Source organism: Ovis aries, chromosome 4 (genome assembly GCF_016772045.2).
Source record: "Ovis aries strain OAR_USU_Benz2616 breed Rambouillet chromosome 4, ARS-UI_Ramb_v3.0, whole genome shotgun sequence".
Classification (NCBI taxonomy): domain Eukaryota; kingdom Metazoa; phylum Chordata; class Mammalia; order Artiodactyla; family Bovidae; genus Ovis; species Ovis aries.
In genome coordinates this window covers 113630446-113770856 of record NC_056057.1, presented here as the reverse complement: position 1 = coordinate 113770856, position 140411 = coordinate 113630446, and the positions used below count along the sequence as shown (strand labels likewise).

Below are 140411 nucleotides of genomic sequence, written 5' to 3'. Positions count from 1 at the left end.
TAGGGAAGACAAAGAGAGGAGGCAGGGTGCCCCTGGCCATTCCCATGGAGACAGGGTGCCACCGAAGTCTCTGGAGCTCCAGGGCTCTGCCTGGGTTTGCAGCTTTCCCAAGGGGATCTCAGAACAGCAGCCCCACCTGCCACTCTGCCTGGCAGCAGGGGGAAGGATGTAAGTGACAGATGAAGGTTCCTGTAAGTTCTCTTTATGATGGCGGCTTGATCCAGACATCTCTAGCTAAGCTGCCCCAGCCGAGGCCAACAGGAGATCTGAGTGACATGGAGGGGTAGGATGATGGGGCAACGTGTTGAACTTGGAGTGAGAAGTCTTACACTTGACCTTTCCTCAGTCTCTTTAGAACTTGGAGCAGAGCCCTTCATTTTCCTGGGTCTCTGCTTTCTCATTATAATAAGATTGTTGATGTTGATGAGGGCTGAGGCTCTTTTCCAATTCTAATGTCACAATCAGCAAGGTAGCACTAGTGGTAAAGAATCTGCCTGCCAATTCAGGAGACATGAAACATGGGTTCGATTCTTGCCTAGGGAAGATTCCCCTGGAGGAGGAAATGGCAACCCACTCTAGTATTCTTGCCTGGAGAATCCCATGGAGAGAGGAGTCTGGTGGGCTACAGTCTGTAGGGTCACAAAGAAGCAACTTAGCACAAAGGTTTCAGAATAACCCTAGCAAATATTTACTGGGTGCCAACATTGTGCTAGAGGATGAGATGGTTGGATGGCATCACCGACTTGGTGGACGTGAGTTTGAGCAAGCTCTGGGAGTTGGGGATGGACAGAGAAGCCTGGCATGCTGCAGTCCATGGGATCACAAAGAGTCAGACACGACTGAAGTGAACTACTTTGTGCCAGGTCCTGCACTAGGCATGGGCAACAATAGTAAGCAAGACAGACAGGCCCCTGCCCTCACAGAGCTTACAGGAAACAGGAGGATTGTGGGGCTAGGGCCAGCACAGAGGGCTTTGCAAATGGCGCCGAAAATCTAGGAAAAGTCAAGGGAGGTTCACAGGTTGAAGACACCTCTAGAGGGAGCCCTGAGGATGGGCGCATTCGGCAAGTGACTAACTCTTCTTCCTGGTCCTTTTCTAGGGTTCCCACTTTCTTCCTATCTTGGTCTTGTAACTCCAGTTGTTTTATTATTTTTTTTAACTTTACAATATTATATTGGTTTTGCTATACATCAACATGAATTTGCCATGATATACACGTGTTCCCCATCCTGAACCCCCCTCCCACCTCCCTCCCCGTACATCCCTCTGGGTCATCCCAGTGCACCAGCCCCAAGCATCCTGTATCATGCATCAAACCTGGACTGGCGATTCGTTTCATATATGATATTATACATGTTTCAATGCCATTCTCCCAAATCATCTCACCCTCACCCTCTCCCACAGAGTCTAAAAGACTGTTGTATACATCTGTGTCTCTTTTGCTGTCTTGCATACAGGGTTATCATTACCATCTTTCTAAATTCCATATATATGCGTTAGTATACTGTATTGGTGTTTTTCTTTCTGGCTTACTTCACTCTGTATAATAGGCTCCAGTTTCATCTACCTCATTAGAACTGATTCAAATGTATTCTTTTTAATGGCTGAGTAATACTTCATTGTGTATATGTACCACAGCTTTCTTATCCATTCATCTGCTGATGGACATCTAGGTTGCTTCCATGTCCTGGCTATTATAAACAGTGCTGTGATGAACACTGGGGTGCACGTGTCTCTTTCCATCCTGGTTTCCTTGGTGTGTATGCCCGGCAGTGGGATTGCTGGGTCATAAGGCAGTTCTATTTCCAGTTTTTTAAGAAATCTCCACACTGTTCTCCATAGTGGCTGTACTAGTTTGCATTCCCACCAACAGTGTAAGAGGGTTCCCTTTTTTCCACACCCTCTCCAGCATTTATTGCTTGTAGACTTTTGGATAGCAGCCATTCTGACTGGCGTGAAATGGTACCTCATTGTGGTTTTGATTTGCATTTCTCTGATAATGAGTGGTGTTGAGCATCTTTTCATGTGTTTGTTAGCCATCTGTATGTCTTCTTTGGAGAAATGTCTGTTTAGTTCTTTGGCCCATTTTTTGATTGGGTCGTTTATTTTTCTGGAGTTGAGCTATAGGAGTTGCTTATATATTTTTGAGATTAGTTGTTTTTCAGTTTCTTCATTTGCTATTATTTTCTCCCATTCAGAAGGCTGTCTTTTCACCTTGCTTAGAGTTTCCTTTGTTGTGCAGAAGCTTTTAATTTTAATTAGGCCCCATTTTTTAATTTTTGCTTTTATTTCCAATATTCTGGGAGGTCGGTCATAGAGGATCTGGCTGTGATTTATGTCGGAGAGTGTTTTGCCTATGTTCTCCTCTAGGAGTTTTATAGTTTCTGGTCTTACGTTTAGATCTTTAATCCATTTTGAGTTTATTTTTGTGTATGGTGTTAGAAAGTGTTCTAGTTTCATTCTTTTACAAGTGGTTGACCAGTTTTCCCAGCACCACTTGTTAAAGAGATTGTCTTTTCTCCATTGTATATTCTTGCCTCCTTTGTCAAAGATAAGGTGTTGATAGGTGCATGGATTCATCTCTGGGCTTTCTATTTTGTTCCATTGACCTATATTTCTGTCTTTGTGCCAGTACTATACTGTCTTGATGACTGTGGCTTTGTAGTAGAGCCTGAAGTCAGGCAGGTTGATTCCTCCAGTTCCATTCTTCTTTTTCAAGATTGCTTTGGCTATTCAAGGTTTTTTGTATTTCCATACAAATTGTGAAATTATTTGTTCCAGGTCTATGAAAAATACCATTGGTAGCTTGATAGTGATTGCATTGAATCTATAGATTGCTTTGGGTAGTATACTCATTTTCACTATATTGATTCTTCTGATCCATGAACATGGTATATTTCTCCATCTATTAGTGTCCTCTTTGATTTCTTTCACCAGTGTTTTATAGTTTTCTATATATAGATCTCTAGTTTCTTTAGGTAGAATTATTCCTAAGTATTTTATTCTTTTCATTGCAATGGTGAATGGAATTTTTACCCTAATTTCTCTTTCTGTTTTCTCATTATTAGCATATAGGAATGCAAGGGATTTCTGTGTGTTGATTTTATATCCTGCAACTTTACTATATTCATTGGTTAGGTCTAGTAATTTTCTGGTGGAGTCTTCAGGGTTTTCTATGTAGAGGATCATGTCATCTGCAAACAGTGAGAGTTTTACTTCTTCTTTTCCAATTTGGATTCCTTTTATTTCTTGTTCTGCTCTGATTGCTGTGGCCAAAACTTCCAAAACTATGTTGAATAGTAGTGGTGAAAGTGGGCACCTTTGTCTTGTTCCTGACTTTAGGGGAAATGCTTTCAATTTTTCACCATTGAGGATAATGTTTGCTGTGGGTTTGTCATATATAGCTTTTATTATGTTGAGGTATGTTCCTTCTATTTCTGCTTTCTGGAGAGTTTTTATCATAAATGGATGTTGAATTTTGTCAAAGGCTTTCTCTGCACCTATTGAGATAATCATATGGCTTTTATTTTTCAGTTTGTTAATGTGGTGTATTACATTGATTGATTTGTGGATATTGAAGAATCCTTGCATCCCTGGGATAAAGCTCACTTGGTCATGGTGTATGATCTTTTTAATGTGTTGTTGGATTCTGAATGCTAGAATTTTGTTAAGGATTTTTGCATCTATGTTCATCAGTGATATTGGTCTGTAGTTTTCTTTTTTTGTAGCATCTTTGTCAGGTTTTGGTATTAAGGTGATGGTGGCCTCTCAAGAGACCCACCTAACAGGGGACACATACAGACTGAAAGTGAAGGGCTGGAAAAGATATTCCATGCAAATAGAGACAAAAAGAAAGCAGGAGTAGCAATACTCATATCAGATAAAATAGACTTTAAAACAAAGGCTGTGAAAAGAGGCAAAGAAGGACACTACATAATGATCAAAGGATCAATCCAAGAAGATATAACAATTATAAATATATATGCACCCAACATAAGAGCACCACAATATGTAAGACAAATGCTAAGAAGTATGAAAGGGGAGATTAACAATAACACAATAATAGTGGGAGACTTTAATACCCCACTCACACCTATGGATAGATCAACTGAACAGAAAATTAACAAGGAAACACAAACTTTAAATGATACAATAGACCAGTTAGACCTAATTGATATCTATAGGACATTTCACCCTAAAACAATGAATTTCACCTTTTTCTCAAGTGCACATGGAACCTTCTCCAGGATAGATCACATCCTGAGCCATAAATCTAGCCTCAGTAAATTCAAAAAAATTGAAATCATTCCAAGCATCTTTTCTGACCACAATACAGTAAGATTAGATCTCAATTACAGGAGAAAAACTATTAAAAATTCCAACATATGGAGGCTGAACAACACGCTGCTGAAAAACCAACAAATCACAGAAGAAATAAAAGAAGAAATCAAAATATGCATAGAAGTGAATGAAAATGAAAACACAACAACCCAAAACCTGTGGGACACTGTAAAAGCAGTGCTAAGGGGAAAGTTCATAGCAATACAGGCACACCTCAAGAAACAAGAAAAAAGTCAAATAAATAACCTAACTCTACACCTAAAGCAACTAGAAAAGGAAGAAATGAAGAACCCCAGGGTTAGTAGAAGGAAAGAAATCTTAAGAATTAGGGAAGAAATAAATGCAAAATAAACAAAAGAGACCACAGCAAAAATCAACAAAGCCAAAAGCTTGTTCTTAGAAAGGATAAATAAAATTGACAAACCATTAGCCAGACTCATCAAGAAACAAAGGGAGAAAAATCAAATCAATAAAATTAGAAATGAAAATGGAGAGATCACAACAGACAACACAGAAATACAAGGGATAATAAGAGACTACTATCAGCAATTATATGCCGATAAAATGGACAACGTGGAAGAAATGGACAAATTCTTAGAAAAGTACAACTTTCAAAAACTGAACCAGGAAGAAATAGAAAATCTTAACAGATGCATCACAAGCACAGAAATTGAAACTGTAATCAGAAATCTTCCAGCAAACAAAAGCCAAGGTCCAGATGGGTTCACAGCTGAATTCTACCAAAAATTTCGAGAAGAGCTAACACCTATCCTACTCAAACTCTTCCAGAAAATTACAGAGGAAGGTAAACTTCCAGTTGTTTTAAATATGCAAGACCTGGGAGACCTTAGGTGGAAGCTAGCCGCACAGACATTGATGACTGTTGTGCTGGGGAAGGTGGAGAAAGGTGAAAAGCCAGGCTGCCCTCCTGAGTCAGAGCACAGTGGTGAACAGAGCACAGCTCCTCATACCAGCCTGGGGCTTTGAGACCATCTCTACGGCTTAGTGGGCTCCTTCAAGCATCCACACCAGTGAAGAGGCATCCACCATTCCTAACTTGTTGTCTTCCCACTTTGGTCAGCGAAGGAGCCAACCTGCTGTGTTTTAAATATAGTTTCCTCCAGTATCTGAAAGTAGACCATTCCTATGAAATACAGCCAAAATTCACAATCACTACCACTATTATCCCCATTTTATAGATGTGGAAACTGAGTACAGAGCAATTAGGTCATTCGAACAAGGTCATTCCTTCCTTCGTTCATTCAGCAAACATGCATTGAGTACCTGCTTGTGTGTCCAGCATTGTGAGATGCTGGGAATAGAAATACTCATTATAAACTAAAATGTGTTTAATACTTACTCTTTGCTAAGTACTCTCAAGTGTACTTAGTACACTCAGTAAAGCCCTAAGTGAATCAAGGGCTTTACAAGTGTTGGCCTGTTTTTCTTTCCACCACCCTGTGAGTGGGCATCCTTGTCCTTGGTCAAGTTTTTCTCATGAGGTAAAAGAAGCTCAGAGAGTCCAAGTAATTTGCACAAGTGACACAGAGTATGTGATGAAAGCAATGCAGTGGTTTGCTTCGAGAGCCTGTGCTTTAAAAAAAAAAAAAATTGCGGTGACTTCCCTGGTGGTCCAGGTGGCTCCGGAGGTAAAGAAAAAAATCTGCTTGCAGTGTGGGAACCCAGGGTTCGATCCCTGGATCAGGAAGATCCCCTGGAGAGGAAATGGCTACCCACTCCAGCATTCTTGCCTGGAGAATCCCATGGGAGAGGAGCTTGGTGGGCTACAGTCCATGGGGGCAAAGAAACGGACATGAATGAATGACTAACACTGGTGGTCCAGTGGTTAAGTCTTCACCTTCCAGTGCAGGAGGTGTGGGTTTAATCCCTCTGGTCAGGGAGCTAAGCTCCCACATGCTTCAGGACAAAAAAAAAAAAAAGATAATAACATAAAATAGAAGTAATATTGTATTAATAACAAATTCAATAAAGACTCTAAAATGATCCACATTTTTAAAAAAGCTTTATAAAAAGGCAAATTTTATGTTCCCATCAACAGTGTATAAGGGCTCCAATCGTTCCTAGCCAACACTGGCTGTTTTTTGCCATTCTAACAAGTATGCAGTGGCCTCTCAGTGGGGTTTTGACTTTCATTTCCGTGTGTGTGTGTGTGTGTGTGTGTGCGCACACATGATTTAGTTGCTAAGTCATGTCTAACTCTTGTGGCTCCATGGACTGCAACCTGCCAGGCTCCTCTGTTCATGGGATTTTCCATGCAAGAATATTGGAGTGGGTTACCATTTCCTTCTCCAGAAGATCTTCCCATCCCAGGGATGGAACCTGGGTCTTCTGTGTTGCAAGCAGACACTTTACCAACTGAGCTACGAGGGAAGCCCTTCATTCCCCTAGAGCCTGTATTTTTCAGCACCAGACTCGGTCTCCTTGCAGAGAGGTCCCTCATGTTCCCGGTCTTCAGGGTGCTCAGTGGATGGGTCTGGTGATCAGCATGCAGGGGACTTTTACACAAAGGACCATGGGATGAAGGTGAAGAGCGACGAAGTACATGTGGAGGGTCAGGAGGGTTCTCTGCAAGGGTGGGGCGGTGACTTGCTGAGACCTCACCTGCTTGGACCAGGCTCTCGGTGCCATAGTCACCTTCACCCCCCATAATAATGGGTGTCTGTCTCCTGGGAGAGGAGAAGGGGCTTCTGCCCAAGGCAGCAAACCACTTTCGAGGGCAAAGCCCTGCAAAAAAGCAGGAAGCAACTGAAAGCAAGCTCATGTATCAGTTACAAAATGTCCCCTTTCCAGAAGTGATGGTGAATTATGGGGTCACCCGAGGTGGGGATATGAAGGTCTGTTTAGAAGGGTGGCTGTCCGCTAGAATCGACTTGTAATTGGGACAAGAGCCTGTATCACATGGGCTTTAGTGACACCACCCAGCGCAGCCCATATCCCAGCCCGGGATCTGAGAACCGCCTGACAGTGGCCTGCTTGCTGCACAGACAGAGGGGAACTTAAAAGCCAAGTCTGCGCTAGGGACTCCTTCACCAAAGACACTCTGTTTCCTGGGGCTCCTGGAACCAAGCCCCACACACTGAAGGATGGAAAACATTCTTCCTCTCAGCTCTGGAGGCCAAAGTCCACAGCCAAGGTGTGGGCAGGGCCCTGTTCCCTCCAAAGGTCTGGGGTGGGTCTGTTCCAGGCCTCCCTCCAAGCTTCTGGAGTTGCTGGCAAGCCTCGTTCTCCCTTGACTTGTGGCGGCATCTGTCCAGCCACCACCTCCTCTTCTCACATGGCCTTCTTTCTCTCTGTCTGTGTGTCTGTCTGTGTGTGTGTCTCTTTTCCTCAGGACCTAGTCCTAGTGGATTAGGGCCACCCAACATCCTCACCTGAACTCAATTGCATCTGCAGAGACCCAGTTTCCAGATAAGGTCACGGTCACAGGCCCTAGGGGCAAGGGCTTCAGCCTATCTCTAAGGGACACATTTCTGCCCATCGCAGGGACCTTCACAGAGATACTGTGCCAACCGTGGAGGAGGCGAAACTGACACACAGCTGGGAGGGGCTGGGCTGGCTCCACCGAGGCGGGAGGGGGCAAGCGCTGCGTAGTTCAGATCAAACTCGACTGATCCCCAGAGCTCTAGCCTCCTGGTGACAGGCTGGGAAACGAGCTTTGGGGATATGCAGTGGAGCGTTCAAACAGGCTAAACAATGATAACAAAGATGTCACTTCGAGTTCCTTGACTCTACAAGTGATTTTTTAAATTTATATTTTCTTACTTTTCTAGCAGTAAAACAGCTTGACATGACTGTAAACGAAGAAAAAGCACAGTTGATTTTTAGGAGACTGCAGGAGGAGCTGAGATATGAGCGATCTTCCATCAAACGTGACTGTTTTGTTCAGTGTTTCTGTAAACTCTGTGTGTGCGTGCGGTGTGCGTGTGTGTGCATTTGCATGCATGCACCTGTTCTACAGTTTATTTGTGGGGAGATATAAGATAGAGGAGTCCAATGGGGAGATGTCGCCTTGAGGGGTAAGTGGGTTTGAAGGCTAGGGGTGCAGGTCAGACAGATGGACTGAGATGGGAAGGTGCTTCTGGATGGCATTTTGAGGGACAGAGGATGGGCAGACTGAAGTGGGATGAACTGGTCTCCCACAGTGAACGTTTTTTCTGCCCCCTGAGAGTCAAGAACCCTCCTGGGAGCTGTGATGGGGTGTGGCCTGTGGTCCCAGCATGGCAAACACTCTCCGGGAGGGAAGTGGTTCCCAAAGGCTGCTGGAGACCTTCACCCTGCCTCATAGTAGGGGAGACAGGTTGCTTTGCCTGAAGGGTATTTCCTTAACCAGAGACACATCTACATTCCACTGTGCAAGACATCCTGTCCTTTCCTGGGGGTAGTAATTTGGGGAAATTTGGCGGCAGAGTGATGTACTATGGCCTCAGGCAGAGGAGAAGCAGGGCTCTCAGAGGAAGTGAGCCTGGGTTCCTCGCGACAAGGCATTGCTGTCAGAGGGGGCTTGACTGAAGGCTTTTAGGAAACACTTTCCCAACTGCTTGACAGAGAATAGACCTGTGGGCTAGGATGAGTGCAGCCTCCTAGCAGGGACGCTCTTGATCAAGACCAGGAATCGGATTGACGTCATAGACTGACGACCCGCTCCAGTGTTCTCGCCTGGAGAATCCCAGGGACGGTGGAGCCTGATGGGCTGCCGGCTATGGGGTTGCACAGAGTTGGACACGACTGAAGTGACTTAGCAGCAGCAGCAGCAGCAGCATAGATTGACGTAACGAACGTCATTACGTAATGTCCTTGGGGCATCGCAGTGGGTTCCGCTTCAAGCTCTCCAGATGCCTGACCTAGCGGCCCTACAGCCCAGCCTCGCAGTTCTGCGTAGCTCAGAGCCCCTTTACCCTCGCTGGTCTTTCTCCACTCGCGGTTTCCCTGGACGGTTTTCAGGGCCCCCCAGAGACTGCCCTGTGGCCCAGCTTCCTCCAAGAAGGGCTGTATTTTGGTAGACAAGGCCAACTATCTCAGTAGCCGGCTCTGGGATCCTCTCCTCTGGGACGCCGGCCCACGCATCCTGACGCACTTGCGCTCCCCACGCCTACTGGTCCTCCTGCACATTTGCCTAAGCCCAGGCCACCCCCAAGCCCAGGCTTGCCGACCACCTGGACTACTGATTTCTCCTCCCATCAGGTCTGGCCTCCAGCTATAGGCGAAGATCCGACTAGCCAAAGTTATGGTTTTTCCAGTAGTCATGTATGGATGTGAGAATTGGACCATAAAGAAGGCTGAGTGCCAAAGAATTGATGCTTTTGAATTGTAGAGCTGGGGAAGACTCTTGAAAGTCTTCTTGGACAGCAAGGAGATCGAACCAGTCAATCCTAAAGGAAATCAGTCCTGAATATTCATTGGAAGGATTGATGCTGAAGCTGAAGCTCCAGTACTTTGGCCACCTGATAGGAAGAACCGACTCACTGGAAAAGACCCTGGTGCTGGGAAAGACTGAAGGCAGGAGGAGAGGAGGGTGGCAGAGGATGAGATGGTTGGATGGCATCACCGACTCAATGGGCAGGAATCTGAGCAAACTCCAGGAGACAGTGGAGGGCAGGGAGCCTGGTGCGCTGCTGTCCATATGGTTGCAAAGAGTCAGATAAGACTCAGCTACTGATCAACAACAAAATGTTCTGAGTGCTTATTGTGACCTAGGCTCTTAGTTAATTCTCCAAAGTCCTCTTGGCTTATCCCCATTCCACAGGTAAGGAAACAGAGGTTTATCATGCTTGAGCGCTTAGGGATGTGAGGGCCTTGTCTCCCCAGACCAGCTGGGGGCAGCTCCAGGGCAGGCCATCTTGTTTACTATCTGGATTCCCGGACCCACCTCACTGGGTGCTTGTTGAGCTATGGAAGAGGAGCACACCCATCTGTTCTCTCCTGGGAGCTTTGGTGCCTAGAATCCACCTTATCAGTCAGAGCTTCGACTAAGTCAGGGTAATAGCCAAAGCACAGATCCTGGAGAGAGAATGAATATTCAGTGATCCATTTCCCCCTTGGCTGCCAGAATGCTTAAAGCTAAATTTACTGCTCAAGTGCCACTCTAGGAGATGTCTGGTGTAGCTCACATACTTTACGTTTTACTAGCCGTATGGTAACATATGGCCTTTGTTTGTCATTCCTCCAGATGCTCTATACCTGCCGTAGCAGATACAAAGACAGGCACACAGACGCAGGGGAGGAAAGAGCCTCACTTGGCAGAGGGGACCAGAAGGGAAAGTAAGAATGCTGGTGTTGGAGGAGCCTGGGAATAGACCAGTGGTCCTTAAACTTCTGTGGACCACCAAGCAGGTGGGTAAGATATTTGAAAACTCTCCCCAGAAAAATGTGCATAAAAACAGTAGACTGGAGACTCCCCTGGTGGTCCTGTGGCTAAGACTCTGAGCTCCCGATGCAGGGGGCCCAGGTTCGATCCCTGGTCAGGGAAGTAGATCCCACATGCTGCGGCTAAGAGTTCATATGCCGCAACTAAGACATGGCACTGTCAAATAAGTAAATATTTAAGACAAACAAAACCAAGAATTTGCGTGTAATTTCAGAAGGCACATGGATCCTCCCACCCCCACCCAAGCCCACTCATCACCTTCAGAGTCTCTGAAGCTCTGAAATTTTAACCCCTCATCCTTCACATATAAGAACAAGTCAAGTCAAGCTACTCAGTCGTGTCCAACTCTTTGCCACCCCGTGGACTGTAGCCCACCAGCCTCCTGCGTCCATGGGATTCTCCAGGCAAGAATACTGGAGTGGGTTGCTATTTCCTTCTCCAGGGGATCTTCCTGACCCAGGGATTGAACCCAGGTCTCCCACATTGCAGGCAGAGGCTTTAACCTCTGAGCCACCAGGAGAGGGGCCCCTGGGGCTGAGGGTGGGAGGGAAGGAAAGATGGAATCCGCAGTTTTGCCAGGGCAGGCCCTACTGGCAGGTGTCCGGTTCTCCTTGTGACCCTGGGCCTGGGAGCACCCACCACAGGAGGGGGGAAACTGTGGGGCCAAAGTAAACAGCTCCTCAGCTCTGCAATGCTCTTCTTGTTCAGCAGGCTTGAGAAAGTGGGGTATGCAAGCCTACAGCTAAGTGGGCTGAGACTGGGACCAGATTGAGAGTCTCCATTAGCCAGAGGACCCTGAGACCTCGCCCCTGGGCCCAGATTGAAGGCTCCCCCTACCAGGCTGGGCGTGGAGGCTGGAAGTACAGCCTGGGAGGTCCTGCTTGGGTCGGAACCAGGAAGCCCAGGGCCTGCCTGCCTGTGAGTTACCCCTTCCTCGTGAACAGTCTGATGAGGGCTTTTCATTTCGCAGCTGCAGCAGCTGCCGGCTCCACCCGCTCCATCTCATCTGGCTCTGTTGTGCTTTGTTTCAGGAAGAAGAGAAAGCAGTGATTACTCGCCCCCATTTCTATTCTCAGTCAAGGTCACAGGCTTCTCCTCTCCTCCTGGGGTCAGTGCTAGTCATCTCTTATCAGGGTTTCGAGAACAGTCTTCTGAGCTTTCCACAGCTCTGTGAAAGCGCTTGTTTGGGGACCCATCGCTGTGGGGTCAGGGAGACGCTCAGGAACTCTTGTTGTCTGTCTGAGTTCAGGTAGGCACTTGAGAGAACCTGGGGGAAATCAAGGGCTTTTCCACTGTCACCATGGGGACCTGCCTTTTGCAAATGTATCTGGTTTATCAAATGAGCTGCACCGGGTGGGTAGCAAGCAAGAGGCAACTTTATTTTTTCTTCCATCATCATGTTCAACCCCCTTCTGTCAGACCCACCTTCTTTACTGTACCAGATTTCCACTGCTGCCTGATTATCACCGACACCGAGTGACTGAAAACAACCACCTCTCACGTGCGCACAGTCCTGCGGATTAGCAACTTGAGACAGGCCCCGAAGGACAGCTTTTCGGCTGGCGCCACCTGGGGTCCTTCATGTTGTTGTTGTCGTCTTGTGGCTTTGAGGCTCGATGGGGCCTGGATGGCTCCAGATGGCCGGTCCACACGTCTGGTGGTTGGTGCTAGCTCAGCTAGGCCCCCTCCTGCCCCAGCTTTCCTGCTGCTTCATTCACATGACACTGCCTCCATGTTTTAAAGGTCCCGCTGTCACCACTGGGGGTTCTGGCTGCAATGCAGGAGATGCAAGAGATGAGGGTTCGATCCCTGGGTGGGGAAGATCCCCTGGAGGAGGGCTTGGCAACCCACTCCAGTACTCTTGTCTGGAGAATCCCATGGAGAGAGGAGCCTGGCGGGCTACAGTCCATGGGGTCACAAAGAGTCAGACGTGACTAAAGCGACTGAGCGTGCACACACACTGCCACCATCAATCAGACGACTGACTGGCTTTCTCAGTTCCAGTTTCCTAGAGGAGAACATGGGACAGGCTAAGTTCAAGTCAAGTTTATTCAGGTTTGATCAGCCATGACCGGGTGGATGCTGTCTCGTGGTGGTTATACGAGTGTCATGTTCTGCTCTGTTTATGGCAGAAATGGAAATTCCTAAGGAGACACGTGGCCATGGGCTCCTGGGCTGGCCAGACAAGCCCAAGAGGCGTGTGCTGCAGTGGGCACTGGGACCAGAACCAGCCCCGAGCTGACCACTCATGATAACAGCTCCCACAAGCCCATCAGGCTGATTAATTCCGAAATCATTGGTGGTTACTTAGAGAGCTGCTTCAGCAAAGTGGTGGGAGCAAAAAGCAGATTACGAGTGGCTGAAGGTAAGTTGGAGCGAGGAAGTGGAGGCAACATTTACAGACTGTTTGAATTCATAGGGTCAGAAAGTTCACTGGTAGATGCTGGGGGCTGGTGGGGGCGGTGAGGAGCGGGGATGGGTACTTAGTGTTTAATGGGATGGAATTTCAGTTTCAGAAGGTGAAGAATTCAGGAGGTGGATGATGGTGAGAGATGTACAACAATCTGAATGTACTTAGCGCCACCGAACTGTGCAGTTAAAAATGGTTGAAAGAGTATGTTTTAGACTTTTGTTGCTGTTCAGTTGCTCAGTTGTGTCCGACTCTGAGACCCCGTGAATGGCAGCACACCAGGCTTCCCTGTCCTTAACCATCTCCCAGAGTTTGCTCAGATTCATGTCCATTGAGTCGGTGATGCCATCCAACCATCTCATCCTCTGTCACCCCCTTCCCCTTTTGCCCTCAATCTCTCCCAGCATCAGGATCTTTTCCAGTGAGTCAGCTCTTCACATCATGAGGCCAAAGGATTGAAGTGTCCGCCTCAACATCAGTCCTTCCAGTGAATATTCAGGGTAGATTTCCTTTGCAGGATATTTCCTTTTCAGGGCTTGATTGCCTTGCAGTCCAAGGGACTCTCAAGAGTTCTTCTCCACCACAGTTTGAAAGCAACAATTTGTCAGCGCTCAGCCTTCTTTATGGTCCAACATCTGTACACAACTACTGGAAAAACCATAGCTTTGACTGTGCAGACCTTTGTTGACAAAGTGGTATCTCTGTTTTTTAATACACTGTCTAGATTGTCATAGCTTTTGTTCCAGGGAGAAAGTGTCTTTTAATTTCATGGCTGTAGTGACTATCCAGAGTGATTTACCACAGTAAAAAACATTACCAAAAAAAAAAAAAAAAAGATGTTCAGACTGCTCGGAGTAGACATCTTTCACTCATCCAGCACATCCATCCTTCTGGGGAGAGCTTCGCCGTTACTCCTCCTGCTTCACGGACGTGGCCGGGTGGAGCTGCCATGTACTCACATGGTCCTGCTCCCTGTAACAGTTGGATGAGGCCCCCCAGACTCCAGCTGGGCCCATTGGAGCCCTTCCGCAGGGCACAGGACTTTGCACCATGAGTGGGGAAGCAGAGGCCGTACTTGCCAAACTCGGAAGCTTCTATAGGACATTATTTTCTTATCATGTGGACAAGACCAGTCTTCAGTGAAGGACCATGGAGGTGACCACAGAGAGGAACAGGACTGAGAGATGGAGAGAAATTTGGCATCCAATGAACCATAGATTCCAGACATTTCTGAGGCCACATTGCATTCAAGGCTTTCTGTGGCAGCTATGAGATGCGCCTCGTGGTTTTCCCTCCCAAACCAAGGCCATTCCATGTGGGTGAGTTCGGCCCGGTCAGCCTGCTGCTGCCAGTGTCTCCAGAGTCCCCTTCAGCTTGTGAGCTGAGACTCAGCTCTCCCCAGGAAGTCCCTGCCAACTGGAGGGTGGCGGTCACTCAGGCCTGGCCTTTTCTGACCATGTGGACTCAGGCGTTGCCGTCTGAGGTCCCACCTGCACGATTCTGTTCCCCCACTTTCCTTTCCGAGGTGTCAGAGCCACATTGTGCCTGAGACTGTTCGCTCCCTTTTAAAAAGATCTTCCAAAGGAATTGGGCTTCCCTGATAACTCAGTTGGTAAAGAATCCACCTGCAATGCAGGAGACCCTGGTTGGATTCCTGGGTCAGGAAGATCCCCTGGAGAAGGGATAGGCTACCCACTCCAGTCTTCTTGGGCTTCCTTTGTGGCTCAGCTGGTAAAGAATCTGCCTGCAATGCGGGAGACCTGGGTTTGATCCTTGGGTTGGGAAGATCCCCTGGAGAAGCGAAAGGCTACCCACTCCAGTATTCTGGCCTGGAGAATTCCATGGACTGTATAGTCTATGGGGTCGCAAAGAGTCGGACACGACTGAGCAACTTCCACTTTCAAAGGAACTACTTTCCAATATATCTCTTACCCCCGCCTCCGCCTGCTTTCAGAAGGGCTTATCTGACACCCCTTCCTATGAATTCAATGAACCAATATAGTTCCCTTTTTATCTTGGCTAGTTGAGTTGGGCTTCTGACCTTGCAATCAAAAGAACCCTGACATTCTCTTCTTGGCTTACACAAGCAGTATTAAAAACATGAAGTGGGTTCCTCAGCTTCTTGCCCAGGACTCCTGCCCTTCCTGGAATCTTCTCCTCCCACCACCAGAGGACCCAGCTGGCCTGGTTTCCCATTCAAAGAATAGCCCTCCCAACCCCTGGCTTGTTCCTACTGCCTGGAGTCCAGAGCTCTGCTCCATCAGCAGAGAGTCCATTCCTGTGATGTTCATTGGAAGATTGGAACACAGATTTGTGGAAAAACCCACTCCCCTCTCCTCCTAGCCACTGATTCTCAGAAGATGGAGGCTCGCCGCTTCCTCTTCCTCCAGGTGAAACAGCAGTGGATGGGCTCAAGAGCCCTACTCAGTGGGAGCCCAGTTACGTGCAGGCCTCTAAGCGGGTGGCAGAGCCCGACACTCGCAAGCTTCCAGCTGGGATCAAGGTTATTAACACCCCAATGTGCCCAACATCCAGGCAGTAACCATCCCTGGTGATGCCACTATTGGAAACGTCACTGCATGCCTGGCTGCTAAAGGAAAAGAGGGCTTCCCCGGTGGCTCAGCAGATAAAGAATGCCCTTGCAATGCAGGAGCCACAGGAGACGTGGGGTCAATCCCTGGGTCAGGAAGATCCCCTGGAGAAGGAAATGGCAACCCACTCCAGTATTCTTGCCTAGAGCATTCCATGGACAGCAGACCCTGGCAGAAAAAGAAGGTGGCAGCAGTGGGCCCTGTAAGTTCTGTCAACTTAAAAACAAAGAAACAAAAAATAAAAAAAAATAAAAACAAAGAAACAAACAAACAAAAAACCCAGCCACAACCTAAGAGTGGAGAGTTATGTTTTATACGGTGGAAATTTTTAGGATTTCAAGCTCAGGAGACAGCATCTCCAGTGACCCTGAGAAAATTGCTCTGAGGAGGCAAGTGGAGGAGCCAGGTTATATAAAAGTTTTACTGCAAAGGGTAGGTAGGCTGAACATCAAGAGATTATTGTTCATTAAAGGAAATAAGATATCCCAAGTTAAGGAGTGTAGCACTTTTCTATGTATGGGAAGTTGCAAGAGTCTGGGCTCACCAAAATCATTCCTTTCATATTATCTTAGCAATCTGAGGCCAATACATCCTGAGTTCCTCAGTGCTCACCGTTAGGAGTGGCTTCAGCCTGGTGACTGCTGGATCTCAGGCATTGTTCTCATTCCCGGGTGTTTTCAGGACTCACAGATTCATCTTTGGATGGCTGGAATTGCTGATGACTGTGACATCCTTGTTCACTAATACAGCAGATGGTAAAGAATCTGCCTGCAGTGCAGGAGACCTTGTTTCAATCCCTGATTTGGGAAGATCCTCTGGAGAAGGGAATGGTAACCCATTCCAGTATTCTTGCCTGGAGAATTCCATGGACAGAGGAGCCTGGCTGGCTACAGTTCATGGGGTCACGAAGAGTTGGATGCAACTGAGCAACTACATTTTCACTTTTCACTCCATTGCTCAGTTGCTTTTCATCAGCCTGCCTTCCAGAACCATTGTTGTTGTTCAGTTGCTTAGTCGTGTCCGACTCTTTGCAACCCTGTGGACTGCAGCACACCAGGCTTCCCTGTCCTTCACCCTCACCTGGAGTTTGCTCAAACTCATGTCCATTTAGTCCATGATGCCATCCAACCATCTCATCCTCTGTCACCCTCTTCTCCTCTTTCCCTCAATCTTTCCCAGCATCAGGGTCTTTTCCAATGGGTTGGCTTTTCCCATCAGGTGGCCAAAGTACTGGAGCTTCAGCATCAGTCCTTCCAATGAATATTCAGGGTTGATTTCCTTTGGTTTGATCTCTTGCTGTCCAAGGGACTCTCAAGAGTCTTCTCTGGCACCACAATTCAGAAGCATCAATTCCAGAACCATCCTCCAAATCAAACCAGCATGATACCACAGGGACAGAAATGATAACTGAGGCCCTCAGGCCAGGGCCTGCAGCCAGGGATACATCCTTTCCTAGACCACCTAGAGCCATTTCCAGGCAAACATGGGAGAGCCCGCGAGTGAGGCAGCCCTCCCTCTTGACTGGAAAGACTGGCCTCCGGCAGCCTCAAGCAAGAAATGGAAGAGAAGGAAAACCTTCCCTGGAGTGGGGCCTGTGAAGGAAAAGGAGACCCCTGGCAGGCCTGTGCGACAAGAGGGAAAGCTCTCCACTCTTACAGGATATGATTCAATGTGCCCCCAGCATGACTGGGAAGAGAGGACCCAGGGAGAGCTTATCTGACACCAACTCAGCCCTTCCCCTCACCCTAGCTGAGCAGGTGACTTAACTAAGCCTCTACTTCCTCTCGGCAAAATGAGGACAAAGTGACGCTGGAGGAAATGGAATAGTGCGTCATTGATGGAACACAGGGCCTGGTGCATTCTGGGTCTGAAACTACCTAATGTTAATTAAAAAGCACATTAATTCTTATTTTACAAAACTCATTTGGGGCAGGACTATTCTCAAATCTTTCCAACCTAAGTCCTCATGATTGTGAGCTGCTGATAGTAAGTGCTTCCCTTGTGGCTCAGCTGGTAAAGAATCCGCCTGCAATGCAGGAGACCTGGGTTCGATCCCTGGGTTGGGAAGATCTCCTGGAGAAGGGAGTGCCTACCCACTCTAGTACTATGGCCTGGAGAATTCCATGGACTGTATAGTCCATGGGGTTGCAAAGAGTCAGACACAGCTGAGTGGTTTTCACTTTTCACCTTCAGTGAATGGTAGCCAGTGGTGGTTTTGTTCATTTTGTTTTCTCCCCGGAGACAGGAGGTTTTATTGATGCTGATCGGGTAGGAAGGGCCCCAGGAGCCTGGAGCAGGTGGCAGGGCTGAGTCAGTCAGCAGATGCATAAAGCCTGGGCACGTGGGGGTGGGTTAGGGCACATCCATCTGTTTAGGAGTCTTCTTTTCAGGGGTCTTCATGGTGGCGTGTGAGATCTTTGGTTGTGGCATTTGGGATCTAGTTCCCTGACCCGGGATTGAACCTGGGCCCCTGCACTGGGATTGCAGAGTCTTAGCTACTGGACCCCCAGGGAAGTCCCCAGCTTTTAAGGATTCTTTGGCTCCTTCTTTGGGGAGGGGAGGGAGCACCTTGACAGGGAGCAATTTGCAGAGTGGCGAGCAGGAAGGTGGGGATGACTGAGAGCTCCTGACCTGAGAGAAGTCCCTGCAGCAGGCAGGAACATCTGTGGACGGCTGGTTTAGCTGGTCAGTAGGGGAAAGGGAGGGGGTACTGGGTTGGCACAGGCCAGTTCTCTGTGAGTGACAAGTGCGTGCTGCGGCTGAAGGTCAGGCCAAGGTCAGAGGCACATTCATTGAATGTGTCTTGATAGAGGGCTTCACAAACAGAGGTCACGGCCAGGGTGGAGAGGCCCTAAGTGAAGAGCCGTGGTGATGGGAGAGTAAAGAAAACAGGATGGATTTTAGGAGAGAAGTTGCTGGTTAGAAACATTCGTAGGTTTGGGGGCGTGTAGTTCATGCGAGGGTCATCAGCAGTAGGTCACACAGCCCAAGGTCCAAGTTCACATACCAGCCAAGTACTCTGACACTGCGGTGTCCCTCTTGGTGGAGGCATCTCTCCGTCTCTCTCTCTCCCCACACCCTCCCTCGTAGCATCAGACAAAAGTCTGATCCCCACAGCAGACCAGCTTTCATCAGTATGTGCTGGACAAGTGCCAGCCACGGGTAAACAGTAGGCCACCTAACATGCACGTGGGATGGGGTGGGGCTGGAGGTGGCAGCTGAGGCTCCCTCCTGCCCTTGTGTCCACGGTGGGCACACAGGCTGCCACTCATCCGGCTAGCCCCACATGGCCAAGGAGGCTGGCAGGGCCAGGGGGTTGAGCAGCACGAGCGCCAGTAGCCACCCACCCCCAGCTCCACAGTGGGCCACGCCACTAGGCAGCCCCCTCACCGGGCTGCACCCTCTCTCTCTCTCCCTTTCCTGGGGGCAGGGACTTGAACAAAGGCTCAGGACCCCTCCCCAGCCCCTCTGCTTGGATCCGCATCCTTTCCCCAGGCTCAGGGAGGAGACTGTACATCTGACATGCTCCCCGCACCCCCGCCATGAGTCAGGGGCGCTCTGCTGGTTGGAAATCGTGGTTCTCAGCAGAAGCCTCTCCTCTCCCCAACTACTTCCCTGCTCCTGGAGACCCTGAACAGCCTGATATAAAACAATGGAGGACACTCAGCTCCCCCTGGACTGGATGAAAGTCTTGAACACAAGATCAGTCATGAAGAAATAATGAGTCAAACTCAGATAATGGGATGTTGTACAAGACAATGTGCTGACCCGTGAAGAATTGTCAACGTCCTTAAAAAAACAGAAGTAGAGTTACCATGTGATCCAGCACTCCCATGCCTGGGCATGTATCTGGAGATATCTCCAAATATACAGGCATATATCTGGAGAAAACTCTAATTCAAAAAGATACATGTACTCCAGTGTTTATAGTAGGACTGCTTATAATAGCCACGACACAGAAGCAACCTAAATGTCTATTGACAGATGCATGGATAAAGAAGATGTGATATACATGACGGAATACTACTCAGCCATAGAAAAGAATGAAACAAAGGCATTTGCAGCAACATGGATGGGCCGAGAGATGATCATACCTAAGTAAGTCAGACAGACAAAGACAAATATCACTTATTTGTGAAATCTTTAAAAAATAGTAGAAATGAGCTTAGTTAGTTACAAAACAGACTCACATAGAAAACAAACATGGTTACCAAAGGGGAAGTTGGGGCAGGGATACATTAGGAGTTTAGGATTAGCAGATACTGCTGCTGCTGCTGCTAAGTCACTTCAGTCGTGTCCAACTCTGCGCAACCCCATAGACGGCAGCCCACCAGGCTCCTCCGTCCCTGGGCTTCTCAAGGCAAGGACACTGGAGTGGGTTGCCATTGCCTTCTCCAATGCATGAAAGTGAAAAGTGAAAGTGAAGTCGTTCAGTCGTGTCTGACTCTTTACGACTCCATGGACTGCAGCCTACCAGGCTCCTCCATCCATGGGATTTTCCAGGCAAGAGTACTGGAGTGGGGTGCCATTGCCTTCTCCGCAGATACTACCATCTATAAAATAGATGAGCAACAAAGACCTCCTGTATAGCACAGGAAACTATATTCAGTATCTTATAATAACCTATAATGGAAAAGAATCTGAAATATGTACATATATTTATATATGCTGTATATGTATATATATATAAAACTGAATCACTTTGCTATACACCTAAAACTAACACAACATTGTAAACCAATTATATACTTCACTGAAAAGAGAAAAAAGAATTGTCAATGTCATGGAAGAAAAAAGTGCAGAAGAGGTTCTACATGAAAGAAGACAAGAGATGGGCCAACCAAATGCAGTGCATGACATTCAGTTGAACCTTGGACAAATATAAATTGTAAGTCATTACTGGGACCACTGGGAAAATTTGAACATAGACTGCATTATACAATGCTATGTCAAAGTTAAATTTTGGGGGTTGTAGTAGTAGTATTCTGATTATGGAGAAGTTTATCCTTAGGGTATCAGTCCCGTCCCCCAATAGTCACTCAGTCGTGTCTAACTCTTTGTGACTCCATGGACTGTAGCCCACCAGGCTCCTCTGTCCATGGGATTCTCCAGGTAAGAATACTGGAATACAAGAGTGGGTTGCCATGCCCTCCTCCAGGGATTCTTACGGTATACATGATGAAATATTTCAGAGAGAAATACCATGATGAATGTATTCCATGATGAATAAAATACCATGATACTACATTTATGAATGATTCAGCAGAAAAAAAATATATACATATATATATATGGAGAGAGAGATGTAAAGCAATTGTGGCTAAGTTTTTTCTTTTTTAAAATTTCTTTGGCTGCACCAAATCTTAATTGTGGCATGCGTGATTTTGTTGTGGCATGTGGGATCTAGTTCCCCGAGCAGGGATTGAACCCAGGCTCCCTGCATTGGGAGCACAGAATCTTAGCCACTGGACCACCAGGGAAGTCCCACAGTTCAGTCGCTCAGTCGTGTCCATCTCTTTGCGACCCCATGAATCGCAGCACGCCAGGCCTCCCTGTCCATCACCATCTCCTGGAGTTCACTCAGACTCACATCCATCGAGTCAGTGATGCCATCCAGCCATCTCATCCTCTGTTGTCCCCTTCTCCTCCTGCTCCCAATCCCTCCTAGCATTAGAGTCTTTTCCAATGAGTCAACTCTTCGCATGAGGTGGCCAAAGTACTGGAGTTTCAGCTTTAGCATCATTCCTTCCAAAGAAATCCCAGGGCTGATCTCCTTCAGAATGGACTGGCTGGATCTCCTTGCAGTCCAAGGGACTCTCAAGAGTCTTCTCCAACACCACAGTTCAAAAGCATTAATTCTGTGCTCAGCTTTCTTCACAGTCCAACTCTCACATCCATACACGACCACAGGAAAAACCAGAGCCTTGACTAGACGGACCTTTGTTGGCAAAGTAATGTCTCTGCTTTTGAATACACTATCTAGGTTGGTCATAACTTTTCTTCCAAGGAGTAAGGGTCTTTTAATTTCATGGCTGTAGTCACCATCTGCAGTGACTTTGGAGCCCCCCAAAATAAAGTCTGACACTGTTGCCACTGTTTCCCATGAAGTGATGGGACCGGATGCCATGATCTTCATTTTCTGAATGTTGAGCTTGAAGCCAACTTTTTCACTCTCCACTTTCACTTTCATCAAGAGGCTTTTTAGCTCCTCTTCCCTTTCTGCCATAAGGGTGGTGTCATCTGCATATCTGAGGTTATTGATATTTCTCCTGGCAATCTTGATTCCAGCTTGCGCTTCTTCCAGCCCAGCGTTTCTCATGATGTACTCTGCATAGAAGTTAAATAAGCAGGGTGACAATATCTGTAGCTAAATAACAACTGGTGAATTCTAGGTGAAGCATGCTTGGATTTCATAATACCATTCTCTCACATTTTCTGTAGGTTTGAAATTAAAGGTAAAGATATCAATTCCACTATACTACAAGATATATTTTATGGAATTGATATGTTTTGCTAGTGCTGAACGTCTTTCAGAAAACATTTGACTTCCCCTGTCCAGAGCCCTAAGATGCATATTCAGTGATTCTATTTCAGGGGACTTCAAAACAGGAAAAAAGCCTTGGGCACTGCAAGCCAAACACCAATAGTAAAAATATGTTCCCACAAATGATGGTGCCTCAGTTGCATGGAATATTGTCCAGTGATTAGAACCGTAATGTGAAATGGTTCACACAGTCACATTAAACACTCAGGATAGACTCACTTCTGGCTGCAGGAATCATACTGGAGGGCTTTATAAGAACTTTGAGATTTATTAATAACAATGTTGTTGCTTAGTCGCTGACTTGTGTCTGGCTTTTTTGTGATCCCATGGATTATAGCCCACCAGGCTCCTCTGTCCATGGGATTTCCCAGGCAAGAATACTGGAGTGGGCTGCCTTTCCCTTCTCCAGCGGATCTTGCCAACCCAGGGTTAGAACCAGTGTCTCCTGCATTGGGAGGCAGATTCTTCACCATCTGGGCCACTAGGGAGGCTCCTTGCTAATACAATGGACTTTGTAAAATAAAATGTGAAAATTGAGAAAGGATATTTCTGGCAGGGGGAACAGCAAGGAAAACAGTGAATGCATGGGCTCAGGTATGCGGAAGGAGCCTGGCTGAAGTGTCAGTTCTGGAGAAGTGAGCGCGTGATAAGATTGTTCAGCCAAGTCTGTGGATACCAGCGGGAGGCTTAGGACTTGGTTCCGCCCGCGAGGCGGAGTCTCGGAAGGATGCTGACCCCGCCCCCACCCCCCCGCCCCCACCCCCCACCCCCCCACCCCCCCCCCCCCCCCCCCGCCCCCCACCCCCCACCCCCCCGCCCCCACCCCCCACCCCCCAGCCCCCCGCCCCCACCCCCCACCCCCCACCCCCCACCCCCCACCCCCAACCTCTGCCAGCAGCAAGGTGGCAGCAGTATCCAGCCCTGCTTTAGGGAGAGAAGCCTGGCAACAGTAAGACGTGGACTCACCCCACATCCAGGAAGCACACCCAGGATGACCTCATGTGTGGGCAGCGGAAGCTTTGAGGGTGTCCTTCAACTTGTTCGGAAACAGGAGGGGCCGAGGTCATGGCTTCTCAGCCTTCCCTTCAGCCCTAGGACCACACTGGTTGCAGCTTTGATCTGTAATTTCTTACCCTTCCCTGCAGGTGGCACCGAGGCCCTGGGACGGACGCCCCTTCTACCAGATGCCAGCCATTGCCTCCTAAACTGGAATTCCAGAAACGCAGCCACTCTGCCTCGGTTTGACAGAGCAGGTGGTTCCCATGCAACGTGATGGACGGTGAGAGGCACCCAAGACTAAGGAGAGCCTCCTTCTCTGCTCACCACTGCCTGCGAGGCAAGGGGTGATAGAGCGATAGACAGACAGACCCCAATGCCAGGCCCCTCCAGACCAATGGAATCTGTGTGCCCAGGGATGAGGGCCACTGTCTAGGGTCTTGTCCTTCGTCACCTTAAAGTCCAGATCACCGCCAAGCCAGAAACATTTACAACCTTTAGAGCGGAGAGGATGGAGTGTCAGGTCCCATGCTGGGAGGACACAGATGCTCCAGGATCAGGAAACAAAGTTCCTAACTTGTTTCCTGTCATAATGTGTGGCCAGCCTGTTAACAGATGGTGCAGTGGTAAAGAACCCCCCTGCAATGGCGCCCCACTCCAGTACTTTTGCCTGGAAAATCCGATGGACGGAGGGGCCTGGTGGGCTGCAGTCCATGGGGTCGGTAAGAGTCCGATACGACTGAGCAACTTCACTTTCACTTTTCACTTTCATGCATTGGAGAAGGAAATGGCAACCCACTCCAGTGTTCTTGCCTGGAGAATCCCAGGGACAGGGGAGCCTGGTGGGCTGCTGTCTATGGGGTCACACAGAGTCGGACACGACTGAAGTGACTTAGCAGCAGCAGCAGCAGCAGCCAGTACAGGAGACAGGTTCAATCCCTGGGTCGGGAAGATCCCCTGGAGAAGGAAATAGCTACCCCACTCCAGTATCCTTGCCTGGAAAATTCCATGGACAGAGGAGCCTGGTGGGCTACAGTCCATGGGGTCGCAAAAGCATTAGACACGACTGAGCGACTCAGCACACACAAGCTGTTAACACGGGGGAAGCAGAAACACAGCGCTGAACCCCAAGTGTTGACGGTACAAGCTCACAGTTTCAGTTAGAATCTGGAGGTTCTATAAACCCTTGGGAAATTTCAATGAATTCATATCAATACCCTCGTTCTCTGGTGTCTCAAATCCAAATAAGAACATTATCCAGGCTTTCAGTGCATGTTGATTGAAGCCCTACTATGTCCCTGACCCATTGTTTGTACAGAGATATGATTTGTATCCACCCTCATTCATAGAGCTTACACAGTTGGGGATGGGGAGCAGACGGTCAACAAATAATGTACAAATAAATATTCAAGTTAGTAGTTGTAAAAATCTTTTCTCTTCCTCCCTGAATTGCCTCAAATGTGACGGTACAGCTTTCAGTATGCCCTTGCTCTGGATGTTTTAGGCCTAACTTTGCTCCGAAGCCAGATTACCCAAGCTCCCAGCACAGCTTCATCCCCTGGTGGCTGTGTGACCTTGAGCAAGTTTATTAACCTCTCTGTGCTTCAGTTTCCTCATTTATAAAATATGAATGAGATAATAATAGTATTTACAGCTATCTAAACTGTTGTGAAGAATGAAGGAACTCATAAAAAGTGCTCAGCAGTTTTCACCGTATAAATGTTTGATGGATTTATTCCTAGATATTTGAATTTTTTAGTAAAGTTAAAAATTGTTTTCTAAATGCCAGCTGTTGGTCTATGCAAATACGACATTTCACGTACTGGTCTTTAGCCAGTTACCTTATAAACTCTCTCATTAATTTTAATAGGTTATCTATAGATTCTGTTTCAACTGTCTATGTATAGAGTCCCGTCACTTGTGAGAAACAACTCCTGTTTGTTTCCTGTGTCTCCAAACTTCGTCTTTACTCGCTGTCCTACCTGGGACATCCGCTGCAGTGCTGAGTTACAGTGTGAAAGCCAGCCTTCTTTTCTTGTTCAATACGTCATCCTTATGTATTATGTTTGCTGTAAGATCCCCCCCTTTTTTGGGGATAGATAATCTTTATCAAATAAAGCAATGTCCTTTCAAAAGGGCATCATGTTATTATAGGAAAGAAGTTAGAAACATTCTTTCCTCGTCCTGGAGCATCTGTGTCCACCTGGCATGGACCCGACACTCCATCTTCTTTGCTCTGAATGTTGTCCATTCTCACTTAGCACGACTTGGACGTGCCAAGTCGTGTCCATGACTAAGTGTTTCAATTGTGTCTGACTCTTTGCCACCCCATGGCCCAGGACCCAGTCCATGGGATTCTCCAGGCAAGAATATTGGAGTATTGCCATGCCTTCCTCTCTTCCTGACCCAGGGCTTAAACCCACTTCCCTTAAGTCTTCTGAGTTGGCAGGCGGGTTCTTTACCACTAGCACCACCTGGGAAGCCCAATCTGGTTAGCATATTTATGGATGTAGGCTCTTATCAAATGATCTTTATGCAGCTCTTGATCATGTGACCTTTCTTCTTTATTATGATGAAGGGTTATGACTAGTGATTTCCAAATGTTAAAACCATCTGTGAATCTCTGCAATAAACCCAACTCAGTCATGATGTTTTTTTCTTTTTATAAACTGCTGATTGTTGGATAATACTCTGAGATTTTTGCGTCTTTGAACGTTTTTGGAAACTAGCCTGTGACTTTCTTCTCTTGTACTGTTCTCAAGTTTTGGTTTCAAGATTATGCTAGTTTTACAAAATGAATCCAAGTATTCTATATTTTTCTATTTCTTGGAATACTTTACATATTACTGAAATAACCCCCTTAAATGAGGCAGAACTTACCAGTGAAGCCTTCTAGGTCTATCATTTTGGGGAAGGTGTTTGATCATCAGTGCAATTTTTCTAATGGCCTAAGACTAGCCAGGTTTGCTATGTCTTCCTGATTCTCTCTTGGTAAGTTGTATTCCTGTGGGAGTTGTTTGAGTTTTTAAATTTTTGGCAAAGTTTGCAATATTTTTATCTTCATATAGCCTATACCAGAATCTGCAGTGACATCAACTGTTTCATTCTTGAGATGGGTGATTTCTGCCTTTTTTTTTTTTTTTCAGTGATGAATCACACCACAAACTGGTCAATTTTATTAGTTTTGTTAAAACCAAAATTTCTGGCTTCCTTAATTATATCTATTTGTGTTGTTCAGTTACTAAGTCGTGTCCGACTCTGCTACCCCATGGACTGCAGCATACCAGCTGTCCTTCACTATGTCCCGGAGTTTGCTCAAACTCCTGTCCATTGAGTCGGTGATGCCATCCAACCATCTCACCCTCTGTCATCCCCTTCTCCTCCTGCCCTCAATCTTTCCCAGCATCAAGGTCTTTTCCAGTGAGCTGGCTGTTTGCATCAGGTAGCCAAAGCATTGGAGCTTCAGTTTCAGCATCAGTCCTTCCAGGAATATTTAGGAACTGATTTCCTTTAGGATGGACTGGTTGGATTTCCTTGCAGTTCAAGGGGGCTCTCAAGAGTCTTCTCCAATACCACAGTATGAAAGCATCAATTGTTTGACGCTCAGCCTTCTTGATGGTCCAACTGTCATATCCGCATGTGACTCCTGGAAAAACCATAGCCTTGACTATACAGACTTTTGTCGGCAAAATCATGTCTTTGCTTTTGAATATGCTGTCTAGGGAAGCCTCTGTATATATTTATGTTTATGCTATTTCAGTAATTTCTACTGTTTTAAAAAATTAATTTAATTGGAGGATAATTACTTCACAGTATTGTGATGGTTTTTGCCATACATCAACATGAATCACAGCCATGGGTGCACCTGTATCTCCCCAAATTTCTCTTACCTTTACATCTCCTTAACCTTTAGGGGGATTTCCTTTATTGTCCTGTTTGTAAATTCTCAGCCTTACCTTTTTTTGTCCTCAACTTAGGCCTACCCATTTTTAAGTATTAATTTAGCTTAATCCTACAAGTTTTGATATGTGGTACTGAAGCAACAGTTAGAACTGGACATGGAACAACAGACTGGTTCCAAATAGGAAAAGGAGTACGTCAAGGCTGTATATTGTCACCCTGCATATTTAACTTCTATGCAGAGTACATCATGAGAAATTCTGGGATGAAGCACAAGCTGGAATCAAGATTGCCGGGAGAAATATCAATAACCTCAGATATGCAGACGACACCACCCTTATGGCAGAAAGTGAAGAGGAACTAAAAAGCCTCTTGATGAAAGTGAAAGTGGAGAGTGAAAAAGTTGGCTTAAAGCCTAACATTCAGAAAATGAAGATCATGGCATCCGGTCCCATCACTTCATGGGAAATAGATGGGGAAACAGTGGCAACAGTGTCAGACTTTATTTTGGGGGGCTCCAAAATCACTGCAGATGGTGATTGCAGCCATGAAATTAAAAGACGCTTACTCCTTGGAAGAAAAGTTATGACCAACCTAGATAGCATATTGAAGAGCAGAGACATTACTTTGCCAACAAATGTCCGTCCAGTCAAGGCTATGGTTTTTCCTGTGGTCATGTATGGATGTGAGAGTTGGACTGTGAAGAAGGCTGAGCGCTGAAGAATTGATGCTTTTGAACTGTGGTGTTGGAGAAGACTCTTGAAAGTCCCTTGGACTGCAAGGAGATCCAACCAGTCCATTCTGAAGAGATCAGCCCTGGGATTTCTTTGGAAGGAATGATGTTAAAGCTGAAACTCCAGTACTTTGGCCACCTCATGTGAAGAGTTGACTCACTGGAAAAGACTCCGATGCTGGGAGGGATTAGGGGCAGGAGGAGAAGGGGACGACCGAGGATAAGATGGCTGGATGGCATCACGGACTCGATGGACGTGAGTCTGAGTGAACTCCAGGAGTTGGTGATGGACAGGGAGGCCTAGCATGCTGCGATTCATGGGGTCGCAAAGATTTGCACACAACTGAGCGACTGAACTGAACTGAACTTATAGTTCAGTTTAAAATATTTCTTATGAATTCCTCATTGACACACAGATTATTCAGAATAATTCTTTTCTAATATATAAGAATTTTTCATTTTTTGTTATTTGCTTCTAGCTTAAAGCTAGAGTATGGCCAGAAAACATACTCTGTATAATTTTAATACTTTTAAATTTGTTTAAATTTGGGCTTAGTATAATGTTAATTTTTGTAACTGTTTTACATATGCTTGAAAAGAAGGAATTTCCGTAGTCCTGTGGTGCAATGTTCTAACTATTCATCAATCGAGCCAATTTTGTTAACTGGTTTGCTCAAATCTTCCACATCCTTCCTGCTTTGTCCAATCAGTTTCTAAAAAAGAAAAAACTATGCTAAAACTTCCCAAATACGATTGTAAATTTGAATGTTTCCCCTTGTAATTCTTTAAATGTTGAGGCTCATCAAGGGGGGAAAGAATGACTCAAAACCCACAACACTGTCAGTAGGAAAGAAGCCCCCTGCCCGAAACGAGACAAAAACATCAGCAAAAATTAGATGGTATATTCAAATCTCAATATATCAACAATAATATTACACAGAAGTGGATTAAGGGCTCCGACTAAAGAATAAAATTTGTCAAGTTGGATTAAAAGACAAAATCCAACAGGAGGCTGTTTACAGAAGCCACATCTGAAACACAAGGATACAAGAGGGTGGAGAGCAAGCCTGGTCCGCCCGCCTGACAAGCTCCTTCCAGAGAGTGGTGACATCGTGGGGTGTCTCCGACAGGGGGCTAAGGCCCCCCATTCTATTGGACCCTTGGAGGGGCATCTGGAGGCTGTGGGACCTTCCCACTTTCCTGACTCACAGGGGCCTCGGGCTGACAGGCGGTGCTCAGGACACAGGGGACTCTCGTGCGCGAGCGCCTGGGGAGGGAAGGTTCTCTGGCCCCCATCTCTGACCCCAGGAATTCCTGAGTTCACAATAGTCTGTGGTTTCTCCTACCAAAGTGACCACACTTCCTCACCAAGTAGATGGAGATAGACACAGGACCAAACTCCTAAATTGCCAACGGGTTTTTCTGCCAGATCAGTGGTTCTAGAAGGCTTTTCAATTCATGACTTGGGAGGAGTGTTGTCCACGTGGCAGTGGACCAGGGGGATGAACACAGCTTCAGCTCACAGAACCTCCCACCGTCCACTTCATGGCTGACTTTCCACATTCTTAAACAAGGATCTGAACTTCCCACAGGGTCCAGCTGGACTGGGAGCCCCCTGGCCTGGGTGGCATCAGGGCACGCACTGTCCTAACTCGGCTGGAGGAAGGCTGTGCATCCCCGAGCAAGCCCCTCGCCCTCTCTGAGCCTGTGTGCTCCTCCACGCCTGCGGTACAGGGTGGTGCAAAGGCTGGTAATTGCAAAGCCCACAAAACCGAGCCTTAAAATGCCACACGGGCACGTATGGCAGGCCACCCCCCGACTGCTACTACGGAGGATGAGCAGAGGGCCAGACAAGCCCTCCTCCTTCCAGCCCGAGCCCCTGGTCCACAGCGCTGACTCCATCAGACCCTTCCAATGGCTCTGAAATGGCCCAGCGTCACTCCCTACCCAGCCTGGAAACAGCTGGACTCATCTTTCTAGGCAGAAGGCCTAGACCTCTTCTGTTATTCTTCAAGTTATGGCTAGCTGTGAAGGCTGCATGTTTAAACAACCTACTTAAACTCATACACCTAGCTTCTGAGACAGTCATCGAGGAACTTGCTCCAGTCCTGGAAACGTTCTAACACCCACTTTTGATGGTCTGTTTAGCCAGCACCTGGCTCTCCCGCCGTTGGCATCAGTGTCTGCTCCTTCCACAGGGACCATGAGCAGCACAAGCCAGGCCCTGAGTGTCCCCCAAAACCCGATTTTAGGGGCACACTGGGCAAACCAGCCAATGGGCCCCCCTTGAGCACTCACTGCAGCTAGTCCCTCTGGGTCCCAAGCCGGCTTGGGCCTCAGTGCTGAGCCCGGTTCCCTGACAGCACAGCCAGGCAGGGCCTTCCCGGAGTGCATGGACTGATCTGAGCTTGGTGGGGAAAGATCGGGAAAAAAGATCGGAACTGCAGTGATGACAGGCAGGTCACTCCTGATGCCCCAAGTGAGGGGTGGGCCCCAGGGCAGCCTGGTGGCCCCAGGAAAACAGGCTTAGTGACCCTGGTGATCTTCCCTCCTCCCACCAGGACCAAGACAAGCTCGGTCCCTCATGTGTGGTCGGGGTTGGATTGTGCACTCCTGTCCCCAGATTCACACACTGGAACCCTAACAGCCCCAGGACCACGAACGAGACCTGAGTTAGAGATGAGGTCTTTACAGAAGCGATCGTGTTAGAGGGAGGGCATGAGGATGGTGTCCTTAGACAAAAGGGACACTGAAGGGCATGAGCAAGGGGAGAGCGCACTGGGAATGCAAGGAGAGTCAGCGACCGGCCCGCAGAGGGGCCTAGGGCAGACTTGGAAGGAACCAGCTCTGCTGACACCTGGCCCTCTAGCCTCTGAACCGGGAGGATGTAAATGTGTGTTGTTGGAGGCTCCTGGGCTCTGGACTGTCACTGCGGGCCCAGGAAGCTAACACGTGCGCCACTCTCTCCCTGGGGGTTGGTGGGATTCTTCCCCTAACATCAGGCAGGCTGCCAGATTCTCTGGAGGAGGCAGGAAGGCAGGAGCCAGCTTGTCCCCAGTGCTGGTGACAACCACACAGCCACACTCTGCTGCGGTCCCTCTGCGTGCCTTTCTTCCCCTTGGCAACCACCTTCAGTAACTCAGAATGCACACAGGCACACCCAGCCTCAGCCAGGGCGCGGGGGCGATCTGCCTCAAAGGGAAGCTTCCCGTGGACCGGAAAGACGGGCACCGCACTCCCCAGCGCTGAAATCAGGATGGCAGGTGCTGAGACGAGGTGATCTCGTGGCCCCTCTGCAGCGGCTCAGGGCACCCTGGGCACATGTGGCATGCCCGCACATGGCACACACACACATGTGGCTGCACACCACCCCCCTGCCCGCCTTGTCGGTTCTGGTGGGAAGGGCCAGAGGGGGAAGCAACATTTAAATGAACCTGAGTCAAGAAAGCCAGAGGCATGGTTGGGGAACGCACCCCCCCCAAACCCCCTGAGCAATGGTCACCCTGGAGTCAGGGGCCCCTTCACGGCCTCAATGTGGGGAAGGTTCTGCTGGAGGGGGGTGAGGTGTCCGGAGGTGGGGCACCCTCCGCGGGGCTGAGTCCACGAAGGTGGCGGCTGGGGGGTCCCCACGCTGGGTCCCTGTGCTCCCCGCCCCACTGTTCACCCTCGAGGGCTCTCTGGAGCCCCACCAACACGCCGCCTGAATCCTTGGGCCACCTTGGGGTCCTGGGTGGGGCAGCCACCACACCCTGCGGTTCTGCCTCTGCAGTGCCCACCGGAGGAGCCACCTGGGGGGGCGGGGCAGCCGGCAGTGAAAGGGGAGGGGGGCTCTGGCGGCCCTCGGGGTGCCCGAGGGGGTGACGTACAGTCTGCACAGCAGGGCCGCTGCAGGCTAAGGAGTGAGGCTGCCAGGAAGGGCTGGAGCCGGGCCCAGGGGCCTCCGCTGAGGGGGTGTCCGGAGGCACCCGACGGAGCCTCCCATTGGACAGGCCCGATGACAGGTCCCCAGCCCTGCAACCTTCGGCCGGGCCCCCCCGCAGGATCTTCGGTCTCGGCCTAAGGGGGCCCTTGTGCCTCCAGTAGGGTGGGTGTCTGTGGGCAGGGCCGCTGGCCAAGCGAGGGCCCCGGGGGAGGCCCTTGGGTCCCGCGCCCCGTGGGCGCCGCCCGAGTCGATCCACCTGGGTCCTCATGGTAGCCACCTCCTGAGCCAGGCCGGCCAGGGCCCCAGCCAGCCGGTCCAGCTTCTCCGAGAGGGCAGCGCCCAGGTTGTGGAGCTCTTGCTGCAGGGAAGCCCCACAGGGGCACGGCGGCCGCGGAGAGGCACCAGGGGAGGCACCAGGTGAGGCCCCAGGGATGGTGGCTGCAGGCGCTGGCTGGGGCACACCCCCAGGAAGGGGCCCCCCTTCGGTCCTGGCTGAAACCAGAGCGGGATATGATGAGTGTGATCAGCTGCCAGGATCTTCCCTCCCCCGAGACCCTCCAGCTGGTGTGTCTGTCACCCTGCCCACTAAGGGAAGGAAGGGTCCTGGTGACTCAGGCTGGGCAACGTGGAAGGCTGCTCCCCTAATTCACGGGCAAGATAGATCACAGGCTGGGTCTCCACAGAAACCAAGCTGGCTTAGGACAGTGGCCTCCCCACTTCCTAGGAAAAGGACTGGTGTGTTCCTATGCCACCTCTGGGCCCTACTGCCGCCTCAGAGCAGCTAATTCTGCCTCTGGAGGGTCGGCGGGCAGGGCCCAGAGAAGCTGCCCTGAGGCAGGGCCGTGGGCAGTGTCTAGAGAGGGCCCAGGTGTTTCCAGCGAAGAGGCAAAGGGGCCGCATCAGCACCTAATGCTATTTGCTCTTCAGTCACTAAGTTGTGTCCAACTCTTTGCAACCCCATGGACAGCAACACACCAGGCTTCCCTGTTCTTCACCAGCTCCTGAGTAGCTCAAACTCATGTCCACTGAGTCAGTGATGCCGTCCAACCATCTCATCCTCTGTCGTCCCCTTCTCCTGATTTCAATCTTTCCCAGCATCAAGGTCTTAGTCATAAGCAAACCACAGGGGTCCCCACCCCCTCCTGACCTTTACCCTCCCTAATCAAATTACAGACATAGGACTTAAGTTACTTTAAAAAAAAAAATAAAAGTCACCTACTCCTTCACCCAAACTTCTCCCGGACCTGGTCTTCACCCGAGGCCAGCCTCATAAGGAAGCCCCATTACCACCTGGAGCCACAGGACAGACCTGGTTTCCCACCATGTCGGAGTCCCTAGACCAGCTCCGGCCTGAATCTCCCAGGACCCCCAGGGCTTCAAACTGCAAAAGTGGAGACTGGAGCCCAAGGACTCAAACGCTGCCCAGCCACGTTCTTTAGGAAGGATCTCAGCTAAGGGTCAGCAACGGTGCTGGTGTCCCGGGTGTCTTTCTACTCAAGCTGGGGCAGTGAGTTCATGGGCCTCGGGCCAGCTCAGCACTCCTAACAAACAGCTGCACCTCCAGGCAGGCCAGGCCCGTGACAGGCCGGAGCCCCCACCGCAGGCTTCAAGCATGAGGATCTGGGTGCACGGCCCAGAGTGGACCAGGCACCGAGCCCCGCTCGCCCACCTCTGCCATGGTCTGGAAGACCTTCCCGGGGTCAGGGTACAGAATGCATCTCTGGGGACCTCTCCACCTGGTCACTCACTACTGACCCTCATTATCCCTACCTGTTCTCTAAAGTCGCCTCAAACCCCAAACTTTGATTCTGGATGCATCTATTCAGTGTTTGTTTTGCCTCTAAGAAGTGTCTGCGTACTTTCATAAAATAGCCAGCTATTCCTATAGGAAAACCCTGAAATGAAATAAGCCAGCTGAAGTCGACTGGATGTGAGGCTCTTCCTACTTATGACCCAAAGGAGCCTGGAAGGCTGTTCAGAGAAAGCCTACCCCAGGCTGTAACCCCAGGGGTTCTCACCAGCCCACCCTGCCAAAAGGAGCTGAGCAGCGGGGAAGGAGGGAGGGGTGACCGTGCAGACGCTGAGCCCCAGCCGCCCCCCCACCCTGTGCCTGTGGGGCTCCCGATACTTGGGGGGCCGGGAGACCCCCAGTTCACCTGTCACACCTGGTCTTCTGTCCCCAGGCCCCAGGCCCCTGGACTCTTCACCAGCCGTCAGTTTCCAGGATTGGCACCCATGGGCTGAACCAGGAGGCTGGCAAGGCCCAGGCCCCGGCCTTCTTCCCAGCTGAGTGGCGGGGCAGGGATGCCCAGTGGACCTCGCAGGAAGAGCACAGAGCATTTCCGGTGTGGATACGCATGGCTCCGCCACGGCCACACTGACAGGGGATACTTGGACACGGCCTAAAACAAAAGAAAACTTTGAACTTTCAAGCACTGGTGAAATGAGACGCAAGAGGGTTACACTGGGCTTGCCAGGAAGCCCATCTCTGGTCAAATGGCTGGCTGGGGCCCGCAGGCTGAGTGAGGGTGGACATTGTTTCCAGAATCTTCTGCGGCTCCAGCACGAGGCCTCTGGCTCTCCCAGGAGGCTGGAGAGAGCAGGTGGAGAGGGCCATGCCCACAGGTCCAGCCTCCGGTGAGGCTCCTCCAGGGATGTGCTGGGGGTCCTGTGGGTCCATGCCCGGCCCACTCTGCTGTCTCCTGTCAGGCCCATGGGCAGGAAGGAAGGTGGGAACCAGCCAGGGCCTGTTCAGAGGCCACGGACTGGGTGGAGTCACTGGCCTGAGTGCAGCAGGGGGGCCCCCTTCCCGGACCTGGCGACCCACCCACCCCTACCTCCTCCAGCGCTGCCTAGGGGCCCAGGTGGTCCCAGGGTCTCCAAGCACACCTCTCTCCAGGGCAAGTGGGACCTGCCTCCCACCTTCTCTTCTGCTTTTCCTGCTGGGAATGATCACTGAGTCAGGACTGGACTGAGAAGCAAGGAAGCGTTGATACATATATACATATATATATATATGCATGCGTGCATGCTAAATCGCTTCAGTCGTGTCCGACTCTTTGCGACACTATGGACTATAGCCCGCCAGGCTCCTCTGTTCATGGGATTCTCCAGGCAAGAATACTGGAGTGGGTTGCCATTTGCTTCTCCTATATATATATCAAGTTTACTGGGCTTCCCTGGTGGCTCAGATAGTAAAGAATCTGCCTGCAATGCACAACACTCGAGTTGGATCCCTGGGTCGGGAAGATCCCCTGGAGGAGGACATGGCAACCCACTCCAGTATTCTTGCCTGGAGAATCCCATGGACAGAGGAGCCTGGCAGGCTACAGTCCATGAGGTTGCAAAGAGTCAGACACGACTGAGCGATGGACACTTTGACTTTCCAAGCTGATTACCAGGTCTTTAAACACACTTGTTTGACACCCCTGGGGCCCCAGGGGCCTCAACATCTCCACCTTCTTTTCTTGGACACGGCTCATCCTATGGGGAACTCAAGTGTGACAAAGGCAGACAGCCTTCTGGCAAGAGTCAGGCCAAGTGATGAGTGGGACGGTCCCTGCACCCATGGCCATCCTGGGGGACACGCCCCTTCCTCTAGAGACCCCGGGCTCACCTGCACTGAAATCGCAGCGGTGCCCAGGCTCGAGTCTCCTCAAGCCTTCCCCAGGGCTGCAGCCAGCACGGGGGCCACCACGTTGTGGGGACAGGGTGCCAAGGCCCTTGCCGCTGGGAGGGTGGTCCCTCTCTGGCAGAAACAGAGCCGGGGTCAGGGTGGTGTTCACACACTGAGGCCGGGCTCCCAGTCCCCCTCTTGCCCCGACAAGCTCACCCTGCAGGAGAGGCTGCCAGAGCTCAGGTTCCGGCCTCAGGTCTTCTCCTTCTGAGCTGCTGATGCTCGAGCTGGAGCTGGAGCGTGGGCTGGGGCCCAGGCTGGCCAGGCAGCCAAAGCGCAAGGGCCCCTCGGGCAAGATCCCCTTCAGAGAGTTCTCCAGGCAATGGAGCGGGGAAGGCTTGGTGGCTGGCCCTGGGCAAACGGCAACCAAAGAGCCCTCCCTCCGTGAGCCCAAGGACAGGCTGGAGGGCCTCGGCCTCCTTGGGCGGGCACGCAGAGCTGGTCCCCCTCCAGCTCAGCCCCACACAAGCCCTGGGGGAGCCTGAACAGCATCCCGTGGCCACGGGAAGCAGAAGGAAGCAAAGCCAGACACTGGTCTGGCCCCCAGCCACTCTGGAAGGCCGCAGCAGAAACTTCCAGAAGCCTCGAGAGCCTGGAGGTCACTAACAGTCTGGTTCCAGCCAGGCTCTGGGTCTCATAAGCCAGGCGGCCCTTTCTACTTGTGTTCACGCAGGACCAGCAGCCTGCAGAGAGGCTCAGTCAAGTCCACGGGAAGCCCCCAGAACAGCGCTCGCCTGGAGGGAGTATGACAAATACCTGCACTTTCTCAGTTAGGTCAGGCCTGACCCATCCACTTCAGCAAATCTAGACAAGGATTCTGCTGTAAGTTCAGCTGAACTGCAGCAGCAGGAGGAGGAGCCCCCTCCCCTCCCACCCCGACCTCCATCCCCAGGCAACGAGAATTAAGGAAACAACCAGTGCTTCGCCCAGAGAAACCCAGTCTCTGGATGAGAGCAGTGCTTTCCCCACTTGCTTTCAGCACACCTCGGAGTGCTCCAGCCAGCAGGCTTTCGGAGATGCACACACACACCCTCCAGCCAGCAGTCCAGGAATGGCTGAGACAGTGAAGCAGTGGAGGAATAGGAGGGGAAAAGGGAAGTCTATTCTCTCACCAGAGATTTTACGCAGAGGGGAGGAGACATGCGAGCAAGTCCCTGGGCAAGAGTCCCGCTCACCGTCTCGAAGCCATCTCCACTGTCCTGGCCTGGCTGCCCCGAGGTCTCTGGGGCCTCTTGGGGAGCAGGTGGGCAAGGCACCAGAGGCAAGGGCCTGTGGGCTAGACAATCGGAGGCTCCTGGCGGGCACGTCACCCCCACGCTGTCCCAGGTGGGCTGGTTCACAGGCCTCGCCCCTCAGTCCTGTTTCAATGAAAAGCCAAGAGGCCCATCAGCTGGGAGCCCTGAGTTAACTCGCAGGCCAGGGAGGCACTGTTCAGAAGACAAATTCCGGTCCAGGGTGTTGGATGATGCTACCGAAGTGGGACACACCCCGGCCCTGCAGATGTTCCCAGGGCCACCTTCACCCTCCAGGATCTCGTTATTTCTGGACCCAGCTACCCAGCCTCCTGGGAGCCCCCACAGCTCAGCACCATGCCAGAGACCAAGGCCAGGATACAGACACCCTGCTGCCAAGGCCCTGGCTCAGGCCTGGACTCGGAGCAGCACTGGGGGCTGGGTGTCCAGGCCCGCTGCACCCCTCCGCCCAGGACAGCAGCGCTATTGGCCTTGTGGCCTCCCACGAGCCTTGGCCAGGCTGCTTCCAGAAGGTCATCTCATCTCAGGCCGGGACGTGGGCCTGCCCACGTTACCTTCCATGCCTGCCGCCGAGTTCCTGGGCTCCGCTCGCCGTGGCCCTCCGTCTCCAGCCGAGGAGCAGGGCCAGGCAGGCTGCAGCCGGGGCGCAGGTATCTCTCTGAGACAGTTCTCCAGGCCCTGGAGCGGGGAGCTGCCCACGGGGCTTCCTGTGAAAACCCAACACTCGCGGTCCTGGCCGGCCAGAGCTCAGTCCTGCGAACCCCAGGAGCCTTGCCCGTGCCCCAGGTCCACTGCAGCTGGGGCCCGGGGCCTGGCATGCCAGCTCAGGGCACCCAGAGGGAGACCTGGCCCCAGATCCGTGTCAGCCCGGCCTCTGGGTGGCCCTGGGAGAGGCCCCTCATCTTGACTGCCTACACAGAGAAGCCAGTCAGCAGGCCACTGGGCCAGTGACGGGGGAGATGGGCCCCGAGGGTGGAATGTCATCAGCTACTCACTATTCACGTGACTAGTCAAAGAGGGGAAAGGGTACAGATGCAGCAGGTGAAGGAGAACATGAATGCATTTCAACTTGAGGATAAAAACACACTGCAGAAATCCTATTTCTAGTGACAGCGCTGGAGAAGCTATAGCCACTACATGAACTGAAATTCTAGATAAAGGAAAAGCCCTCCCCTTCCACATCTCAGCCACGCTCTTCCCTAAAAAGCATCTTTGCTGATGCGGGCGTCAGGCAGAGAGAGGGAGAAGAGAGAAGCTGCCAGAGGTCCGGGCGTCGTGGGGCTGGGACCTCAGTGTCTCGAGAGGAGTCCTGCACGTGGCTTCCCCACGGACGCTGCAGGGTTCCAGGGCAGCGCTGGGAGAGCTTGGGGCCGAGCTGGATGCGTCCACAAGGTGGCGTGAAGTCGCCTGCTGTATGGGTGACTCAGAAAACCAGGTCTGCCGATAGAGAACCCTCGAGAAAGAACCACAGACACTGAGCAGCTGCAGGAGAGAGGGGAGGGGGCCCACACAGCGCCGAGGACCCTAAGCCCATAGGGAAGCGGGAAGACGGGAGCTGGGTGGAGAAGCCGCGAGAGGGATGCTCGCCTGCGCAGCGTCCCTGGAAGCGCAAGAAATGGCAGCAGGGATGGCTCAGGGGACGAGGGTGCTGGAGGGCGGGGGAGGGAGGCAGACGCCACGACCCTCTGCAACGTAACCGCAGCTTTTCAACAAGACTAAACCAGCACAGTACCTACTAAAAATTAACAAGCAAAGTCAGCTCCCTGTTGGGAGCTAAAACCTCCCCTACCCGAGGGGCTGAGCTGTGGTGGGCGCAGGAACGCGGTCCCCAAGCCCATCCGATGGCCCCGGAGGGCCCAGCACAGAGCCCCAGGGGGACTTCAGGCCTTTCCACAGACAGCGTGAGGCCAGGACACAGAGGTGAGCCCCGGGGAACCAGGTGTCCATGAACAAGATGGGGGGCCCTGCGATTATTGAAGTGGAGAAAAGGGTTGAGGTCCTGCAAGGTCCCTGCAAGGTCCCCTCAAGGAGGGACCCGGGGGAGCACGCACCAAACACACCCTCTAAGATGGTGTTACATGTTTTCTCTAAGTTGGAGAGTCAGTCAGATGTTACAGACACTGACTTCTTTGAGGCTGGGATAAGGAAGTATTTGATGCTTCTAGTGAAGTGAAGTGAAGTCGCTCAATCGCGTCCGACTCTGCGACCCCATGGATTGTAGCCTACCAGGCTCCTCCCTCCATGGGATTCTCCAGGCAAGAGTGCTGGAGTGGGTTGCCATTGCCTTCTGCATCAAATGCTTTCTAGAGATCTTTGTTGTCCTGCCTCTTCTGAGCCAAGCCACTAAAACAGATCCCCGCCCCCTAAAACAGGTGTGTCTGTTCTCTGTGGCCGCACCGGGCATGGAGGCCTGGCTCGGACACTGGTCGGGTCGGACGCATGGTGGTGGGCAAGGCTGTGTCCCCCTGCCCTTACCCAGGACCCACTCCCAGCCTCAGGATGGCCAGCTCACCTTTTCCAGGCCGATGCCCCTGGCTGCACTCAGGGCTCTGGAAATCCAGGTCCCCGTCAGAGCTGCTGGACGACGAGAAGCTGCTGGGGGTGCCTTGGGAGCCCAGGGGCAGGGCAGGGCTGTCTCTCGTGCAGCCCTGCAGGCCCAGAGCTGGGAGAGGCCCCATAACCACCTCTGTGGGGAAACAGCATGGCTGGCATCGAGGGAAAACCATGGGCCAAGAGGTCCCCTGGGCACCAGGCTGCGAACGGGCGCTGGGCTGCGAACGGGCGCCCAGCCCTGCCCCAACGCCTCTCCCGTGTGATCTCCCCTGAGGTTAGGGTGCTCATGGCCCTGATTAAAATCCAGTAGCTTGTTAACCCACATAAACCCAACTGCTGGCCTCAGGAGCCTAGAGGGTCAGTGAAGCTCTCAGAGGTGGAAGAGGGCAGAGTTTAACTGGCTTCCACCAAACACAGGGGTTGTTGGGGGGCAGGCATGAGAAGGAGCTGGGAGACAGGGGCATGTGTGCCCCTCACTTTGGCCTGGGATGAGGAGGGGGGACCTAATGGCATCCTCGGCATTCCCCCCACCAACCCCGTTCCGTGCACAAGGACAAACGCCACCCTGAGCCCACGGCGCAGGCTACCTTTGCTGTGTGGTCCAAGGCGCGGCAGCTTGGGCCTCTGAGACCCGGGGTCTCCTGGCTGGGGGCTCCGGGACCAAGAGCTGGCCGGCGGCTGGGGAGGTAACGACCCACTCAGGGGAATGCCCCTCAGACAGGCCTCCAGGGCTTCCAGGGGTGAGCTCGAGGCGCTGCCGGCTGGGACGGGGAGATGGCCCGTCACCATCTCTGGCCCATCTTCCCCTCCGGCCCAGCCCTGGCTGACTGCCCGGCCTGCCTGCCTTATGCAGGGGTGGTGAGTCCCACACCAGGCGTGGGGCCTGCCAGGCAGGACGCCCTTCCCTCAGTGCCGGCTCCCAACAGCTCTCTGCTCCCCAGTCTGGGGGAGTGATGCCAGCCAGCTGTACCCAGGCCCAAGGGTGGGTGGAAAGAGAGCCACACGCATTGGGCAGCTTCCTGACACTTGGGGATTCTCTGCAAAACCAAGGCCCTTCTAATGGAAGGCTCCATGGGCAAGGGCCTGGGTTAAGGAGGATGGAGATTAAAGGATAGGATTAACCGCTTGGGACCCCGGAGAAGGAAATGGCAACCCACTCCAGTATTCTTGCCTGGAAAACCCCATGGAGAGAGGAGCCTGGTGGGCTACAGTTCACGGGGTCACAAGAGTCAGACACGACTTAGCGACGAAACCATCACCACCACTACTGCTTGGGAAGGACGCCCAGGTGGACGCCTCTGTCCACGCATGAGACACCCAGATGCCCCTTCCCTGTGGGCTGGCAGAACCTTGTTGGGGGCCTGAGAACCCCACCCGGGAGGACTTGAGCTGACGAGCCCAGGCCTCACCTTGAGCTGCAGGGCCCCAGCTGGGCACCCGGACCTGGGCGGGGGCGGTGTCTCTGACATTCCTGGGGCTGCTGGCGGCAGAGGGGCCGTGGGGCCGCTTGCTGAGCTGACAGGATGTGGGCTCTGGGGATCCCTGGGGCCAGCTGTCCTCCACCTTCACTGCAGAGAGCATGCTGCCAGCTCCAGGCCCAGGCCCCGGAGGAGGAGTCTGGAGGGGTCGGAGTCCTGTGGGAAGTCACTCATGAGGTCTCTACAGGGTCAGGATGGGGTTTCCACAGCCCCCAGCTTCCACAGCCATCTCAGCTCTGACAGTCACTGCCCAACCACCAGCAGATGGACTAAATCCCACCTCCGCATCTAGAGGTTTCTACAGAGGGGTGATGCCAAGCCAGCCCGCCCCAGGAGCACTGAGTCAGGGTCCTGCTTCCAAGGCCAGCAGCCAAACGGCTCTCAAGAGTTCTGGAACACTGACGACCCACAGTGAACCCAAACGATCACAAGAACCCCCACATCAGAACGAGCCCCGGCATGTGCACTGCCCGGAGCTCTGCCTCCTGCTTTTTGTCTCTCCTTCCCAGCCATTCCCTCCTTCCTTCTGGAACCCTCAGCTCCGACTATAAGAGCCAATCTGGAACGTTTTCGCACTGATGCGCCTGCCACACGCCCAGCCCCTTCTATAGCGTGAGCCCCCACGTCTGGCCACTCCAGCCAACAGTGACGTGTGGGCCCGAGCGACTGGTGGCGGAAGGTCTGCTTGGAGCAGAGAAAGGAAACAAGCGATACCCAGGGGCTCCCTGCCCAGCTGGCAGCCTTTACCTCCAGAATTCCTTTTCCAGGCCCCTGGGTCCTCCCGCAGCCGTGGGTCACTGCCTCCTGAGGGGCTGGGATGCCTGTCCCGAGCCTCGGGGATCTCCTTCAGACAGTTCAGCAGGCCCTGGAGGGGACAATCTCCCGAGGCAGCCTCTGTCTTCACTACGGGAAAAAAGGAACACGCATCCCCCTGAACCCAGTGACCTCAGTCTTGGTGACAACAACCGAAAGAGGGATCGATTAAAGGTCCAAGGCCAGAAACCCGAGGATGTGGGTCTTCTTGCAACTCACTCAGCCTTGCCTGGGGCCACTGTCTTCTTAGCGCTTGGTTTAAAAATGCCTGGCTACACCTCCCAGAGCTGGCTGGGTAAAAGGAAGATGAGGTTCTGCTCTGAGAACAAACGAAGGAAGTGGGTGGCCTGGCTCACTACTTGGAGACGGTTCTCTTGGCCTTGAACAGAACTTAATTTGAGGACGCCCAAGCGTTTTACAAACACTTATACACACATCATTAGTGTGCTTAACCTCAGGACAGTTCTCTAAGGTGAGAACAGTTACCCCTTTGACAGACGGGAAACTGAAGGCTCAAAGCCTCAAGGAGCTTTTCACATTCTGCCCGGCTACCAAGCTTCAGAGCTCAGAGCTGGGGCTCCAGCCCCCACCATATCACTCCCATCCTCAAAGCCCATCCCAAGGATCCTGCTTAGTGTCAACAAGATTCTCAGATGTCCCACCTTAGGATGAGTCAAGAACCCATAAGAATCCAGGGCAAAATCTATTTCTGGTTTTCTACGAGCTGATGATGCTGACCATGCTGTTCCCTTAACACAGCCATCTGGCTCCAGAAATGCGACACTACAGATACTGGAGCAGCCAAGCTGGCAAGGATCCTTAGGGAAGACGTCATATTTACAGAGAAGTATCTACGGAGAGCAACTGGAGCTCTCCACAGGCCCGAGGAGATAGGTCCGCAGGGACTCACCAGCCCAGGGCGGGCCCCCAGGCCCTAGCTCTGTCCTGGTCAGCTGGGAGGCACCCAGGCTGGGGGCGGGTGGTGGTGGCGAGCTCCGTGGTCCCTCGGGGCCCTGGGGCCCGGGCTCAAGGATCTCCTTCAGGCAGTTGATGAGGCCTTGCAAGGGGCTGTGCCCAGGAGAGATGCCCGCAGCTCCTGCAAGGCCAGCCGCGGTCAGGTTTCCCACCCATGACCACAGGGATGCCATCTGCCAGGTAGGACCATCAGGAGGCCCCAGGTGGGGGCCACATGATGCCTCCCCACCTGCCCCCCATCCTCAGCCCCACCCTCAGGAAAGCCAGCCCCTCACCTGCCCCCAGGGTCCCTCTCTCCGGATTCCTGCGGCTCTTGCTACTGTCCTGACTGCAGGTGGCGGCAGGGCTGGGCCTCCGGCCAGGGGCTCCTGGGCTCCCCTCCTCCACAGGCCTTGGCTTGTTGGCAGTTTCTGTTGCAGCAGAGACAGGCAGGCCTTTCCAGCTCAGGCTCCAGAGCCTGAGAAATGGCCCCTCCCCAACACACACACACAGAGGATGGGCCTTCCCAACTTCTAACTGCTCCCCGAGGGACAGCTGAGTCCTGGGAACTTGGTGGCTCAGCCAGCTACGACGGGCTTGTTCCCAGAGTCCATCCTAAGGGTGGCAGGGTCCTTCCCCATTTCCTTCCAGCGTGAATGTAAACACAAGACTGCTCACCCTGGGGACCCTCCCATGAGGGCAACCTCTGATTGCCTCCGCAAGTCAGGCCCCTGCCTCTCACTCAATGTTTCTCAAAGCTGGACACGTGGGACCCCAGAGAAAAGGTGCCAGCTGACGCCTGAAACTACGGGCTAAATGGGGCATGCTTTTCTTTTTTTCTGGTGGCCACCGGCATGTGGAATCTTAGTTCCCTGACCAGGGATTGAACCCATGCCCTCTCCGTTGGAAGAACGGAGTCTTAACCACTGGACCACCAGGGTTAAGCCCCTAAACAAGGTTTTTTTTTTAGCACTGGCTATTTTATGCCATATTAATTTAAAATAGTTTAGATAAAAATAGGCATTTAGACAAATGTAAAATCCACAAGCATTTTAAAAATAAACTGGCACCCAGAGAAATTCCAAAGGCCAGCCTTGTCTTCTCCCACTGTTAGGGCTGCCCTGATGAGAGGTCTGAGAGTCAGGTCCACAGACACGCTGCACACAGCACTCCAAGAGTGAGGCTAAGCATCCTGAATCCTCGCTGGTCCCCAGACAGAGGCGAGCACCAGGCCTGCTCCGCACCTCCCCCAACTCTGCCCCCGTGAGGAGCTGAAACCAGTTATAAAGGAAACCGAGTCCTGGAAAAAAATCAAGAGGGTGTGGGCCCCCTGCACTGGGTCCTACTCACTGATGGGGAGGGGGCTCCCCGGCCCCCCGGCTCTGGGGGTGCTGCTGGACGAGCTGCCGCTGGGTGTGGTGGCCAGGCCAAGCAGGCCCATGGGTGTATCTGGAAGGCAGTGGAGCAGGTCTCGAAGAGGGCACGTGTCCTCCATCACAGCTGGTGGGGGGGGGGGTGCGGGTGGCAGGAGGACACTAGAATTAAGCCTGGCAGGAGGTACAATGCCCCAACACTGCCCCATGCTGGCCCTTCCTTGCCATGTTCCACTAACAACAACCAGGATGTCAGTAACCTCTGCCTTGCCATCCCTGGGCTCCGAGATGTAGACTCAGGCTGTGGCCTTGTTCTGATAAGATCATCCCCAGCTGACCATCAGCTGAGGGGATGCAAAGAAACCCCGCAGGCTTGGGGCTGGGGGGAGAAACTTCTGGGGAGGTGGGAGAGCCTTGCGAGCTTGGGAGAGGAAGAAGTCTGTTAAGATAAGGAGAGCACAGGCTGTGGGGGACTCGGCCGCTGGGCACTCATCTACACAACAGGGACGGCCTCACCCGCCACTGTAGGGCAGGATGCAACGGGGGCCCCAAGGACATGGATGAAGCCAGGTCGAAACCACTAGAGAAAATCAGAGGCCGCAGTCTCTCCTCCATCAGGGGACCAGCCTGCAGCCAGACATTCACATTAACGGGTAACTCCACCCAGGGTCCAGGCCGGCAGCTTGAACTCGTCTGTGGGATGCAGCGGGGCCCGCCGTCAGACTCACCCTGGGGGCTCACAGCCACCCCATCCAGGCTGGCTCCCCCACTACTCTCGGGGCTGCCTTCCCCGAACAGGAACTCGGGGATCTCCTGCACGAGCTGCACCAGGGCGCTGAGGTGCAGGCTGTGCTGGGGGGCTCCTCCTGCCAAGAGACCACAGTGAACTCCCGCCCCCCCCATCAGTCAACACGTGCTGAGTCTCACGTAGTCCTCCACCACGGGAGGGGCTGCAAAGGTGACACCAATGTCTGCAAACAAAGAGGATCTGGGTTCAGGGCAGGTGCCCCGCGTGTGGGCACAGCAGGACCAAGATGCTGGGGGCTGCGGGTAACAGAGCTCCTCTTTGCTCTGTCCCTCGGTCCCCGTTGGGCCACGGAGGGGACGTCAAGGAGGGCTGCCTCCCCATCTCCGGCCACCATCCAGGCTCCTGCCTCTCCCTCCAACCCCTGGACCACATCCACCCCTGCCCCCTCGAGCTCTCTGGACCTTCAAGGGCTGCAACTGGCTCTGCTCGGGTGGTGGGGGAGGGGGCCTGAGGGGCAAAGACTCCCGGGTGAGCCCAGGCGAGCCCAGGCTGCTTCTGAGCGCTTCACACAATGAGAAACAGTATACCAGGCTCCTGGTCCAGAGGGGTCGGAGGTGAAAGGTCAGGGAGGGGTGGGTGTGGCGAGGTGGGGAGTGCTGAGGTCACAGTGTCCTGTACGGAATGAAGCCAGGGAACGAGGACCACACGGCGGAAGGGACGTGAGTGAGTCCACTGGGGCCCAGGCGACCCAGGGGGTCCAGGACCCCCCGAGGGGCTCTCATCTGCACAGATTACTCACCCAGGGGACCTCCTCCTTGGGGCAGCTCCTGCCTGTCTCCAGCACGGCTCCGGGCCCCCACAGCTCCTCCAGGCTCTGAGGGAGATAGGAAGGCCGAGAGGGGGAGCAGCTCCGCTGTCCCTGGGAAAGAAAAGAGGGACTGTCCCTGGGAGTGGAAGCCAGCCTCTGCCCTTCTACATCATCACACCAGAGGCCCAGGCACCCAGACATCCAGGCACCTATGTACATGTATGTATGTGTGACCACCCAAACCCCTTGTACAGGTGTACATGCCTGTCTGTGTGACCACCCAAACCCCATGTACATGCGTGTACATGTGTCTCTGTGTGACCACCCAAACCCCATGAACATGCATGTACATGTCTATCCATGTGACCTCCCAAACCCCATGTACATGTGTGTACACGTCTACCCATGTGACCACTCAGACTCCATGTGCATGTGTGTATATGTGACCACCCAAAAAACCCTGTGTACATCTATACATGTCTATCCATGTGACCCCCCCAAACCCCATGTAATGTGTGTACATGTCTACCCATGTGACCACCCAAACTCCATGTACACGTGTGTACATGCGACCACCCAAACCCTGTGTACATGTGTACACACATTTCTGTGTGACCACCCAAACCCCATGAACATGCATGTACATGTCTATCCATGTGACCACCCAAACTCCATGTACACGTGTGTACCTGACCACCCAATCCCTGTGTGCGTGTGTACACGAGTGCGCTCGTATGACCATCACAAACCCATGTACATGTGTGTACATATGTGTGTCTGTGTGACCACCCAAACCCCAGGGACCGTCAGAACCTCCAAGACCAGTGCCATTGTGCCAGCTCTTTGGCACCCCTGCCAAATCGCACCCAGACCCTTGGTACAGCCCACAGTAACAATGGCATGAAAGACCCAAGGGACGCCCCCCACCCCAGCTCAGCGCCGGCTCTCGGACACCACCTTGCTGTGTGAATGAAGACTGAGGCCCCACGAGCCGCCTGAGCTCCCAGGCGACTCTGGGCCCTTGAGGTGCTGCGCCGGCGCCCTCCCGCCCGCTCCTCACCCAGGGAGGCCAGCGTGTCGTAGTTCTCCTGCATCACGTCCAGGTAGAGCGCCCTCTGGCCCTCCCCCAGCAGCCGCCACTCGTCCTTGGAGAACCGCACGGCCAGGTCCTGGAAGGCGATCGACACCTGTGGGTACAACCTCAGGGCAGTTGGCTCGTTCCCTCCCAGCAAGGCCACCCAGGAGTGGTCCTTGGCATGCTGACCCAGCCCATGTCCCCTGGTGGACACGGCGTGGGCACCTGGCTCGTGGGAATGGTCAAAGAGGCAACGGGACAAGAGACGTGTCCCCAAAAAGGCACGCTGATGTCTTCACCCTGGTACCCGAGAATGTGGCCTTATTCAAAACTAGGGTTGCTATAGATGAAATTAGTTAAGTTAAGGTCATAATGGAATAAGGTAGATCTTTTATTCAATATCTGGAGAAGGAAATGGCAACCCACTCCAGTACTCTTGCCTGGAAAATTCCTTTGGACAGAGGAGCCTGGTAGGCTACAGTCCATAGAGTCGCAAAGAGTCGGACATGAGTGAGCAATTTCACTTTCACTTTCTTTCACTTTAATCCAGTATGACTGGTGTCCTTATAAGAAGAGGAGCAGAGACAGACCCACAGGGAGGAAAGGTCCACATGACCAGGGAGGCAGGGGTGATGGGGCCACAAGTCAAGGAATGCCAGGGCCACCAGATGCTGGAAGAGGAAGGCATGATCCTCTCATAGAGTCTTCAGAGAGGGCACGGGCTCGCCAACATTCTGATTTTGGACTTCTCCCCTCTTGCACTGTGAGAGATTAAATTTGCTGTTTAAGCCCCCACCCCCGCTTTGTGAAAGTACTTTCATGGCAATCCAGGGAAGCTAATACAGAGAGTCTCGTGGCCTGCAGCTCAGGCCCAAGAAAACATTGACTCCAGGATGGGAACTCCAGCCAGCCCTGAATTCACCATGCTATAACAGGTTTTTTAAGATGGTGATGGAGGAGACAGGATGGCTCTTGAGTACAAATAAATGATTAATAAATACAAATAAATGTGTGTGTGTGTGTGTGTTAGTCGCTCAGTCGTGTCCAGCTCTTTATGACTCCATGGACTGAAGCCCACCAGGCTCCTCTGGCCGTGGAATTCTCCAGGCAAGAATATTGAAGTGGGTTGTCATTTTCTTCTCCAGGGGATCTTTCCGATCCCGGAATATTCACTGGAAGGACTGAAGCTGAAGTTGAAGCTCCAATACTTTGGCCACCTGATGTCAAGAGTCACTCATTAGAAAAGACCCCGATGCAGAGAAAGATTGAGGGCAGGAGAAGAAGAAGGCAACAGAGAATGAGATGGTTGGATGGCATCACCGACTCACTGGACACGAGTTTGAGCAAATTCTGGGAGATAGTGAAGGATAGGGTAGCCTAGTGTGCTGCAGTCCATGGGGTTGCAGAGTTGGACACGACTTAGCAACTGAACAACAGCTCCTGCATTGCAGGCAGATTCTTTACCATCTGAGCCACCAAGGAAGTCGCTGCTAAATGGCTGAGTTTAACAGCACGGCTGTGGCTGTAGCAGCAAGTGGGAAACCCAGCAGAGCTGAGTGGCGATTCTGTTGACCAGCTAGTTCACGCCAACAGATAGCTTCTCTATTTAGCAAACCAGGTGAAAAATACTCTGCGTCCTTATCTTCTCCCATCAGAGTTTACTACCTAACAACTGAAAACACAAAAGAGCTTTTAGGTTCAAATAAGGCTCACAGTTCCCTTTATTGAGGACTGAATTTCTCACCTGATCTTAGATAGACTAAATCACAATTGTGTTCAGTGCTTTCAGAATCGAGAAGCTGACACCTTCAAGCTTCCCAGATGATTCTGACACATTCTAAGTTTAGAATCAGAGGGCTGAGGAAGAGCTGCTGTCCAGTTACTGGCTGGAGACTGGGCAGAACCTGCCTGGGCTGCCAGAAATGAAAACTACTCCGGTAAACGGGACCCTCTCCTCCCCCCGGGGGCGAGCTGTCCACTGTAGCATGTCCGTGAACTAGAACTCACCGACAACTGCAAAATACCTTTAAGGGGCAGTGAACATTTAGTGCCAACTTCTAGGCTCACACGGTAAAGAAGCTGTCTGCAATGCAGGAGCCGCAGGGAGATGTGGGTTCTATCCCTGGGTCGGGAAGATCCCCCAGGGAAGGGAATGGCCACCCACTCCAGTATTCTTGCCTGGAGAATCCCATGGACAGATGAGCCTGTTAGGCTACGATCTACAAGGTTGCAAAGGGTTGGATACCACTGAGTGACTAACTCATTCTTTTTTTTTTTTTTTCCATTTACAATAGGGGGCTCTTCAATTTCTACTTGAATACCCATAGCAACTGTGGGGGCTCACCACAGTCCTATGGCTGGCCTAATCTGGCGTTAAGAAGTTCTGGGACACAAACAGGCAGAGCGTGGAGGTTTGAGCTTGACCCCAGGAGCCGGGTGGCTGGAATTCCAATCCCTGCTTTGCTTCACATTTAGCTCTGGGCCCAGTAAACTCATCTATGAAAGGAGGATCATAAGAACCTCTCTCAGAGGGATGTTGTGAAGAGTAAATGAATTACTGTAAGAACAGTGCCCAGAACAAATGCTGGGATGTGGTTAAGTGCTATGATTCCTGCTCCTGCAGCCAAATCTGTCTGCCTCACATCCACTGGCAGGTCACAGTCGGCCACCTCACACACCACTCCTGACCCCAAATGCCTCTTTGTCTCCTGGCTAAATATACCAGCTCTTTTAGACATCCGGAAGAGATGGTTTCCAGGCCACTCGCCACCTCAGCCAGAAGATAAACTCTTGTCCAACAAAGTTGGGAACAGGAACTGACTGTGGCCAGGGTTAAGTGGGTCCATCGGTAGCCACCCCCACCCAGAAAAAACAGAGGAGTGTGTACGTGTGTGTGTATGCACGTGCACAAAAAAGGTAGGGAGCGAGCACAATGTGCAAACCCTCAGGTCACAGACTCGGCCTGCGGGTCCTTCCCAGGGCAAACCCACTCTCCTGGCGTGTTTCAGACTCAGCCCTGAGCCTCCAGATCAGACCCTGGGCATTTGGGAGTCACAGTAGACAGGAAGACAGGAGGCGCACCCTGTTCCTCTCCGTCTGACTGTCACCTACCAGCCGCCAAGGCCATGGCCAGGCACTTTTTCCATGAAGACACACAGTGTAAGGACACACCCCAGGACATCAGATCTGAACGATCAGTGATCCAACCCCTCGCTGTATAGAAAAGGAAACTGTGGTCTGAGGAGGCCTGAGCATGGTGCCCGTGGGCACATCTGAGCAGAGATGGGGGTGATGGTGGAGGGTGTCCTTCGGCTTCCTAACTTTCCAGCTAGATCTGAAGAGGAGACTGCCCCTGCTCCCACAGCAGCCAATCTGCCTGTTGTTGTTCAGTCGCTCAGTCGTGTCCGACTCTTTGCAACCCCGTGGACTGCAGCACACCAGGCTTCTCTGTCCTTCGCCATTTCCCAGAGTTTGGTCACACTCACATCCATTGAGTCCATGATGCCATCAACCACCTCATCCTCTGTCGCCCCCTAATCTACCTGGCTTCTCGCTTTTCCCCGGGAGCTTGTGGGGCATTAACGCCATCAAGGTCTTGGCACAGTGATGCTCTGCCTGGCTACAGACTGCCCCAGCCCCTCATCACCTGGGCCCTCAAACCCTGGAGTCGGCAGTTGCCAGAGGTTGGCCGGAGCTCTCCAGGGGGCCCCAAAAGGATGTCCAGCAACTCCCCATTGGTATCATCAGGTTTCCTGGCACCTTCACTGCCCTGCACACAACTTGCACCCGACAAACTGGCCCCAGGCTATAACAGATAGGGCTCCCCCAGTAGCTCCCCCAGTAGCTCTCCGACCTACACATCTCACCTAATGGCTAAAAACCTGGGACCCTGTTCATGCCCTCCCCCAGCCGGGACCCCAGGATCCTACCAAGAAGGAAAGTGCCCAGATTTACTCTTTCTCCTTGGGCCTCCATGCCCATCTCTCCCAGGATAATTTATAATTAAAAGCCACGCCAAGAGAGGGTGAGGCTTAACCCAAAGGAGTTTCCAAAGATGGAGCTGCGGCTCCAAGTCCGCTTACACGGCGGGGACGGGGAGAAGGGAAGAGGGGGCGTCCCAGATCCTGGACTTCCCTGAACCAAATCCTGCGCACCCCAACCCCCCACGCACCGCGCCCGGCCAAAGTTGGCGGGTCCCAGGCTCGCCCCTCGCCCTCGAGGCCCGCACAGCGCCGCAGGGGCCGGCCCGGCCGAGGCGATCGTCTGTCCTCCCTGGCTGCCGGCGGGGTCCCGGCTCGCGCGGCGCGGTCCGGGCTCGCCTTACCTGGCCCGCCATCCCAGACTCAGTCTCCGCTCCCGACTTCCGGCACGGCGAGGGGAGCACTCGCTCCGTCAGCGATCTAGGTCGGCGCTGGAGGAAATCGGGCCCCGGGGAGCAGGCCGCAGGGGAGGGGGCAGGGTAAGGTGGGAGTCCGGAGCAGCCCAGCTCAACGCATCCCAGGAAAGGGGGACCAGCCCCCGCGGCCCTCCGGGCGCAGGCGCGAACTACATTTCCCAGAAGGCGCCGCCTAGCCGGCCGAGAAGGCAGGGGGCGAGGGGAGGGCGGGGCGAGCCTGGCGGCGCCCCCTCCCCGCTGGTTCTGCCTAGACCCGGTGAAGCTTGCCAGGGGAGGGGCTTGGCGCCGGGATCGGCCTTGTGGCCAGCTCGCAGAGTGCTTGCCGGACTAAACCCGTGCATCCACACACCCATCCATCCATCCATCCTTTCTTGCATCCAACTTTTACTGAGCGACTCCTATCCGCCAGGTGGGGATGCTCAGATTAAACGGGACCCGTCTCTGCCAAAGGACATATCCCGCAAGCCTACCGTGACTAGGGAAGGGGTAGGGGAAGCGGACCCCGAGAGGAGAGGAGGGGGCTGCAGGCTGGACCCCTTGACTTGGGTGGTGGATGGGCCGGAGTGGCCGCCAGACCCCGGCGCGCTCTCAGGTCTGTCCCCCGGCTCCCGCGCTCACCCTCGCCTTGACCCGGGAGCCACTCTACCTGTGTGACTATTTGCTGCTCTGTTTTGTGATTTGTAGACGTTCCTGGCATGGAGTAGGCCCTCAGATAAATGTGTTGAATGAATGAAGCGCGAGCCCACCATTCTACAGGTCAGAAAGGACGCAGAGGGGCTGGGGGAGAGTTGTGGACTCGGTGCGGGGAGACGATCCCCGGCTGGGCCTCATCCCGGGTCTGGTGAACCCTTGTTAGAACAGCTTAGAGAAGGCGGGCTCGTGGGGCTAAACCTGCGGTTTGCAGGGGCCAAGGAAGCCCGGGCCCAATAGGAGGCGACGCCTGCGGCCCGGAGAGCCCTTCCCCACGCCTGCGCCCCGACAGTTCTCTTCCTCTGGACTCTTAGAGAAAGGGAATTTCTTGCCCAGAAATCCCAGTGTTGGTCCCTGTGGGTCTAACCTCTTTGCGTCTCCGCTGGCCTTGCTGCGGGTCACCTCCCAGAACTTCGGGGTACAATGCTGACCACCTTGGCCTGGCCTCCAAGGAAAGACCGTGTGGGTAGGACACCCCCAGTGACTGTCCAGCCCCTTCCCTGGACAAAACCCCTCTTCTCCACACCCAGGGAATCACTGACACAGGACCCATGTCTGTGAAGCCCATGGTACTGGGTGGAAAAAGGCAGGTTCAAATTCAACATTTGCTCTCAGGATTCCTCAAGGCCACAGCGCCCCTTGGTAAGTACCTTACCTGTGCTTGGTGCCTAGGGCCCTTCTTGCTGAGGTCAGCTTCCTCCTGGTAGGCATCCCTTCTCTCAGCTCATCCCACATGCCACCCTTAGTTTCAGAATCTGTAAACTTTAAAATCCCTTCACTTAAAAAAAAAAAGTAATATCTGTACCCAAGAAAGATATGTTTCCTTTAGCATGTACAGGCTTGGTACCTCTTTGATTCAACCTCCCCCTTACCTGACCAGGCTGGGGCCCCAACTGTAGACTCTGGGTCAACAGTTGCTTGAAACAATTCACCAACATCCTATGTGCTGAATGACCCGGTTGCCAAAAATCAATTTGCAAATGGCCAGTTCTCCCAGTGCCTGAGAAACCTCTTTCCTACCTTTAAATTTTAGTCATACCTCCCACCCCGTGCCGGCATCCACCTTGGCTTCTATAACTGCCTTGTGAAATGATTGTGGAGAACGGTCCTAAATTTAGATCAGCATTTATTTGCCAGTTCTGCACACAAACAAAGGGATAATGCAAATGGAACACACTTTTTAAAGATTTTCAATAATTCAGATTGGTTTTTCAGCAGCTCAATGTTCAGTGGCTTAACTTTCATACATTTTGCTTTTGGCTCTCTGGGCAATTGGTGAACCAGCCAGCTACAGTTTTCCCAAATAATTTAGCTAGCTTCCTGTAGAGATGCTATCTACTTCTCCTTGTGAAAACAGCCACAATCAATTTGAGTATTTAAATATGTTCTGATTTTTGTTATTTCCTTTTCTATCTATTAAAGTACTTTTTAGTTTCCAAATGTATGTCTTTAACGATGTCATATTTTTGTAACTGAGTTTTGCCTTGCATTAAAAAAATGTAGTATGTGGTGCTCATATTTTTAAGGATTTTCTGATACGCGCTTTGTGTTCAAGTTATGCAATAAATGTTTCAAAGTGTTCTATGTTTGCTTTAAAAGAGTACATATATTTGTGTGTGTGTGTGTGTATGTGTGTATGTAGGGATCAAGTTAGTTCTATTACATCAAGCTTGGGTTGTGTTATTTATGTCTTCTATATCATTTTTTTTTAACTTTTGATCCATCAATTACTGAGAAAGATGTGTTAAAACCTCCTATCAATCTTGTGCATTTGTCAATTTCTTCCTGTATTTCTGACAGTTCTTGCTTTACATATTTCGAGGCTGTGTTTACAAGTTTAGAATTGTATTTTCCTGGGAAAGTGTTTATTTTATTATTATGAATTAATTCTCTTTATCCTTAATAATACTTTTAACCTATACTCCATTTTGCCTGACTTAGTATTGCTACATTAACTTTATTTTTGATAGTATTTGTTTAATATATCTTTTCCCATCCTACTTTCAAATTTTCTGGATATTTATATTTTAGTTGCATGAGCATGTAGCTACATTTTGTTATTGTTGTATAATCCAATATGACAATCTCTATCTTAATTGGCAAATAGTCTATTTACCTTTATTGTGTTTATGTTTTACTTCATTTCCACCATTTTATTTCTTGCTTTCTATTGATAATGATTTTTTCTGTGCCTTTTCTCCATTCTTTCCTTCTGTTGGATTGGTTAATTTTTCTTTACTCACCTTTTTTATTCTACTGATTTGAAATGTATGCCTTCCTTTTCTATGCTTTTAGAAGTTAATCTTTAAATTTCTTATACACATATTTGTTTTGCTGCTGCTGCTGCTGCTGCTAAGTTTTGTTTTAATATAGTCTAACTATATTTTACAGTTCACTCTCCTTCTAAACAATAAAAGGACTTTAGTATATTAATTTGTATAATCGATGCTGTTTAGATTTACCAACATGGTTGCTAATATCTTCATTCACTATTTTTCTCTTCTTTTTCTTTTCTTCTGGGTTCTCTGTTTTTCTTTCTGAAGTACAACTTTTCAAAGTTCTTATAGCAAAGATAGATATGTTAGAAGTAAATGATTTCAGTTAAATACCTTATTATTCTCTCACTCTTGAATATTTGAGCTAAGTAGAGAATTCTAAGTTAGTTACTCTTGTTCTGTTTAGTCTTTGCCACCTCATGGACTGTAATCCACCAGGCTCCTGTGTCCATGGGATTTTACATGCAAGAATACTGGAGTGGGTTGCATTTCCTCCTCTAGAGGATCTTCCTAACCCAGGGACTGAACCCATGTCTCCTGTGTCTCCTGCATTGGCAGGCTGATGCTTTGCCACTGAGCCTCTTGGGAAGCTCCAGTTACTTTTACACATTTAATATTTTATTTCATTGTCTTCCAACTTTCATTGCTTCTGTTGAAAAGTCTGCTGTCAGTCTAATTGTTAGTCCTTCTCACAAGAATTGTCTTCTCTGACTGCTTTTAAAATCATCCTTTGTCTGGTATTATGAAGTTTCTCTGCAGTGTACCTAGGTATGGATTTATTTTTATTTATCTTTCTTGGAACTCATGGTTCCTAAATCTGAGGCATTGTATTTTTGTACAAGTCTGGAAAATCTCAAACATTATATCTTTTAATAGTGCCTCTCCTCCATTATTTTTTCTGTTTGTAGAATTCATATGTGATATTTGTTGGAACTTTCAATTTTATTCTCTACCTTTCTTACCCACTCCTTTATGTTTTGCATTCTTTTAGACCTCTGCGCTTTGTTCTTGGTAATTTTTTCTAAGATTTCTATCCCATTTCATTCCCAGATTTCTCTTTTCTCTCTCTCTCTGTCTAAACTGCTCTAAACTATTAATTTCAATTATTGTATTTTTTATTTTAAATGAATATCCTTCATCTCATTAGAAATCATCTATTCTCATATATTCAATTCCTTATATCTCCAATAACATTAACCATACTTAATTTATAATACCTGTTTGATAATTCTGCTATCTGACATTCTTTATTTGTCTAATGGTTTTCATTCATGGTAGATGGATTCCTCATATATTTTACTGTTTTGAACTGTGAACTCATCTTAATCCAGGTTTCATCAGTAGAGTTCTGTGGGGCCTCTTGAAGGCATGCCCCTAAGAGTTTGTGTTTGCTTCTTCTGGGTAGTGCAGAATCATTGTTAGCCTGAGTGCACTTTTTATGTTAACTTTCAGCTTGGCAACTTTCTGAACCATGCAGATACTGTAAATTCAAAGCTATAACATATGTGGGAATAAATACGTGGCTATGAATTCTCAGGGGAGATGCCTTCTTCCTCCTGAAGAGAGAAAGGCCCCCTGTCCCCTTGTGCTCGTATTTTCCTAGTCCACCCTTTCACTAATGGTGTGGCTGCTACTGCTAAGTCACTTCAGTCATGTCCGACTCTGTGTGATTCCAGAGGGGATTCAAACCTAATTTCCTGGACTGAAATGGCTATTAAGACTCAGGCAAGTAGGTTATATCACCACAACTATCACAGTCCTTCTTGGAGGGTTTTAGTTCACCCTCCACCCCCATTCCTAAAAGATCTTTACTGCTGTGAGAGCTCAGCAAGACCTACGAATGGATATTTGCTCTCCTTTACTTTACATTTCTGGACATTCTGAAGTAGAAGGAGTTTTAGAAGATCAAGTTTAGCATATTGCTGGTTACAGAAATCCTTTTCTTTTATTTTTTTTCCCTTTTTTTCCCTTTTCTTTTAAATTAGAACCTTTCTTCATTTATCTAGTTATCCTTACATTCAGTTGACCGTTTCTTCATTTGATTCCCTTGCTCACCACAGACAGTTCCTGCTGAGCTCTGTCTCTCCTGTGTCTGGCATCAAGTAGAACACAAATATGTCTTGAGTAAATGGATGATTCTGTGATAACCATTGCTCTTATTTCTGCAAGCTTTGTGAGGATAGCGTGGGGGTCAAAGAGCCCATGCCACTGTAGGGAAGATGGGTCAGGAGCAGTGGTGTGCTTGAGCCCGCTTGCACCAGGGAGTCACTTGTCAGCATGTCTTCCCAACACCATGATCAGCGATCTTGTGTTTGTGGCTTGACATTGGACTTGGTGAGATTATTTATACCGTGAAGTTGGAAAACACTGCAAATCAGTGCTTCCCCTCCCCTCAAGAGCTGGTTGTTAAACACTTACCAACACAGCACTGACTTAGGGCAATGAAAACACGTAGAGACAAGCCTATGTAGAACAAGACCAGTGGTAAGTGAAAGAAAGAGCCGTTGTTGGAGGAACGTATCACTCTAGAGTTGTGGTGTCAGAGACAGGGTTTTCAGTTACCCAGATTTGAGAAGACTTGGTATCCTGAGGCCCTGGATTAGGGAAAGGAGCTGAACCTTCAATACCAGCTCCAGCTAGCAAAAATGAAGGACAGCAGGGGGCACCTGGATTTGAACCAGGGACCTCTTGATCTGCAGTCAAATGCTCTACCCCTGAGCTATACCCCCTGATGTAAGTAGAGGCCTTAGTACTACCTTTTACCTGTGTCGCCATGCCCAACATTCCTATAAATTTTCGCCACAAGATGTTCACCAGGCTGGGCCTGCTCAAAGCTGCCAAACCAGCCTCACTATAATTTTACTCCCTTGATGCAAAACAAGCAACAGGTTCCCCTCCCTGTAACCACCTCCCTGCTCTTTCTGGAAAAGCACTGACACTGGTATTCATGGCAGGAGAGGCCTTCAGGGTCACTGGTCTATGCCCTTCACAGTGGGCATCTGAACACGGAGATTCAGGATTTCTGGTGTGCCCAAGCACACACAGCTCCTTACAGATAAACTCAGGACCTGAATCCACTTGTCCTGACTTTGGGTTCAGGACCTTATAACTAAGCCAGTGAGTCTCTTATCTTCCTCTTTTCCCTATCCTCTATCAGTCAAAAAATGGAAAGGCTACAGAGGAGGAGCGTTTTACTATATTAATGATGAGTTGGGACCATCAGGGGAACTAGAGTGTGGGCTTAGCAGAGACACAGTGCCATGCAACCGAAGGACCACAGGGAAAAGCTAACGGGGACACCAGATTTGACCCTGGGCACGCTGCACCCTTCGGGCCAGTCCTCAGATTTCCTGTGCTCAGGAAGCATCTTGGGAGCTTGTCAAACATGTAGATGTGATGTGGGGTTAGGAACAAGCTTCTTATCGAGGGTCTGGGGGATCCCGCTTTGAGAAACACCTGTCACAGATCTATATCGGCTCCCTTGTGCGCCACCTGCAGGAAGCCTTAGGTACTGAACCCCCAGGAAGGAGGGGTTAGGAATTCTAGCACCTGCCCCAGGGTCGGACTGAGCTGGTGGGCAGTTCAGTTCAGTTCAGTTGAGTCTGTCATGTCCGACTCTATGGAACACCATGAATTGCAGCACGCCAGGCCTCCCTGTCCATCATCAACTCCCGGAGTTCACTCAAACTCACGTCCATCGAGTCCGTGATGCCATCCAACCATCTCATCCTCTGTCATCCCCTTCTCCTGCCCCCAATCCCTCCCAGCATCGGAGTCTTTTCCAATGAGTCAACTCTTCGCATGAAGTGGCCAAAGTGCTGGAGTTTCAGCTTTAGCATCATTCTTTCCAAAGAACACCCAGGACTGATCTCCTTTAGAATGGACTGGTTGGATCTCCTTGCAGTCCAAGGGACTTGTAAGAGTCTCCAACACCACAGTTCAAAAGCATCAATTCTTCGGTGCTCAGCTTTCTTCACAGTCCAGCTCTCACATCCATAGACGACCACTGGAAAAACCACAGCCTTGACTAGACGAACCTTTGTTGGCAAAGTAATGTCTCTGCTTTTCAACATGCTATCTAGGTTGGTCATAACTTTCCTTCCCAGGAGTAAGCGTCTTTTAATTTCATGGCTGCAGTCACCATCTGCAGTGATTTTGGAGCCCCCCCAAAATAAAGTCTGACACTGTTTCCACTGTTTCCCCATCTATTTCCCATGAAGTGATGGGACCAGGTTCCATGGTGTTAGTTTTCTGAATGCTGAGCTTTAAGCCAACTTTTTCACTCTCCTCTTTCACTTTCATCAAGAGGCTTTTTAGTTCCTCTTCACTTTCTGCCATAAGGGTGGTATCATCTGCATATCTGAGGTTATTGGTATTTCTCCCGGCAATCTTGATTCCAGCTTGTGCTTCTTCCAGTCCAGCGTTTCTCATGATGTACTCTGCATAGAAGTTAAATAAGCAGGATGACAATATACAGCCTTGACATACTGCAGAGGCAGGATGAAAACCAAGGACCACAATCAGATTGCTTATCCTCTGAACTCTGCTCTAGACCCATGCTTCTTAATTTGGGGGTGCATCAAAATTACTTGGAGGACTTGTTAAAACAGGGATGCCTGGACTTCCCCCTGAAAGTTTCTGATTAACAAATTCTCAGGTACCACTGATGCTGGGAGTCTGCGGCCGTGCTTTAAGAACCACTGCTCTAGATCCACCCATCTGTGACCAGGCCCTTTCACACTCGCAGCCACACCCAGGGCACCTGTTCACCCTTCCCTCATCTTGTGTTTACTGAGCACTGGTGCCTCCTCCACTCCATCAAAGATCCATATCCTGAGACCCCCCCACCCTTTTCTCCCATTGCCTGCTGGGAGCCCCTGGGAGGGTCTTCTTTGTCATGGATTAGCTCTCTTCCCAGTTTACCATTCAGGAAACTAAATCTAAAAAAGCTTCTGCCAATACAGGGAAAACTCATTCAAGGGAATCAAGGAGATCCAGCTCTTCTGTCCAGAGCAGCCCGATTCAAGTTGAAGATCTCAGTCTGCCTCAGAAAAATTCAGCCCAGGGGGTTGCATTGTGACTCCTATATTGCAGAGGAGGAAACAGAGGATGGGAGAGTATCTTTGGCCCCACAGAGGCAAGTAGCTCAGGAGAGAAGGCAGCTCCAGATGTCCCAGGGGTGTCATCCTTCAGCTTTGCATTTCCTTGTTTCTCTCTGGGTTCATCTCCTTTCTTTATCCTTAATTCATTGAGGTTCTGATCCAGTTAATGGTCTTAGGTTTGGCACATCTGAAATGTCTTTCTTTTGTCCTCTTGCTTGAATGTCAGTTTACCTGGGTTCAGAATTCTAGATTGAGTCTATATCCATAGCACCCTGAACACACCCGATCTTGTCAGAAGTCTAGGTTGGAAGTTATTTTTCTTTATACTTAAAAAATTTATTTTATAATACTATAAAGTATCAGTAAAGACAACTTTATTATTCAATTGCTCTTCTCACCAAAGTGTCACATTTAAAGATTTTTTGAAATGCACGCATGGTTCATGGGTCTGGCTACACAGCTATTTAATTTTACTTATTTGTGCCTATATTTTCACTTAGATGATTTTTAAAAATAACATTTTCCTAATTATGATAAATAATAATAAAGTGCTGTACTCAGTATATCAGCAAATCTGGAAAACTCAGCAGTGGCTACAAGACTAGAAAAGGTCAGTTTTCATTCCAATCCCAAAGAAAGACAGTGCTGAATAATGCTCAAGTGACCATACAGTTGTGCTCATTTCACATGAATGCAAGGTAATGCTCAAAATCCTTCAAGCTAGGCTTCAGCAGTACATGAACTGAGAACTTCCAGATGTCAAAGCTGGATTTTGAAAAGGCAGAGGAACCAGAGATCAAATTGCCAACATGCATTGGATCATAGAAAAAGCAAGAGCATTCGAGAAGAACATCTACTTCCGCTTCACTGATACTCTAAAGCCTTTGACTGTGTGGATCACAACAAACTGTGGAAATTCTTAAAGAGATGGGAAAACCAGACCACCTTACCTGTCTCCTGAGAAACCTGTAGGCAGGTCAAGAAGCAACAGTTAGGGTGAAAAAATTGGCTTAAAACTGAACATTCAAAAAAACAGATTTTGGCATCCAGTCCCATCACTTCATGATAAATAGATGGGGGAAAAGTAGAAACAGTGACAGACTTTATCTCCTTGGGCTCCAAAATCACTGCAGATAGTGACTGTAGCCACAACATTAAAAGACACTTGGTCCTTGGAAGGAAAACTATAACAAACCTAGATAGCATATTAAAGAGTAGAATATCACTTTGCCAACAAAGGTCTGTATAGCTGAAGCTATGGTTTCTTCAGTAGTCATGTACGGATGTGAGAGTTGGACCATACAGAAGGCTGAGCACCAAAGAATTAATGGTTTTTAATTGTGATTGCTGGAGAAGACTCTTGAGAGTCCCTTGGACTGCAAGGAGATCAAACCAGTGAACCCTAAAGGAAATCAACCCTGACTATTCACTGAAAGGACTGATGCTGAAGCTGAAGCTCCAATACTTTGGCCACCTGATCCAAAGAGGTGACTCACTGGAAAAGACCTTGATGTTGAGAAAGACTGAGGGGAAGAGGAGAAGGGGACGGCAGAGGATGAGATGGTTGGATGGCATCACTGACTCACTAGACATGAGTTCGAGCAAACTTGGGGAGATGGTGAAGGACAGGGAAGCCTGGTGTGCTGCAATCCGTGCAGTTGCAAAGAGTCAGACACAGCTTAGCGACTGAACAATAACTATTATAAAGCAATAAAAAGGTATAAACCCACAGGACAAAAAGTATGTGGATGAGATAATTAGTTTCACATGGAAGAAAAAACAAAACAGCTGATATAGTCTGTAGAGAAATCATCCAAGAAGTATTCTGTGGGAGACGCAGGGGAGGTTGGAGACCAGAGGGCGTTACTGAGGGATGCCATTCTACAGGTTCCCACTGGCTCTCAGAGAATGGATGGTGATTGCCATCAACTGCATACCTAGGTGTTATGACATAGTGAATTGGTGCTAGTTCAGAACCTAGAGTGGCCTGGGGGTATAGCTCAGGGGTAGAGCATTTGACTGCAGATCAAGAGGTCCCCGGTTCAAATCCGGGTGCCCCCTGCTGATTTTCTTTCCATCTGGAGACCACATACGTGGTCACTGTAGATTAGATCTCAGTACCACCAACCTTCACCTCCACCCCCAACCCCGCTTGTTGGGAGGCTTTTTAAATTAGGCTACTTTCCTCTAGGGGGGCTTAGCAAACAGAACATGGAAGGAGTAAGGAGAGGAGAGGAAAGGTAGGAAAGGTCATCTTCTGACTGAGGAAATGGTTGGAAGTTTTCCTCATCCAGCGTTAGAGGCTTTGTCTTGACCCTAAGAGCTGTGTGTGTTTGGTCAGCTCTTCCAATTGCTATTTATATTATTATTTCTCTTTTCAAGTGAGTTAGGAAGGTCCAAGGAGCCAACTGAATTAGCAGCTGTGCCCCCGCAGACTCTGGGGATGAATCCGAATACTTTTATTCGAAAAACAACACATTCTCTGCTCTTCCTACGCGACCAGCACTATCTACCCGATCAGACACATTTGGGGAGAGATGACACTGGATGATTCTCAAGCACATTTTGCCTGAACGTGGGCTTCCCAGGTGGCGCAAGTGATAAAAGAACCTGCCTGCCAATGCAGGAGACTAAGAGATGAAGGTTCAATCCCTGGGACGGAAAGATCCCCTGGAGAAGGGCATGGCAACCCACTCCAGTGTTCTTGCTTGGAGAATCCCATGGACAGAGGAGCCTGGCGGGCTACAGTCCGTGGGGTCGCAAAAAGTCAGACACGACTGAAGCGACTTAGCATGCGCATATGATTATCAAAGCCAGTGCCCTCGACAGGGCCAGGAGCAAGGAGGGAGAGGGCAGACCTAGCGAGAAAGTCGTGCTTCTGCCAGGGGGCAGACCCCCAGGTTCTGGAAGCCACAAACACCTGGGTGACTGGCTGTGCTACTGTTCAGGATAGCACTGTGGGTGGAAGGATGCTTTTTAGATAATAATGGCTCAGAGTTAGATCATTTAAACACAGATCACAAGGTCTAAGATCCATAATCCAAGTAACCCTACTGCTGTCACTTTAAAAAATTAATAGACTTTATTTTTCAGAGTAGTTTTAATTTTACAGAAAAATGAGCAGAAAGTGCAGAGAGCTCCCCTCCATCCCCTCACCTCAGCTGCCCCCTCCCAGGTGCCCCATTATTAAATTTTATATCAGTGTGGTTGTTGTTGTCCAGTCATCCAGTCATGCCTGACTCTTTGCGATCCCATGGACTGCAGCAGGCCAGGCTTCCCTGTCCATCACCATCTCCTGGAGCTTGCTCAAACTCATGTCCATTGAGTCGGTGATGCCATCCAAACATCTCATCCTCTGTCGTCCCCTTCTCCTCCTGCCTTCAGTCTTTCCCAGCATCAGGTGGACAAAGTATTGTAGCTTCAGCTTTACCATCAATCCTTCCAATGAATGTTCGGGAGTGATTTCCTTTAGAATTGACTGGTTTGATCTCCTTGCAATCCAGGGGACTCTCAAGAATCTTCTCCAACATCACAGTTCAAAGGCATCAATTCTTCTGTGCTCAGCCTTCTTTATGGTCCAACTGTCACATCCATACATGACCAGTGGAAAAACCACAGCCTTGACTAGATGGACCTTTGTTGGAGAAGTAATGTCTCTTCTTCTTAACATGCTGTCTAGGTCGGTCATAGCTTTTCTTCCAAGGAGCAAGAGTCTTTTAATTTCATGACTTCAGTCACCACCTGCAGTGATTTTGGAGCCCAGTGAAATAAAGTCTGTCACTGTTTCCATTGTTTCCCCATCTATTTGCCATGAAGTGATAGGACTGGATGCCAAGATCTTAGTTTTTTGAAAGTTGAGTTTTAAGCCAGCTTCTTCACTCTTTTCTTTCACCCTCATCAAGAGGCTCTTTAGTTCCTCTTCACTTTATGCCATATGGGTGGTGTCATCTGTGTATCTGAGGTTATTGATATTTCTCCCAGCAATCTTGATTTCAGCTTGTACCTCATCCTGCCTGGCATTTCACATGATGTACTCTGCATAGAAGTCAAATAAGCAGGGGGACAATATACAGCCTTGGCGTATACCTTTCTCAATTTGGAACCAGTCCACTGTTCCATATGTGGTTCTAACTGTTGCTTTTTTACCTGCATACAGGTTTCTCAGAAGACAGGTAAGGTGGTCTGGTATTCCCAGTCTCTTTAAGAATTTTCCACAGTTTGTTGTGAAAAATTAAATGCACACAATTAAATGCTTTAGCATAGTCAGTGAAGCAGAGGTAGATGTTTTTCTGGAATTCTCTTGCTTTTTCTGTGATTTCTTGCTTTTTCATCAACATCTGCTAGATGTTGGCAATTTGATCTCTGGTTCCTCTGCCTTTTCTAAATCCAGCTTGAACATCTGGAAGTTCTTGGTTCATATAGTATTGAAGCCTGACCTGGAGAATTTTGAGCATTACTTTGCTAATGTGTGAAAGGAGTGCGATTGTGCAGTAGGTTGAGCATTCTTTGGCATTGCCTTTTTTGGGACTGGAATGAAAAGTCCTATGGCCACTGCTGAGTTTTCCATATTTGCTGGCATATTGAGTGCAGCACTTTCACAGCATCATCTTTTAGGATTTGAAATAGCTCAGCTGGAATTCCATCACGTAGTCTAGCTTTGTTTCTAGTGATGCTTTCTAAGGCCCGCTTGACTTCCCACTCCAGGATGTCTGGCTCTAGGAGAGTGATCACACTGTTGTGGTTATCTGGGTCATGAAGATCTTTTTTGTATAGCTCTTCTGTATTCCTGCCACCTCTTCTTAATATCTTCTGTTTCTGTTAAGTCCATAACATTTCTGTCCTTTATTGTGCCCATCTTTGCATGAAATGTTCCCTTGGTATCTCTAATTTTCTTGAAGAAATCTCTAGTCTTTCCCATTCTACTGTTTTCCTCTATTTCTTTGCATTGATCACTTAAGAAGGCTTTCTTATTTCTCCTTGCTATTCTTTGGAACTCTGCATTAGATGGATATATTTTTCCTTTTCTCCTTTGCCTTTCACTTCTCTTCTTTTCTCAGATATTTGTAAGCCTTCCTCAGACAACCATTTTGCCTTTTTGCATTTTCTTTTCCTTGGGGATGGTTTTGATCACAGTCTCCTGTACAATGTTATGAACCTCCATCCATAGTTTTTCAGGCACTCTTTCTATCATATCTAATTCCTTGAATCTGTTTGTCACTTCCATTTTATAATGGTAAGGGATTTGATTTAGTGTGACCTTTATTAAAAATAGCAAATGAATGTTGATGCATTAATATTAACCAATGTGCCTGGTTAACATTAAGGTTCATGCTTGGTATCGTATGGTTTTGTGGGTTTTGACAAATGCATAATGTCATGTACCCACAATTAACATATCCTTCAGAATAGTTTCACTGCCCTAAAAATTCTGCTGCTATACCTATTCATCCCACTCTCCCACCTCAAATTCCAGGCAACCACTGATCTATTTGCTGTCTTCACAGTTTTGCCTTTTCCAGAATGTCATCTAGTTGGAAATGTACACTATATGGCCTTTTTAAACTGGCCTCTTTCACTTAGCAATATGAATGTAATATTCCTCCATGCCTTTTTGTGGCTTGATAGCTAGTTACTTTTCATCACTGAATAATATTCCTCTGTTTGAATCTGATATGGGGTGTCTGGAGGTCTGCAAGGGGACAGGCACACACAGGACCCAGGATCTCCCACCACAGGCCAGAAGGAAAGAGCTCTGACCACACAGCAGTGCCCCTTGGTCCCAGCCCGTGGGTCCCCAAATAACCACCTTTACATCTGGTCATGAAATTGAAAGATGCTTGCTTCTTGAAAGAAAAGCTATGACCAACCTAGACAGCATATTTAAAAAGCAGAGACATTACTTTGCCAACAAAGGTCCATCTAGTCAAAGCTATGGTTTTTCCAGTAGTCATGTATGGATATGAGAGTTGGACCATAAAGAAGGCTGAGCACCAAAGAATTGATGTTTTTGAACTGTGGTGTTGGAGAAGACGCTTGAGAGTCCCTTGGATTGTAAGGAGATCCAACCAGTCAATCATAAAGGAAATCAGTCCTGAACATTCATCGGGAGGACTGATGCTGAAGCTGAGGCTCTGATACTTTGGCTACCTGGTGTGAAGAACTGACTCACTGGAAAAGACCCTGATGCTGGGAAAGACTGAAGGCATGAGGAGAAGGGGATGACAGAAGATGAGATGGTTGGATGGCATCACTGACTCGATGGAGTTTGAGCAACCTCTGGGAGTTTATGATGGACAGGGAAGCCTGGTGTGCTGCAGTCCACGGGGTCACAAAGAGTCGGACACAACTGAGCAACTGAACTGAACTGAACTGATCGCCTGGTCTTAGGTTCCGCGATTGTGCTCCCCAAAGGATCTTGGCGCCACCTCTCCGCGTGTCTCCCCTGGGTTCAGCCCCTAGGACACCGCCTCAGGCGGGGACCAGGCCTGGAGAGCTGAGTGTGCCATGGAGGGTCAGGCAAGGAAGGAGGCTGAGGCAAGGAGGCTGGCGCAGAGCAGGGGGCGGAGTCAGAGGAGCTAGGGGAGGAGGGAAGGGAGGAAGAACGTGGAGGGGGCGGGGTTTCAACCCTAAAAGCCCTCTTTCTCAAACATGGTGCCTCCCTCCCCACCGCCAGCAGTGCTAGTGGCAACTAGAATGGAAAGGTACCTCTTAGACAAGGGCGGGGCCTCGGGGGCTGCAAAGGTGAACTCATGGCCCGAGAATGGCCTCCAGTCAGTTTGTGGTGGCTTTGCCAGTTTCAGAGGTGGTGAGGAATGGATAGAATTTACAGTAGCTATGGAATGCTTGGGTGTGGTAACACACTTGAAGTAAGGTATTGAGAAGCTATTGTGGAGCAAGGGGGTATAGCTCAGGGGTAGAGCATTTGACTGCAGATCAAGAGGTCCCCGGTTCAAATCCGGGTGCCCCCTGGTAGCTTTGTTTATTGCCAAATGGCTTCCCTGACAACAGATTTTTCACAACCCCGCCACTGCTCTTCCCCAGAACTAGTTGTCTTTCCAAGTGCCTTCTCTCCTGTGTCAGAGTGAAGTGAGGTAGACTGACCTAGTGGCTGTGATTCCCCTCTATCCTTTCTACCCCTGTTGTTTTGTGACCTGTCTTTGCTGCAGAAGCCGGTGTGCTCTGCGTCCCTTCGCTCTGGGCTCTGCTGCAGTTATCAGCCTAGGCCAGTCAGGAGACAGAAACTACACAGGACTTTAAACAGGGACTTTATTTTATTTTTTAAAATAAAGAATGATTGTGCTAAAGAACGATTGTGCTATGAAGAGGGAATAACTATAAAGGTGCAAAAGTGAAAGAAAGTGAAAGTGAAGTTGCTCAGTTGTATTCGACCGTGGGATTTTCCAGGCAAGTGTCCTGGAGTGGAATGCCGTTTCCTTCTCCAGGGGATCTTCCTGACCCAGAGATCAAACCTGGGTCTCCCACATTGAGGGCAGACACTTTACCGTCTGAGCCACCAGGGAAGCCCCATAAAGGTACAAAGAAAACCCTAAAGGTATCCCTGGGGTGAAAGGCCCAGTCAAGGGCGAATTTGGAAAGGGAACCCTTCACCAAAGATAGGATTCAGACCTCATCGAGGAAGGTGGGGTTGCAGCCCGCTTACCACATTGCCCCAGCCAGACCAGCTCATGATTTCCAAGCAAGCAGGAAGCAGCCTTGGGGGACACAGGTAAGCCTTGTGGAGGTGTGAGGCCTGAACTGTGCAGTGTCCACACTGGGAGGATGTGAAACCAGACTTCTGGGCAGAGGCAAGTTGAGGCTGGCTGGCAGGTGCATGGGGTGGGGGGAGGCTGGCAGGTACAGGAGTGGTCACCCACTCAGCTGGGGCTGCAAGGTCACCAGGTGACTTGTCCTTTGGGTGTGTACCTGGGGCAGAGCATCACCAAGTGTCCTTACACACCCACACCACTCCCCAGCTTGCAACAGGAGGGCCAGGGGCAAACACCTGTAGCAGGAACTAGGCAAAGGACCGCTTTCTCCTGCAGTGTCCCTCCTGCACCTTCTACTGACAACTGGTAATATTGTGCTCACTTAAAGGAGAAACAAAGAACCCAGTCCATTATCCCACAGCAGGTATGGAAGGGTGAATTTGGAGCTGAGAGTCTTGATAACCGGCACACCATGTGTTTTGGCCAACAGGATGTGGGTAGACATGATGCAAGCAGCGCCCCGAGATCTCCTTGCAAGGCTGGGTTTGCCCTCTGGCACTCCCACCCTTACCCTGAGCCAGGCTTTCCCTGTAAGCTTCTCTCCTTCCACCGGGCCCCTGAATGAGCACAAGATCCAACCCTGAGCCCAGCTCACTGAGAGGCGCCAAGGCCAGCTGGCCCAGAGCTTGAAGCCCACTCACCCAGCCCAGCCCAGCCTAGACCAGCTGATTCCTGCAAACCCATGGAGGCGACAGTAGATGCTTATTGTTGTGTGTTACTGATTGGGGGCGGCTTATTATGCAACATTTTTCTGAATAAGACCAGCCAGTACTGAAATCAGTGTCTCGAAGGAGGCTCTGGCTGTACCCAACGGTAGAAGGGCACATGGTGGTTTCTTCTGCATACTCGTATCTGCTTCCTGTCTTGTCCAGTCTGTGAAAGTAGGTGTTTATTGCAGTAAGTCTACTGCAAGTGGTCCACTGCTGTGAGTCTGCAGTGTCCTGTCACTGGATTCAGGCTGCGAGAGGGGTGGATAACTCAGATCATGGTGTACGTGTGTAGCTGCTTCAATCATAGCTTCCCGGTGCCTCACTCGGACCTAATGTAGATCCTGAACTTTGTCTGATTGAATGAGGCTTTCAAGACTTGGGATAAAGCTGAGTATATTTTGCATGTGGTAGAGCTGTAAATAATTATGACCAAGAGGGCAGATCATGGTAGATTAAACTTTTCCCCCACCTTGTTCACTTATTCTGTCTTGTGCCCTTTGCCACAAGGCTTTTCAGATCCTCCCATTAGAAGGAGGTATGTTTCCCTGCCCTTGCTTTAGGGCTTAGTCCTATGACTTGTTCTGATTGATGGGATGTTAGCACATGTGATACAAGCAGAGGCTTGTGATCTGCTTGCGTTGTCAGACTTGACTTTTTGCATTTTTGCCATTTCCAAGAGAAAGCTTCCCCTGCTAGCTACTACTCCTCCAACTGGGACTCTGGAATGAACAGACAGGGAGCAAACCTGAGCCCAGTTCACAGAAACCGAGCACAGATGGACCCACAGCTTGAAGCGGGGCCACCAGGTAAAGTCCAGCTGAGATCCATCATTGTTTGGCATCTGTGCTGCTGCCCTGTGAACATGAAAATAAATACTTATGGTTGCACGAATCAGAATCCTGGGATTATTTGTTTTGAAGCATTACTGTGGGCGTCGCTGACTGATACAACTACAGTTCTTACAGTCTTCTCTCCCCCACGACAGTGCTCACCAGCTTCTGAGTGAGGGGAGAGGATGAGACTTCAGTTTTTGAAGAAATTCGGTTTGTGGCTAGAGGGTGGAAAAGTGTTGATTAGACAAGTGTGGGGTCTCTGGGGAATGGAAAAAAGATGAACTCATAGACAGAAGTCAGTCTCTACCCAGTTGGTGGTGGGTCCGCCAATGTCCACAGTCTGCTTGGGAATGAACAAAGTTTATAGCACACTATGGAACTGGTTGGTGTGGCAACACAGGTGAGATAAGCTAAGGAGGACCTTCATTTAGGTAAGGGGGTATAGCCCAGGGGTAGAACTGCTGATCAAGAGGTCCCTGGTTCAAATCCGGGTGCCTCCTGTGGTAGCTTGCTTTATTAGCAGATGCAGATAAAGGACCCTATTTAGCGTTTTCCACCACCTTCACCATCGTCACCACTCGTCCACGGTCTGTGTCAGCTTTCTCAAGTCCCCCGTGTTCTCTGACACAGATCATGGTGTGCGTGCATAGTCGCTTCAGTCATGTCCGACTATTTGCGATCCCATGGACTGTAGCCCACCAGGCTCCTCGTAGTTCTGTCTTTAAGGATCTGTGTGTGTTTCACTTCTTCATGAGTTCCTCTTCTTTAAAATTTACATTATGGAGGACACACTGAATCACAGGTTACCCAGCTTGACTGCACCAGAATTACTTAGGGACATTATTAAAAATACGGAGTAGCAGGAGAACGGGGCAATGTTGGGTAGGGGATTAAGAGGTACAAACTATTCGGTTATAAAATAAGCTACAAAGAGATATTGTACAACACAGGGAATGTAACCAATATTTTATAATAACTGTAAATGGAGTATGACTGTAAAATTTGTGAATCACTGCATTGTACACCTGTAACGTATTGTACAACAACTCTATTTCAATAGAAAATAAAATTAAAAAATTTTGAAATACAGATTAGCCCCAGAAATCCTGACTTAGAACTAATGAGGGGCATGTGAGCTTTGTTTTGAGGAAGGACACACTCCCCTGCTAACCTTGACCCAAAAATCCAGTGATTCTAAGTGGCTAGAAAATTATTTTGGAACTTGAGTATGCATGTAAGTCATTCAGTCGTGTCCAACTCTTTGTGACCCTGTGTGTAGCCCGCCAGACTCCTCTGTCCCTGGGATTCTCCAGACAAGAATACTGGAGGGGGTTCATGCCCTCCTCCAGGGGATCTCCCTGACCCAGGAATTGAACCCAGGTCTCCTGCGGCTCCTGCATTGCAGTTGGATTTCTGTTGAGCCACCGGGGATGCCCTGTGGAACTTATACCCCTGTATGATGCTAAACAACCTCTGGTGGCAAACCTCAAGGGTCCAGCTGATGCCTTTGGCCCAGGACTGAGGGAAGACAGGGTGCAGGGCTGTAGGCATAGACCACGGCCAGGTGTGCAGAGGTGGGAGAATGTGGGACCGGGGAGAAGGGCACAGGCATGGTAGAGTGGTGACAGGTTATAGCGGCACAGTATTGCCAGGTGGGGTGACTGCCCATAAGTAGTAACTCAGCTCCCTTCGTTAAAGTTCAGCATTGAAACAGGCTTATAGATGCCACTGGTTGTATCAGAGTAAAACATCTGATTGATGATTCAGAGAATCCTTGTTTATAGGCAGATGCGGTGCTTCCTTTTCCATTTTTCCCCAGCCTTTCAACATTTTTCCATGTTTTAAGGGTTCCCTATTGTGTGAGCACAAGCCCTGGTGGAAGAAATGCCTCTGCTGGCAGCTGCAGAAACCAAAATCAAAGGCTATTTCCTCCCTCTGTCCTCCTGGCATCTCCGACTCACATGATATCCGTAGACTGAGTGGCACACATCCCAGGGTTGGCAGAGCCCGAGCACCGTCCATGAGTGCCCTAACCAGCGTGACTTGCCCAGCAAGCTGGCTGGGTTCCTTCCCTTGGACCTTCCCTGGTTCATGAACCCATGTCTTCCACCTTCCTTCAGTGCCGTGAACTCTCCCACATCAGACAATGCTTACTTTTCCAGTTTCGCTTTCTGTGATGCTGTGCCCAGGGTAATGCAACAGTTGGAGTGGGTTGCAGACAAAAGACTTTAAAGAAAAATAGGGCAGATGTAGGACTGGTTTTCTGCCCTAATTGGGACTGAAGAAAGTGGAAATCCTTTGATTCTTCAGGGCCAAGAAACCAGGAGCCCAGGGCTTCAGTGGCAAAGTAGCTGAGTAATTGATGCAACTGACCGTCCCGATTCGAGGCTGGTTATTCATCCGGAAGGCACTTAATGGCTATTTATAACTGGCATCCATTCTGATTGGTCAGTGTCTGTGGTTGCCATTGAAGGTTTTGAGTATCACCTCTTCTTGGACAAAACTTTTAAAGACCAGCTGCTATTCTGAGAACGGTGTGAAGGGCCGAGTCCGAAGGGTTTGGGAAGCTCGAAGATGCATGATGGAAAGCTCAAATGTCTGCATTCTCTTCTCTGACTCAGGTGGAGATGGTCAGTCTTCCCAATGACTGCACTGAAAAACTCAGCTCGTGCTGCTCAATGACGGAGACTGCTGGAAAATGAAGGCACAGTTGCCAAATTACAATCCTAGTTGGGTTCGTTGTTTTCCCCGCTTCTGGTACCAATTGCCGCTTCAGTGACGGCCACTCCCACAAAGTTTCAGAGACTCTCGGGACAACTCCTCACACTTGAAACACAAGTTGCTGCATCTTGCCCTCACCTTAGCTTCTACTGGGAGTGTTTTCTGTTCCTCAGGTAATGGTTAAGGATGTTAAAACACTTTGACACAAACACGGTCTCCCTGAGTAGCTGTGTAGAGCCAGTGGTTACTAGTTGCCAAGTTCTACATCTATGTACATGTGTTTTTATATTCGTAGTAATCCCAAAGTTTTTTTAGAAAAATATTTAACTCATACATACACATGCACACGCATGCACGCACGCACACACACACAAACACACACACACACGACTTTGACATCTCCCATTTGAATGTCTGTGGTGGCTTAGACTTTCTGTTTCTCATCCAGTAACATCTAATAATAAGTTGAACTTTGTAATAAGAGAAGGGCCTCCCAGGTGTCTCAAAGAATCTGCCTGCAATGTAAGAGATGTGAGTTCGATCCCTGGGTCGGAAAGGTCTCCTGAAGTAGGAAATGGCAACCCACTCCAGTATTCTTGCCTGGGAAATCCCATGGACAGAGAGTTAGACATGACTTAGCAACTAAACCACAACAGTAAGAGAAAGAGCCTTGGTATTGAGTTCAAAGGGATATTTGGCAGAAGCAAAAAGTACAGACTAGGAAAGCACTGGTCTCCCAATTTCTCTATCCTCTCAGATGTCCGGTTGCAACAACTATTACTATACTGTAAACACAGCGACTGCTTCACATTTCTTGATGCAAATATCTCAATAATAACTAACGTTGTGGATGGAGGGGGAGTACTCTGACTTCTCAATCTCCATTTCCTCGTCCTAATAGCATTCTGGTTTCCACTTGGATCAAATCTGGTAAGGAATCTCAGACCTTTTATAACTAAGAAGTGGGCATGCCTTGATACTAACTAGGTCATGCAAATGATCCCTCTTTGGAAGGAATCTGAGCCTCGGGCAAGAGACAAAGCACCCAGATTGGCTGGTTCTGGATTCTGCAAATGCATTTCCCTGACTGCTCCAGCCTCACGGTGAGATTGCTACTGCAGTATTCGAAGCTGATTTCAGAATCTTGGAGTTTGACTTGGTCCTGCCTTTCACATTGTCGTGGCAATTTTGTGATGTGTTTCCAATAAATTACTCTCTTAAATTAGGAAAAGAAGTTCGCTGAAAAATGGATACAGCTGTCTTCACGCTCTTTTTACTTTCTGGCAACTGGAAGATCCAAGCGGTGATGTGCTTGGACCAGCGGTGGGTGAGGGTCAGAAGCTTTGTGAGAAAAACCTATCTGGTTCTGCAGAAATGCAAAAACTCTCTCAAATAATAAAACCGCTGGAGTCACCAAAATGAGGTCAGAGATCCTGAGTCAGGTGTCACTGCGCGATGAGACAGCAGCCTGGATGCTGCGTCTTCTGTGCAACACGATCAGGAAGAAAGGTAAAATCTGGGCAGCCAGGACCTGTCTCCGTTGACCCATTTCAATCCTTATTCAAATCAGTTTTTTTTTTTTTTTCAGATGAAAGCATTTCTTAAGTGACACTGACAATTGAAACCATTGCTGTTTTAAAAAGCAAGACTGAATTGTCTGGAAAAAAGCAAATAAGTCATTTCAGAGATAATACATATTTATAATATGTGTATAATTTTCTTACAACAATTAACTCTTCTTCCTGTTTTATGATGATTTTTAACAATAGAACTCTTGATTACTTTTTCATGCCAATTAAAAAAAAAGCTTTTCAGGACACCTTTCATAGTAGCTGCGTAGTATTCTATATGGCTGCTGCTACCATTTATTTAGCCAGTCCTTTGTTGGATATCTGTGCAGTCTCTAATTCCACTCCTATAGACAGCTCTGCAAAGGGTCCTGTTGAAGATGTGTCTCTGTTTCATCTTACTTTATCATAAATTCCTAGACATGGAATTTATGCATATGCATGTTTAAGCCATTATATTGTGAAATTTTTCTCCAGAAAAGACATATAGACACATACTATCAACATCAGAGTCTGAAAGTACCAGCAAATAGATTTTCATTGTGAAATATACATATAGAAAACTTATATGTACTATTTAATACAGTATTTAATAAACACTTATAGATAGCCCTGTATCCATTGCCGAGGGGAAAATAAAACATTGCTAGCCACCCCCTTCCCCGATGGCTCAGCAGCAAGGAATCTGCCTACAATGCAGGAGACACCGGAGATACGAGTTGGAGGAATCCAATCCCCTGCAGGAAGGTCCCCTGAGAATCCTGCAGGCCACCTCAGGGTCCATTTGCGTCCCCTTTACTTATCACGACACCGTCCCTTCTCACGTGCATCCTGATCTTTGTGAAAATAGTATATGTGTATCAATTAGGCCATGGTTGCCAGCTCTGTTATGGGCCCTCCACACCCCACTGCCATATTGTTTACCTGTCCCGTAAGTTATTGGGAAAGGTAAAGTCTCCTCAGTCCTATGATTGAGGCTTTGTTTATTTCTCCTTTCTATTTCTGTCCATTTTGTTTTATATGTTTTGATACTATGTTATTGGGTGCATTTAGATTTAGAATTGTAATAGTTCCACTGACTTCCTTATCATTTTTTAGCAGATTAGAAATCATTCCATTTTATTAACATATACCAAGTAGTCTGCATAAAGCCTTTTAAAACTTACTGTGAAATCCTTAATCAAAATACAGATTATGGGAAGAAGTAAAATTATTATTATATGCAGATGACATGATACTCTATATGGAAAACCCTAAAGACTCTACGCAAAGACTACTAGAACTGATAATAAATTCAGCAAAGTAGCAGGATACAAGATTAACATACAGAAATTATTTCATCTCTTTATGCAAACAATGAAATATCAGAAAGAGAAAAAATTCCCATTAAAGATCGCATTTTAAAAAACACCTAGGAATAAATCTGAGTGAGGAGGTGAAAGACATATGCTATAAAACATTGACAAAGGAAATTGAAGATGATTCAAAGAAATGGAAAGATATCCCATGCTCTAAGATTAGAAGAATTACTTATTTATCGTGTGTGACTTGCGCATTCAAACAATGATTCCCTTCACTAAAGTCTTATTAGAAGATGCATGGGTGTGTGGAGCATCTGTGTCCTTGAAATACATTTTAATAGCTGTTCTCTATAGACAGGGATACTTGCTGGAGATCTTACAGTGGGGAGGGATTCTCTGATTTCAGTGGGGAGGATCCTAGGGTGTTAGAGTTCAAGAAGTGTGACTCTTCACCTCCAGATGCAAGTTAGAGGTTACTGTCTGGTCCATGCCACACAGAGCGTGGCTGTGCGTGACTGGTCCTGAGGTCCTTGGGGCTGACGATGGGAAGCCCGCCCCCGTCCTCTCGACTTGTAGCACAAGGCGATTCCTGACCTCTCATCCGGTTCCCAGATCTGAATCAGTTCAGAGGCCTGGCATCCCTTGAAAGGGAAATCTGAATAAACTTGAGTAAAGGATTCTTCCAAAATATCCAACCATGGGATGTGAACTTACTCCTAGATTTCCCCAAAGTGCCCTTCAGCCGTTTACCTGGAAACTCTTTACTAGGGAAAGACAAATACCCATGTATCTTCCAGATTATTGGTGTCTATTGCCTCTGTGAAACTTCTGGAGGTCTAATATTTGAGGAAACATCAGCATATCCCAGGAATGACAACATCCTATACCTCGCCCTGTTGAACCACCGCAATCACAGCTAATAGCTTCCCCTGGAGGATCCCATCAAAGCTGAGGACCAGAGGGAGAAAGGACAGCAGCAGATGCGAGCTGAAGCCTAGATCTGTCTGGTGGAGCCCAGGAGGAGGTCGTGTGGGAGGCGGGGTCCTGAAGGGGTCAGAATGGATACAGCGCAGGATGGAGGGAGTCTCAGTACCAATTACAAGCCATGGCTTTATGAGCAGTGCCTTCAGCCTGGAATTTGAGATGACTGCAAAGAAGGAATACTTTCTTTCTTCCCACTACCCCCTTCTTCTTTTTACCTCCCAGAACTTAGCCGTGTTACAAGAATAATGAGTCCTGCTTCTAACACACCTTTGCCGCGGCCCTCCATGGCCCCCTGGGTGGCAGCCATACAATGTTTTAGCTGCTAAGAAGGGTCAGTCGGTGGCATCGCCAGAGCCTGTCCTTCGGTGGTGGGTGGTCTGTCCTGCTGCAGAGCAGGGCTTGGCAAGCAGAGGCCTGTCTCTAGGCCCCCAGAGGGGTCAGCTCTTCAGCCGGGCCAGCCTACTGGCTTGCGACCTCCTGTGGAAAGCTGGAGCTGCATTTGGGCCTCGTGGGGAGGCTGCAGGTTTTGTAGCCAAATACCTGCCCCGGTGTCCACCAAGTCTCTGCAGACTCTGCCAAAGCCCTGGACTTGGCCACGGATGAGGGAAACACCGCAGAGGAGGAGATGGCCCTGGAGACCCAAAGTCCATCCGTGCTTCTAGAGGGCGCAGTGTGAGGCCGCAGGTGGGTGCTGAGAGAGGGGAGCTTCAGGTCAGCGCAGAGGAGTGTCCGGGCCCCATGAGCACAGGAGAACTGAGCTCGTGGCCAGAGAAGGGTCAGTTTGCAGTGAGGTCCGTCTGCCAGGTGCCCAGGAAAGACTAGGGATGAACAGGAACAACAGTGTGCTGGTGAGGGTGGGGAGCACACACCCCAGGAAAGGGGTATAGCTCAGGGTAGAGCATTTGACTGCAGATCAAGAGGTCCCTGGTTCAAATCCGGGTGCCCCCTAATAAGCCTACTTTTATCTGCTGAAACAGCTCTGTCCCCCAAACTTTAGGAAGAGAGAAGGAGGGGTCAGGATCACATGGTTATAGGTTTTCCTTTGTCACAAAGCCAGATGGGTTCCAACACCCAACCCCGCTGCACTAGGTCAGTCCCTTTCTCGTGGCTTCAGGCGGACTTTTGTCTTATTATTTGCCAACCCATCACCGGAACGTTCTTCTATTTTAGCAGAAGAAGTTTCTGAGTGCTCAAATGAGGAGCGTGGAGGAACAAGAGCTTATGGCAAGAAGAGGGTGGCTCAGCCAGGCCATAGAGCTGACCAGGGAGAAACAGAAATGACTGGGGTGTGGAGAGACTTCCCTGGTGGTCCAGCGGCTGGGACTTTGCCTTCCAATGCAGGAGAAGCAGATTCAGTCTCTGATTGGGGAGCGAAGATCCCACATACCTCTAGGCCAAAAAAAGCAAAACATAAAACAAACAATATTGTAATAGATTAAAAAGTACAAACTTAAAATACAATGACTGGGAGACTGGAGGACCCTCCCTGGGGAGGCCACAATCATGAAACAGTGTCACACAGGAAAGGGTCAGAAGTGGGCTCCTGGCTCAGGGGAGGGGCCTCTGACTGTAGGTTTAAAGGGTTGGATTTTCAGGCCCCTGCAAACTTATTTCATTTAGTACCAGACATCAGGTGGAGGGCTTCCCAGGTGACTCAGTGGTAAAGAATCCACCTGGAACGCAGGAGACATCAGAGACACAGGTTTGATCCCTGGGTCGGGAAGATCCCCTGGAAGAGGGCATGACAACCCACTTCAGTATTCTTGCCTGGGAAATCCCATGGATAGAGGAGCCTGCCAGGCTACAGCCCACAGGGTCACAAAGAGTCAGACATGACTGAACAACTGAACACACACACACACACACACACACACACGCACATGCGCGCGTGTGGATATCAAGTGGAAACCTTTCAGGTCATCTCTGGGGAAGGTCTATCTCACCCCACCCCGTCAGGGCTCGGCCAAAAGAATGGGCAGCAGATGAAGGCAGCGGGCAAGGTTGTGCCCTGCCCTGGGGTGTTGAGGGCAGGAAGAGCCTGAGAACCAGCCGTGTGGATCTGGTCCCAACCCTATTATTAATCAGGCGTGTGCACACAGGCATGTCTCTTAATTATGTCTCTTAATTCTTTTTGAGCCTATAATATGGAACACAAAACTAAATTGGTGATTCCCAATTCTCCCTTTCTTTGGGGATCTTCTCCAGAGTTTGTTAAAAATAGAATCTTTGGGGACTTTCCTGCTGGTCCAATGGCTAAGACTTTGTGTTCCCAAGGCAGAGGGCCCAAGTTCAATTCCTAGCTGGGGAACTAGATCCCACATGCCACAGCTATGACCTGGTACAGCCAAATAAATTTTTTTAAAAATTCAAAAGAAATGATCTTGCCAAAAAGTTTATATTTAAAAATATAAAGGACTTCCCTGGTGGTCCAGCAGTTAAGAATCCACCTGCCATCGCAGGGGACCCGGGTTTGACCCCTGGTCCAGGAAGATTCCACATGCGGCAGAGAAGCTAAGCCCCAGTGTGTCAACTACGGAAGCCCACATGCCCTGGAGCCCATCCTCTGCAACAAGAGAAGCCCCCGCAATGAGAAGCCCACACACCGAAGTTAAAGAGTAGCCCCCACCTGCCACAACTAGAGGAAGCCCGTGCAGCAAGAAAGACCCAGTATAGCCATAAATAAATAATTTTTTAAAAAACGATGGAGTCCTTTGCTTTCATGGCCAACCCTTCTGATTCAGGAGGTCTGACCTGGAGCCTTGAACTTCATGTCCATGAAAGCACATCCTACTTTCCTGCCTCAGAGGCCTGTGTGTGATGGGCAGCCCAGCTGGGGCACTGTGGCCTCAGTTTAATCCAGAGGCCCTCCATGACACAGCCATGGACTTCTACTGATGGCTTGGCCCTGGATGGCTGGCCGGGGGCAGAGGCTGGTGCAGAAGGGGATGACAAGCAGGGATGCCTTCAGGGTGCAATCGAGCAGGGCTCCTGGGCTCCCTAGACACAGGGCAGCTCAGTGTCTGGAGGAGTGCTGGCTACAATCACAGAGGCCAGGGGTCTCCATTTGGCCAGAACAAAGAGATGAGCTTTTAAGGACAGCTGCGTCTTGCCTGTTCTTATTGTGATCCCTGTTTCCTTTCTCTGGCCAGAGCCGATGATGTGGCACAGAGGAGAGAGAGAAAAGAGGCAAGGAGGGTCAGGCAAGTCCTTCCACCACCCCTTCACTCCTTGGATTTAATCCCATAGCCGAGAAGCATCGGCTGGTCCTGTTCTTCCATGGGCCCTGTTCTCTCTGGGTCTGTGAGTCAGAGCAGACCCAGTGGGAGCTTTAGGACCTGGGGACATGGACACTCAGTCCAGGACCTCTGACCTGCAGCCCAGCATGAGGGGCTCAGGAAACTGATACAGAGGCTTCTGTCAGTTCAACAACTTCTGCGTCATAACCCACGTGGGGGGTGATGGAGACACACCAGCCCCCTCTGTGGAGAACGTGCGGATCTGTGGAAGGTGGAAATCTCTGGCTGGAGCTAAGGCAGAGCCGGAAGAGCTGGAGGAGGCAGGGATCTGTGCGTTGTACACTTCCATTTTCATACAAGTCACCTGAAGGGCACCTTTAAATTCAGATCGGGTCTGTATTTTCCCAGGAGTTGTGAATCAAAGGGTTCGAACGGTTTTGTATTTCTTCTCCAGGTGTCCTGATCTGGGGAAGGGGGGGGGGTGCGGACAGGTAATGTCAGACCCACTTTGGGATTGAAAATGAGAAAAAGGAGGGGGCACCTGGATTTGAACCAGGGACCTCTTGATCTGCAGTCAAATGCTCTACCCCTGAGCTATACCCCCTGACCTGGTGGAATAGTATAATTAATGCCTTTTACTGGGTTGACATACCAGTATTCCATCTTGCTGGTTGAGATGTTCGGTCAGCTCTGCTTTTTTAAACCCTGGCCTCCCAGCTGCCAGGGATCAGCCTTTGTTTCCCCATCACTTCTATGTGCATCTGGCTGGGGGCCCCCTGGTAGCCTGGTTGACCTTTACAGGTTGGGAAACATTTCAAATCATCCAGATAATCCCCTTGGGTGCTGACAGTCACTGAGCATCTACTGTGTGTCAGGCATGCTGAGGTGACAATGTAACTGTGACATGGTGACACTGTCTTCTCCCACTTGAAAGAAGTTCACAGCCTATGCCCAAGAGTTATTTAAAGACATAGAAGAATCTTCATGAAAGTTCATCAAGTGAAAAGGCAGTTACAAAAGTGTGTCTAGGAAGAATTATAGGTGATTTCAACTTTTTGTGTTTTTTCTCTTCCAACTTTTCTATATTGAGCACGTTGCCATGGTAAAAAAAAAAAAAATGTTTCTTAGGAAAAATGATACTCTAGAAGAGCGCCACTTGTAAGAATGTATCCTTCAGAGATACTCATGAATGCACAGTGAGTGGCAGAGACCCACTGTAACCTTTTTCTGTATTAGCAGTGAACTGGAAACCACCTCAGTATCCACTGACAGGGAGACTGGCTATAAACATTATGGTGCGGTCATAGGAATATGATGCAACAAGAAAAGATAAAATTGGTCCAGAGTGTGTCATGGAAAGATGCTTAACAATACCACTAAGTGAAAAAACCCAAATTGCATGACAAATGCATGTATGCTGTAAGTTCACTTGGGCTTTTTAAAAAGCTACTGTGGGACTTTCCTGGTGGTCCAGTGGTTGACTCCACACTCCCAATGCAGGAGACACAGGTTCAAGTTCGGGTCCAATCCTTGGTCAGGAAACAGAGCTCCTGTGTCCATCCCCATGTAAGTGTCTGAGAATAATTAGAGGAAAGCTCAACTCTGAGGCTAGTTGAGCCTTGCAATACAGCAAGTCTTCTACTACGAACCTTCAAGTTTTGAACTTTCAAAGATGTGAACATGCGTGCCAGCCCCGGAATACCAGCTGCTGTAGTGCCCTACTGTACTTTTCAAGGTACTGTACTATAAAATTAAAATGTTTCATTTTTTGTTTGTTTTTTATGTACAGATTACGTGTGTGAAAAGTATTATAAGCCTATTACAATGTACCACTAGATAGTCGATTGTTAGTTGGGTACCCAGGCTAACTTGGCTGGACTCAGGAACAAATTGGATTTATGAACACGCTCTCTGAATGGAACTCATTTGTCTGTAGGGGACTTACTATAAATGGAAAGGTGGATGGCAGTGTTTTTAAAGGCAGAGAAAGTTTTTATATTCATTCTTGGAGCAAGGTATTCAAGGAAGGGCCAGGCCCCAGCTAAGTGATGAAATTATATACACAACTGACAAGGCCTCCCCCCAGCCAGAGGGAGACAGCTGGGGGTGGGGTGGGCCCTAGGGAGCCTCCTAAAGGGCAAGAGACAGGCAGATGCAACTGCCTCCCACACAGAGCCTGCATGCTCAGTCCTGCCAGACTCTGATGGCCTGGTGGTTAAAAAGAAAAATCCTCCTGCCAATGCAGGAGACTCAGGAGACTTGGGTTCAATCCCTGGGTCAAAACATCCCCTGGAGGAGGTAGTGGCAATTCGCTCCAGTATTCTTGCCTGGAAGAGTCTGTGGGCAAAAGAGCGTGACAGGCTACAGTCCAAGAGGCCGCAGAGTCGGACACGACTGAGGACGCAGACGGGAAAGGTTAAGAAGGAAGCGATCACCCGGATCAATGAGACTCCAGACTGATTTCAGGGCTGATGGGTCAGGTTGCAGGACCAAAAGGAGCAAAGAGGGGACAAGACAGAGGTTGCCATCAGTGAGATACTCTTCACTATCAGGAGGCATCCAGGGAGGGCGAGGACAGGAAAGGGACCAGCAACCAGATTCTAAGCCAAAAGTCCAAGTGCTTATGAACCTGGAATAACAATCGCCACCTCCCTAAGGAAAAAAATACTAATTTAAAAATTCAAACCTCTGGTTAACAAAATCAATAAGCTTTAATGAAAGAGGAATTAAAGCACAGCCCTGAAAATTAAAGAAGTTTTGTTTTTACAGGCGCGTATGCATATGTTGATAAGATAACTCCTGTTGAACAGAATAGTTACAACACAGGAAGTTAGACAAAGAGCTATTTGCCAACTTATCAAGTTAGACAAAGTCTCAAGGAAAACTAGAGCTGGCCATGCTCTGTCTTAAATGGCTATTTCTCAATAGAAAGAGATTAAGACTTTCTTGCAGTCAAACAGTTTTATTATGTGAGGCTATTTTTAGCCCATATAGACTTCTGCTGTTTATATGACCTGAAACATCAAGAGATGTATTTCAGGTAGTTGTAAGAAAGGTCGTAAAAGATGGTTAGTGTCAGGGATAATAAATTCAAATGATAAAATTCCCATGAACTGTACTTCTGAATTACATGCTAAGCTCTGAACCTACAATGAATTCTCAGATCATCAACCAAAACGTTTGTTCTCCAAGCCAGAAAGTCATGGAGTTCTTTAGTTTTGAGATAGTTGATATAATTTCCTTCTGCAGAAGTTTACTTGTAGAGCTTGAATGAGACATAAAATTGTCTTTAATAATTACACGACCCAAACTTACACTTTCACATGTGGATTTTTCATCCTCTGTGCACTCTCTGAGCCCCCCTCAGGGAGGGCTCACTCCCTGAGAGCCACGGGTCCTGGTGGTTTGGCTTGGAAATAGATCAGTTCCACCTCGTCCCACAGAGAATGACTGGACTGAAACAGGGAAAAATTAAGGAAACCAAGAAATGCTGAAACAGCAATTGTTCCTGGAGGATGACTTTAAGGTCAAGTGACAAATGATACCCTTCAGAATGGAGGAACGCCAGAACACAAGATGCTGGGCAGGGAAGAAGCCAGTTCTGACTCCATGTTGGAAACTGTTTCTTTGGCTTGTTTTTGGTTGCTTTTGTTATTATGTGTGTGTGTGTGTGTGCTTGTGTGTGTTAGGACTTCAGTCACATCTGACTCTGCGACCCTATGAACTGTAGCTCACCAGGCTCTTCTGTCTATGGGATTCTCCAGGCAAGAATACTGGAGTGGATTACCATGACCTCCTCCAGGGGATCTTCCCAACCCAGGAATCAAACCTTTTCTGTCCCCTGCATTGGTGGGGTCTTTATCACTAGCTCCACCTACAATCATACATAATAGCCTGCCTCAGAGAACCGTGCCCCTCCGCCTGACTGTAAACTAAAGTGCCTTTGCTCAGCTCCTAGAGTGATAATCTGACCCTGACCACCTTGTGAATAGCCACAAGAAAAAGAAGAGATTAACACACCCCTCCAGCCATTCCCAAAAATGTTTTTGAAGAGTGAAAGGCTGAAGACCCTTTCACTTTACTTCTCCACTGCTTCTCTCTCTTTATTCTGCCTTTTGACTTTAGTTCATTGCTTCTATCCCTCTGACTCTGTAAAAGAACTTGGCATCCAGACCCCAACAAGATGGTTACTCTGAGACATTAGTCTGCCATCTTCTCGGTCAGCTGGCTTTCCAAATAAAATATTCCTTGCCTTAATACCTTGTCTGTTGGATTCACTTGGACTCAGTAACAGACAGAGCTGGGATAAGGGAACCACTCTGAGAAGGTGTCTGAGATCTCTGCTAAAGGTGGTTTCAACTTAGCTGCAGACTAGGAGCTTTGGGGAGAGTTTACTATACCTGGGCTCCACCTCAAATACACTGATTTAACTGGTCTGGGGTGGGGCCTTGGAAATGGTACTTTTATAGACTCTTCAAGGGATTCTAATTTATACTCAAAGTCAAGAACTGCCAACTATCATAGTAAAGCTTCACAATTTTCTGGTTCTAAAACAAAAACAAAAACAAAAAACTTTACATTGACGTCTAATAAGGAAGAAGTTGAAATGCTGTACCAAAAGGGAAAAGTTAAGAATAAGTAGGGGGCACCCAGATTTGAACTGGGGACCTCTTGATCTGCAGTCAAATGCTCTACCCCTGAGCTATACCCCCTTCTGTGATGGTGTGACTTAATTAATGTTGTTGTCTATCCAGCCACACCCAGATTACCTGTAAACCTGTGAGTTGCCACTTCAGGATGGACCTCTCTTGGAAACCGCAAACTCTGCCGCTTGAAAACTGATCAACCTGCTACAGAAAAGGCAGCCAGCTCTCTCCTCAAAAACCACACAGCCTGTGTCCCTGTCTCACCCACCCCGGCCCCCAGCCTACAGCCCCAGGGTGTGGGCAGCAGCCTGGAGAACCCTAGACACTGACTGCAGAATGGCCTTCAGAGTCAGATGACTGTGCCCATCACGGTGGGCACCTGAAGACCAGAAACTGGAGGTGATGGAGGTTATCTGTCCAAATTCACTTCATGAGGTCTAACGCTCAGGGGCTGACACTCAGTTCAGGGAACTTTCTGGTAAACTCAGTCAAGGACACAGATGACTGTATCAATCTCTGCTTCTTCAGTTAATAGAGATGTGACCACGGAGAGTCACTACTCCTAGGAACAGGCAGAAGTAGGTGAAAGAAGCCAGTCTGAAAAGGATACATCCTGTATGGTTCCGACTACATGACATTCTGAAAAAGGCAAAGCTATGGAAAGACCTTAATGACCCAGATAACCACGATGGTGTGATCAGTCACCTAGAACCAGACATCCTGGAGTGCAAAGTCAATTGGGCCTTAGGAAGCATCGCTACAAACAAAGCTAGAGGAGGTGATGGAATTCCAGCTGAGCTATTTCAAATCCTAAAAGATGATGCTGTGGAAGTGCTGCACTCAATATGCCAGCAAATTTGGAAAACTCAGCAGTGGCCACAGAACTAGAAAAGGTCAGTTTTCATTCCGATCCCAAAGAAAGGCAATGCCAAAGAATGTTCAAACTACCACACAATTGCACTCATCTCACACGCTAGCAAAGCATTGCTAAAAATTCTCCAAGTTAGGCTTCAACAGTACATGAACCAAGAACTTCCAAAAGTTCAAGCTGGACTTAGAAAAGGCAGAGGAACCAGAGATCAAATTGCCAACATCCCTTGGATCATACCAAAAGCAAGAGAATTCCATAAAAACATCCACTTTTGCTTCATTGATTATGCTAAAGCCTTTGACTTTGTGGATCACAACAGTTGAGTTCAGTTCAGTCTCTGTCATGTCCAACTCTCTGCAACCCCATGGACTGCAGCACACCAGGCTTCCCTGTCCATCACCAGCAACTGGAGCTTGCTCAAACTCATGTCCATTGACTTGGCAATGCCATCCAACCATCTCATCCTATGTCGTCCCCTTCTCCTCTTGCCTTCAATCTTTCCCAGCATCAGGGTCTTTTCCACTGAGTCAGTTCTTAGCATCAGGTGGCCAATGTATTGGAGTTTCAGCTTCAGCACCAGTCCTTCCAATGAACATTCAGGACTGATTTCCTTTAAGATTCACTGGTTTTCTCTCCTTGCAGTCCAAGGGACTGTCAACAATCTTCTCCAACACCACAGTTCAAAGCATCAATTCTTCAGCCTTCAGCTTTGTTTATGATCCAACTCTCACATCCATATGTGACTACTGGAAAAACCATAGCTTTGACTAGATGTACCTTTTTTGGCAAAGTAATGTCTCTGCCTTTCAATATGCTGTCTAGGCTGGTCATAACTTTTCTTCCAAGGAGCAAGTGTCTTTTAATTTCATGGCTGCAGTCACCATCCGCAGTGATTTTGGAGCCCCCCAAAATAAAGTCTGTCACTGTTTCCATTATTTTCCCATCTATTTGCCATGAAGTGATGGGACCAGATGCCATGATCTTAGTTTTCTGAGTGTTGAGTTTTAAGCCAACTTTTTCACTCTCCTCTTTCACTTTCATCAAGAGGCTCTTTAGTTCTTCACTTTCTGCCATAAGGTTGGTGTCATCTGTATATCTGAGGTTACGGATACATCTCCGGCAATCTTGATTCCAGCTTGTGCTTCATCCAGCCTGGCATTTTGCATGATGTCCTCTGAATATAAGTTAAATAAGCAGGGTGACAATATACAACCTTGACATACTCCTTTCCCAATTTGGAACCAGTCTGTTGTTCCATGTCCAGTTCTAACTTTTGCTTCTTGACCTGCATACAGATTTCTCAGGAGACAGGTAAGGTGGTCTGAGAGCCCCATCTCTTAACAATTTTCCACAGTGTGCTGTGATCTATACAGTCAAAGGCTTTGGCATAGTCAATAAAGCAGAAGTAGATGTTTTTCTGGAACTCTCTTGCTTTTGCTATGATCCAGTTGTTGTTGGCAATTTGATCTCTGGTTCCTCTGCCTTTTCTAAATCCAGCTTGAACATCTGGAAGTTCACAGTTTCATGTACTGTTGAAGCCTAACTTGGAGAATTTTTAGCAATGCTTTGCTAGCATGTGAGATGAATGCAATTGTGTGGTAGTTTGAACATTCTTTGGGATTGCCTTTCTTTGGGATTGGAATGAAAACTGACCTTTTCCAATCCTGTGGCCACTGCCGAGTTTTCCAAATTTGCAGGCATGTTGAGTGCAGCACTTCCACAGCATCATCTTTTAGGATTTGAAATAGCTCAGCTGGAATTCCATCACCTCCTCTAGCTTTGTTCGTAGCGATGCTTCCTAAGTCCACTTGACTTCACTTTCCAGGATGTCTGGTTCTAGGTGAGTGATCACACCATTGTGGTTATCTGGGTTATGAAGATCTGTTTTGTATAGTTCTTCTGTGTATTCTTGCCACCTGTTCTTAACATCTTCTTCTGTTAGATCCATACCATTTCTGTCATTTATTGTGCCCATCTTTGCATAAAACGTTCCCTTGGTATCTCTAATCTTCTTGAAGAGATCTCTAGTCTTTCCCATTCTATTTTTTCCCTCTATTTCTTTGCATTGATCACTTAAGAAGGCTTTCTTATCTCTCCTTGGTATTCTTTGGAACTCTGCATTCAAATGGGTCTATCTTTCCTTTCCTCTGTTTCGTTTCACTTTTCTTTTCTCAGCTATTTGTAAAGCCTCTTCAGACAACCATTTTGCCTTTTTGCATTTCTTTTTCTTGGGGATGGTCTTAATTACTGTGTCCTGTACAATGTCACGAACCTCCGTCCATAGTTCTTTAGGCACTCTATCAGATCTAATCCCTTGAATCTCTTTGTTACTTCCACTGTATAATCATAAGAAATTTGATTTATGTCTTACCTGAATGGTTTAGTAGTATTCCCTACTTTCTTCAATTTAAGTCTGAATTTTGCAATAAGGAGCTCATGATCTGAGCCACAGTCAGCTCCCGGGCTTGTTTTTGTTGACTATATAAAGCTTCGCCATCTTTGACTGCAAAGAATATAATCAATCTGATTTCAGTATTGACCATCTGGTGATGTCCACGTGTAGTCTTCTGTTGTGTTGTTGGAAGAGAGTGATTTCTATGACCAGTGCGTTCTGTTGGCAAAACTCTGTTAGCCTTTGCCCTACTTCATTCCATATTCCAAGGCCAAATTTGCCTGTTACTCCAGGTATCTCCTGACTTTCTACTTTTGCATTCCAGTCCTCTATAATGAAAAGAACATCTTTTTTGGGTTTTAGTTGTAGAAGGTCTTGGAGGTCTTTATAGAACCGTTCAACTTCAGCTTCTTCAGCATTAATGGTCAGGGCATAGACTTGGATTACTATGATATTGAATGGTTTGCCTTGGAAATGAACAGAGATCATTCTGTCATTTTTGAGACTGCACCCAGGTACTGCATTTTGGACTCTTTTCTTGACTATAAGGGCTACTCCATTTTTTCTAAGGGATTCTTGCCCACAGTAGTAGATATAATGGTCATCTAAGTTAAATTCACCCATTCCAGTCTATTTTAGTTCGCTGATTCCTGAAATGTCTCTGCTCAGTCTTGCCATCTCCTGTTTGATTACTTCCATTTTACCTTGACTCATGGACCTAACATTCCAGGTTCCTATGCAATATTGTTCTTTACAGCATTGGATTTAACTTCCATCACCAGTCACATCCACAACTGGGCACTGTTTTTGCTTTGGCTTTGTCTCTTCATTCTTTATGGAGTTATTTCTCTACTCATCTCCAGTAGCATATTGGGTACCTACCAACCTGGGAGTTCATCTTTCAGTGTCCTATATTTTTGCCTTTTCATACTGTTCATGGGGTTCTCAAGGCAAGAATACTGAAATGGTTTGCAACTGGATCACAACAAACTGGAAAATTCTTCAAGAGATGGGAATCCCAGACCATCTTACCTGTCTCCTGAGAAATTTGTATACAGGTCAAGAAGCAACAGTTAGAACTGGACATGGAACAACAGACTGGTTCCAAATTGGGAAAGGAGTATGTCAAGGCTGTATATTGTCACCCTGCTTATTTAATTTCTATGCAGAGTACATCATGGAAATGCTGGGCTGGATGAAGCACAAGCTGGAATCAAGATTGCCAGGAGAAATATCAATAAGCTCAGATATGCAGATGACACCATCCTTATGGCAGAAAGCGAAGAACTAAAGAGCCTCTTGATGAAGGTGAAAGAGGAGAGTGAAAAAGTTGGCTTAAAACTCAACATTCAGAAAACTAAGATCATGGCATCTGGTCCCATCACTTCATGGCAAATGGATGGGGAAACAGTGGAAACAGTGACAGACTTTATTTTGGGGGGCTCCAAAATCACTGCGGATGGTGACTGCAGCCATGAAATTAAAAGACACTTGCTCCTTGAAAGATAAGCTATGATAAACCTAGACAGCATATTGAAAAACAGAGATGTGATTTTTCCAGCAAAGGTCCATAGGGTCAAAACTATAGTTTTTCCAGTAGTCACGTATGGATGTGAGAGTTGAACCATAAAGAAAGCTGAGCACCGAGGAGTTGATGCTTTTGATGTTGTTGTAGGAAAGAGGACCCCTTCCAGGGCCCGAAACTGGGCTCTTGTCTAACACTCGGAAATGAATTGTCCAAGGAGACACATGTGCTGACAAAGCAAGAGATTTTATTGGGAAAGGGCACCAGGTGGAGAGCAGGAGGGTAAGGGAACCCAGGAGAACAGCTCTGTCACATGACTTGCCATCTCGGGTTTTATGATGATGGGATTAGTTTCCGGGTTGTCTTTAGCCAAGCCTTCTGACTTAGAGTCCTTCCTGGTGGTGCACGCCTTGTTCAGCCAAGATGGATGCCAGAGAGAAGGATTCTGGAAGGTGGTTGGACAGGCGGTGTCTCCTTTTGACCTTTCCCGAACTCTTCTGGTTGGTGGAGGCTTGTTAGTTCCCTGTTCCTTACCAGGACCTCCTGTCGTAAAACAACTCATGCAAATGGTTACTGTGCTGCCTAGCCAGGGTGGGTGGTTTCAATCAGTGTGCTTCCCCTAACAGTGTTGGAGAAGACTCTTGAGAGTCCCTTGGACTGCAAGGAGAGAAAACCAGTGACTCCTAAAGGAAATCAGTCCTGAATAATCATTGGAAGGACTGATGCTGAAGCTGAAACTCCAATACTTTGGCCACTTGATGGGATTGAGAACCCTGCTGCTGGGAAAGATTGAAGGTAGGAGGAGAAGGGGACGACAGAGGATGAGATGGCTGGATGGCATCACTTACTCGAAGAACATGAGTTTTAGCAAGCTTGGGGAGTTGGTGGTGATGGACAGGAAGGCCTGGCATGCTGCAGTCCATGGGGTCGCAAAGAGTCAGACACGACTGAGCGACTGAATGGAATGGAATGTAAGGTGGCTGAGTATATTTAGGAATCCCCTAGATCATGAATGGACCTAAGCTAACATAAATCTAAGACCAAGAAATGCTGCTGGAGAAGAACCACATTCTACCAGAGGCTCTGTGATCTGTGGGCAAATGTGTAAGATGAACTCACTTTGATTGGCACCCTCCATCTCCACACCAAGAAGCAGGTAAACTTTCTTTGCTGTAAACTGTCTCTCCCACCTTTGGAATCTCTCCCTTTCACCTATCAGCTTCCCCTTTGGGGCCTTGACACCCCAGCAGCTACCTCCCCTCCTCTTGAGGTTAGGAGATAGATGGGTGTCACGTTGGACATTTACCATCAGCCAGCCTCCTCTTTGCATTTCCTGAGATAAGAGATAGGTGGGCTTTAGTTGAGGAATTTATGATCAGCCCCCTGTTGACTGGTAAGTAGCCAGTCTTAGTCTCTTGTAAACACTTCAAGGGAATAATTGTGGCAAGGACAAAGAGAAGAAAAAATTCCTGAGTAAAAGATAAGGGGACACTCCACATGCTCAGAGAGACTTGGAGTCAAAAGTCAGAGGATAATTCCAGGCCAGAATGAGTCTTGCTCCTCCCAGAAGCCTTCACTTTGAGATCCATCTTGGCTAAGGTGTGCACACCCCAGGGGAAGGTCCTGAGACAAATTAACCAGAGTAAGGCAAGGGGGAATAAGGCATGGGAAGACAAAGACCCATAGAACTGCCCCGTTATAAAGGATTTAAACTTCCCAAAGGTGTAACTCTCTCTGAGCTAGCCCGTCTCCTTTTAGCATGTACTCTTCTTTTCAATAAAATTTTTACTTTAACTTTACCCATTTCCTTCTGCCTCCTTGCCTGAATTCATCTTGACTAGGCAGACACTACTAGGAACCTTAGCCCTAACTGCTGGCTCCTCTGGCCCAGTTTTAGGACTCCCAGTCTGGGAAACTAAGACCCTGCTTCCAACACTGCCCACAGTGCTTGCTGCAAGCTGCCACTTACGCTGCACATGTCTGATGCTGGGAAGATTGAAGGCAAAAGGAGAAGGGGCGGGCAGAGGATGAGATGGTTAGATAGCACCACTGACTCAGTGGGCATGAATCTGAGCACACTTTAGGAGATAGTGAAGGACAGGGGAGCCTGGAGTGCTACAGTTCACGGGGTCACAGAGTCAGTTAGTTAGTGACCGAACAACAACAAATATATGTACCATTCCTCTGTTGATGGACATTTAGGTTGCTTCCCTGTCTTACCCATTGTAAGCAGTGCTGCAGTGAACAATCACTATTGAGGGGCATCTTTTAAAAAAAACTTTTTATGTTGTATTGGGATATAGCTGATTAACAATGTTGTGATTGCACGTATTGTTCTGGATTAGAGTTTTCTCAGGATACATGCCCAGGAGCAGAATTGCAGGATCGTATTGTAACTCTCTTTTTAGTTTTGATTTACCTTTTTCTAATAATTCGTGACATTGAGTATCTTTCCCTGTGTCTGTTGTCTTCTTTGGAGAAATGTCTATATAGATCTTCACCCTTTCTTTTGATTGAGTTTTTTTTTTTTTAATATTAAGCTGTATGAGTTGTTTGTATACTTTGAAAATTAATTTCCTGTCTATTGCATCTTTTGCAAACATTTTCTCCCATTCTGTGGGTTGTCTTTTCAGTTTGTTTATTATGGTTTCCTTTGCTATACAAAAGCTTTTAAGTTTAATTAGGTCTCATTTGTTTTATTTTTGTTTTTATGTCCATTACTCTAGGAGATAATCTAAAAAGATCCAATAAGTCCAAAAAGATATCTCTGCAATTTATGTCAAGCAGTGTTCTGCCTATGTTTTCCTTTAGGAGTTTTATAGTATTTGGTTTTGAGTTTAGGTCTTTAATCCATTTATAATTCATTTTTGTATGTGGTGTTACAGAATGTTCTAATTTTACTCTTTTTCATGTAGCTGTCCAGTTTTCCCAGCACCACTTATTGAAGAGACTGTCTTTTCCCCATTGTATACTCTTGTCTCCTTTGTTGTAGAGTAATTGACTGTAGATGCCTGAGTTTATTTCTGGGCTCTCTATCCTGTTGCATTGATCTACCTTTGTGCCTTTGTTGACCGCCTTTGTGCCAGTCCCAGAACCAGGGACCTCTTGATCTGCAGTCAAATGCTCTGCCCCTGAGCTATCCCCCAGGAACACCAGCACAGTCTAATGAACACCTTTCATCCGTGTGGTGACACTAAACTCTGCAAAATTAAGTTATAGATCTCCTCCAGGACTGACTTTCTGGAAGCTGCCAGACCTGGCTCCTAGTAAGATATCTTCCATCCAGTCTACAACTTTCCAGGCCTCAGTTGGTGTGTTGGGTCATCAACAAGGAGAAAGGGAGAGAAGTTGCCTGATGAACCCCCAACCCACTTCTGATTGCCTTGCTTTAGCCCAAGAGCTGCCAGAAGATCTCCATAACTGCCCACACACCCCTCCCTGGGCTCCCGACCCTTTGTTCCCATAGGTCTGACCCCACCCCCACCCCCGCTCTGCTGTGCCAAACTGTTTTGGATGAGGGTGGTAATTTAGGGTTACCATTTATTGTCTGTTCCTGGGAAGTCAGCTGTATCTACAACTTTCTAGCCTGCCCTAAAAACACCCATCAGTCTGTTTTGGGGGCCTTGCCTTCTCTTTGAGGATCCAACGGAGCTGGAGAAATGAGAAACACACAGAAGAAGAAAACGCAGATGCCACAAGGAAGCGGGATACCTGGAGGGTTGGTGCAGGAAGACACGGGAAGGGGTGTCCACCCAGGCTGCTCCTGTACTAGTGCTGACCTGAAGCTTCCTGTTTCAAGGAGGATCCAAACTGGTGGAGAAATGAAGGAAAATGGAACAAGTAACAGTCTCCATGAATGAAAAATCCAATAAGGCATGGGGCACCTGGATTTGAACCAGGGACCTCTTGACCTGCAGTCAAATGCTCTACCCCTGAGCTATACCCCCTTACTTATTATAGGTGTCTAATAATTACCTTTCACCTTCATAGTCACACCCAGGACTCCTGTCACATACTGGAAGTTTCTATTGGTTTCTAGGAAGCTGGTAAGACCAGCAACTCATTCCTCCACAAGCTCAGCCCATAGAGGTCTCCCCTCAGGCCCTGGAGTGCCCCAACCCTACCGCTTCACATGCCTGCATCTCCCCCTTCTCCTCCAGGTGTGGTGACAGCAGCAGCCTGGGGAAGCATGGACATCTACTGCTGGAAGGGCCTTGAGAATTGGTCTTTCTCTTATTCTGCACTGCAAAACAGCGAGTTGAAGAGATCCTGCCAATCTCTAGGGAGATACTTGCAGTACTTACACCAGAAGGCGTCTCTTCAGCCTGTGTATCTGTGCATTAAACCTGGGGGTGCTGGTGGGGACGCTGGGGAGGTTGGTGAACTTCTTAGTCCCTAACGTGGATCTTTTTTATTTCCCTAAAGTTAGTGGTAACCTCATGTCTCTTAGGCAATATTTTATATAACTAAGCAACTTGCAGCTACAATGATATTACCGTTAGTTTCTCAGTTGTGTCTGACTCTTTGGGACCTCATGAACTGTAGCCCTCCAGACTCCTCTGTCCGTGGGATTCTCCAGGGAAGAATACTGGAGTGGGCTGCCATGCCCTCCTCTAGGGGATCTTCATGACCCAGGGATCAAACCCAGGTCTCCTTCATTGCAGGTGGATTCTTTACCATCTGAGCCACAGGGAAGCCCACAATTATATTATTAGTGGTTATTATTATTCCCTCACTTTGGAAGAGAAAACCTGTCAGACAGTATGATTTTCGCTTTTAACTATTGTGCTGCAGTCCATGGGGTCGCAAAGAGTCGGACACAACTGAGCAACTGAACAACAAATTGTTGATGAAGAAATGGAAAGGAAGAGCAGAGTGAGAGGACCCGGAATTTCAAGTGGAATAAACAGGGCAGTAAAGTCTGTGATGTTCAAGCTGGTTTTAGAAAAGGCAGAGGAACCAGAGATCAAATTGCCAACATCCGCTGGATCATCGAAAAAGCAAGAACGTTCCAGAAAAACATCTATTTCTGCTTTATTGACTGTGCCAAAGCCTTTGACTGTGTGGATCACAAGAAACTGTGGAAAATTCTGGAAGAGATGGGAATACCAGACCACCTGACCTGCCTCTTGAGAAACCTATATGCAGGTCAGGAAGCAACAGTTAGAACTGGACATGGAACAACAGACTGGTTCTAAATTGGAAAAGGAGTCTGTCAAGGCTGTTTATTGTCACCCTGCTTCTTTAATTTCTATGAAGAGTACATCATGAGAAACGCTGGGCTGGAAGAAGCACAAGCTGGAATCAAGATTGCTGGGAGAAATATCAATAATCTCAGATATGCAGATGACACCACCCTTATGGCAGAAAGGGAAGAGGAACTAAAAAGCCTCTTGATGAAAGTGAAAGAGGAGAGTGAAAAAGTTGGCTTCAAGCTCAACATTCAGAAAACAAAGATCATGGCATCTGGTCCCATCGCTTCATGGGAAATAGATGAGGAAACAGTGGAAACAGTGTCAGACTTTATTTTGAGGGGCTCCAAAATCACTGCAGATGGTGATTGCAGCCATGAAATTAAAAGACGCTTACTCCTTGGAAGAAAAGTTACGACCAACCTAGATAGCATGTTGAAAAGCAGAGACATTACTTTGCCAGCAAAGGTCCATCTAGTCAAGGCTGTGGTTTTTCCAGTGGTCATGTATGGATGTGAGAGTTGGACTATAAAGAAAGCGGAGTGCCGAAGAATTGATGCTTTTGAACTGTGGTGTTGAAGAAGACCCCTGAGAGTCCCTTGGACTGCAAGGAGATCCAACCAGTCCATTCTGAAGGAGATCAGCCTTGGGATTTCTTTGGAAGGAATGATGCTAAAGCTGAAACTCCAGTACTTTGGCCACCTCATGCGAAGAGTTGACTCATTGGAAAAGACTCTGATGCTGGGAGGGATTGGGGGCAGGAGGAGAAGGGGGATGACAGAGGATGAGATGGCTAGATGGCATCACGGACTCGATGGACGTGAGTTTGAGTGAACTGCGGGAGTTGGTGATGGACAGGGAGGCCTGGTCTGCTGCGATTCATGGGGTCGCAAAGAGTCAGATACGACTGAGCGACTGAACTGACTGAAGTCTGTGAACTAGCTAGATGCGCCCCCATGTGGTCATGATGTGAGTTTATTGACCTGAAATAACAGGAAGATCCCCTGGAGGAGGGCATGGCAACCAAACTCCAGTATTCTTGCCTGGGGAATCCCGTGGACAGAGAAGCCTGGTGGGCTACAGTTCACAGGGTCACAAAAGTCAGACACGACTGAAGCAGCTTAGAGTGCATGCATGCAAGAGCTTCCTCGGGAGACAATTGGCCCGCCGTCTACAAGGTGCCACTGTGAATAACAGCATCCATTAGAACAGAATGGAAACCACTGCCTTTCCCAGCTTTCCTCCAATATTCCATAAAAAGTCCAGAGCAGTAGGGGGCACCCGGATTTGAACCAGGGACCTCTTGATCTGCAGTCAAATGCTCTACCCCTGAGCTATACCCCCTTACTTATTATGGGTGTCTAATAACCACCTTTCATGCTTCTCCAGTGGCTCAGCAGTAAGGAATCCACCTGCAAGGCAGGGGACGCGGGTTTGATCACTGGGTTGGGAAGATCCCCTGAAGGAGAGCATGGCAACCCGCTCCAGTATTCTTGCCTAGAGAATCCCATGGACAGAGGAGCCTGGCAGGCTACAGTCCATGGGGTCACACGACTGAAGCGACTTATCACGCACACAACTACCTTTCTTCTTCATGGTCACACCCAGGACTCCTGTAACGCACTAGAAGTTTCTACTTATTTCTGGAGAGCTGGTAAGACCAGCAACCTATTCCTAAACAAACTCAAAACTGAAGCAGTCACCTAGATCATCTTCCTGAGAAAACATGTTGGAGCCCACTCACTGACCCCCACCCCAAGGGCCCTGTGAGTCTTTGCTGCTCGGACCGAAAGCCGACACCCACCGTACATTTCCAGGGTCCCTGTTCAAGGCAGGTGACTGAGGTTCCGGTGGAAATGTACCCCAGGGTGCGGCACTGGATCGCAGGACTGAAAGTGGATTGCAGCCCCTGCTGTGTAGCCTCCAGTCACCGTCCACATGCTCCGTTAACACTGCCCATCACTGCCACCACTTGCCGGGGTCCAGCCCCGGTGGATCCAGGGTGATTCGAAGGTGGGGACGGAGTCGGCGTCTTTGGAAAAATACATATTTAATCACAGATAGAGAGAGATTAGAAATGGATAGTGTAGTAGGAAGATTAGTGGAGAAAAAGAGGCTGAATAACTTGGATTACGTGGAATAGCATCCATGCTCCAGATGGGAATTCAGCCAGAAAAACGGGAGCAAGAAAGAAGCGACATGGGGGAATCAGTCTTTCCGGAAACTGATCCAATTTCTTTATTTTTGGGTTTGCTTATATACCTTTTGTTACACATAGGGATGAATACAGAGTCACGTGGGGGTCAGCAGTCCTGACCTTTATCAAAATCAGGTGCTTCACATAAATGTATTAAAAAAAAGGTCTTAGGAATATTACATCATCTTCTGGCCATGAGTGAGACCTGCTTACATTTTATGATCCTTTCTTTCTGATAACCAAAAAAAACTTATTTCTTCCAAGGGTGTTTTTTCTTAAACCAGGCACCACCCTCCAAATAAAGTTACATTCCTATAGGGTGAGGGTGTAGTGAGTTACAATCAAGAAAGGAATTTATTCAACCCAAGGTTAACATGATTAGTCTTAAAGGTTAATTCTTATTTCTCCTATATGCTTAAAGGTTAATACTTATTTCTTCCTATATGCTAGTTATATTCATTATAAGGGTAGGGAACATGGAGATTTAGCAGCAAACATCAACCCAACAAATGAAAATCCTTTCACCAATGCTCCCCTTAAGATCTATTTAGTCTTAAGATATGATAAAGTTACATTCTTACACAGCAAGGACACAGTGATTTATAACAAAGTACAGTGATCTATTACAAAAGAGAAAATCCATTAACTCAAAAAGTCTAGTATTGCTAACATCAAAAACTACCATATTTCCTTTGCTATATTCCAAATACATTGATTAATATATTCCCAGGTGCCTAAGGATATGGAGGCCTGGCGGCAATCATTGACTCAACAAGAAGAGAAAGTCCTACGCTAATTAAGACTCTCAAAATACTCCAAAACTCTCTGTGCTGTTTATGGTTGAGAGGTAGTAAACAGTCATGTGCCTAGTGGCGGCAGTAAGGATAATCCTGTCACACAAGCTAGTCTGTCAGCAGAGAGGTTTGACCTGAGACATCCTTGTCCCACCCAGAGCAGGGAATTAGCAGCAATTATTGACACAACAAATGAAGAGACCCTTCACCAATATAATTCCTAACCAACTATACTAATAATTTTAACTCCCCAAAATAATTTGCCTTTAGTAAGTCTAAAACATCTTGTGCCTCTCAGGTTGGGAGGCTGCAAGCAATCACATGTGGCTGGACAAACCTATACAGGTGGGCTAGATAACCTTCAGAGGAGTCCGTAAGCTGAAACACTCTTGTCACGCCCAAGAATTTTTATTGCCTTGGAGCTGCACGTTTACTCCTTCTCCGAGAGAAACGGTTATGGGGGAGAGCCCCCCGTAAAGTCAGAGGTGTAGGTGAGAGCATAAAACAGACTCTGGTTTTGGGGTTAGATGCTCGGGAACAGGGGGTTTCCTGAGGCTTGATCACGCCTTTGCGTATGCCAAGCCTCCTTCCTCATGACCTTTGCCATGGGCGGAATTCCTCACGCTGGCCCCCGGCAACCACTGCCCTTTCTTTAGTCTCTGCTCTGTGCAGACCCTGCTGAAGCAGCTCGGGGTGGAGCGACCGGAGATCTGAGAGCCTCCTGTAAGCACCTCACTGTGCTTGGTTACAGGGGGAGCATAGGAGAGGCATCAAAGCCCCCAGTTCCCCCCAACGGTGGTGCGTGTGCGTGGTGAAGGGGTGATGAACCCACAGGAAAGGTGACGTCTGCAAGGCTCTAAGATAAATGTTAATGGGCATGGGGGTCCAGTCAGCCCTGGAGAAGTTCACCTGGGGCTGCAAGAAGCTAGAGAGGCTTTCTTTTAGGTCGGACCTAAACTATCCGACCTCTCCTCCATCCTATGGAGACTCATTCCATGGGACCAGAGGCTAAAAAAGGCATTTTTTTCAGTCACAGAAAACTAACTGAAAGGGAGTTGTTGGAAGGTGGAGAGACCAAATCACATCCTCTGAACCGAGAAGGAATTTTAACAATGAAAAAAGAAGCAGACAACTCCATAAAGTACAAATACAAAAGTTTATTGTGGATGACCTTCACAGGCAGGACCTGGAGGATAACGATCCAGCATCCTTCATAGTGGTCCCTGCGCTGCTGATGGGGTACCCAGGGAATTACAGGGGCCAAAGCTAAAGGCAATCCAACCACTACGGGAGGAAGACGTCCACACCGACAGGAACCAGGGTTTTGTCCTCCCCCGTGGGGGTCTCATGACCAGTAACCACTGGATCAGCAAAAGGCACTCTTCCATAGTTTATCTCAGATGGAGGCAAGGGTAAAAGCTGATGGAGAATTTATCTGTCTTGGACACATTCCTTATAAGTGAGCTAAAGGAGGGGAGGGGATAAGACTGCTGGCCTGAGATGGAGCTGAGAAAATGGGGTCCCTGTGGTTCAACGCCCAGCCCCTTCCCTTGTTATAATTGTAATCTCAGCAGCGCCTTTCTTTCTACTTTCCGTCAGCCCATGAGGACACCTCCACTGTGATTCCCTCTCCTTCCCCTGAGCCTGGACCCCCTTCACCTGGAGGCCCTGAAGCTTCTCCCCACCCTTCAATTCATATGCTTCAATCCATGTCCTTCAATCCAAGTCCTCTAAAGCGACTGCCATTCTCCAAGAAGGGCTTTCAGGATGATCCAGTATAGGAGCTGCTAAATGTGGCCCCAGGGGGGAAAAAAAAATCATCTCATGTTTCTGTGATGTGAGTGGATGAAAGGAAGTTTCAGGACGGAACTGAGAAAGGAAGTTTCAGAAAGGAACATCAGTGGATGTTTTACTGCTGAAAACAGCCAAACAAAACCCGAATCTCTGGAGACAGGCCCAGGGAGGATGTATGTGTTTATGTTTCCGGGTAGTTCCAGTGCTCAGATGAGCCTGGAGTCCCCATGGTCTAGGATAGAATCATCTTGCTGGTTCTGGGACTTTCCATTGCCCCACCCCAGGAGCTGAGCTTGACAGCTTCCTTTCTACTTTACCAATTCCTTTGCCACCACCTCCTTTACCACCTGTTGCACACCTCAATCTGCCCACCTGAAGGTGTAATTTGGTATAGGTACTAAAACAAGACTTACTTGAGGGGGCACCTGGATTTGAACCAGGGACCTCTTGATCTGCAGTCAAATGCTCTACCCCTGAGCTATACCCCCTTGCTTATAAGTGGTAGCTAATAAATGCTTTCTCACCTGTGTTGAAATGCCCACACCCACTGTGCACTGAAATTTCTACTGATTCTCAGAAAGTTCTGAAGATATGGAAATTTTGCCTTACAGAAAAGTCGCACTTTTTGGCTCTCCTCTTCCCCATAGATCTCCCTCCCAATTTTAGCCCCCAGAAACTTCTGCTCACAATCTTGCAGTCTCATTTTTCTTGGTACCACCATGAAGGCACCGGCTGGAAAAATAACTGCTAAGCGCTGGGCCTCCTTTGCCTTCCTCCCTTTCCTCAGTAGCTCCATCTACCAACTTACCCCCAGCTTGATTTTCATCTTCCCAACCTTCACCCCAGTCCTGAGATTTGGACTTGGGGGCTCTGTTGCCCATCTCAGCCTTTCCCCTCTTCTTTCCTCTCATCGCAGCTACGTCTTGACTTTTGGCAGGATCTTGACTGTTCTTTGATCCTCCAACTCCCTCTTCTGGACTTTCAATTCAGGATAAATTGTGTAAGGCTCTATAATTCCCTTGTTCAATAATACTCAGGGTGATTTTGCTTCTCGGATGAATACTGACTGACGCATCTCATTGGGTCTTTTTTTTTTCACTTTTTCATTTGTGCGTAAAATGTACAGAAAATGCATAAATCCTAGGCATTCCACTTTATGAATAATAATAATAAATACACCCGTGTAATCTCACATCCAGATCAAGAAATAGAACATGACTCGGGGAGAACGGTAATGAGATGTAAGGGCTAGAGTAGAGAATTGGTCCTTCCTGAGTGTACACTTTTGGAGAAGGCGATGGCACCCCACTCCAGTACTCTTGCCTGGAAAATCCCATGGACGAAGCCTGGTAGGCTGCAGTCTGTGGGGTCACTGAGAGTCTGGCACGACTGAGCGACTTCACTTTCACTTTTCACTTTCATGCATTGGAGAAGGAAATGGCAACCTACTCCAGTATTCTTGCCTGGAGAATCCCAGGGACAGAGGAGCCTAATGGGCTGCCGTCTGTGGGGTCGCACAGAGATGGACACAACTGAAGCCACTTAGCAGCAGCAGCAGAGTGTACACTTTTATATAGCCTCAAATTTGAATCATTTTAATGTTTTATTACATTTCCAAAAAAACAACTAAATTATGGAAAGACTAACCTGAAAATATAAACAAAACCCAGAAACCCAAAGGTATGTCCCACTGATAATTTGACCACAAAGAAGAAAGTACATTCAGTGGTATATATACTAAGGGGAAAAAGATACTGAACTTTACTTAGAAGTAAAGTTGTTTTACTTTACTTGATGTGAGAGTTGGACTATAAAGAAAGCTGAGTGCTGAAGAATGAATGCTTTTGACTGTAGTGTTGGAGAAGACTCTAGAGAGTCCCTTGGACTGCAAGGAGATCCAACCAGTCCATCCTAAAGGAAATCAGTCCTGAATATTCATTGGAAGGATGCTGAGGCTGAAACTCCAATACTTTGGCCACCTGATGTGAAGAACTGACTTATTGGAAAAGACGCTGATGCTGGAAAGATTGAAGGCAGGAGGAGAAGAGGACGACAGAGGATGAGATGGTTGGATGGCATCACTGACTTGATGGACACAGTTTGAGCAAGTTTCGGAAGTTGGTGATGGACAGGGAAGCCTGGCGTGCTGCAGTCTGTGGGGTCACAAAGAGTCGGACACGACTGAGTGACTGAACTGAAAATTGTTTGGTACAACTTACAAAACCTATGTTTTTGAGCAAATGAATAAATTTTTGATATTTGGGGGAACCAGGGTTCTAATCCTGAGACAGGAGATATAAATATGGAATGGAGACAGGCAAGGAAGAACTGCGGAGCTGGACTGGAATTGTCAGTAGCTATGCGAATACATGCCCACAGTACACACATACGCTTCTTAACTCTGCTCTCTGAAGAGCACTAGAAACATCTCCGTTGCAGTGAGCGCTCCTCATGCCCATATTGTAGTTATTAAATACCATTAAAAAGAGCCAGAAACTTGGAGACATGGCTGATTCCAGGGCTGGACAAAAATCCTAAAAGGTGAACTATGGAACATTTTGTGCTAGGAAGTAGGAAAGTGCCCCAAAACTTATGGGGACACGTCAAGAGAGCACAGGGCCAGCTTGAAGAGGCTCACCACTGGCTAAATCTGGGACAAGTTGAGCATCAAAACAAATAAAGGAATGTGTTATAGCTCACTGGGGCTTTCCAGCTGTTGCTAGTGGTAAAGAACCTGTCTGCCAGTGCAGGAGACATAAGAGATGTGGGTTTGAACCCTGGGTCGGGAAGATCCCCTGAGGAGGGCATGGTGACCCACTCCAGTATTCTTGCCTGGAGAATCCCATGGACAGAAGAGCCTGGCAGGCAAGGGTCCACAGGGTTGCAAAGCGTCGGACACAACTGTAGCAACTTAGCACACACGCACAAACATTGTAACTCATTACAGAATCCATAAATCCATGTTACTAAGGTTTTTAAAATTTTTTAGGTAGAGAAAAGAAAGCTTTACAAAAGTCTTTACCAACAAGTCAATCAATAAAGGTAAAAAGAAGGACTGAAATATAAAATCATCAATTTATGACTGTCATTGTAAAAACTTAGATAAGAATCATTAACGGATGCTTAATTTGTTAGATGAAAAGTATCAGGGAACAGGATACAGAAAAATCTGCCAAACACCACTTCAATTCATTATCCAAATTCAACTTCATCAATAATGTAACAAACTAACATCATTTCCCTTTTTTCTAATTTTTAAATTTTTTTTTCATCATTTTCTTTTGACGTGAGGCACAGAAGACATAATATCACTTGTGTGGTCATTTTGCTAAGATACTGAACTTTAAATAATGAGGGGACTTCCTTGCTGGTCCAGTAGTTAAGAATCCACCGGCCAATGCAGGGAACACAGGTTCATCCCTGGTCCGGGAAGATCCCACACGCCTTGGAGCAACTAAGCCAACACTCCATGTCTACTGAGCTTGCGCGCATAAAACCCATGCTCTGCAACAAGAGAAGCCACTGCAATGGGAAGCCGTGCACCACCATGGAGAGTAGCCCCCACTGGCCGCACCTAGAGAAACCCTGTGCCCAGCAACGGAGACCCAGTGCAGCCAAAAATAAATTAAAATTTTTTAAGTCCATCCAAGTATGACTGGAGGTGTAACACACAAATTTTACATCTGTTCTATGTTTATCGGCATTCGTTTCAAAGTATTTTCTAATTTCTGTGAGTTCTTGAGAAGAGTGTCATAATCCACCATTCCTCATGCTTCAGACTTTCTGATCCCTGTCTGGAATGTCCCTTGCCCCCCACCCTTTGTCTGCTTAGCAAATTCCTACTGACCCTGTGTGCTCTAAGAAACCGCCCTGCGCTCGCAGGAAGGACCTAGCACACCTCCTGAGCGAGGCAGGATGTTGTCTCCCCGTCCCTCGTGGAGCTTCAGCCTGAGCAGTGTCAGTGGAGCAAACCGCCTTGTGTGCTTATTTTTGGGAACAATCATCGTTTCAGATATTCTCTTTTATCCAGACGAATCCATGAATTGGCCCAGGTTTTTCTGCTTCGAGGGTCCAAATTACATTACCCAGACGATCTCTTGGCACCAGAAAGTGACATAAAAATTCTTTGTTATACTGAAAACCTGGGAGTTTTGTTTACAAAATGTGGTCACCTTGATTATATACTCTCCAGGCTGACGACCTGCAGGTACTCAGTATGGGCTTGTTGACTAAGTGCTACTGAGTAAGTTTTGTCCCTTGCCAAGCTAGAAAGGACTCGGTGTCCCTATAAAATACTCCTAATTTCATCTGACTAGCCTTTGATGTGACTGGCTTCACCTTCAAAGCCAGAGGCGGCATTATTCTCATTACAAGGTCATCAAAAATGGCTGACTCAAGGGCCAGCCTTATAAAACTTCAACGTCTTTTGTAAATATGAGTCATAATCTGAGTAATATTGTTTCTCTTATAATTAATGATGTCATTGCTGGGGTAGGCCATGATCTGCACAGTAAGTGTTCGTGAATGTACATGGTAAGAAATGTTTGGGTTTGTTTTTTTCTTAACTGAAACACCATTCCCAAAATCTGCGGGGAATTTAGTTATGGGGAAATTCAATAACCTTAGTCATTCTTTATCGGAGAAGGCAATGGCACCCTACTCCAGTACTCTTGCCTGGAAAATCCCATGGACAGAGGAGCCTGGTAGGCTGCAGTCCAGGGGGTCACGAAGAGTCGGACACAACTGAGCAAATTCCCTTTCACTTTTCACTTTCATGCAGTGGAGAAGGAAATGGCAACCCACTCCAGCGTTCTTGCCTGGAGAATCCCAGGGATGGGGGAGCCTGGTGGGCTGCCGTCTATGGGGTCGCGCAGAGTCAGACACGACTGAAGCGACTCAGCAGCAGCAGCAGCAGCAGCAGTCATTCTTTAAAATAAACTTAAAAACAAACTCTGATGCTGGTATGAAAATATGTCTGGATTTTTCCACATCTGGGGTTTGCTTAAAGTAAGGCCCACGTAAGGGTTGTCCTTGGTGGCTCAGTGGTAAAGAATACACGTGCGAGACGCAGGAGATGAGGGTTTGATCCCTGGGTTGGAAGGATCCCCTGGAGGAGGGCATGGCAACCCACTCCAGGATTCTTGCCTGGAGAATCCCATGCACAGAGGAGCCTGATGGCTGCAGTCCATGACATCTCAAAAGAGTTGGATACACCTGAGCACACACGCAAGGCCCACTGAAACTCTCGCTGTTCGTCTCACCTTTACTGGCTCAAGGTGACCTCACTTCTGCTCAGGGGCTGATCCAGGCCTAGAGGCTTTGCCTCTGCTGAGGGAGCCTGGAATCCCCTGGGGTTCAATTCTTCATTCTTGAGGCTCATAGCTCTGATCCCAGGGAAGCCGCAGGAGCCCTGGGACGAGTCAGTGTCTAAGCTGTTGTCAGGCACTGACATCCTCAGTGTAGGCAAGCTGACACCTGCGTATCGAAATAACTGAGGCCATTGAAAGTTCTAGAAAGCATGAGGGGCAATCATGGATGCCAGGGCACTGAAGCATCCCTACACATCTGCCGCATGCCCACCTGGCCCCTGGCTCTCTAAAGCCACACCAGGAATTCCCTCCAGGTTGGCTGAGGGTGACTTCATCTCGGGGGAAACTGAGCCTCCCTGGATCTGTGCTGCGCAGACTGAGGCAAGGGGGGAGTCCCAGAGTGAAAGTGGGGAGGAGCGAGGGAGGCCACGGGAAGCCTCGAATCACCAACCTTCTTCAGTGGTTCATATGGCAAACAATGTTTAAAAATTCAAATAATCATAGGAGCGTTACAGAGCGACAACAAGATTTACCAGTTCAGCTCAGTCGCTCAGTCGTGTCCAGCTCTTTGTGACCCCATGGACTGCAGCATGCCAGGCCTCCCTATCCATCACCAATTCCCAGAGCCTACTCAAATTCATGTCCCTTGCGTCGGTGATGCCATCCAACCATCTCATCCTCTGTCATCCTTTCCCAGCATCAGGGTATTTTCCAGTGAGTCAGTTCTTCACATCAGGTGGCCAAACGATTAGAGCTTCCGCTTCAGCATCAGTCCTTCCAATGAATATTCAGGACTGATTTCCTTTAGGATGGACTGGTTGGATCTCCTCGTAGTCCCAGGGGCTCTGAAGAGTCTTCTCCAACACCACAGTTCAAGAACATCAATTCTTGAGCACCTGACTTTCTTTATAGTCCAACTCTCACATCCGTACATGACTACTGGAAAAAACATAGCCTTAACCTTTGTTGGCAAAGTAATGTCTCTGCTTTTTAACGTGCCGTCTGGGCTGGATCGTTAAAGCATGGCCACTCAATACAACTTCCGGTTTGCTAAGAGTTTTTCAGGCAGTGCTCAGACCATAGGACACACACAGGCTTGTCTGGCCTTGAGCACCACGGTGTCAAACATTTGTGAAGTGCTGGTCTCCAGTCTATTCATCCCCTTGTATCCCACTCCTGCTTCGTTTGGTCAGAACTCACCTCACCTCACGCTTGGACTCTTGCAGTAGCAGCCGCCTGACCAATGTTACATCCCTCTCGACCCCTCCTGCCCATCACCTTCAGGGACATCTCTGTGTCAGCACCGTGACTGGCTTATTCCCTGCTTGACCTTTGTTATCTAACCCAGCGCCCCCCACCCCCAGAATAAAGTCTGTAAAGCTTGTTATAATACGACTCAGTCCATTTTCCTTTGTGACTCAAAGTCCTAACTGATCACGTTCCTTCTCTGAAACGGGCTTTGTACCCTCTGGCCCCCCTTTTTTCTATGCTGTCCCCCAGCTCACATCTCTGCTACCATCCTCTGGTCTGGGATGCTCTCTGATTATTAACATCCTTCAAGATCCAGTTCAAACATTATCTACTTTACAAGGTTGACTCTGAAGAAAAAAGAAAACATATATATCTGTATATTTAGTGTATGTGTGTGCACACGCATGCACACATGCACACACACAGACACTTTCCTACCAGTTGTGTGCAAGGCTGTCTACCCGTCTTGGGGAATACAAAGAGGAGCAAGTCACTGTCCTTGCCCAGAGATGTACCCAGTGCAAAGGGCCAGAGTAGGAGATGAGGACTGACACTGGACGAGGCTCACAAACTCTATAGGCTTTTCATGCCCACAACTCTCTTTGGAGGAAGGTAATCCCTGGTAGATCTCTCTACATAAAGCTGCTGGCTATTTTGCCAAGTACAAAATGTTAGCCTAGCAGTGCTCTTCTGCCCTCCAACCAGCTTTGAGGGCCTTGGCTTGGGGCACCACCTATTAGATGAAAGAACCAACCCGATCAGATCTTCTCTCCTGGGAAGAATTCACACAGATGGTCACTGAAGGCCAGGCTGCATCTGCCCCCGTGCTGTTCTCCTCCTCCACAAGGCAGGTGATGGGTCCCGTCATAGAAGCACCATCACCATGGAGGTAACACCTCTGTTTCCTTGAGAATGAAGAAGCCCCTTCTCCAAGGTAATCTGGGAGGTGATTGACACATGGTGTCATGAGAACATAAGTGTTAAGTCACTTCAGTTGTGTCCAGCTCTTGCACTCTGTGGACTGTAGTCTGCCAGGTTCCTCTATCCATGGGATTCTCCAGGCAGGAGTACTGGAGTGGATTGCCCTGCCTCCTCCAGGGGATCTTCCCAACCCAGGGACCAAATCTGAGTCTCTTCTGTCTCCTGCACTGGTAGGCGGTTCTTTACCCATAATGCCACCTTGGAAGCCCAAGCTAGTACATGAGTCACCACCAGACAGGCCACAGTGAGAGGAGCGGACCCAGTAGTGTTCAGCTGGGTCCAGTGTCAAAGCAGATGAGTGCAAAAGAAAGGCCAGGCCCAGGAAGGTTTGCAGAATAGCCTGATGTAATCTGGGTCTACATGTGAGCAAGGAGAGCCCCAGAGAGGCTGGCAGATGGGCCCAAGTAAATAATAGAACCAGTAAATAATAGAACTTTCACATCCTAGAACCTGAGTTCTCCCCACAGTAACCCCATTGCACAAGGCCCAACATAGACAAGACTTGGCTAGGTTCTGACAGCCTTTTTTTTTAAATCAAGGACTTTTCTGTGAAGCTAAGGAAGCTTCAGACAGCATCCCTTGTGTCACCTGTGTATGGACTTTTTAAAACTTGGAATTTTGTGAAGATTTTTTTTTTCATATTCCCCAATTATACAAGCTTCAGGGATGCACCCTTGGTACAGGGGATGGGTTATTTGGGAAGGAAAGATGATATGGAAGAAAAGCTAAAAGGAAAAGAAAAAAAAAGGTAAAGGAGCCCGGGGCAGATTCCAGAACATTCTCCTGCAGTGAGTGGGTCGCCTTTTCCTGCTCACGAATTTCCTCCAAAAGGCCAAAGGGTGCAAGGGCTCCAATTAGGAATCCCCTATCCCCCATCACACTCCCACATTTGAGAGGCAAGGTCGGAGGGTGGGGCGCACATCAGAAACCAGCTGGGCTAGCTAGCATCAGTGAGAAAAAGAAAGTCAGGCACCCGAAAAGACCTCCCGCAAAGGCAACACTGTGAGTAAAGTGTCGCCTCCCCCACACCCTCTCCTCCTGGGGAGATTCCACGTTCATACACAAAGTACGCATGCGGGATGACCCCCTTGCGGCATGTTCAGCTCCAGGCGATGGTGAGAAAACAAAGGGCACCTTAAGGCCCGGGGCGGCCAGAGCCGCAGCCCTGCGGAGTACCGAGCACGTGGTGCGCAGGTCCCTCTCCGCCCAGGAGTCCGATTTAGAAGAAATGCTGGGCGGCAATGCATCTGCACTGCCACACGGGGGCGTCAGTCAGAGTCGCTTTCTGTCCGCCCGTTCCGGTTCGCCTTTAGAGGAGTTCTGCGACTTATTTTTCTCTCCTCGTTTAAAAAATACTACTCTTGCTATTACAAAATATTTTTAAAACATTACTGTCGTTACTACAAAACGTAAAGCATCTAAGTTAGAAAATGCACAAAAATGGCTTGCGGTCTGATTGTTAGAGAACTACTTAGACCATACGCTTCCAAACCTTCCAATGATTATGTAATCATGATATACCTAATATATATTATATACATAATATATAAAATCATATAACCATCCTTGACAGACTTCTCTTAAAGTGTCATGAACATCTTCCCTTACCAACTTTTTGAGCGAAATAATTTCAGGTATTGGTGTCGTGTTCCGTTGTCCACTGCATTAAAAAACATTTTTATAGGTCACCCGCACGTTAGAGAAAGTTGCAAGTGCTGCCTACCGGGATATAGTGAACTATATTCTTATTGCTGGAAGGACGTTTTTCATTTCAACTCGAAGGTGAACAGGAGGGACCGCTGGCCAAGGAAGTGAACACACAGAAGCCCCGAGCGCGGGGGCCCGGACCCAAAGCCGCAGAGGCGACGTGGCTGCGGCCCCTGGGGAGACGGCGCGGGCCTCCCGGGACTGGCATGGGGAGGGGCGGCCCGGCTGGTCCCTGCAGCGGGGAGATTCCCTCGGGGCGCAGGGGGACCGAAGCCCGAGACGCTCGCGGCCCCGCGGGCAGGTCGGACGCTGAGTCCAAGCGGCGAGTCTAAGCGCGCGCCTGGCCGCGGCCGGTGGGTCCGGGCGTCGGGGAACCTGGGGATCGGAGTGTCGGCGGGGTGGCGCGCCAGTTGGCCGGTAGATCGAGGGAGCCGGAGAATCGGCGGGCCGGTGGATCGGGCGGCCGGTTAGTCGGTGGGTTGGCGGGGGCCGGGAGCTGGGGTGAGGGGGAGTGTGGGCAAGTCGGCTGGGCAGGGGTTGGGGGAGTCGGGGGTTTGCTGGGCCGGCGGGCAGGGCAGCGTCCGGGGGCTCGGCGGGCAGGCGGGCCGTGGGGCGGGGCGGGGCGGGGCGGGCGCCGCGCCTGCCGTTCGCCTCTCCGGGCTGCAGGTGGGGCTGTGCGGCCGCGCTGCCTCCAGGAAGCCTCACGGGCCTGCGCCGGCTCCCAGGATGCAGTGTGGACCGGCCGGGCGCTGACGGCGGCGGCGCGTCTGCGGGCGGAGCGGCGCGGGCCGGCCAGCGAGAAGCGCGGCGACGCGGGCGGGGACGGCGGGGCCGAGCGGGCGCCGCCTGCGGAGAGGCCGGGGGCCGGCCTGCGTGGGGCCGCGCGGCGGCGGCGGCGGCGGCGGCGGCGGCGACGACTTCCTCCGGGCCGGGCCGGACAGCGCAGGGCCATGGCCGAGGCGGCCGCGGCTCCGGTAAGGGCGGCCCGCGCGCACGGACGCGCGGACTCGGGGGCCCCCGGGGCGGCCGGGGCCCAGCACACGGCGCCGCAGGCCCTGGGGAGGAGCTCCGGGGGCCGGGCCGGGCCGCCGGGCCTGGGGCTCCGGGCGAGCGGGACGCGGGGTACGCCGGGGCCTACGGCGCCCGCCGGCCGGCTGGGCGCCCCCACCTCCCCGTTCTGGGCCGAGCCTGAGCCCGGCGGAACCGGTCGTCCCCGCACCGCGGGCCGCCCCTCGCCGAGTTCCTGCTGCCCTCCGGGGCTTCCTGCCCCCGCCCCATCCGCTGCGCCCCCCCCAATCGCGCGCGCCCCCCACCACCACCACCCCGCGTCTCCTTTCTCTGCCCACCGCTCGCTACCCCCCAGCTCCCCCCAGCGGCCTGGTGGCACCTGGGAGGTGTCCGGAGCGGCCGCGACTCCGCAGGCACCGAGTCCCCCTCTGCGCGCCCAGCTCCTGGGGTTGGGGGGGTGGGGGGCGGTTCGGGGCGGGGAGACAGCTGCTCCCCCCGGTTTCGTAGAGGTAGGCGCCGCACCAGCCGTTAGGCGTGATTTTGTCCGCGCAGCAAACCTAGGCGGGGGTAGGTCCTCACTGTCATGAAAAACCCGAGGCCTAGAGAAGTTAACTTGCCCAGGATCGCACAGCTGGCAAGTGCGTGGGAAGAGAGGGTCGCTCTGTGTGCTGGACACTCGACGCCTCTGGGCAAGCAGACAGGTACACTTGGTGATGGCGAAGGGAAACACGAAAGAGGCAGGGGCCCGGGCCTGGGCTGCTGAGATGCGAGTGGGGCTTGCAGGGGAAGGCTCGGGTTTCACCAGCCTGTGCGCGGACCCGGTGGAGCTTTCCCGATAGGATAGGAGGCTTGGACACGGAGAGGCGGGCCCCGGGCCGGCTTGTTCGAGGAGGAGTCCGTTTGCCTGGAAAAGGTGGTTTAGGTAGGGAAGCAGGGGGAGAGGAGGCCGCGGGAGAGTTGGAAGGGGTGTGAGGGCCTGGACTGCATCATCCCTGGTGGGGAGCCACTGAAGGCTTTGGCCGTTCTCTTCCCATCGGTGGCTCCCAGGCGGAGAGTTTCCGCTTCCCTGGCAGGAGCCTTGCGGCCAGCCCCATGTGTCCGCTCACCCTTCAGTGAGGAGAGGGCCTTGAGCAGTGGCCTCCTCCCACCAAATAGTGTGGAAGCCTTCTAGGAGGCTCCCTGGGCCCCCGTTAAAATGTCAGGAAACTGGGTGGTGCCTTTGTTTATAAGGTCAGAGTTTATGCAAAGGCCCTTTTCTTGCAGCACAAAGATGATAAGGGCAGTCAGATGCTCTTGGAGGAGGTTAAGTAGGATTTTAGGAGATATGGAGCTGGGCAATAAAGTGAAGACACTTGTTAGTGTCTGGGGCCCTATGTCAGGGACTGGTCACCAGAGGAGGACTGAGGGGAAGGGAAGAAACGTCGCCCCGTGCCCAGGGGCGCCTCGCACTCAGAGGCAGGGCTGAGCCAGCCCAAGGTGCCAGGCTGGTGCGGTCCCCACAGCCTCAGGGCAGAACCACCTACCTCTTGAGCAAGAGACCCACCCACATCCAGTTGTTTCTCTACCAGTCCAGCTCCTCCCCATCTTTTGAGATCCGTCTTCCTTCTTCAGGTCAGAGGTCGTTGGTCCAGCCGCCTTCCAGACAACCCCAGGATCCCAAATGCTCCGTCCTCAACAGTTTTTCCAACCTGTTTTCAAACTGTCTTGTCACTGTTTTCTGAGGTGTCCACCCGTGTCCTGGTTCTCAGCAACTCTCTAAATGAATCCTCACAGGTTCCTATGAGTCACCATTTTAACTTTGCAAATAGTCACCAGACATTTGGTTAGGAATGATTTTCAGAATGTTGTAAGGTTTCATTGACCCTCAGACACTGCCAGATGGTATAAATATCAGGTCTTCTTCCCTGACTCATGGGTCCTGCCTTCAGGGGTGTGTGTGTGTGTGTGTGTGTGTGTGTGTGTGTGTTTGTAGGGGGGTGTCTAGTGGTCCAGCCCACCCAAAGCAAAATGTGTCAGGCAGGTCACTGGGGAGTCTCCACGTCTTTATGGTGGTTGCAGCACATATAAAGTCTAACCTGATGGCAAATGTCTTACCTTCCTCACCTGTCTGTAAGGTGCGTTACTGATCCTGGGGCAGCACCAAAAATGTCTGAAATTGATTTTCCCCTTGTGAGTGGTGGGGACAGTGAGAGGAAACAGTCAGTCTCACCAGGGCAGGGCGCTTGTGTTGGATCGGAGTCTTAACTCTCGGCTGGGGGCAGAGCGGGAGGGAGGAGATTTGCAGTCATGGTGATTTTTACTTTGAGGGGGGTAGTAATTGAGAAGGGGACAAAATCAGAGTGTCCTGGGGTGGAGAGGAATTGGTCACTGGATTTCCATGTTTATTAAAGAGACACGAGATGCTTCTTTGAAAGAGCAGTTGAGCAACGCTCGTGTTTGTGTCGTTTCAGTGAACCAGCTGTTTTTTTTTTTTTTTTGCTAGGTCATTGTCAGTAGACAGATCCTGTGCGGTTATGATGGGAGGTGCTGGCTGGGCGCTAATAAACCTGCAGTTTACTATTTCTCCACTAAAACATACCAGCAGCTTGCGGTCACTATTTATCTAACACAATTGCACTGAACGCCTACCATGGGCCCCTGTGTGCTGTGAGCAGATACAGCACTGCCTTCAGAGACAGAGGGGGAGGTAACTGTACAGGGTGCTGAGAGCCGTGACTGGGGTCTCTGTAGGTGGGCTGCAGAGGCCTGGAGGGACGGTACCCACCCAGAGGAGCTGACCCCCCAGGCGGAGGTCTGGCCTGAACACCCCCCACCCATCCTGCCATGCGCACTACTACCCCCTCCCAGCATAGCTCCCTGACGCCTTGGGGAGAGGGGGCTCACGGAACACAGCAGGTGGAATGACTGATGCTGGTCTGCTCTCTGTTTCTGAAAGATTTCTCCCTGGACAATGGCAGCCACGATTCAGGCCATGGAGAGGAAGATCGAATCACAGGCCGCCCGCTTGCTTTCCCTAGAAGGCCGAACAGGCATGGCCGAGAAGAAGCTGGCGGACTGTGAGAAGACGGCCGTGGAGTTCGGGAACCAGCTGGAGGGCAAGTGGGCCGTGCTGGGGACCCTGCTGCAGGAGTACGGGCTGCTGCAGAGGCGGCTGGAGAACGTGGAGAACCTGCTGAGGAACAGGAACTTCTGGATCCTGCGGCTGCCCCCGGGCAGCAAGGGCGAGGCCCCCAAGGTAAGCCCTGGGCACCGGGGGTGGGACAGCCCGCGGCTCCTGCCCGTCGGCGTGCGGGTGAGCCTGCGTGACCCTGTGGTTCCAGGTGCCCTTTGATGATGTGGCCGTGTATTTCTCTGAGCAGGAGTGGGGCAAGCTGGATGAGTGGCAGAAGGAGCTGTACAAGCACGTGATGAGGGGCAACTACGAGACGCTGGTCTCCCTGGGTAAGGCTTGCAGTTCATTTCCTGGTTAAATGTGATTTAAGGAGGTCTCAGGGCTTCCCTGGTAGCTCAGCTGGTAAAGAATCCGCCTGCAATGCAAGAGACCCCAGTTCGATTCGTGGGTCAGGAAGATGCCCTGGAGGAGGGCTTGGCTACCCACTCCAGTACTCCTGCACTTCCTTGACAGTAAAGAATCCACCTGCAATGTGGGACACCTGAGCCTGATCCCTGGGTTTAGGAAGATCCCCTGGAGGAGGGCATGGCCACCCACTCCAGGATTCTTGCCTAGAGAATCCTCATGGGCAGAGGAGCCTGGCGGGCTGCAGTCCACGGGGTCACAAAGAGTCGGACAGGACTGAGCGACTAAGCACAGACAGCCCGGGGAGATCTCAGTCTCTTTCTTGCTGCTGGTGGCTTTTTATCGCAAGGACACGTGAATCACTGGGACCCTTGACCATGGACAGTCATCTCCCTCTTACTGAAGTTGAGCCTGGGGTGACTGAGTCAAAGGCCGTCTTCTGCCTGGTGAAGTTCACAGGTTGCCAAACCGAGAGGCATAGCGACCCCCCTCCTAACCAGGCCCGGAGCACAGCCGTTTCTGTCTCTTGCTGAGTCCTGGAGTGGAGGAGGCTCCTCTGACTCTCAGATCCTGTACGATCAGTCCACGTTTGAGGAGGGCTTTTGCTCTCGCCTTCTCTTACTGAGACGTGAGGCTTTGACCGAGAAGAATATGGGCAGACCAGGCTTCTCGCAGCCCGCGCTGCCTTCATACCTGGAGGCTTCCCTGACCCTGGGGCTGCCGCCGCTACCCTCATGCAATACCCCCCAAGAAGGCCCGTCTACCTCTTCGGGTGGTGTCTGTGTGACCGCAGGTATGAAGGCAACAGGGCATGCTTATGAGGCGGGAGCAGGAGCAGGTGTGAGGTGATATTCCGGTTTGCAGGAATGCACTGCTTCTTAGGGGCTTCCCTGGAGGCTCCGTGGTAGAGAACCCACCTGCCAATGTAGGAGATGCAGGTTTGATCCATGTGTTGGGAAGATCCCCTAGAGAAAGAAATGGTAACCCACTCCAGTATTCTTACCAGGAGAATCCGATGGACGGAGGAGCCTGGAGGGCTACAGTCCACAGGGTCGCAAAGAGTCAGACACGGCTGAACGACTAAACAACAACTGCTTCTTAACCTGGAGACCCTGTATCAATGTGTCTTATGCTCAGCACCGCATCTTGGGCCAGATGAGGCTTTGTTTTGGGGACCGTCCTGGGCCTTGTAGGACGGCCATCAGCCTCTTGCCAGCGGATGCCAGAGGCACCTCTGCCCCGTCCCCAGTCTCGACAACCAAAAACATCTCCGACTCTGACCAGTTTGCCCCTGGGAGGCAGACTCATCTGTGCTTGAGTATCACCGCCCTATACCAATCGAGAGGTGTGGTTTCTAGGCCATCTTGGTTTCCCGGGCTGCCTGTCCCCACCTCTTGAGTGGAACGTGGCCAAAGCTAACCCTTCCGTTCTTCTTCAGACTACGCCATCTCCAAGCCCGAGGTCCTCACCCAGACCGAACAGGGGAAGGAGCCGTGCTGGCGTCGTGCTGGCCCCAAGGTTCCAGATGTTCCCGTGGACCCGAGTCCAGGTGAGGGGTGGGGATGGCCGGGAAGACAGGAGGGGGTTAGATGGACCCAGGGGAGGACACGGCCAGGGCGGGCGTGACCTTCTTTCCAGGGAGAGCTGAGGAAAAGCAGCAATGCTTCAAACCTGAGTTTTCTTGTGACCTTTAGCACGTCCAGCTTCCCAGCATGGAAACAGGCAGCAAACCGAGTTTTTAGGAAAGAGATGGCGCCCATGGCTCAGAATTAGGGGAAGAGGGGGCAGGACGCAGACAGGAAGGCAGAAGGTCATGAAGATAGGATTTAGTTCATTCATAGCTTTTCAAAGAGTCAGCCTTGCCTCCACCTGAGAACCAGATTTCACTGAAACCCATTAGCAGTCACAGAACATTGACCCGTTAGTCACGTTTCAGTCCAGCCAGAGCCACTGATTTATTTCAGGTGAATCTGGATACCCGACACCACAGTCTCAGGTTTTCCTGGGCCAGTCAGCACCTTTGAAAGTTAAGGGAAGGACGGGTGGACGCACGAGAAAAGCCAAACAGCTGACGGGAAGACCTTGCTGGGCTGGGGGTCTGCGACAGTCTGTCTGTAAGCAGGGGCAGCCCCTGCAGCCTCAAGCCAGCCTCCTCCCAAGACCTCTTGTCTGTCTGCACCACCTGCCTGGGGCATTCCTTCTTGTCTGAACACCTGTCTTAGTAAACAGTCTTATGTGTTTGTGATTTATGAAATGTGTCTTCCATGTGTGCCGTTATCACCACAATTCGATTTGCTCTTTCCCAGGGGCAGGCTGTGCCCAGAAAGCATTCACCCGTCTAGGTCAACAAACATGTTTTGAGAGTCTCCCAGGTGCCAGGGACTGTGCTAAAAGTGAGACCTTGACGAATAGCAGAGTGCTACCTGGATGGGGAAGACAGTTAGGACACATGGGCAGCCAGCTGCTCACCAGGGTGGGAGGCTCCCCGTAGGTCTGTTTTATTGCACTGACGACATCCGTGGGGAGGCCTCCCTGGCTTCTCCAGCACGCTAAGAGAGTGAAATAGGGGCCTGGAAATGCGGTGGCTTCTGGCGAGACCCTCCCCCGCGCCCCCTCCAGGCACTCATGTTCCCCTCTCTTGGCCTTGAGCTCCTCTGCGGGAACTCCTGCCAGGTGGCCCCCCATCCCCTCCCAGCCTGGTCCCTGGCTCGCCCTCCCCGGCTCAGGGCTTGGTGCAGCCCCTTGACAGACCTCCTCTCCACTTCTCCGCAACCCTGAAGTCCTCCCACAGTAGTGCTCTGTGGAACTCAGTCCCCAGCAACCCACCCCCCCACCCCCCACCCCACGTCCTCAGGCTCTGCCCCAAGAGTCCCGCCTGCTCCCCTCCCCTCCCCCTCCACTGGGCACCAGGGGGTGCTTCTCCTGCTTTTCCTCCTGCCTGTCCTTTTCTATTTCCGGCACCCCCCTCTTCTGACCTTTTATGGTTGGAGTGCCCTCCGTGTGCCCTCCCACACTCACACCCAGTCATCCTAGTGAGTGCTCTCACTGGGACCTCTCCCCTGAACTCTGTGGGGTCCATGTCCCCATGGACAGGTTACGGATGTCCTGTTTGGAACACGTGCCTCACCAAGCTCCTCATCCGCCATCAAAACCCACTCTTCCCAGGCAGTAGGCAGCCTCCATCCTCCGCTGCGGCCCCAAACCCAGGGTCATCTCTGACCCTCATCCACACCCGTCCGCCCCGACAGCGAAACCCTGCTAGCACTGCATGCAGACTCTCAGGTCCCTGGTTTCCTGCGTGGCCTGTGGCAGGCACCTCCTGCCCCTCTCCCTGACCCTCCAGTGTCTGCTCTCCCACGTTACAGCAAACAGCCCTGCTGGCTTTGCACCAACTCGCACCATCGGGCTCGTCTCCCCCGGCCCTCCACTCCCTGTCCCAGCCTCCCTGCTGCTCTCCCGGAGCTCCACACTGGGCCAGCCTCTGAGCCTTTGCACCTGGTCCTGCCTTCTGCCAGGCATGCTCTCCAGATACTATTTTATATTCACGGATTTTATGTGGACAAGGATATTATTATGTATGTAGAAACAGAATATATTTCGTATTTATAGAAGATACATGTTTCATATTTATAGATTTGCTTGTCTGGTAACCACCCCCACCTTCGTTAGGATATAAATCTCAAGAGGATAAGAACCTCTATTGATTTTGTTCATATAATCATTCTGGGCTCCTAGAATACTGCACAGAGTATATATATATGGCACAGAATAGGAATTTAATATTTGTTGAACGTGTGCCGTGTTTCATCATTTGTATGTATGTATGAAAATATATATTTCTGATATAATCTAAATTCCTTTTCAGCTCTCTCAATCTCATTCCTCCCCAGGATAACCAGTTGTCCAAAAGTCGATGTCTGTCCTCTCTATCCACATTTTAAAACTTCTATTATGTACATGTGTAGCCATAAACAATACAGAATATGGTTTTGTGTGTCTTGAAAACATCACATAAATGTCATGATATCTATGAGTACCCTGTATTTCATACTTATCTCTATTGATGCATATAAATCAAGTTCATTCATTTAAAATGGATGTTCAGTATTCCAAAAGCAACTATATCTCAATTTATTATCTATCCCTCCATTGAGTTGTGCATAAGTGGTTTCTAATTTCTCACCGTCACAAGTGGGAGTCGAGTGGACATTCAGAGGCGTCTCTCTGTGTCCAGGTGCTGGTGCTCCTCTAGGGAACAGGCCAGAAAGGGCATGCCAGCCTGCACCTCTGCCTTTGCCCTTAGTCACAGATCACCCGCCCTGTGGTCACATGGGCATCTGTGCTTCCCAGCCCTTACGGGTGGTGCCTATCTTCTTACTTCCTTGCCCAGTTTTCAGAGTTAGATGTTTGCCAGTCTGATGGAAGTGAAATGGTATCTTGTTTTAATTTGCATATCCCCAGTTGCAAGTGGAGCTGAGCATCTTCTTCAGATTGTTATTTGGTTTCTTCTCCAGTGAATTATCTTTTTCTGTTTTTCTGCTGTTTTCATTATCTTACTGATTCAGGACCTCTATGTAGTTTGGGATATGAACGCTTTATCTGTTATTTGCATTACAGATTATCTTCTCCCAGGCTGTGGCAGGTCTTTTAACTTTGTAGTCCTTGGGTAAAAGTTTTAATTTTTGGCAGAGTCGTTAACCCCAGTCTTTGCCTTTACGATCTGTGCTTTTTCTGCCTTAAAATATCCTTTCCTGCCTCCCTCTAGTTTTGCTTTTCACATTAAAGTCTTTAATCCAACTAGAATTAATATTTGTGTAGATTGCGAGGGAGAATTCTTTCAAAGTTTCCCCACAAGACATCTGACTTTCCAGCAGAGTTCACTGGATATTCTTCCTTTTCTCCGTGTGTAATGTCTGTCCCATCATGAACCAGACTTCCATACACGCATGCGCCGTTTCTCTGTCTTCACTCATTTCTTCTGTCTCAATCTCTGTACCAATTCTCACCGTTGTTAGTTTCATAATAAGCCTTGAAATCTGGTAGACTACACGTTCCCTACTTGTTCTTCTAAACTTTTCTTGGCTCTTCCTGGACCTTTGTTCTTCTATATGGATTTCAGAATCTTTATGTCAGGTTCTCAGAAATCCTCTTGGAATTTTGACTGGAATTGCATTTCCTTTATAATTTCACTTCTGGAGAACTCCTGTCATTGCAATATGGAGCCCCCTTATCCACAGGAAGACTTGTTTATTGTCGCCTTCTGTGTGTGCCTGAATGAGGCTTTAACACTTTTCTCCTGATCATTGTTTCTATTGTGGATGAGATTTTTAAATTAATTACATGTTTCAAATAGTTGTTGCAGGTGTGCAGTTATGCCGCTGACTGTTTAGTGAAAGAAAACATTTTCTCAACCTCTCATTACGTCTAATGACTTGTCAATTTAGATTCCCAGGTTTTTTTTTTTTTACATAGACAGTTGTGCCATCCGTGGATAGCACAAAAGTTGCCTCTTCTTTTGAAATTTTCTTAACTTTATTTTTCTGGTTTCGCAGTGGGTATAGGACATGGTTAAATATTAATAGCAGCCATGATAGCTGGCATCCCTGTCTGTGGAGTTTCAGCATTTAGGGTGATTTTTTTGCCATAGACTTTTTGTTTTTTAATTGGGGGATAATTGCTTTACAATATTGTATTGGTTTCTGCCATACATCAACATGAATCAGCCACAAGCATATATATGTCCCCTCCCTCCTGAACCCTGCTCCCACCTCCCACCCCACCCCACCCCTCGAGGTTGGCACAGAGCACTCGGTTGCGCTCCCTGTGTCACTCAGCGAATCCCCATGTGCTGCCTATTTTACATACGGTCCTGGATCTGTCTCCATGCTCCTCTCTGTTTGCCCCGCCCTCTCCCCACACTCTGGCCACATGTCTGTTCTCTGCGTCTGTGTCTCCATCGCTGCCCTGCAGATAGGTTCATCAGCACCATCTTTCTGGATTCCATATGCATGTGTTAATATACAGTATTTGTCTTTCTCTCTCTGACTCACTCTGTATAATAGGCTCTAGGTTCATCCACCTCATTAGGACTGACTCAGCATGGTTCATTACTAGAGAAACGCAAATCAAAACTACAATGAGGTTTCACCTTGCATGGGTCAGAATGGCCATCATTAAAAAATCTGCCGTAGACTTTTGAAGATAACTGTTAGTTTAAAGATGTTTCCTTCCACTTCTGGCCACAGCTTTTAATCCTGAACAGGTTTGTCATATTATACCAAATGCTTCTTTTTAAAATATTGTTTTATTTCTTTCATACATTGTTACTATGTTTTATATAACATAAAAAATACATACAGAATATACATAACATTAACAAAATACATAAAGTTGAGAGAACAATTAGTCAGCATCCCCCATATTCCCAACCTCTAGCGTAAGAAATAGATCATAACCAAAACCTTCCAACCTTCCAGAACCCATTGTCCCTTCCAGACCCCACACCCTCCCTTACTCTTCACAGATAAACAGAAATGCAGACCTCTGAGATCAGTCCCTTCTTTTCTTTACCTTTTTATTACCTGTGTATATATTCCTAAGTAACACTGTTTAACCACTTTTTGAACTTTCTATGAATGAGATCATAATATATACATTCTTCAACTTGCTTTTTTCGTTTGACTTTACATTTTTGAGAGTCATCCACGTTGATGTAGTATAGCTGTAGTTCATTCCCTTTCATGATTTTCACCCCTAAAGTTTGTATTTTTGAATATAACGAACGATGCGTTTTTCCCTTCCACTGTTGATGGGTGTTTGTGCTGTTTCTAACTGTTTTGCTTTCAGGAACAATGCTGTGCTGGAAAGTCTTACACGCGTGTAAGAGTTTCTCAAGGTAGACGCCGGGCAGCAGAGCTGCTGGGTCATAGGAAAGTGCACACACGGCTCCTCCTGGTAGCATCCCAGTAAGCTCTCCAGCCGTAGCGCGCCCGTCCTCAGCCCTAGAAATGCCGTCTATTTTTAGTTCTGCCCATCTGGTAGCAGTGAAATGTTTTAAAATTTATAGTTTCAAATGTGTATTTTCCTAATTAATGAGATTGAACATTATATCCTCTGTTTATGGGCCACTTATCTTTCCTCTTCTGTAAAATGTCTGCTTATGCCTTCTGTATACTTTTGTTTCCCCTTCTGTATTGACTTGTAAGAGTTCTTTACTGTTCTGAATATTAATTCTTTCCATATATATATATATATATACACATGTATATACATATATATTTCCCTATATATATATATATTTCCTTATACACACACACACACATATATACACACATATATATCCTCTCCATTTACGGTAGATTTTAAAGAACAGATGCTTTTTATTTTAACATACCTGGACTTTCTAATTTTTTACCTTTACGGTTTGTCCTTTTTATATCTTAATTAAGAAATTTTCCCCTACCTCATGGTCATGATACACCATCTTATTTTTCTTCTAAAATGTTGCCTTTCATGGTCAAGTTCTTAATCCATCCAGAACAAACTTTTATGGCCACAGGAGGTTGGAACGCTGGTACTTTTTCGCTGGTACTTTTTCACTGGTACTCTGGGCTTCCTTTCCTTTGTCCTTTCAGGTAAACGTCCTAATTGCCTTACCAAATTCCATAAAAAATCCAGTTGGGATTGTGGTTGGAACTGCACGCATTCTGTTAATCATTTTGGAGAGAACTGACCTTTTTACTATATTAAGGGTTTTATTTGTGAAAATCATCTGTAACATCTCAGTGAAGTTTTATAACATTTTCTCGTTATATCTTTTATTCCTCCATTCTTTGCATGTTTTGAGTCGCTGTTGTCAGTGGTGCCTTTTTTAAGGTGCATTTTCTGTTTGTTGCTGGTGTGTGCTGGGGTCGTGGGGACAGGGAGCACCCTTTCCCAGTGCTTTTTCTCCTGTGACAGGGCTCGGTTATGTAACATCCCACTGTCTCACACAGTTAGGCATCCCACCAGGGACGCACCTTGTCGGGGAGTTTGGGAGCAAGGCTTGGACATGCACGGTCCCTGCCCACCCTTCTCCCCTTGGGCAGCTGGCTGCCCCCAGGGATGTGCTGCTGTACTGGGGAAAGCCTCCTTCACCAGGGTCCAGTGGGTGACTTCCTGATCCAGGGTCAGTACTGAGGACCCCTGTTGCCACAGATAAAAGCTGCATCCCTGTTTATCAGTTCTAAGAAGAGTTTATCCTCACCAGCCTTCCTCCTGGGTTTTAGTTCTCTGATTGTAAGATCTGTGACAGGGAAGAAAAATGGTGATTGCCGTGCTCCCTTAAAACCCTAGGAGTAAAGGAAAATGCAGTTGTCTTTATTTATTGATATTTCTAAGAACTTTGCTAAAAGTCTCATTAGCCCTAATAACTTTTATAATAATTGTCTGATGATTCTCGTTTTCTAAAAAGATCATCATATCCCCTATGAGTAATACGAATTTTTTGTTTGTTTTCAAATCTTTTAGTTTTCTCTTGTGTGCTAGCTGAGAACTCCCAGAAAATTCTTATACAGAAGTGATGACAACAGGTGTTCAATTGGTTCATGATGTTAAAGAAGATGCTTTTTAACTTTTCACACTGAGTCTAATATTTGTTAAAGGTTTTGTTGATCAGTGTCATTTATCAGGCTAAAAGAGTTTTCCCTATTTCTGGTTGACTAGGTATTTCTAACAAGAATAGCTATGAATTTTTATGGAATGCTGTTTTGGTATCTGTTGAGATGATTATAGTCTTCCCTAGTGGCTCAGATGGTAAAGAATCTGCCTGCAATTCGGGAGACCTGGGTTTGATCCCTGGGTTGGGAAGATCCCTTGGAGAAGGGAAATACCCACTCCAGTACTCTTGCCTGGAGAATTCCATGGACAGAAGAGCCTGACAGGCTACAATCCCTGGGGTCGCACAGAGAGACAATTATATGATTCTTCTTTAACCTCCTAGAATGGTAAATTATGTTATTTTTCTAATGTTGAACCAAGCTTGCAACCTTGGGGAAAAGTCTAAGTTACCCATGATCCTCTATAAACAGTGCTAGACTTAATATGCTAAGTATTTTGTTTAGAATTTTGGAATCTTTCTTCATGAGTGAGCCTGGCCTATACTTTTCCTTTCTTAGACTGGCTTTGTGTGATTTTGATATTAAAGATCAAAGTTATGATGCATTCCCTCTTTTTTTAATTTGCTCATAGACTTTGTGTAATATTGGAATTATCTATTCTTTGAATGTTTTTCTTTCTAGGGGAGATTTTTATCTACTGATTTAAGTTCTTTAATAATTATAGGACCTTCTATTATTTTTAATTAGTTTGGAAGTTATGTATTGTTTCTGTTCTTTTAGAAGTAATCTGGAGATGTTTATCTTCTAAAATACACACTTGTCATTTGTATGTGTGTGTGGATCTGGTTATGATAAAAACTCTCAGTTGTGTGGGTTTGTATATGTGTTTATATGTGCCTGAAAATGTCCTTCCTCCATTTCTACATTTGAAGGATGTAATTCTAGTTTGATTGTTAGCTTCTTTTAGCCCTTTGAAGATAATTTGCTAGCCAATATTCTTGTGGGTAATCTTTTTTCCCCTACCTTTTAGATATCGGTCTTGGTGATCTGCAGTTTCACTACAGTGTATCAAGGTGTGGATTTCTCTTTCTTTATCCTGCTCTAATCACTGATATTTTTCAACAAGCTGGGAAGTTTTGCAGCACTGTCTTTGTGAATACTGCCTGGCCCCATTTCCTCTGTCCTCCTATTCTGGAATGGTTCACATCAGTTCATAACTTTGACCTTCTCTTCACATCTTCCTCTCCGTCCCTTCACTGAGCTCTGAAACATCTCTTCTGATCTTTTCTTCTAGTTGGTTCACCTCGCTCTATCCAGTCATTTCCGTTGTTGTTTAACCTCCAGGTTGGGTTTCTAAATCTCAATTATTTTATGTTACAACTGTTTTGTCCATCTCTTATTCGTTATGCTCTCACTCCCTCTATTTATTTCAGTGAGTGTATTAAACTTCAGATTCTGTGTATGAGGTTTTCCATATCCAGTTTTTGTGGTTCGTATTCTGCAGCTGATGATTTCTGATGGACTGAGGTAACTGGTTTTCCTGTTGAGGTGGTGGTTTATATTTGGGAGTTCTTTAATGCCTGAGAGCTATTTAAAATGCTGTCCTGAGAATCTCTGTCTGCCTTAGCTTGTCATCAGGTCACGACAGTGTTGGCCTCGAGGTTTTGGGGCCATGCTGTTGTGTGAGGCCCAGCACCAGAAACCCTTGAGTACCCACCTGGGCTGTGTCAACTCCCAGGGAGGCTGTTCTTCGCATTCAGCCAAGACCAAAGGCTAGAATGGGCAGTCTCCTTCCACGGGGCAGGTTTTCACCTTAAGTTTAGTGCACTGGGAATGTTGCCTTTGGGCCCAGGTTTATGTGTGTGGTGGTGGTGAGGGGTCTCCAGCCCAACCTCCCACCCTGCTTGAGCCCCAGGCTTCTCACAGGTGGGCCCAGTCCATAACAGCCCAGCAGTAGAGCAGAAAACGCCTGGCAATTTACCATGGTTGACCTAGGCTTTCTTAGAGGTCATCCATGGTTAAAAACTTTGGGGGTTTTACACTTTACCCGTCATTTTGGATATTCCGTACTGAGAAGAGTTTCTCTGCACAGCTAACCAGTCAGACAGAAACATTAGAAGTGAGTGTTGCCTCTGTGTCCGTTGAAATGACTGTATGGTTTTCTCCATTAATCTGTTTGTGAGTGGTGTTACTGCATTTTCCAGGAGTAGCTTCTCCTTGAGTTCTCAGGATAAATCCGGTTTGTTCTTAATGTATTGTCTCTTTTACTTTTTTGAAAACATATCACTGGACTTGATTTGTAATTCTTTCATTTAGGATCTTGTGTATCTGTTCATAAATGATCGTTTTATGAATTGTTTCTCTAGTTTGTGCAATGAAAATTATATCAGCCTCATAAAATGAGTTGAAAGCAATTTTCCCTTAGCATTTTGAAGATATTATCTTCTTCCAGAAGATATTATCTTGCTGATAGAAATCTTTCAATCTGAATGTCATTCTTTTATCTTTGGTGTCCTTTAAGATTTTCTCTTTGACTTTGCTCTTATTCCATTTCACATGAGTACTGTCTAGGTTTGTATTCTTTCTTATTCCCTACTTAGGAATTGGTGTGTTCCTTCAAACCATGGGCTCACCATACCTTCAGTTTTGGAAAATTATCAGCCATTATTTCTTTCTACCTGTTGCCATGTATCCATTTCTCATTCCCTCCTGAGATTTCTACCAGCTTATGTTGGAACTTCTCGTTGAATCCTTTGTGTCTCAGCTTCTCTTTTATATTTTCATTTCTTTATGTCTCAGTGTTGTGCTCTGGACTGTTTCCCCAGTTCCATCTTCTGAGTCACTAAGTTTCTCTGCAGCTGTGTTCATTCTGTTGTTAAGCCAGCCATTGACTTTTTCATACCCATGACCGCTTCTGTCATTTCTAGAATGTCTGTACGGTTCTCTTTCAAATATGCCTTTTTAAAAATAATTTCCTGTCCTTGCCTTAGAGAGTCTTCCTTCATTTCTTTGACTGTTTTAAACATACATATGCTATTATATCCTTCTAGCTATTCTTTTTTTCCTGTAGTTTGTGGGAGTGAGTTCTGCTGTGGCTCTCATGCCAGTTGGCTCCACTTCTGATTTGTGGGTTTAGCCTGTCCCGTAAGGCCTGTCTTGCGGGGATGCCCTAATGGGCAGGTTTGCATTTGCCTTGGTTTGGGTGTCTCTTGGGTTGCCATGGTTTTCAGTCAACTTTTCTGTGAATTTCTCAACTTAGGGCTTCTGCACCATATGGGTAGTATGAAGTTACTTTCTAATTTCTTTTAATTTCTTCTGGATGGCTTTCCTACCCATGGCCCTGGACAAGAGACAGCTTCCTCATACCTTGCCTTTCCTCACAGATGGTCTTAGTCCCCATCTCCCCGATGGGATAGAGCCTCACGGCTGCTGGATGATGCAGGCAGCTCAGCCCTGCTGCCTCCTCACTTGGACATCAAAGCCCAGCCCCTAAGGCCTGCATCCTGTTTCAGCAGCTCTAGTTGGCTTCTCACTCAAACTCTTAGTTTGACTTTGTGTTCTTCCTTTGACTCTTATATATCTGGACTCTTTCTCTTGTGCTCACGTAAGTACATGTATATGGGTAAGGTTGTGGGGACAGGGGGTAGATTTTATGTGGGTTTAAAATGAGAACAGGACCTCCCTAGGGCAGTTCAGCCTTGCTCATGGACCAGAGATCCAGCCCTGAGCGTGTGTTCTGTCTTCCTGCCTGACCCCTGTGCTCCATACCATGTGACCTCGTGCTCTGCCTGGAAGGCCTCTCAGTTCCTCTTTGAGCTCTTGCCTTCCCTTCCCACCAAGCTCTTTCACCTTTGCAAGGCCCTGTGCGCCTTTCCTTGGCTGGAAGTGTATCCACCCCAGGGCCGCTGATGCTGTCACTCACGCATTTTCTATTTTCTCAGGCTCGGGGGCCCCAGTTCCTGCCCCTGACCTCTTAATGCAGATCAAGCAAGAAGGTGAGCTCCAGCTCCAGGAGCAGCAGGCTCTGGGTGTGGAGGCATGGGCAGCCGGACAGCCAGATATCGGGGAGGAGCCGTGGGGCCTCAGCCAGCTCGACTCTGGAGCAGGAGACGTCTCTACCGATGCTGCCTCTGGTGAGTGGCCAAGGCTGCGAGCAGACAGCGGGAACCAGATGTAGAGACTGAGGGCAAGGCCTGGGAGGAGGAGTTCCTGGAAGCATCGTGGTGGGGCTGCAGGCTCTGGAACATCTTGCCTGGCTAGTTTAGGTTTCCCACCTCGTGGCAGGGGTTGCTCCGGATGACATCTTGCGAGTCCCTCTTGGCTCCGAGTTGCTCTCGTCCTGGTATTTCTCTGCTTCACTCTCACCAGCCATACCCCTGTTCTTCTTGCCCCAGCACTGAGCATTTAAATCACCAGCTGCCTCCTAAGAGGGGCTATATGGAGGTAGAGAACAAACTTAGGGTTACCAAGGGGGTAGGGACGGGGAGATGGGATGAACGGGGAGATCGGGAATGACATGTATACACTATGCATAATAGACAACTAATGAGAACGTACTATGCAGCACAGGGAACTCTACTCAGTGATCTGTGGTGACCCAAATGGGAAGGAAATCCGAAAAAGACAGACTATGTGTACACGTATAACTGACTCACTGCTAACACAGCAGAATCTAACACAACATGGTAAAGTAACTGTACTTCAAAAAGAAAAAAAGGGGGGGAGGGGGCTGTACGACTAGAGTCAGCGACATCTGCGTTTCCTGGTGCCTCAGAGAAGGGGGCAAAAACTGGTTCAGGAGAGGTGGGGCCGTGATGCTCGGGCGGGAAAGCTGCCGCTGGTGGGGTCCCCGGGCGCCTGCCTCCCCGTTCTTTCCCTGACGTGCCCCCCCCCCCCCCCGCCCCGCTCTCTCTTCACTGCAGGCGTCCATGCCAACTTCTCAACCACTATCCCGCCCACCTCCTGGCAGGCCGACCTCCCTCCCCACCACCCCTCCTCCGCCTGCTCAGACGGGACGCTGAAACTCAGCACGGCCGCCTCCACAGAAGGTACGGGGCATGGCGGGAGGACTGAAAGAGGGAGGAACGGAAGTGCTCTTGGGGACCGGAAGTGCTCATGTCTGCCTCTGAGGCGCCCGACCCGCCAGCTAGGAGGCGTTTAGGGGCCAGTGATGCGAGAACTCTGTGCAGTCTGGCCTTTCTCTCCTTCCAAATTCTTAGACTTGAACAGCCTTTCTTGAGAATGTCCACAGTTCCTTTCTTGTATTATTAACCAGTCCGTCCTGACAAGCTGATGATCCCTTGAGAGAATATATACCTCTTGCCCAGACTCAGCAATCCTGGCCCCTCTCTGGCCTGGAAAAGCCAAACCCAACCGGAACCAATTCTTAGGTATTAGCACTACCAAAGACAGAGGTCCACCAGCTCAAATTGGAAAGAACTGCCATCAGTTCAGTTCAGTCACTCAGTCGTGTCCGACTCTTTGCAACCCCATGGACTGCAGCACACTAGGCTTCCCTGCCCCTCACCAACTCCCGGAGCTTACTCAAACTCATATCCATCCAGTCAGTGATGTCATCCAACCTTCTCATCCTCTGTCGTCCCCTTCTCCTCCTGCCTTCAATCTTATCCAGCATCAGGGTCTTTTCAAATGAGTCTTTTCAAAAGAACTGCTGTATTTATGTATTAATTTTCTGTTCTGTTTTGAAAACCAGTTAGCTGTTACTTCAATAATTTCTTTCATATTAACACCCCCAAATTGTGCTAAAAGCCTAGATCTCTGATATAAAACTTGAAAGTGTGAAATTCAAGTACATTTAAGTAAAATCAAACATTACTATTTCATGACTATTTTTATCATTAGCTAGCTGGCTGCATTTACTGAATGCTTGCTGCATGCAAAACCAGCATGCTCAGGGCTTTCACGTGTGCTGCCTGGTTTAGTCTTCATGCAACCCTGTGGAAAAGGGTATTCACAGAGGAACTTGCCTGAAGTGGCTGCTGCTCTATGGGGAGCCAGGGTCCAGTCTCAGATGTGCCTGAGCCCAGCTCTGTGCATTGCCACCAGTGGTCTGAGTTCCTTCCTTGGAATAGCTTCATGATTAGCCTTACCAACCAAACTGAAAATGAGAAGTGATGGGGAGATACAGTGGTTCCTTACCTGTGGTGAAGGCTCTAGAACAAGGTGAGCATATATGATGGTTGCTTTACCTGTAGAGAAAGTTCTGAAACATGATGTCCTCACCCACAGTTTGAGGCAGTTGCCTGACCACCTTGGGCACCTCTGCTGAACTGGATCCTGAGGCTTGGATACTAGGGCTCAGAGTGGCCTTGGTGGGCTGAATATCCAGATGAAAGTATCAGATCTTCCCTTTCTAAGCAGGAAGGGGGACAAAATGATACCTGTTCTTTCTCTCTTTCTCAGCAGATGTAAAAATTGTGATAAAAACAGAAGTCCAAGAAGAAGAGGTGGTGGCCACACCAGTGCACCCTACTGACCTAGAAGCCCATGGGACACTGTTCGGACCAGCCCAGGCCACGAGGTTCTTCCCCAGTCCTGTCCAGGAAGGAGCCTGGGAGAGCCAGGGCAGCTCATTCCCCAGCCAGGACCCCGTGCTGGGGCTGAGAGAGCCCGCCCGGCCAGAGCGTGACCTAGGGGATCCCACCCCCGCAGTGACCCAGGACGAGACCCCTCCAGGGGACTGGCTCTTCGGGGGGGTCCGGTGGGGCTGGAATTTCAGGTGTAAGCCTCCTGCAGGCCTCAACCCAAGGACCGGGCCCGAGGGGCTGCCCTTCTCCTCCTCCGACAATGGAGAGGCCGTGCTGGACCCCAGCCAGGCCCCGAGACCCTTCAATGACCCCTGTAAATACCCCGGCCGGACCAAAGGCTTCGGCCACAAGCCGGGTCTGAAGAAGCACCCGGCAGCCCCCCCGGGGGGGCGGCCGTTCACGTGCACCGCGTGCGGGAAAAGCTTCCAGCTGCAGGTCAGCCTGAGCGCGCACCAGCGCAGCTGCGGGGGCCAACCCGATGGGGCCGGGGCCGCGGGCAGCACGCGGGACGGCAGCGGCCTGCGGTGTGGCGAGTGCGGCCGCTGCTTCACGCGGCCAGCGCACCTCATCCGGCACCGCATGCTGCACACAGGCGAGCGGCCCTTCCCCTGCACCGAGTGCGAGAAGCGCTTTACCGAGCGCTCCAAGCTCATCGACCACTACCGCACGCACACGGGCGTGCGACCCTTCACCTGCACAGTGTGCGGCAAGAGCTTCATCCGCAAGGACCACCTCCGCAAGCACCAGCGCAACCATGCGGCAGGCGCCAAGCCGGCCCGGGGACAGCCCCTGCCGCCGCTGCCCGCCGCGCCCCCCGACCCCTTCAAGAGCCCCGCCGCCAAAGGACCCTTGGCCCCCACGGACCTCGTGACTGACTGGACTTGTGGCCTGAGTGTCCTGGGACCCACCGACGGTGGGGACCTCTGAGCCCTGCGCGGCCGCCCAGCCCTCGGGCCCCCGCAGGCCCCGGTGTAAAGAGTCGCCTCTCCAGACGGCTGGGCGGCGTGCGCAAAGCCTCGAAGCCAGACGGATGGAGCCTGGAGGGGAAACCAGATTCCCATTTGCCGAAATGCTCACCGGAGCAGGAGAAACTCCCAGACGGCCCAGCTTCCACCTCTAAACAAAGTAGAATTCTCTGATTGTGAAACTGAGCAGCATAGAATCTTAAGTAATTTAATTACGAAACTTTTTTTTAATTCTTGGAAGACAAAGCTGGAAAATAGTAGTAGCACCAGTTTAAACTTTAACAGTGTACCTTTGGTTTCTGGATTGCGTGTGTGTTGTGGGCTGTGTCCTTATGGAGTCTTGACAGAGCCGCCGGGAGGTTGGCTGGCCGGGGATGCAGGCGAGGAGGCACTTGGACCTTCCTGGCCCCAGTGGCCCCCGGGGGACGGGCCGGTTTCAGCGCGCACACAGCCCCAGGGGAGTGGAGATCCGGCTCTGCCTGGGGCCAGCAGGGCGCCGTGGACTCCAGCCGCAGCTCGGGCGCGAGGAGGACTGAGCCGGAGCGCCCCGCGTCTCCCAGCACCTGTAAAGGCCCCCTGCACAAGTGCCAGCCCTGCGGTGTGCACCTGCCACCCCAAGGCCCTGGGACGCACGTGACTCCAGGCCTCGTGATGGAGGGCTGTCTGAAGACACTAGTAGGGCTGCAGAGGTGAGGCGCGGGGTAGGGGGCGGCGGGAGCAGACCCGGCCACAGAGCCAGACCTGCCCACCACCCCGCCACAGGGAATGCTGCCCTCTGCTCCAGCCCGAGGCCCGCTTCCTTTTTTCGTGTGGTGTCTTCTCCCTGTCCAAATGCTTCTGCTCCGAATCTCATTTGATCGTTCCTGTGACCTAGTGAAGCACGCGGAGGAGCATCCTTTCCCTTAAGAGAAGAGGCAGAAAGTTAACTCTGAGGAGGGACTCAGCTCAACCTCGCTCACCCCCCTCTCTGTGTGCACAGTGAGTGCAGACAGCTGGCAAGGGCCTGGGGTCAGATGGGTTGGCGCGCGGCTCATCCTCCTGGGCCAGCAGTCTGGGGTGGACAGCTTTTCACGCTGCCCTCTTAAAAGATTTGACCCCTAACTGCCCGAGCCAGAAGTGGTCAGGCCTCCTCACACTTTAGCTGAGAGCTGCCGCCTCTGTGACGGGTGGTTGCACTTCCTTTCCCTCCCACCCCAGGGGCCGGGGCAGGGGTTGCTCGCCCCCCTGGCTGGCATCTTAAAAGAAGGTGGAATCAGAAATGAGCTCAGGTTTGTTGATCCCACCCGAACGCTGTCCCTGCCACACGAGTATCCATTCCTGTTTTGTTGAGGCAGACGCTGGTTCTTTGATCCCACCGGGATCTCCTTTCCCTGAGGACGGGGCGACCACGGCTCCTGTTCATTCAGCTCCCTTGTGTGTACTTTTATTAGGCAATAGACTAGTTAAGAAAATTGTTTCTATGTACTGTATATTTTGTACCTGTTTACACTTCTAATATTGATATAACTGATATTTTGAAAAAAACAAATGAAGAGGAGACATCCTGTTAAAAATAAAACCTAACCAGCACCGAGGTGGTTTGGTGGGTTCCATTCTTAAACCTGGTCTTTGGCGCTGGTGCCTCTGCACGCATCACCCACGGTCAACTTCTGTACCCTCCTGCTCAGGGTCGCTGGGCCCAGGGAGGCGACTGTTTCTGAGAGCTGGGATGGGAGAATCCAGAGAACTTTGACTTTATGGTGATAAAACTGACATCCGAGAGAAAATAAAGCCACATCCAGTCCGTTTGCTTCAGGATATAGTCATGGTTTTTGTCATTGAGTCTAATATAATATGGTACCATGTACATGAAGATAGGAAGAAAAAAAAATTGCAGGAAATCAAAAAAAAAAAAAAGAAACCAAGCTGTATGTTTTCTCTTTGCATCTTTTCTTTGCTGGGCAGAGGCGAGGAAAGGATCCTGGGTGCCTGTAGTGGCCGTAACCCTGATCTTGGAGTGAAGTCTAACTGATGGACTTGAGCCAGGCTGGCTGACACCCATATTCCCACCAACCAGAGTTGACAGTTGTTAGCAATCCTATCTCATGTTTTGGTTATACTCTCTTTTTTTTTTTAAGGAAACGAAAAGATAAAAAAAAATCCCCGTTTGTCACCAGGGGTATGGGAGGCAGAGAAGGAAGGGGAGTGGAAGTCATCTAGACCCGTGGTGAGATGGCAGGAACAGGCCATGGCATCTCTTTCCTCCTTAGCAGCTCTGACCTGTCTCCTGTGCTTCTGGCCCACCCTGGCCCCCGCTGGCCATGTCTCAAGTGCTTGGAAGTCAACCGGGACACTTCTGGTGTCTGCCCAGCTCGAGGTGCCTCTCTTCCACCACCACGCCCTCACCCATCTTCACGGTGTCCTCATATCCCCCGACCTACATGCTGCGTGCCTGTTATGCTACAACCCCATGGCTCACGAATGGACGACTCCTACGTTCTGGCTTGGGTTCAGTCTCCAAACAGACGGCATGGGAGGAAAGGGTTTAGGTAGCGTGGAGGGGAGATGGGAGTTAGTTCAGTCTCAGACAACCAGAAGGGGGCACTAAGTTAGGGAGACCAGACACACTGTGGAATGGGGGCCACCAGCATGGCTCCCAAAGGATTCCTGGGAACCCTTCCTTTGCCACTACTCTAGGAATCCCACTGAGGCCCAAGCACAGTGGTCTTTATGTATTAGTTTCCTATTGCTGCTTTAACAAATTACCGCAGACTTTGTGGCCTGAGCTAACATCAATGGCTTAAACCATTTCTAGAGGTCAGAATTCCAAAATGAGTCTCATGGAGCTAAAATCAAGGGCTGAATTCCTTCTAGAGACTAGAAGAGAATCCATTTCCTCACCTTTTCCAGCTGCTAGGGGCTACCTGCATTCCTTGGCTCGTGGCCCCTTCATCTTCAAAGGGAATCAGTCCAACTTCTGCTTCTATCATCACATTTCTTTTTGACTTGGATCCTCTTGCCTCCATCTCATACAGCCTCTTGCAATTTCCTTGGGCCTGCCCAGGTAATCAGAAATGAGCTCTCCATCCAAAGATCCTAATTCAGTTATATCTGCAAAGTCCCTTTTGCCATACTATAAGGCCACACAGCCACAGGTTCTGGGAATTAGGGTGTGGATGGCTTCCCAGATCCCGGGATAACCCCCAGCATCTCTTCTCAGTTCAGTTCCATTCAGTTGCTCAGTCGTATCCGGCTCTTTGTGACCCCATGAATCGCAACACGCCAGGCCTCCCTGTCCATCACCAACTCCCGGAGTTCACCCATGCTCATGTGCATCGAGTCAGTGATGCCATCCAGCCATCTCATCCTCTATTGTCCCCTTCTCCTCCCCAATACCTCCCAGCATCAGAGTCTTTTCCAATGAGTCAACTCTTCACATGAGGTGGCCAAAGTACTGGAGTTTCAATCTCAGTATCAGTCCTTCCAATGAACACCCAGGACTAGTCTCGTTTAGGATGGACTGGTTGGATTTCCTTGCAGTTCAAGGGACTCTCAAGAGTCTTCTCCAACACCACAGTTCAAAAGCATCAATTCTTCGGTGCTTAGCTTTCTTCACAGTCCAACTCTCACATCCATACATAACCAATGGAAAAACCATAGCCTTGACTAGACGGACCTTTGTTGGCAAAGCAATATCTCTGCTTTTGAATATGCTATCTAGGTTGGTCATAACCTTCCTTCCAAGGAGTAGGTGTCTTTTAATTTCATGGCTGCAATCACCATCTGCAGTGATGTTGGAGCCAAAAAAAATAAAGTCTGACACTGTTTCCACTGTTTCCCCATCTATTTCCCATGAAGTGATGGGCCAGATGCCATGATCTTAGTTTTCTGAATGTTGAGCTTTAAGCCCACTTTTCACTCTCCTCTTTCACTTTCATGAAGAAGCTTTTTAGTTCCTCTTCACTTTCTGCCATAAGGGTGGTGTCATCTGCATATCTGAGGTTATATTTCTCCCGGCAGTCTTGATTCCAGCTTGTGCTTCTTCCAACCCAGCGTTTCTCATGACGTACTCCATATAAGTTAAATAAGCAGGGTGACAATATACAGCCTTGACGTATTCTTTTTCCTATTTGGAACCAGTCTGTTGTTCCATGTCCAGTTCTAACTGTTGCTTCCTGACCTGAATATAGGTTTCTCAAGAGGCAGATATCAGGTGGTCTGGTATTCCCATCTCTTTCAGAATTTTCCATAGTTTATTGTGATCCTCACAGTCAAAGGCTTTGGCATAGTCAATAAAGCAGAAATAGATGTTTTCTGGAACTCTCTTGCTTTTTTGATGATCCAGAGGATGTTGGCAATTTGATTTCTGGTTCCTCTGTCTTTCCTAAAGCCAGCTTGACCATCTGGAAGTTCATGGTTCAGGTATTGCTGAAGCCTGGCTTGGAGAATTTTGAGCATTACTTTACTAGTGTGTGATGAGATGAGTGCCATTGTGCGGTAGTTTGAGCATTCTTTGGCACTGCCTTTCTGTGGGATTGGAATAAAAACTGACCTTTTCCAGTCCTGTGGTCACTGCTGAGTTTTCCAAACTTGCTGGCATATTGAGTGCAGCACTTTCACAGCATCATCTTTCAGGATTTGAAATAGCTCAACTGGAATGCCATCACCTCCACTAGCTTTGTTCGTAGTGATGCTTTCTAAGGCCCACTTGACTTCACATTCCAGGATGTCTGGCTCTAGGTGAGTGATCATACCATTGTGATTATCTGGGTCGTGAAGATCTTTTTTATTTTTCTGTGTATTCTTGCCATCTCTTCTTAATATCTTCTGCTTCTGTTAGGTCCATACCATTTCTGTCCTTTATCAAGCCCATCTTTGCATGAAATGTATGAACAGTATGAAAAGGCAAAATGATAGGATACTGAAAGAGGAACTCCCCAGGTCAGTAGGTGCCCAATATGCTACTGGAGATTAGTGGAGAAATAACTCCAGAAAGAATGAAGGGAAGGAGCCAAGGCAAAAACAACACCCAGTTGTGGATGTGACTGGTAATAGAAGCAAGGTCTAATGCTGTAAAGAGCAATATTGCATAGGAACCTGGAATGTCAGCTCCATGAATCAAGACAAATTGGAAGTGGTCAAACAGGAGATGGCAAGAGTGAACGTCGATACTCTAGGAATCAGTGAACTAAAATGGACTGGAATGGGTGAATTTAACTCAGATGACCATTATATCTACTACTGTGGGCAGGAATCCCTTAGAAAAAATGGAGTAGCCATCGTGATCAACAAAAGAATCCAAAATGCAGTACTTGGATGCAATCTCAAAAACAACAAAATGATCTCTGTTCATTTCCAAGGCAAACCATTCAATATCACAGTAATCCAAGCCTATGACTCAACCTGTAATGCTGAAGAAGCTGAAGTTGAACAGTTCTATGAAGACCTACAAGACCTTTTAGAACTAACACCTAAAAAAGATGCCCTTTTCTTTATAGGGGACTGGAATGCAAAAGTAGGAAATCAAGAAACACCTGGAGTAACAGGCAAATTTGGCCTTGGAATATGGAATGAAGCAGGGCAAAGGCTAATAGAGTTTTGCCAAGAGAACGCACTGGTCATAGCAAACACCCTCTTCCAACAACACAAGAGAAGACTCTACACATGGACATTACCAGATGGTCAAACCAAAATCAGATTGATTATATTCTTTGCAGCCAAAGACGGAGAAACTCTATACAGTCAGCAAAAACAAGACCAGGAGCTGACTATGGCTCAGATCATGAGCTTCTTATTGCCAAATTCAGACTTAAATTGAAGAAAGTAGGGAAAACCACTAGACCATTCAGGTATGACCTAAATCAAATCCCTTATTATTATACAGTGGAAGTGAGAAATAGATTTAAGGGACTAGATCTGATAGACAGTGCCTGATGAACTATGGAATGAGGTTCGTGACATTGTACAGGAGACAGGAATCAAGACCATAGCCAAGGAAAAGAAATGCATAAAAGCAAAATGGCTGTCTGGGGAGCCCTTCCAAATAGCTGTGAAAAGAAGAGAAGTGAAAAGCAAAGGGGAAAAGGAAAGATATAAGCATCTGAATGCAGAGTTCCAAAGAAAAGCAAGGAGAGATAAGAAAGCCTTCCTCAGTGATCAGTGCAAAGAAATAGAGGAAAACGACAGAATGGGAAAGACTAGAGATCTCGTCAAGAAAATTAGAGATACCAAGGGAACATTTCATGCACCTCTCCTAGGCTAGGCCAAATCCTCCTGGGATGCTCAGGTGTGTTCTGACACTGAAATAACGTGCCAAAGTGAGAACGTTTGAGATTCATCATCCCCAGTCATTCCTTCATCCTGGCCACCCTCTGTTCCCCATCAAAAGGTACCCATCTGCTGCCTGCCTCCTGTTGACATCTTTCTTTACCTTCATCTTTCTACAACTTTGTTCTCATTCCTGTGCTTCCAAAAATGGTCTGCATCCCGTCCGACTCTCCATTAAGCAGTAGTGCCACACCACTGTCATGTTTACAGGCAGACTGAGGGCAAGGGGGGTCAGCTGCACCCTAACCACTTCAACAGCGCCCAGATCCTTGGAGACTGCACTGGCTGCGTGTAACCATTACTCTTTTATGTCTCCCTCCTGGGGAAGATGTCCCCTCCTCTAAAGTTCCTGTCACCTTGTCTCTTTTTCTCTGTTTATCAGTCTTTCTTCCACATCAGTGAAGGCTTGCCAGAAGTCCTTCTGGGCAAGTCTGTGATTCTGACCCCATCCTGCATTGCTGCTTCCCTCACATAGACACGGGGTGACCTTTCTAACTGGGAGATGTGATCCCTCTCATTCCAAGTTAAAGTCCTCCAGGGACTCCACCACCTGCATTGAGAATCTAAACTTCAGTGCAGCAACTCAGGTGGCTCCTTCCCTGCCCCACCTCCGGCAGCTCCCCTTGCATCTGACCTTGTAGGTGAACCCACCTGCCCTTCCCAGAGCATCATGCTGTTCCTAATCTCTGCAAGTGCTGTTCCCCCTGCAGACCATGTCCTCCCTCCCTTTGCCCCACTGCCCTCATCCACCTGGTGTATCCCTTCTTACCCCTCAGATCATGGTGTCACCCAGCCTTCCCCAGTCTCTGCAGGTGGGATTAACGCCTCCCCTGTTTTCCACAGACACTTGCTCAGACACCATCTGTCATTTCATTGGACTGTCTCCATATCATGTGTTCCTGGAAACAGTATAAAGGTAAATGTGTAAAAATGAAGCAATAAAATGATGCAACCAACAAGGGGGTAATTTCCAAACTATGCAAGCAGTTCATACAGTTCAATAAAGAAAAAAAAATAAAACCCAATGAAAAAATGGGCAGAAGAGCTAAGTAGACATTTCTCCAAAGAAGATATACAGATGGCCAACAATCACATGAAAAGATGCTCAACATCACTAATCATTAGAGAATGCAAATCAGAACAGTAATGAGGTACTACCTCATACCAGTCAAAATGCCCTCATCAAAAAGTCTACAAATAATAAATTTTGGAAATAGTCTGGAGAAAAAAGAACCCTCCTATACTGTTGGTGGGAATATAAACTGGTCAGTCACTATGGAAAACAGTATGGAAGTTCCTTAAAAAAAAATTAAAAATAGGCTTACCATATGATTCAGCAATCCCATTCCTAAGCATATATCCAGAAAATACAAAAAGTCTAATTTGAAAAGATACAAGTACTGCACCATTCATAGCAGCACTATTTATAATAGCCAAGACATGGAAACAACCCAGATGCCCATAAACAGATGATTGGTTTAAAAAGTTGTGTTATACATACACAATGGAATATTACTCAGCAAGAGGAGAAGGGGGCAACAAAGGATGAGACAGTTGGATGGCATCACTGACTCAGTGGACATGAGTTTGAGCAAACTCTGGGAGATAGTGAAAGACAGGGAAGCCTGGCATGCCGCAGTCCATGGGATCACAAAGAGACATGACTTAGCGACCGAACAACAACAACAATGAAAAATAATGAAATACTGCCATATGCAGCAACATGGATGGACCTAGAGATTATCACACTAGTCAGAGAAAGACACACACTATATGATATCACTTATATGTGGAACCTAAAAAAATGATACCAGTGAACTTATTTACAAAACAGAAGTAGAGTCACAGACATACAAAACAAACTAACAGTTACCAAAGGGGGAAAGGTGAAGAGAGAGAAAGTACGAGTATGGGATTAACAGATAAACGCTACTATACATAATCAGTTCGGTTCACTTCAGTTCAGTCCCTCAGTCGTATCTCTTTGTGAACCCACAAATCGCAGCACAGCAGGCCTCCCTGTCCATCACCAACTCCCAGACTTTACCCAAACTCATGTGCATCGAGTCGGTGATGCCATCCGGCCATCTCATCCTCTGTCGTCCCCTTCTCCTCCTGCCTCCAATCCCTCCCAGTATTAGGGTCTTTTCCAATGAGTCAACTCTTCTCATGAAGTGGCCAGAGTACTGGAGTTTCAGCCTCAGCATCAGTCCTTCCAACGAACACCCAGGACTGGTCTCCTTTAGAATGGACTGGTCGGATCTCCTTGCAGTCTAAGGGACTTGCAAGAGTCTTCTCCAGCACCACAGTTCAAAAGCATCAATTCTTCAGCACTTAGCTTCCTTCACAGTCCAACTCTCACATCCATACATGACTACTGGAAAAACCATAGCCTTGACTAGATGGACCTTTGTTGCAAAAGGTCAGTTTTCATTCCAATCCCAAAGAAAGACAATGCCAAAGAATGCTCTAACTACCACACAATGGCACTCATCTCACACGCTAATAAAGTCATGCTCAAAACTCTCTAAGCCAGGCTTCGGCAATACCTGAACTGTGAACTTACAGATGGTCAAGCTGGTTTTAGGAAAGACAGAGGAACCAGAGAACAAATTGCCAACATCCGTTGGATCAAAAAAGCAAGAGAGTTCCAGAAAAACATCTATTTCTGCTTTACTGACTATGCCAAAGCCCTTGACTGTGTGGATCACAATAAACTGTGGAAAATTCTGAAAGAGATGGGAATACCAGACCACCTGACCTGCCTCTTGAGAAACCTATATTCAGGTCAGGAAGCAACAGTTAGAACTGGACATGGAACAACAGACTGGTTCCAAATAGGAAAAGGAGTACATCAAGGCTGTATATTGTCACCCTGTTTATTTAACTTATATGCAGGGTACATCATGAGAAATGCTAGGCTGGAAGAAGCTACAAGCTGGAATCAAGATTGCCGGGAGAAATATCAATAACCTCAGATATGCAGTTGACACCACCCTTAAGGCAGAAAGTGAAGAGGAACTAAAGAGCCTCTGAATGAAAGTGAAAGAGGAGAGTGAAAAAGTGGGCTTAAAGCTCAACATTCAGAAAACGAAGATTATGGCATCTGGTCCCATCACTTCATGGGAAATAGATGGGGAAACAGTGGAAACAGTGTCAGACTTTAATTTGGGGGGCTCCAAAATCACTGCAGATGGTGACTGCAGCCATGAAATTAAAAGATGCTTACTCCTTGGAAGGAAAGTTATGACCAACCTAGATAGCATATTGAAAAGCAGAGATATTACTATATATAATACAGATGAGCAAATAGGATTTACTATATAGCAAAGGGAACTATATTCAATATCTTTTAATAACCTATAATAGAAAAAAATCTGAATCCCTTTGCTGTCACCTGAAACTAACACAATACGGTAAATCAACTATCCTACAAAATTTAAAAAAAAAGAAGCAATAGACTTACAAGTCATAAGGAAGATTTTATTCCCTGACAGTTGTAAAACAAAGTTCCTGATTTGCATATCAAATTTCTTTCACCCTGAGTATTGTACAATTTATACATGATTATTTAAAAATCTTAAAAGCACAATTTAGACTTAAAGCTCAGCATTCAGAAAACGAAGATCATGGCATCTGGTCCCATCACTTCAGGGGAAATAGATGGGGAAACAGTGGAAACAGTGTCAGACTTTATTTTTTTGGGCTCCAAAATCACTACAGATGGTGACTGCAGCCATGAAATTAAAAGACGCTTACTCCTTGGAAGAAAAGTTAAGCCAACCTAGATAGTGCATTCAAAAGCAGAGACATTACCTTGCCGACTAAGGTCCGTCTAGTCAAGGCTATGGTTTTTCCTGTGGTCATGTATGGATGTGAGAGTTGGACTGTGAAGAAAACTGAGCTCTGAAGAATTGATACGTTTGAACTGTGGTGTTGGAGAAGACTCTTGAGGGTCCCTTGGACTGCAAGGAGATCCAACCAGTCCATTCTGAAGGAGATCAACCCTGGGATTTCTTTGGAAGGAATGATGCTAAAGCTGAAACTCCAGTACTTTGGCCACCTCATGCGAAGAGTTGACTCACTGGAAAAGACTCTGATGCTGGGAGAGATTGGGGACAAGAGGAGAAGGGGACGACCCAGGATGAGATGGCTGGATGGCATCACGGACTCGATGGACGTGAGTCTGAGTGAACTCCGGGAGATGGTGATGGACAGGGAGGCCTGGCATGCTGCGATTCATGGGGTCGCAAAGAGTCGGACACGACTGAGTGACTGAACTGAACTGAACTGAACTGTACTGAGACATTAAGTATATATACTTAAATAATTTGTCTTAAGAAAGTTATTAGTCAAAAAGTAATAAATATAAAATACTGAGCACACTCCTGATACAAATACCTAGAAATTCCAGATGGGATATAGTAAATGTAATTTCAAATAGAGAGCTAATATAAAAAGGAATAAAGGGAAATCATATTGTGCCAGAAATGAAGATAAAAGAGAGCAGCCATGTTGGAAGCCTGAGATTAGCGGCCGTAGGTACCTGGAGTGGGGGTGGAGAGAAGAGTAAATAGGCCTGGGCCCCTCAAGGTGAGAAGTTGGAGCTAACACCTCCAGATAAAGTCCCCTCAAGGCCTCATCTTCAGAAAATGTATGGATCAGAAAAAAATGCATCCTAACCCAAAAAGACAAAATGTTATTTTGGGCCTTGGAAAGTGGGTGCTGAGACATAGTTTGAAGTACAAGAGAATTATTGGAGAATGATGCCTATAAAGGTAAAAGGAGGAGGAAATGGGGTTTTGCAGGCAACATCTCAGACCAGGACACAGATCCAGCATCTGTGAAAGGAAAGTGAAGAAGCAGGTTTGGGCAGCAGGATTAGACCATGAGGCAACCTTGACAAAGTTTCAGCCCACTGAACAAAGGATTCTAGAACAAATATTGCCCATTAGAGGAGTCCTGTGTTGGGCAGAAATGATGCTTTTGAACTGTGATGTTGGAGAAGATTCTTGAGAGCCCCCTGGATGGCAAAGAGATCAAACCAGTCAATCCTAAAGGAAATCAGTCCCGAATATTCATTGGAAGGACTGATGCTGAAGCTGAAGCTCTAATACTTTGACTATCTGTTGCCAACAGCCGACTCACTGGAATACACCTTGATTCTGGGAAAGATTGAAGGCAGGAGAAGGGGACAACAGGGGACAAGATGGTTAGATGGCATCATCAATTCAATGGACGTGAGTTTGAGCAGACTCCGGAAGATGGTGAAAGGCAGGAAAGTCTGGCATGCTGCAGGCCATGAGCCATGACTGAGTGACTGAACAACAACATTAGTAACTGGTCAGTTAACTGCACTTCTTATAGCTGAATAGTAAGTAAGCCCTTGAACAGAGATCTCAGTGGCATGACTCCATGGCTGCCAGAGATGACAAAAGGCTTTCTATCTCAAGCTAAGCTCTGAGCTTAGCTGATGGTTGGATGGCATCATCGACTCAATGGACATGAGTCTGAGTAAACTCAGGGAGTTGGTGATGGACAGGGAGGCCTGGTGTGCTGCAGTCCATGGGGTCACAAAGAGTTGGACACAACTGAGCAACTGAACTGAACTGAACTAAAGCTCTGAGTGATGGTAACGGATGGGGCGATATCTTCCTTGAGAATCCAAAACCACAGCTAGTACATTATGGAGACTGGGATTCAAGTTTATATTACCCTCAGGGCTGATAAACTGACATTAAAATTGGACCTAGGCCAGTGAAAGCACTTGAGGTTTCTGGCTGAAAGAAACAAAAAGAGGAGGAACTACCCCACAGTCCAGACCACAAACCTGGCTCAATATAAGCTCACAATCAGAAACTCCAAAATCCACAAGGAAACAAAAGAGCAAGCGTAAGTATGCAAGAACTTGACTTTAGGTAAAATAATTCAAAATAGACTAGAATGTTACTATTTTTATACTTTATAAAAACTAAGGACAGGGAATTCACTGGCCATGCAGTTGGTTAGGACTCTGTACTTTCACTGCAGAGGATGCAGGTTCAATCCCTAATTGGGAAAATAAGATCCTGAAAGCTGTACAACTAAAAGTAAAGAAACTTCCTACATTGTTATCAAAAACAAAACAAAACAAAACAAACAAACAAACAAACAAAAAAACCAAGGGCAAAAAGGAAGCAGCATAGAAAAAGCAAGGTTAATAGAAATCAACAAACCTTAAGAAAAAACAAGATACTATTAAAAAGAAACATTTTAAAAAGAAAACAAGAGAAGAAAATAGAGCCACTGAAAACTGAAAAATCAGTGGACTTGTTAAGGTTAAGCAGCACATCTAGACACAGATTGGAAGAATTAGTTACATGAAAGATAGATGAAGAAAGTACCCAGAATGAAAGCCAGATATAATGATGGACGGAAACACAGCATATGTTGAGAACACAGACTAGGAACATCTACCATACATCTATCAGATCAGATTTTCTCACCTAGAAAGAGATAATTAGGAAATTAGAAGAAAATAAATATTTTCGAGAGAATAACTAACATTCTTCAAGAATTAATGAAAGACATACATCCTCAAATCTAAGAGACACAAACGTAAATCCACATGTATAAACACTGTGGTGAAATGAGAGCACCGAAAGCAAAGCAGAAATCCTAAAAGTAGCCAGAGA

The 140411-nt window shown here is 48.6% G+C and overlaps 2 protein-coding genes and 8 non-coding genes across 24 annotated transcripts; 4 read left to right on the top strand and 6 right to left on the bottom strand.

Moving 5' to 3' along the window:
• Positions 1 to 28783: 28783 nt before the first annotated feature.
• Positions 28784 to 51096, bottom strand: KRBA1 (KRAB-A domain containing 1). 9 transcript variants are annotated; one of them, XM_042248994.1, is made up of 19 exons: positions 50879 to 51096; positions 49666 to 49767; positions 46540 to 46666; positions 45471 to 45590; positions 44652 to 44789; positions 43901 to 44050; positions 42847 to 42981; positions 42507 to 42692; positions 41531 to 41686; positions 40715 to 40939; positions 39893 to 40066; positions 39265 to 39438; positions 37307 to 37459; positions 36612 to 36857; positions 35656 to 35850; positions 35440 to 35571; positions 34661 to 34765; positions 33980 to 34225; positions 28784 to 32315 (listed from the first exon to the last, which is right to left on the bottom strand). In XM_042248994.1, exons 3-19 carry the CDS (start codon positions 46571 to 46573, stop codon positions 31423 to 31425), a joined length of 3462 nt encoding a protein of 1153 aa, XP_042104928.1. In that variant the 5' UTR covers positions 46574 to 46666; positions 49666 to 49767; positions 50879 to 51096; the 3' UTR covers positions 28784 to 31422. The 9 variants fall into 9 exon arrangements, with proteins under 9 accessions (XP_042104928.1, XP_042104922.1, XP_042104924.1 ...); XM_042248988.1 differs by lacking the exon at positions 49666 to 49767; XM_042248990.1 differs by lacking the exon at positions 49666 to 49767 and having other exon boundaries at positions 33989 to 34225.
• Positions 51097 to 56573: 5477 nt separating this feature from the next.
• Positions 56574 to 56645, bottom strand: TRNAC-GCA (transfer RNA cysteine (anticodon GCA)). The gene has a single exon. It is a non-coding gene; the product is annotated as a tRNA-Cys (tRNA).
• Positions 56646 to 61007: 4362 nt separating this feature from the next.
• Positions 61008 to 61079, top strand: TRNAC-GCA (transfer RNA cysteine (anticodon GCA)). The gene has a single exon. It is a non-coding gene; the product is annotated as a tRNA-Cys (tRNA).
• A 4835-nt stretch (positions 61080 to 65914) lies between these two features.
• Positions 65915 to 65986, top strand: TRNAC-GCA (transfer RNA cysteine (anticodon GCA)). The gene has a single exon. It is a non-coding gene; the product is annotated as a tRNA-Cys (tRNA).
• A 9792-nt stretch (positions 65987 to 75778) lies between these two features.
• On the top strand, positions 75779 to 75849 carry TRNAC-GCA (transfer RNA cysteine (anticodon GCA)). The gene has a single exon. It is a non-coding gene; the product is annotated as a tRNA-Cys (tRNA).
• Positions 75850 to 78669: 2820 nt separating this feature from the next.
• TRNAC-GCA (transfer RNA cysteine (anticodon GCA)) lies at positions 78670 to 78741 on the bottom strand. The gene has a single exon. It is a non-coding gene; the product is annotated as a tRNA-Cys (tRNA).
• A 4036-nt stretch (positions 78742 to 82777) lies between these two features.
• On the bottom strand, positions 82778 to 82849 carry TRNAC-GCA (transfer RNA cysteine (anticodon GCA)). The gene has a single exon. It is a non-coding gene; the product is annotated as a tRNA-Cys (tRNA).
• Positions 82850 to 94035: 11186 nt separating this feature from the next.
• TRNAC-GCA (transfer RNA cysteine (anticodon GCA)) lies at positions 94036 to 94107 on the bottom strand. The gene has a single exon. It is a non-coding gene; the product is annotated as a tRNA-Cys (tRNA).
• A 3857-nt stretch (positions 94108 to 97964) lies between these two features.
• TRNAC-GCA (transfer RNA cysteine (anticodon GCA)) lies at positions 97965 to 98036 on the bottom strand. The gene has a single exon. It is a non-coding gene; the product is annotated as a tRNA-Cys (tRNA).
• A 9483-nt stretch (positions 98037 to 107519) lies between these two features.
• On the top strand, positions 107520 to 129228 carry ZNF746 (zinc finger protein 746). 7 transcript variants are annotated; one of them, XM_042248987.2, is made up of 8 exons: positions 107520 to 107770; positions 110740 to 111039; positions 111164 to 111245; positions 112328 to 112666; positions 112760 to 112870; positions 123860 to 124051; positions 124841 to 124966; positions 126342 to 129228. In XM_042248987.2, exons 1-8 carry the CDS (start codon positions 107747 to 107749, stop codon positions 127391 to 127393), a joined length of 2226 nt encoding a protein of 741 aa, XP_042104921.1. In that variant the 5' UTR covers positions 107520 to 107746; the 3' UTR covers positions 127394 to 129228. The 7 variants fall into 7 exon arrangements, with proteins under 7 accessions (XP_042104921.1, XP_042104920.1, XP_042104919.1 ...); XM_042248986.2 differs by having other exon boundaries at positions 111125 to 111245; positions 126345 to 129228; XM_042248985.2 differs by having other exon boundaries at positions 111125 to 111245.
• Positions 129229 to 140411: the final 11183 nt, after the last annotated feature.

Bases quoted from the DNA above. Each gene is read 5' to 3' on its own strand.
- ZNF746 (XM_042248985.2), top strand. From the start codon at position 107,747: ATGGCCGAGGCGGCCGCGGCTCCG. The intron at 107,771-110,739 runs GTAAGGGCGGCC...TGTTTCTGAAAG, and splicing joins CCGAGGCGGCCGCGGCTCCG to ATTTCTCCCTGGACAATGGC. The intron at 111,246-112,327 runs GTAAGGCTTGCA...TATTCTTACCAG, and splicing joins CGAGACGCTGGTCTCCCTGG to GAGAATCCGATGGACGGAGG.
- KRBA1 (XM_042248988.1), bottom strand. The intron at 44,790-45,470 runs GTGAGTAATCTG...GTCTCTTGGCAG, and splicing joins CCAAGGAGGAGGTCCCCTGG to GAGGAGCCCCCCAGCACAGC. The intron at 41,687-42,506 runs GTGAGTCCCTGC...TTTTTCCCGTAG, and splicing joins TGGGGGCCCGCCCTGGGCTG to TGAAGACAGAGGCTGCCTCG.